The sequence below is a fragment of the Cyprinus carpio genome, chromosome B7, assembly GCF_018340385.1.
Source record: "Cyprinus carpio isolate SPL01 chromosome B7, ASM1834038v1, whole genome shotgun sequence".
NCBI lineage: Eukaryota > Metazoa > Chordata > Actinopteri > Cypriniformes > Cyprinidae > Cyprinus > Cyprinus carpio.
The window spans coordinates 2,316,267-2,460,445 of NC_056603.1; the positions used below are offsets into that span (position 1 = coordinate 2,316,267).

The 144,179-nt window shown below is 38.3% G+C and overlaps 3 protein-coding genes, 1 long non-coding RNA gene and 1 pseudogene across 6 annotated transcripts; 3 read left to right on the top strand and 2 right to left on the bottom strand.

Annotated features, from left to right (window-relative positions):
- The first annotated feature begins 17,813 nt into the window (after positions 1 to 17,813).
- LOC109091780 (mucin-5AC-like) lies at positions 17,814 to 28,564 on the top strand. The gene is made up of 3 exons (XM_042726926.1): positions 17,814 to 17,864; positions 24,155 to 24,218; positions 24,321 to 28,564. The coding sequence occupies exon 3, from the start codon at positions 25,912 to 25,914 to the stop codon at positions 28,393 to 28,395; it is 2,484 nt and encodes an 827-aa protein (XP_042582860.1). The 5' UTR covers positions 17,814 to 17,864; positions 24,155 to 24,218; positions 24,321 to 25,911; the 3' UTR covers positions 28,396 to 28,564.
- Positions 28,565 to 28,570: 6 nt separating this feature from the next.
- On the top strand, positions 28,571 to 51,745 carry LOC109091237 (mucin-2-like). 3 transcript variants are annotated; one of them, XM_042726924.1, is made up of 11 exons: positions 28,571 to 33,619; positions 34,189 to 34,250; positions 34,816 to 34,931; positions 35,101 to 35,212; positions 35,303 to 37,496; positions 37,787 to 37,851; positions 46,142 to 46,323; positions 46,411 to 46,523; positions 46,630 to 46,694; positions 46,788 to 46,966; positions 51,382 to 51,745. In XM_042726924.1, exons 1-11 carry the CDS (start codon positions 29,030 to 29,032, stop codon positions 51,471 to 51,473), a joined length of 7,770 nt encoding a protein of 2,589 aa, XP_042582858.1. In that variant the 5' UTR covers positions 28,571 to 29,029; the 3' UTR covers positions 51,474 to 51,745. The 3 variants fall into 3 exon arrangements, with proteins under 3 accessions (XP_042582858.1, XP_042582859.1, XP_042582857.1); XM_042726925.1 differs by having other exon boundaries at positions 28,571 to 32,391; positions 32,821 to 33,619; positions 35,101 to 37,496; XM_042726923.1 differs by having other exon boundaries at positions 35,101 to 37,496.
- A 4,756-nt stretch (positions 51,746 to 56,501) lies between these two features.
- Positions 56,502 to 57,491, bottom strand: LOC122137852. Its single transcript, XR_006155093.1, has 2 exons — positions 57,122 to 57,491; positions 56,502 to 57,036 (listed from the first exon to the last, which is right to left on the bottom strand). It is a non-coding gene; the product is annotated as an uncharacterized LOC122137852 (long non-coding RNA).
- Positions 57,492 to 66,586: 9,095 nt separating this feature from the next.
- Positions 66,587 to 105,033, top strand: LOC109098223 (annotated as a pseudogene).
- Positions 105,034 to 115,251: 10,218 nt separating this feature from the next.
- LOC109084663 (C-type mannose receptor 2-like) lies at positions 115,252 to 117,763 on the bottom strand. Its single transcript, XM_019099326.2, has 3 exons — positions 117,345 to 117,763; positions 115,955 to 116,406; positions 115,252 to 115,583 (listed from the first exon to the last, which is right to left on the bottom strand). The coding sequence occupies exons 1-3, from the start codon at positions 117,610 to 117,612 to the stop codon at positions 115,452 to 115,454; spliced, it is 852 nt and encodes a 283-aa protein (XP_018954871.2). The 5' UTR covers positions 117,613 to 117,763; the 3' UTR covers positions 115,252 to 115,451.
- Positions 117,764 to 144,179: the final 26,416 nt, after the last annotated feature.

Genomic DNA, 144,179 nt, shown 5'->3' on the forward strand with positions numbered 1-144,179 from the left:
CATGTCGTTTGGAAAATGATACATTTCAGTCTATTTTAACCGAAAGACAGACAAAACACTCGAGTAACACACCCAACAAGTGGAAATAATAACTACAACAATGCTATTTTAGTATACACTGCTATTGTTATTATTGATATTAAATTAGCTTATATATATATATATATATATATATATATATATATATATATATATATATATATATATATATAGTATAATAGAAGTAACATTTTAAATTTTCAGTTACTTGAAGTTTTTCATCTAATATCTTATATTTTATTTTATTTCAGCTACATTTCATTGAACAAAAATGTATACTAACATGCATTATAAAATAATATAATATAATAATAATAAGCCTGGCCTACAATTCTTCAAGTGAACTACTTACACATGTGCAAACACTTAATTATTAAACTTTATTCTAGGGATTTATACTTAATTTCTAATAATTATGAACACATATATTCTTACTAAATTACATTTTCTGTGAAAAGAAGATCATCTTGACTGGAAATTTGCCCTCTTTTCTCATGTTTTCTTTGGTCTTTTTCAGTCTCAGACCTTCACTAGTGTCTCTCCCCCGAGCAGTGATGTCAAAGACAACAGATAGGACATGTTTAAGACCATTAAACTTTTAAGAGCTTGACATAAATGCTGTTCCCCAGACGAGGCAGCTCCGTCACATGCAGCCTGCACACAGTGCATCACACTGAGACCCTGCTGAGCGGCGGAGAGACAGTGCAGGTATTGTGATTTCAGGTGTGTTTCATCACTGCACTGATGCACTCCAGCGAATACACAGGATCGTCAGCGTTCCTTCGAACATATCCAGTCCCAGGGGAAAAATGAGACTGAGTGATCTAATTATGGCGAATCAGAGTCCCAGGGAACCTACGAGGAAATTCATGTGTACTTTTCAGAATTCAATGCATTTTTGCGACACAACATACAGATCATCAGTCAAAGGCACCTGATAAGACGTCACCGGAACTTACCTAAAGTTGATCTGAAAATCTGAGGGCAAGAAAATGGCTCTATTTTGCTAATTATGTTATCAGAAGGAAAAAAAGATAACGTTATCTGAGTGAATGTGACTTTGAGAATGTGTGGCTTGTCTCTGTGTGCTTCAATGTAAAAAAACAAAAACAAAACCCTGACAATCTCATGATCAGTCACATACATTAACTTACATGTGATTAGTCACTAAAACTATTCCCTTTGTGTTTTAATCTCATACAACGTTCTTGTTTTACATCTAAAACTTATATTTAATATCCCAGACGTTCAAACGTGGTCTCAGATTGTGGATGCCACTGTAGCTACTTAAAATACACCTTGTAAAAAATTACAAATAGATAACACCACGCTTCCCCTGTTGAGTGATTATGTGATGAACTGACAATGTTTTTGTATTACAAGCTTTCTTTTTAAATACACAAACGAGGCATTATCTACTTCAGGATGCACTAATTTCCATATGTTTCCAGAACATAAATTTGAAGCCAGGTTTAAGGTTAAAGGTTTTTCCAGAGGGGACTCTGGATTTCTCTTTTCATCACTCCATAAATCAGGAAATACTGCCAACAGACAGAAAACAAACACATATTCACCATGTTTTTAGGAATAAAACGGTAAATATAAACTGGTGTGAATGATATATGAACAAACCCCTCAGTAAAATCCTTCAGAATACAGAGAGGAGTAAAACTGCTAAATCTGGTGTCTGTGAGTGCTGCTGTAGTGGAGATAAAACTCATTTTGAGGAAACCCTCTCATGTAAAATATCTATTGTAATTGAAATGTACAGATCCAAATAGAAAAATTGTAATAAGTCATAAACACTTAAAAGTTTATTTTTAATGTTTTCTTTCAACTTCTTTGAAAAAAACATGTTCTGAAAAGTGAAATAACCCAAAATCTCAAAACCAGTGGATGGGCAACAATGTGTTATATTCAGTTATCAATGAGAGAGATGTGATGAAGTCCTTCAGATGACCTGAGACATCAGTCACCTACATTTGACTCATACATGAGCGACTCTGATAACATTCATCTCTGAGAGAGGCAGAAATCATTCACTACGTGCTGATTGAGGACTAGATTAGTGCTATTTTGAGCACAGCAGAACGCCCAGATAGACTCCTACACTCAAACATGTTCCCTGTGCACACACACACACACACACACACACACACACACACACACACACACACACACACACACACGCCTCCCACGCAGCATGATCCATTCACGTGCATCATCCAGTGGCACAGCAGGAATGAGGTGAATCTGTTTATTTCCTTACTGAGATTGAATAAATAAACCATGCCCAGTGAAACCACTTTAATATCAAGAAGAGACTGAATTGTATAATTTGCTGGAGAACCACTGCATTTGCATTAATATCTGTGCTAAATCCATGAATGATTCTGTTACAGTAATAAAACATTATTGGCTTACACTTTATTTTAAGGTGTCCTTGTTACAGAGTAATTAAACATTTAAGTACTGAGTAATGTTAATTAACTACATGTACTTATATTGTTAGGTTTAGGATTAGGGTTACGTGCATGTAATTATGCATAATTAATTGTTATGTCTAACAATAACACCTTAAAATAAAGTGATACCCATTATTGTTACAATGATTTCGTTACATGGTAACAATGTTGAAATTTTAAGATTGTCACTTACACTTAAATCAGTTTGGTGTGGGATTTACTCAGCAACAGTTTTCACTCAGAAATTGCTAATAAATTTCACAAATAATTACAAAGAAATTGGAAATAATACATTGAATTAAACATTACATTTCAAAGTAAATACACTGAAACAGTATGTTTTTTTTGTTTGTTTGTTTGTATGTTTGTTTGTTTTTTTTCAAACATACTTTCATAACCTTTGTTTTAGTTACAACTTAGTTACAATGTACTGACCAAAAAAACAAAACAAAAACAAGGAAAATACATGCTTGACACAGAGTAACTTTGGGACAAAGATTCAAGTCTTAAGAAACAACTTAACAAAAAGGTAACTTTTATTTTCACATATTTTTTCCTCGTAATGCTGTGCATGCTTAAAGTTCAACAGGGAGATTTTAAAAACACACTTATTGCTCTGAAAGCATCAATGACGTCAAGCGTCAAGCCTCAGAGAATCAGAATTGGCTTTAGAATTTCACTGCATGACAAATAACTTCTGTTAGGTTTTGTTTTAAATGCGTGAGCCTGAGCCCTGCCCGCATTGACACCTACACACCAGCACTTATCTAAAGCACCAGAGCTCAACACAAGCTGCTGTATTATCCTTTCTCCTCTGCATGAAAGGGCACTACCAGAAGAATAAAGAGCCAGAAATATTTGACATATCGTCCAGACATATTCTTCCAGAGCAGAAGATGTAATGAAGCGGGTTGATGACTTTGCATCTGAAAACAATAACACAAAATGTTTCTTTCAGTACTTCTTGTGTCAAGATTCAAGCTGCTAATAAAGACTGGGACAACTAAACTCCTCGTCTTTACAGAGTCTTGCAAATATGCTATCTAGTTATGCAAATATTTGTCCCTTAAGAACCTCTTAAGAGTCTATTCACTCCCTGCCCTCTGAATGTGTAATTACAGATGCTTAAAATGTGGTTTACCCTCAGGTGAAGTGTTTGAGATGTACAGTAAAGTGGAATTACACTATCAGAAAAATGATATGCATGTGAAAGGTCTTTGTGGTTTCACACACACAGGTGTACACTCTTCAAAATAAAGATGCTTCACGATACCATAGAAGAACCTTTTTGTCTAAATGGTTCCATAAAGAACATTTAACATCTAAAGAGCCTTTCCGTTTCACAAAAGCTTCTTTGAGGCAAAAGAAGGTTCTTCAGGTTATAAAAAAGACTGAATGCTCTTTGTGGAACCAAAAATAGTTCTTCTACGGCATCGTAAAGATTACTGAAGCACGTTTTACAAGAAAACACTATTTCAGTCGTTCTACTTTCAGGTTTAATTAAATGTGTTGCATGTAATTATTTATGAAAACCTCTAGCAATTTCTTAGAAAAATTTTTCAAATTTTCACTAAATAATTTAGAAGCATAAATCTATACTCCTGTTTCTAAACCACTCGTGACACTTTCTATATCTACACCCACTGAATGCCTTAAAGAGAGAGTTCAGCCAACAGTGATTATTCTGTCATCATTTGCACACACCCTTGTTCATTCCAAACCTCTATGACTTTCTTTCTTCTGTGGAACAAAAAAGAAGATTTTTGGAATGAACGCCAAAGTTAACCAAAACGGTTGAAAACATTCCTCAAACGTATTTGTGTTCAGTAGTAAAAAGAAACGTTTTGGAATGACATGACAATTGTTTACTGTTTATTGTGATCTGAATATATATTTTGGATTCACTGTAATTCTGGACACTTCAGAGGTGTTGCTGGCTTGAATTGGTAACATGTTTAAGGGTTGGTGGTTAGATTGCAGTGATTCTTCAACACTTGTTAACATGAATGTCAGATAATCTTCACTTCAACTTTCACATTTAAAATAACCGAGCGCAAAACAACACACCTGTTTACCAGCAGATGAACATGAACATCAGACCGTTTCAGCACCCAGCGTAGCCTAAAAAAATATTTAAGCATAAATTTAAGATCGATGCATTTTAATTTCTTGCTAAATTTACCACCCTTTGGGTTACATAATTTGATCATAAACTAATAAACGTAATGTGATGCATATTTGTCATACATCGATGAAACACTTAAATTAGTTTACTTACTATTTGCATTTATTTGATTTGATTTAAATAATCATACTTTTAAAATACATTTATTCAGATTGCTTAGAATCTGCATACATCTATATCTATCAAAGCTTGTTTCTGCCACTGAATAAACTTGTTTTTTCTTTTTCAGAACTGCTAGATATAAACTCACAAATGTGGTATTGTCAGAACTGGAAGATCTAAAATCACAATTTGGACTTTTTTTCCTCAGGATTGGACTTTATGACTTGCAGTTTCAAGTTTATATCTCACAATTCTGAGAAAATAATTCAGAACTGCAAGAAAAAAGATGCAAATAAAGATGCACAATTTCAATTTGACTCACGTGATGAAAACTCACAATTGCTTCTTTTTTTTTTTTAAATCATTGACAGAAATCATTGACAACAGCAGCTGCAGCAAATGTCCTCAGATGACTTTTATTGTGTTTAGTAGGTATAAATAAAATTGATCTTATCAATAAATTTCCCTGAGCAAAGCCAGACAGCTCGATAACAGGGTTTATCAGAGTGCAAACACAGATTATTCTCATGCAGTGAAGGATCTTTATCTCGATCCGGTTTTCCCCGTCACTACGAGGAAGTGTTTGTGTTTGTGTGTGGAGTATGAGAGAATCGTGCGAATGCAGATTTCCTGAAGCTTTCATAGATATAGGTGTATGCAGATTCTAAGATTCTGTGACTTTGTGGTCGATTTGCTGATTTACTGTCTCTTCTCAGCTTTCTGAAATGTTCAAATGATGTCTTGAAGTATTTGTATACTTATTGGCTAAGTTTACATACACACGATCTGTCTTCATTTACATACACTGAAAAATTGGTGTAGGATTTACTTAAAAAAAAAAAAATCACTCAGAAATTGCTAATAAATGGTAAGTAACAATGAATTAAACACGGAATTTAGAAGCAGAACATTTTACTTAAAGCCTTTATTTATGATGTGTTATAAAGGTATTTATCATACATGTTGTTTTGCATTATATTGTTCATAAATAACTGAAACTAAAGTTAAAATGCATTATAATATTTGAAGGTTTGTTTTTCACATTTTACATTCTAACATTAATGTAACAATGAATATAATATGTAATGAAGTATTACAATGTATAATAACTCTGGTTACAATTATTCATGAGATCACACATTATAAAGTGCATTACAAGGCATAATTAATGCATTACAAATACCTATGATATATATAAAGGCTTTAAGTGCTATCATATTTTCTTGTAAAAAAATACTCCAATAATTTTGTATTTACAACTTTGAAATCTTTTTTTTTTTTTATACAGTGTATGATATTTGAAGAGATAATTATAAATATTAAGCAGCAAAGATATTATAAACATGCATTCGTATAATATACATTTTATATTGCACAATATTACTCAATAGAATATAACTCCATATTTTTTTCATTTCTGCATTTTCACGACATGCAAACATAAAGCTGAGGGAAAAAAGAACAAAAAACCCCTCTATTTTATTATTCTTCATCATCAGCATCATCAAAGATTTTTATTTTGGTCCATCCTCATACAGCATTTCATAGTAAGTATGCATTTTTTTTCATAATAAGGATAACTTAAAGTACTTCATTTAATGAATATTTAAAATTAAGATTAATTAATATGCAATTAAAACACAATTTCTTTATGCGCAACTTAAAATGACACCATTCATAAAGTAATACAATTGTTTCATGTATTTCATATGCAGTTTATTCATTCTGAATTATATATGAATTATCTTAAACATTTTCTTTTGAAATTTTGTGAATTGAAAAATTTCACTTTATATATAGGATATAGTGCATTTAAACTTTATGCACTGACTAAAACAATTAAATTATATATAATTAAGTATTTATGCATCTTAGATCATACAGTACACATCAAAGCAAACAACAGGCAAGCAGGCCACAGAAACCCCGTTTACATCTGCTGCTGCTCTCAGCATTTGTGTTGTGATAATACGAATGTGCTGTTGTGACAACTGTTGTGAAGCGTCTGAACTGTTTGCATGCCAGCTTTCCAAAACAGGAAGATTCTCACCCGGCAGGTTCATCTCAGTGTTTCTCTCACTGCTAAAAATGTTCATTTCTAGAAATCAAAAAGGTTTGAAAACTGCTGTCATTTGACACTTAATATTTCTATAATCCGATTACAGAATTACTAGCTTGTGTTTGAGTTGGAAAATATTTTGCACAACATAATAACAGTGGTGTCTTGTTTTATCAATACAAGTGTGAGGAAAACTGTGTCAGCTGGTTATTTTGTGTTTGTGGTGAATATGAAGGTTTTTTGTAACTAAAACCTGATGTCTTTATTTTATAAATGAACCTTGGTGAAGTCCTCTATGAACATCATCACAGGTGGGTTTATTTTGGTAGGGCTCTGTGAAATCAGTTTCATTTTTTGCCCAAATTGTGTTTGTTCCATTTTAATGCTTTGATTAAATAACCCAAAAGCATGTCTAATCAACTGACTTAATAAAACTTTATTCATTTATTAAAATTGTGAAATGTGTTTTGTCTATTTAAATTTTTCTGGATTCTGACTGGTAATCAAATTAATGAAAAATGTATCTTTTAATAAGTAATCGAATTAAAATTGTACAATTATTTGACAGTGGTTTACAGTTTAATTTTGAAAAGCATTTGAATTATAATAATTCAATTAGATATAAAACTGCATAATATCATGCAAAAATCTTAAAAAATAATGTTAAATATGTATTATTATTGCTACTATTACTTTGATAAGTACATACTACTGTACAATAGTTATATTTCTGTCATGGTTTTTACAGGTTAAACCTAATGGTTTAAAAAGCAGTCGTTTGTGCTTTAATATTCACAGACTCCAGTCCATATCATGATTTGATTTAATTGTACAGCCCTACATTATATTTTTGCCTTTTCTGTCCAAGTCTGTTAGCTTCGAGGTAAATTCACTAAACAGCTGGGGCTGCTTGCATAAACTAGACTAGTCTTAAACAGTTAGTCATCTAATTTTTCCTTCAAGACTGCTCACAACATCATTGGCATTCATTTTTAAACAAAGATATTTAATTATGCCAGCAACAATTTATCAAAAGTAGTTCTGGGCAACGATTAAATTATTATTATAATTATTTTAAATTTGCAATTAATCACACGTTGTCTGAGATTAATCACATTGTTATGCACACAATTCAATAATGCATTCAAAAGTAGTGTATTGTGTATCATCTTATTCATTCTTTGATGAATAAAAAGTAAAAAAAACAGCATTTATTCAAAATATAAATCTTTTTTAACAATATAAATCTTTGCTAACATTTCTTATTAATTTAACACATCCTTGCTGAATGAAAGTTTTATTTTTTTTTTTTTTTCAAAAAAAGAAAGAATAAACATTTACTGACCCCAAACTTTTGAACTCTAGTGTATATTGTTAAAAAAGATTTTTTTTTTTTATGAATTCTGTTTTTTTTTTTAGTTTTTATTCTTTGATGAATAATGGAAATTGGTGTTTTAGATTTTTATAAATATTTGGCTGTTGCCAACATTGATAATTCTAATAATAAATCATCATATTAGAATGATTTCTGCCGGTACGTACAAAAAAGTGCTGGTACACTAAACACTAAAATGTTGAAGTGCATAGCAGCCCACTTCAAGCACTGCTGTTTCACTGCTTATTGATAGTAAGGTGGTTGTTGTCATATTTGTGTACAGGTTAGGGTTAAGAGGTCGTCACTGTAAATGAGAACTGGTTCTCAACTGACTTACCTGGTTAAAAAAAGGTTAACAAGAGATCTAGAATATGGTCATGATGAACAATACATTAATACAAGTACTAATAAACAGTCAATACGCTAGCAATATGCATTCTAACTAGTCAATAGTGCTTCCTAATCTAAAGTGTTGCCATTTTTTTTTAAATAATGAAAAATGAGAAATTACACAAATGGAAGTATGGGAATGATTTAAGGAGCAAAATGTGACAAAATTGAGCTTTCTGCTACTACTTTATCTGCTCTAACTCATGCATTAAAATAAAAACAGTAACAACAATTCTACATTTACATTAATGCATTTAGTTGACACGTTTATCCGTAGCAATTTACAAGAGAGGAACAAAAGGAATCACTGTTGTAAAGACATTTCGCCACAATTCACAAACCTAATAAGAAGAAGCTTGTAGATCAAATCGAAACATAAACTCAGTCAATCATGACCAAGATTTTCACTGGTACTTTTAGGCAGTGTAAATTTCATATTGAATTTTAATAACAGATAATAACTTTTTCACTGTATCACTTACAATACTTACAGTACCTTCAAGAGAAAGAGAAAACAGAGCTGTCTATCACAAAGTATTTGTTGTTTTTATTTGCAGAAACCTTGAACTCCTACTTTCCTCCGGACTGCTGCCAAACTGACTCTACTTCTACTACCAGTTCTTCTCCAAACCTTTCCATGACTGTTTCTCAAAGCACTGCAACTCAAACGACGGAGAACTTAACCAATGGGATCAGCTCTTCAGGAAGCACTAAAACAACAATCTGAGACACCTACACTGCCTCCAAGTCATGCAAACCGTGATTCAATTGGTTTCCAATACACAGGATGATGTAGAGCAAACCTCAGACAGCAATATATATATTCCTTGGACTGCTGGAGCATTAAATGGTACCCAAAAACCTGAGCCAACAACTGAAAGAAGTGTCATAAAACAGTCAGAATTTTCTGAACCGACAACAACGATTGCACATACAACTACAGGCTCTTCATTTCCGTTCCCTGATGCATCGTCTGCAACATCACACTCCTCCGCGACGACAACACAACACCGGATGACACAACCGATACTGAAATAGCATCGACTATCAAAACAAATGCAATTTCAGCCATCAACCACATGAGCATTCTGCATCAGCCACAGAAAATAACACTGAACATTTAACTGATGTGTTTTGGTCCATCAAACATCTATCCATCTATCCATCTATGAACACGCCCTCAATGTTTCCGACCACTCGGGAAAATCAGAAAACAAACACAAACGCCTCCTTAAACCCATTTTCTCCAGCATCTCCTCTCACAGCCATAAGCCATGACTCCAACCCGGTCACCACTCCATTAGCTGAGGAACACAAAGGTTCAGCTGTGCGCATATCCATTCAAGCGCTAAACAGGTCTGATTCAGAAGACACTACAATCACAGAAACCTGGTCAAACAGCATATCTTCAATACCAGCAGGTCTCACAGACCCACGTTCTAGGAACACCAGCAGAGACGGAAACGCAGATGATTCTGCAAACTCAGTGAAAAGCACCATTGTTTTTGTCTTCAGCACTCCCAAAGTACCTGTGTTTAAAACAATCACCTTCAAACACTCACTGGTAAATCAAGTCACAGTCATGAACACCGTTTTAAGACCATGAAACAGTCACATAAAAGCAAATGGACTTTGACTTAAAAGCAAAGTGTGTGATTCAGAGAGCATATATTTGGCTCCTTGTGCACGTGACAATTGCGGACAAAAACAGAAACTTCCAGCTAAATGCATCGTAATGGAGAGAGATTGGGAATAAGGAATGTAGAAGCCGAAATGTTTTTGTGGTTACTTAACAGACAGGAAGGCAATGTCAATTATTTCGACGTCAAGCAGATCATACCGTATGACTACATGCTTTAAAAGAAGCCAACAAGCAAACAAACAACGACTGAAACTAGAACAAATGAGACGGAAGAACAGGTGTAATGTTTTATGAAGGGTAACTTTCCTCTCAACAACAATCAAATATATATGTTGGTTGTATATGTTAGTTTGTATTCTATTCGCTGTAGTGTTACAGGTTTATGTACAAAGACAATCACCCATGCATATAAACAATAACATGCAAAACATTTCTTCAGCTCTTTTGTCGCTTATGTACTCATTTTGTACTTTAATTTTAGAATTGTGTTCTATGAATATTGTTGGCTCCTACGACAAATTGCTTGTGATTTTCCTTATTTGTAAATTGCTATAAAATCATCTGCTGGATTAATAAATGTACAATATGTCAGATTAAATCTTTTTTTTTTTTTCATTAAAAAAGCACATTCGGATTGACCACATTCCTTTAGCAGAGAGATGGACGGATATGCAAACACCTCATGGATTGTGCAAGATAGTAGACTGTAGGATTTGTGATGTGTTAATATGATACCTGTACAACAATTTCCAGAAAATAAAAAACCCATAATCTGGGGAAAACTCAAAAGGCTGGCATGGCTTGATAATATGTGACTTTCAGGACAGAATGTTTTACCTGCTTTTATCAACTACACTTTTGTTTAAGAAATTGCACTCGGGTACAGAATGGATTGGGTGAGTTTGACCTGAGTATGACTATAGCCCATACTTCTGATTTATACTCATAACCATTTATATTAGTTTATTTTATTGTATTTTATTTAGCTCTTGCTGTATTTTTATTTTCTCTCTCTTTGTATTTTATTGTGTTGTGTGTAACTGTACAGCACTTTGGTACACTGTGTTTTAAGGTGCTTTATATGTAAAAAGTTTTATACCATTAAGAAGTCTTTTTGTTGCACTTTATTGCAACAGGATTAGGATTAAGGGTTGTTTTAGGGTTACATGCATGTAATTTTGCAGAATTTATTGTTATTATAATAGTAAGTACATGTAACGTGTAACAAAGACACCTTGTTACCATCTTTTATTATTATTATTTTTTAAATTGAGATTATTTGTAATAATTTATGATTTAACTAAGCATTAAAACACTAAACTAAATGAGTTGAATAATGAAAATTGTCTTCTGTAGAACTGCTTTAGGGCTGACATTTAAATCATTTCATAATTTTCCTACTTATTTCTGTCAAGCTTCTTTGAAACAATTCTATAAATAAAAAAAAAGTATTTTTTGTTACATGAGAACTACTTTTTTCTTCATTAATGTGGACTGTACAAAAAATGACAAATCATCTTTGATATTTGAAAAGAAAGAAAGAAAGAAAGAAAAGAAACCACTTTTATGAAAAGAAGTTTTATGAAGGGGGCAGCTGTGGCCTTATGGTTAGAGATTTGGACTTGTAACCAGAAGGTCACAGGTTCGAGTCTCGGTGCTGGCAGGAGTGTGTGTGCACTTGGATGGGTTCAATGCAGAGCACCACTTCTGAGTATGGGTTACCATACTTGGCAAATGTCATAACATTCACTTTTTCAAGTTATCTGGAAAGAGGGTATTTTTATTTTTGCTTTATTATTACTTTTTCCCCCAACATGCCAAAAATGATGCCATTACATACATATTTGACCACCTATGTTTTTGTTTTCCTTTAAGTTTAGGTCTTTAAGTTCCTGATCATGCAAATTCTTTATATATCTTATTATTTACACGTGGCAATTGCTGTAAAATGAATGTTACTTTGATTTTTTAACAACCCTGTTTTGTACAGCTCAGTCTACAACCCGGGTTACAACAAACTCACCTACAACTACAACTTTAACCCCACATACAGCTCAGCCTACAACAACCACAACACAGGCTCCAACAAGCCCAAACACAACTTATACAGTTTTTGTCAGTTTTTCCAGCAGTGAAGACTTTGTGCCTGACCACAACCACACCTACTACAACTACAAGCACACCCAATACAACAACGACTGCCAACCTTAATACAACAACAACAACTACAACTCTTCCATTTAGTAAGGACATGTTTTTAAAATATGCAAATAGTACAGTACATAGGTCTTCAGAGTCTAAAGTATGCTGAAATGCTTTGCTACAATTGATTCTTCAGAAAAGGGATAAACATGAAACAGTTTAATTTCAATTTCATTTCATTTTAATTAAAATTATGACCTTAAAATAAGCCATTTCCAGATTATAACTCGTTACTTCACTTGGATTAAACAATTACTATGCATATTCAAAATAAACACTATCTCGTAAGCCATGCATTGGAAAATGTTAAAGGTCTTTTTTTTATGCTGGCTGACTCTGGAACAGGCTTTAATGAGTGAAAGGATGAAGTATTTCAATGCTTATGAAACCTGTAAAACAACTCAGAAGAATGACAAATAGCTATAGTATGTTACATCAGAAACGTTCAGGAGAAAACTCGTAGACAAGATCGTCTGATAACATTACATATTAACACAAAAACCTGTACTACTACAACATCACGCTTCTTAGCCAGCTAGACACACAATTTCATGCACTTGTATCATAAGCTCAAACAACAGAATTTGTGATTTAATGTTGATTCCAGCATGTTATTTTAATCCTTTTCTTTAAAACATTTTTTTTTAACCAAAATTATACAAATTCTGTTGATTGACCTTCATTTTTAAAAAAAGTTAATGTTCTACTCTAACTATGGCGTATTTTTTTTTTAAACAGGTATTTGTAGTTATTCTGTGATGCTATGTTATTTTTATAAGAACTGTTGAAAGACTGTTTTTTTTTTTTTTTTTTTACCAGTAAAAGCCTTGCGATGTCTTCCTGCCAGTTTTAATAAATACTTATTTGCAACATTATTGACTTGGTTTTTATTCATTTGTAAATGTATTAAGGTAGTGCTCATGATAATGCATTTATATCAGTATTTTAGTTTACGGTTAAAATTATTCTTTACAGCATTTTCACTGTTAAATTATTACAACATCATCTTGGATTTAGGGGTATTTACAGGATTTTATTGGCAAGTTTTGTTGCCAGGTAAATACTGTACTTTAGTGAAATTACAAAATATTGCTGTAAAATAAACTACAAGTTTAATTCAATGATACTATAAAAATACTACAAATTACTGTATTTCACATACAGCAATTAACTGTAATTCACTTTGCAGTAATATACTGTAATCCATTTTACAGGAATTAACATCATTTTTACATGATTTTAGCAGCAACTTTTTTGCCAGTAAAATCCTGTAAATTCTACAGTACATTTTTTTTTACAGTGCAACCATTCTCATTTTCAGTCACTAAGTCATATAACTTCTTTAGCTTCTTGTCAGCTGTTTCATAACAGATTAAAATCGTTCCTCCAACACCTGTCTGTCCAGTTTCTGCTGTTTCATCTGAGATTCAGTTCAGTTTATTTGTATAGTGCTTTTCATGATCGTTTACAGAAAATTAAAATGAAAGTTTCTACACCATAATCAGTCAAGTTGTCAAGTTTAAATGAAAAAAGGTTAGAGAAAAACATACTGCACCACGGTACAACAGTAATACTCATTCTCTCAAGAAAAATACTCGTAGTCTTGAGCGCAAATGGAGAAAAAACTAACTTGGAAGTTTTTAGAATTGCGTGGAAATACAGTATGTCCAGCTATAGACAGACTCTAAAAACTGCCAGGGCCGAGCATACCCACAAACTCATAGAAAACAACCAAAACAATCCAAGGTTTTTATTTAGCCTTCAAGACTTCCAGTGGTGTGCGCTGCAAGAAGACCGCAAAGGCACTAGGCTGGGTAAACTAGGTAAAAACCTCCTATTTTATGTCATACTGAGAAAAGATAATTTCTTTTTCTGGCAATGGATCAGCTATACTTCAATAATAGCAACTAGTTAAAAGTCATTGTCTCCTCAAAAACAAGCTGCAGTGGCAAACATCTCAAAACATTTGAGGACGAAATGGCCTCCATTGTTCATCATGCAATCGAAACGCAACAGGAGGCTATGTGTGAAATGGTTTCCAGCATGCTGACAGAGGCATTAAAGTCAGCTCTTATTCCCTTTAATGGCGCCATTTTACGAATGCTGAAAGAAGAAATGTAGCCTCTGAGTAAAAGTCTGGTGACTATGACAACAAACACGGACAATCTTCAAGGCAGTCTACGTAAAAAAAAAAAAAAAAAAAAAAAAAATCCCCAAATCTTTGCCTGTATCAGACTGAACAGATGCAATAAAAATGGCTTTAGATGTTTGTGATGCTTGGCTACTAAAAAATCCTGCAGCTAAGGAATATACATATTTTTCCCCAAATTACAAATAATTCTATAATTAATGGATAATATTTTCATCATCGTTACTTTCAGATTTAATCAATATTGAATTCCTACCACAAAGTTTCCCAGACCACAATGCTGTATTCACACACCTCCAGATTACCACATGCTGTAAACTATGAGAGCCTGTTTCTGTCTCTGAATAAAAAAGGTAATTACGACTTGTTATCTCACAGTTCTGACATTTTTCTCCTAATTATGAGTACATCTTGCAATTCTGACTATTTTTCCCAGAATTGTGCAATATAAACTCATAATTGTGAGTTCTAAAGTAAGAATTGTGGAATATAAACTTGCAATTGCGAGAAATTAAGTCATAAAGTCCAGTTCTGAGGAGAAAAAAGACTGATATATGTTCTTAGAATTGTATTTTAGTTTATATCTCACAATTCTGACTTAACTCCTAATTGCTTGTTTATATCACACAAATCTGACTTCATTTCTCAGAACTGTGTGTTTATATCTCACAATTCTAACTTTATAACTTGCAATTGCGAGTTTGTATCACGCAATTCTGAGAAAAAAAAAAAAAAAGTCAGAATTGCCAGTTTAAAATCTCGCAATTCTGACTTCATTTCTCACAATTGAAAGTTTATATCTCACAATTCTGAGAAAGAAAAGTCAGAATTGTTAGATAAAAAGTTGTAATTACTTTTTATTTTTTTATTTTTTTTTAAATTTATTAATTTAAACCAAAACTCTGTCTCAAATCAAGACATGTTCTGGGCATCTAACAAAGGGTTTTTAAGGAATAATGCTATCTCCTTTACTGCTAGACTTAAAAAGAATTAGGCCTATCTTGGACAACTATCAGCATTAGAGAGCAAGTGTGGGGAATTAGAGAGAATTAGGATATACTTTTTCTAAAGAAACAGAAGAAAAACTGAATGCTGAAAAGGCTGCTCTTAATGAATTTCTTTGACAGAGAACAGAATATTTAATGCATATTACAAAACATAAATACTACATAGATGGAAGCAAACAGAGTTGAATCCTTGCACTTACTTTGAAAAAACATGAGAGATGTTTTAATATTCAGGCAACCAAAAGTTATAAAAATGGTCTCACCTCACACCCCACAGACATCAATAAAACGTTCTAGGCATTTTTAGAAAAATTATATACTTCAGAAACTCAACTCAACATAGATAAATAGTTAATTTGACCAGTTGAATTTAATCAAACTTTTCAAAGGATTTCAATTTATTTATTAAGCACAACTAAACACAACTACCACTGATCAATGTGCTGTACAAAATAAATAATTAACAGTTAATAAACCATTAACAGAATTGAGACTAAGACAAGGTCACAAATAAAGCTACAGGACATAAGGCACAACAAATACAAATCATCAATACTAAGCCAGATCAAATAAATGTATGATGTATAAGGTCGGCGTTGCACATGCGCCGCTCAGAAGTGATGCATGCGGAAGCACAGGGAAGAGATCAAAACAAAACAATGGTCACTAATTAGAAGTACAAAACAAGGATTTGTAAAGAAGAATGTCTGAGAATTTCGATATAAGCCAAGAGGAGACTGGTTTTCCTTTGCAAAAGTAAGGAAACTTTGCTTCTTTTGATCCTATAAGCAAACATTGGTTTTCACGAGACTCATGCTAGAGTTACTGCCAGACGTCTAAAATTGGTGATACATAAATTGATTGATCCAGATCAATCTGGATTTATTACGGGCCGAAACAAAAACAACAAAGGACCAGTCTCTTATTTTTACTTCTGTTTTTCAAATCATAAAGCAGATACTTTTCTAAAAACAAGAGCATGGTTATCTGAATTGACTCCTTTTAATAAAAATATTGAATGGGAAACAGTGTGGGATAATACATTTTATTTTCCCAAAGGTCCTAGCTGCCTCAACTGCCACAAAGAAACTTTTAGTTCAACGATGGAAACCTCTCCATACCTTTCCATCGAACATCGGTTACATTCCTTACTGGAAATACTATATATGGAGCTATCATCAGCATGGACCAACCATGCTAAACCAGTCACTTAGTCCATGTGGAAGAACTGTATATGTTCTGTTAGCGAGATCTTGGTCTTATATTGTACCTGTTTTCAAACTCCTGCTGTGCTGTGGGTTGGGGGGAGGTGATGGTAGTAGTTAGAGACATTTTCTTGTTTACTGTAATATACATGCTACTAAAATAATAAGAAACTTAAAAAAAAAAGAAAAAAAAAACCGAAAGAAAGAAAGAGTTGAAAGCCTTCATCTGAGGACAACTGAAACAGATGGCATGGCTTGATAATATGTGACACTTCATTGTGAAAACCTGCACAACAACTTTAAACGATTTGTGAACAGATCTCGACAACAAACGCTCATGACCTGAAGAACTCTCAGTAAATGAAACTCTAAACTAAATGAAAGTTAAAGCAGTGATTTCAATTTCTGCTTAAACTGATTATTCATAATCTTGGATTTGTTTTCCCACCCTTTCTCCTTTTTGTTTCGTCTTCTTTTCACAACCAGCTCATTGCGCCATAATGAAAGACACAGTTTACCAACCAATAAAAATTCTGTCATCATTTACTCACACTCATCTCATTCCAAACTCTCAAATAGAGCATTTAGTGTTTATTTGTCCAGACAATGAAAGTCCAATGTGTTATAAACAAGAAATAAATGCATACAGATTTGGAAAACATTTTTTTTTATTAGGTATTTCATTATTTTTGCAATTAAGATGCAATAAATGTCAAAGAATCAATATAATATACACTGTTATAGCAGTCTACAATATGAGTTTGACTGTTTTTTGGTTAAATCATTTCAATCAAGAACAAAACCCCCCATTATCACTTGCTTTCAACGGCAGTATTTCATAAGACTGCATGTTTAGGGAGGAATGCACTGTTGCTTGGTATATCCAGTTTGGTTAAAGGAGGAATGCATTAAAAATGCACCGCCACCGGTTTGTGTCATGTGACTCAAAACAGAACTAATAAAAATGTGAAATTTGAGGAAAGCAGTTATTTCCTTTTATCGAGGGACTTACAACTTCACCTGTGTGTGAACAAAATGGATTGGGTGAGTTTGACTTATTTAAGTTTTACTATAGTCATACTTTCTGATTTATACTCATAACCATTTAGAAGTATTTTTTCTTGATTTAGATTATTTGAAATAATCTAATTTCATTTATTTATTTTTTATTTTATTTTTTTTAATTTAATTTACTGCTTAAGGACTGGAATTTAAGTCATTTCATAATTTTAACTACCATTCAATTGTTTGGAATCAGTGCAATTAAAAAAAAAAAAAAAAATACAATAAAAATTAATACTTTTATTCAGTAAGGATGCATTAAATTTATTAGGGGTACTCCGATCATGGTTTTTGAGGCAGATCACCGATCATTGACCACAAAAAGCAGTATCTGCCGATACGATCACCGATACCAATATTTTTAAAGCCTTCTTTTTATCATGTAAAATTATTTATAGTACTACTGCAATCAGGATTTTTAGACATTTTAGACACAATAGACTTTAATTATTTGCATTTATGGTGTAATTACTACATTTTAGTGTCAATCCATGTTCATGCTTTCTGCAAACACTGCGCTGTCACTTTAATTCAGTGCTTGCAGCAGAACCGATCTCTGCACTGCTGCAGATGCACCGCTGGACTGCAACCGTGTGCAGTGTGAACGCTTTAATCCATTAACATGAGCATGGAAAAATATGCACCACATGCATAACCTGGCATCATGTGTGTGCGCTGCGAGTGTGCATGAGTGCACAGTCTCCAGGAGAGCACGCGAGTGCTGAATGGATTAAACACTGGCAAGAATTAAAAAGAAATGCAGTTTATAAACTAAAGTGACGATGTGCACCATCACTGTACTGTTGCACTTTACTTTAGTTTTGCTGTACAACCTCAAGTTGGCAACCTCTCAGGTCTGGCAGTACAACTTCAAATCCTAGAGCTTTGACTTTTTCTACTCATTTTGTGATATTCTTGTAGCAAAACTCACATGTGCACTTGTGAATGCAGATGTGAAAGAGCAGAGCTGGGAGCAGGGCTGGGTGTGAATAAATACATTGTATTGGTCGATGCCCACCTAGAAAGTTTTCCACCAGCTGCCAAAAATGCTTGTATGTTTGCCTGGAAGCGAAGTTGCCAGTTGTGTGATGTCGTCATTTAGAGACAGCACACACAACACATGTATCTGTGGTCTAACAAATGTCTGTGGCCTAATAAATACTCAGTTTCTTGTGTAAATTAATTGCAAAGGTAGACATGCCTGGAATTGAACTGCTGGTTTCGTCTGGTCAGAGGAGAACTGACCCCCGACTGAGCCTGGTTTCTCCCAAGGTTTTTTCTCCATTCTCTCACCGATGGAGTTTTGGTTCCTTGCCGCTGTCGCCTCTGGCTTGCTTAGTTGGGGACACTTCATTCACAGCGATATCATTGACTTGATTGCAAATGATCTTTATATAGGCCTATCTAGTTCAGTATGTAAAACACAGTGACCTTTCAAAAGGTTTTTTTCTTTCTCTCTCTTTAATATGATGTGTTGATCTGTACTGTGTGCTTGCTATATCAGCCTACATTCATATTATGCATCATGTTAAGTTACTTCCATACGTTCATCAATTATCATACCGTTTCATTTTCTCTTGTGCCTTCATAGCTATATATTGGCCTTAATGGTCATTATATAAAGTGGATTAACATATTCCTATGCTTTATTTATAAGCAGTTGGATACAGCCAAGTTACTCTCTGCAATATGCAATATAGGATATATATATAAAGGATGTTGCATTATTTGTCTACCGGATAATACTTGAATGTCTAGATGAATGTCGTTACCTAAAATCCCGTAAAAGCTAAGGACATTCAATGAAAATAGTTTGCAGTGTTTTACAAATAGCTGATACATATGCATAATAAAATGTTTCTTTCTGCACGGCAAGTCATGCTGGCTGGCATTGTTCATTGGTCAGGCATCAAGACAAATTACTTTCTTATAGTTATATAAAAAAATATCCTTGCTCTTCCAAGCGTTAGAATGGGAGTAGGTGGGTGTTTTTGTTCAACAGTCCAAAAGTACATTATAATACATTACCAAGAATCAAGGCAGACATTCTACAGTCATAATTATTGATGTTAACACACAGGGAAATTTATAACGGATGTCTCGCAGATACAAAAATAATGTTTTATGTTTTGATTAAAAGACAGTTAAGATTAAACATCAGGGAAACCTGCATTGTTGTTTGTACTGCTTGCGCTGCGCGCAAAAGAGATAATCATGTAGCATTACGCTGCACTCTACTGTACCGTAACTCAACAAAATGCATCTCATAGAACTATAGTTTTCTCCCAGTAAATTAATATACAGCCTATTAAGATAATGCTGTAAAAAAGAATCTGAAAAGAAAGAAGTTTTAAATAAATATTTTATAGTGCATGAATAAATCCAACCACCCCTACAGATTTAAGTTTCACTTTCCATAATCCGTGACCGTATATATATGATCCAGTCTTTCACTCTGTCTGTGTCAATTCCCTGCTGTCAAGATGCTCCTCTGTCGGTCACGGATTATGGAAAGTGAAACTTAAATCTGTAGGGGTGGTTTTTTTAAAAAAAAAATCCATATTCAAAATGTTATAAATACTTTTTTCTCACTTTTGCTGATTTTCATATATGCAAGCTGTTCCGGGCGGATGACATAGTACGTATGTTACCTGATCCTATTTTTCGAACTTGTCTTTTCCACTTAATTTGACACTTTAGAAAGTTAATCAATTAGTAGGTTACAGTTTAGGGTCAGTGATATCTTTATATTATCTTATCTGCAAAAAGAAAAAAAAAAGAAATAATTTTGGTTTTTGTTTGTTTTAATAGCAATATCAGGCAACACTGCATCACCGGACCTTAAACTGACAGTTATCAAAAAATCCCTTGGACAGGTTATTGCTGACAGGATAGAATAATATCAGGATAAAAAAAAAAAATCATGATATTATCTGTCAGAAACATCAACTCTGTCAAAAACAGTAGCATTTAACACTAGTGCATAGATCTGTAGAAAAAATAGGTTACAGAATGAATTGAAAGACGCAAACACTAGCCATGAAGAAGGCTATGCTATTTCATTAAGTATAGTAGTTAAATTTTCACAAATCATGCTATAAACATTCATAAGAGCGCTAGACAAAGTTAACAGCTATACAGCAATGGTTATTAATACAGACTATAACAGTAATATGCACTGTTGCATGAATACTAAACAACTGATAAAATTGTCCACTCCTAACTATAATTAAGTATTAACCAATTTTGATGTAATAAATAGAGTCTGATTTAAAAATGATCATCCCTTCAAAACAGAGAACACAAACATCAAACATCTACATGTCTGCCTCTTTTAAAGTGTGTAGTGTATATATTGAGTTGTATTTGTAGGGGTTATTATAGCACAGTTCTGGGCAAAATGCTTGTGAGAAGAGTTTATGATGTGTGTGAGTGCTGGTAAGAGTGTGGGAGAGATTGCTTGGAGGAGGTGTGAGGGGATTGGGTCTAGAGGGAATGTTGTGGGATTGCTGGAGAGAAGTTTCAATACTTCTGCCTTCAGTGAGGGGACAGAAGGAGAAGATGGGAGTTTTAGCGGTGGGTGTGGTTGGTTTGAGGTCCTGTGTGTGTTGGGCTAAGAATTGACTACTGATTGTTCTGGTTTTGTCTGTGAAGAATGTGGCGATATCATCAGCTGTTATAGAAGTGGTGAGAGGTGGTGGAGGGGGACAGAGGAGAGAGGACAAATGTAATCTAGACAAGAGGTTAAAGTAGAGCATAAAGTGCTAGTTGCTGGATTCACATTCAGAAATGAGAAATGGGTAGGTGAGGGAAGAGAGGAGGATACTACAGAGGAAAGATGGGAGGGGGAAAGGGAGAGTAGGTTTCATCTAAAAATAAATGGTATAGGGGTTGGTGGCACACAGGTAACAAAATGTAGTTTAAATATAACAAAGAAATGGTCAGAGATATGTAAGGGTTTTACCAGAATGTTGTCTGCAATACAATTGCGTGTGAAAATTAGGTCGATTTGTGCGTGCTTGTAGTAGTGGTAAGTCGTTTGAGATCGAATGAAGCAAGGAGTGAATGAAAGTCTGTAGCATAAGGCTTGTCCAGATGAATGTTGAAGTCGCCAGAGACTAAAAGTGGACTGCCATCCTCCGGTAATGGGGACAGCAGCCCATCCAGCTCCTCTAGAAAGGTGCCCAGTTGCCCAGGAGGGTGATAAATGACTACAACATGGAGTTTTACCGGAGCTGTTACAATATAGCATTAGATTCAAATGAATTATTATTGCTCTGGGGAGCGTGGGTTGAGTATTGCCAAAGCAAGGAAACATGCTCAGTAATGTCCATTAGCAATGGAACAAGACTTTGTGCTGTGAGTGTGTTTGTGTGCATCTTTTATAGTCCTCCTGATTGGAGTCAGGTGTCAGTAATCAGTTCCTAGGCAGAAGGTGTTTTGGGAAATGGAGTCTGTGAAACAATGACAAAGGTCCGGGATGGAGTGCCATCTTAAGGGCATTGTGACAAGGACTAAAGGGCTGTTTCTCAATAAGCATTCTTCAGCAATCTTGCGTCCTTTGTGTTCTAGCTCTACGTCATCATTAACCGTCGAAGTTCAGTTCCAGTTCTCAAGAATGCAAGTACAGAGAACGCATGAAAGTTCCCGGATAGGTTCTTGATATTGAGGATGCATCGAGTGCAGACTTGAGAGAATCGAGCCGTTAGAAATCCCAGAAGACACTGCAGGCAGGCGGTGTACGGAAGCCTGTAAGCTATAAACTTGCTCTAGCAAATACTTGACAGCTCTTGAATGTAAACATTTATGTTATGTAATAATTCCAGACTTTATTGTAGATGTTTTGATAAGAGTGGGCTCTCCCTCACTCTCTGAGCCTGCTTCTGTCTCATCTTCAATGGAAGTAGGGGAGAGTGGGGTAAGTTGACCCACCCCTTGTATCAGTGGATTAGCGGAATCAGCAGATCTTTAGCGGAGTGGTAACAGACAAATTTGAGCTGGGGTGTTTGGTGAGAGGGGCACCTCAGCCAATGAGGGCAAAGGGGCAGTGGCTCTGGCCACCGGGCTACTCCACTGTGCACGGCCCTGCAAATACTTACACGTTTTACAAGTTTTAAAGCAGCTTTAATTGCCTTTATGGGGAAGTCGTGGCGGTTAGAGAGGTGGACTTGCAATCCAAGGGTTGTGAGTTCGAGTCTCGGGCCGGCAGGAATTGTAGGTGGGGGGAGTGAATGTACAGTTCTCTCTCCACCTTCAATACCACGACTGAGGTGCCCTTGAGCAAGACACTGAACCCCCAACTGCTCCCCGGGGGAGTGAATGTTAAGTTGTTTCCCACTGCTCCGGGTGTGTGTTCACGGTGTGTGTGTATTCACTGCTGTTTGTGTCCACTTTGGATGGGTTAAAAGCAGAGCACAAATTCCAAGTATGGGTCACGTCACTTTCACTTTTTTCACTTTCACTTTTTTTTTTTGGTCATTTCATGACTTAACTGCTGAAATAGCTATGACATTGCATGCTTGTAGTTTCCTTGTGCTTTAATATGAAATTATAAATAGTGGGTGCCGCCAAATTTGTGCGTACAATTGAAGATTATGTGCCACAAGCACAGTATAATAGCTGACAGGAATGGAAAATTAGTTCCATTTCCATGCTCATTAGAGCCTGGTGCTGAGGAAAAGTTGGAGTGCGTGTCTGAAAAGTCTCCTATTTGATGTGGTCATAAAGACGTTCTGTGTCTTAATAAATGTAATTCTTGTCAAGAAAAAAGAGACAGAAACAGCAGTTATGAATGGGGTGGCCCACTCTAGTCCCACCCCACATTAATTGCATTAAATATTATTCATGCATTAAACTGAAAAAAAAAAAAAAAAAATTATCATATGCATTAACACATTAATTTTGACAGCAGTAGTTTTTAAATAAATGAATTCTTGATGAGCATATATATATATATATATATATATATATATATATATATATATATATATATATATATATTTAATCATACTGATCTTAAACGTTTGAATGGTAGTGTAATTCTTCCCATGTGTTTTTATTGATCATAACTACTTTCATCTTCATTAATGTGGACTGTGCAAAAATGACAAATCGTCTTTCATTCACAGGAAAATAAAACAAAACAAGACAAAAAAAACATATTAAATATCTGGAAAGAGGGTGTACTATTAATTTTTTCTCACTTCACTGACATGCCAAAACTGATGCCATTCATTACATGTTTGTTAATGTTATGTATTATATGTTTACAGGTGGTCTATTTGACAGCTACCAAGATGAGTAGAAAAACACTGACAATTGCATTGTTAAGTTTAGGTCTGTAAGTTACTGAACATCCAGATTCCTTATTTCTCTTGTTACTTATTTAAATATGAAAATTGCTCTAAAATTGCTTTGTACTTTTGATTTTAACAACAGTGTTTTGTAGCGCATCAGCTGAGTCAGCAAACTCACCTACAACTGAATCTATGACTGTCACATCATACTCACCTGCACAAACGACACAATTCTGCTTACAACTGACACAACAGCATATACAATACTGTTCAACAACAACTGAAACTCTGTTTACAACCACTGCCAAACCAACACAAACACCTGAATCAACAAACTCACCTATAACTGCAACAACTGAATCTACGACTGTTAGAACAAACACAGCTACAACTAAAACTCGGCTTACAACTACAAGCCTTCCTACAGAAAAAACAACACAACTCACAACTGAGCAATCAACTACATCTGAACAAAGCACCACAATGCAGTCAGCAAATTCATCCCTACCTACAACAAGTACAGCTCAATCTACAACTGAGGTTACAACAAACTCACCCACAACTACAACTCTGCTTACAACTACAGCTCCTCCTACAGAAACAACAACAACACAACTTACATCTACGGCTGAACCAAAAACCACAACTGCTGCAACATCTACAACTGAACCAAAAACCACAACTGCTTCAACACCTACAACTGAACAATCAACTACATCTGAACAAAGCACCCCAAAGCAGACAACAACATCATCCCTACCTACAACAAGTACAGCTCAATCTACAACCCTGGTTACAACAAACTCACCTACAACTACATCTCGGATTACAATTTCAGCCCCTCCTACAGAAACAACAACAAAACTTACATCTACAGCTGAACCAACAACCATAACTGTTTCAACATCTACAACTGAACTATCAACTACATCAGAACAAAGCACCACAACACAGACAGGAACAAAATCCCTACCTACAACAAGTACAGCTCAATCTACAACTGAGGTTACAACAATCTCACCTACAACTGCAACTCTGCTTACAACTACAGCCCCTCCTACAGAAACAACAACAACACAACTTACATCTACGGTTGAACCAACAACCACAACTGCTTCATCATCTACAGCTGAACCAACAACCACAATTGCTTCATCATCTACAGCTGAACCAACAACCACAACTGTTTTAACATCTACAACAGAACAATCAACTACATCAGAACAAAGCACCACAACACAGACAGGAACAAAATCCCTACCTACAACAAGTACAGCTCAATCTACAACTGAGGTTACAACAATCTCACCTACAACTGCAACTCTGCTTACAACTACATCCCCTCCTACAGAAACAACAACAACACAACTTACATCTACGGTTGAACCAACAACCACAACTGCTTCATCATCTACAGCTGAACCAACAACCACAATTGCTTCATCATCTACGATAGAACAATCAACTACATCTGAACACACCACCACAATGCAGATGGCAACAACATCCCTACCTACAACAAGTACAGCTCAATCTACAACTGAGTTACAACAAACTCACCTACAACTACAACTCTTCTTACAACTAAAACCCCTCCTACAGAAACAACAAGACTTACATCTACTGCTGAACCAACAACCACAACTGCTTCATCGTCTACAACTGAACTAACAACCATAACTGCTTCAACACCTTCAACTGAACAATCAACTACATCTGAACAAAGCACCCCAATGCAGACAACAACATCATCCCTACCTACAACAAGTACAGCTCAATCTACAACCCTGGTTACAACAAACTCACCTACAACTACATCTCGGGTTACAATTACAGCCCCTCCTACAGAAACAACAAAACTTACATCTACAGCTGAACCAACAACCACAACTGTTTTAACATCTATGACAGAACAATCAACTACATCTGAACACAGCACCACAATGCAGATGGCAACAATATCCCTACCTACAACAAGTACAGCTCAATCTACAACTGAGGTTACAACAAACTCACCTACAACTACAACTCTTCTTACAACTACAACCCCTACTACAGAAACAACAAGACTTACATCTACTGCTGAACCAACAACCACAACTGCTTCATCATCTACAACTGAATTAACAACCATAACTGCTTCAACACCTTCAACTGAACAATCAACTACATCTGAACAAAGCACCCCAATGCAGACAACAACATCATTCCTACCTACAACAAGTACAGCTCAATCTACAACCCTGGTTACAACAAACTCACCTACAACTACATCTCGGGTTACAATTACAGCCCCTCCTACAGAAACAACAACAAAACTTACATCTACAGCTGAACCAACAACCACAACTGTTTTAACATCTATGACAGAACAATCAACTACATCTGAACACAGCACCACAACGCAGACGGCAACAACTTCCCTACCTACAACAAGTACAGCTCAATCTACAACCCTGGTTACAACAAACTCACCTACAACTACATCTCGGGTTACAATTACAGCCTCTCCTACAGAAACAACAACAAAACTTACATCTACAGCTGAACCAACAACCAAAACTCTTTTAACATCTACAACTGAACCAACAACCACAACTGCTTCATCATCTACAACTGAATCAACAACCACAACTGTTTTAACATCTACAACAGAACAATCAACTATATCTGAACAAAGCACCACAATACAGATGGCAACAACATCACTACTTTCAAGAAGTACAGCTCAATCTACAACTGAGGTTACAACAAACTCACCTACAACTACAACTCTGCTTACAACTACAACACCTCCTACAGAAAGAACAAGAATTACATCTACTGCTGAACCAGCAACCACAGCTGCTTCATCGTTTACAACTGAACTAACAACCATAACTGCTTCAACACCTACAACTGAACAATCAACTACATCTGAACAAAGCACCCCAATGCAGACAACAACATCATCCCTACCTACAACAAGTACAGCTCAATCTACAACCCTGGTTACAACAAACTCACCTACAACTACATCTCGGATTACAATTACAGCCCCTCCTACAGAAACAACAACAAGACAACTTACATCTACGGCTGAACCAATAATTACAACTGTTTTAACATCTACAACAGAACAATCAACTACATCAGGACAAAGCACCACAACACAGACGGCAACAACGTCCCTACCTACAACAAGTACAGCTCAATCTACAACTGAGGTTACAACAAACTCACCTACAACTGCAACTCTGCTTACAACTCCAGGCCCTCCAACAGAAACAACAACAACACAACTTACATCTACAACTGAACTAACAACCACGACTGCTTCAACATCTACAACTGAACAATCAACTACATCTGAACAAAGCACCCCAATGCAGACAACAACATCATCCTTACCTACAACAAGTACAGCTCAATCTACAACCCTGGTTACAACAAACTCACCTATAACTACATCACAGGTTACAATTACAGCTCCTCCTACAGAAACAACAACAAAACTTACATCTACAGCTGAACCAACAACCACAGCTGTTTTAACATCTACAACTGAACCAACAACCACAACTGCTTCATCATCTACAGCTGAACCAACAAGCACAACTGTTTTAACATCTACGACAGAACAATCAACTACATCTGAACAAAGCACCACAACGCAGACGGCAACAACATCCCTACCTACAACAAGTACAGCTCAATCTACAACTGAGGTTACAACAAACTCACCTACAACTACAACCCCTCCTACAGAAACAACAAGACTTACATCTACTGCTGAACCAACAACCACAACTGCTTCATCATCTACAACTGAACTAACAACCATAACTGCTTCAACACCTACAACTGAACAATCAACTACATCTGAACAAAGCAGCCCAATGCAGACAACAACATCATCCTTACCTATAACAAGTACAGCTCAATCTACAACCCTGGTTACAACAAACTCACCTATAACTACATCACAGGTTACAATTACAGCCCCTCCTACAGAAACAACAACAAAACTTACATCTACAGCTGAACCAAAAACCACAACTGATTCATCATCTACAGCTGAACCAACAACCACAACTGATTCATCATCTACAGCTGAACCAACAACCACAACTATTTTAACATCTACAACAGAACAATCAACTAAATCAGGACAAAGCACCACAACACAGACGGCAACAATCCCTACCTACAACAAGTACAGCTCAATCTACAACTGAGGTTACAACAAACTCACCTACAACTGCAACTCTGCTTACAACTCCAGGCCCTCCTACAGAAACAACAACAACACAACTTACATCTACAACTGAACTAACAACCACAACTGCTTCAACATCTACAACTGAACAATCAACTACATCTGAACAAAGCACCCCAATGCAGACAACAACAACATCATCCTTACCTACAACAAGTACAGCTCAATCTACAACCCTGGTTACAACAAACTCACCTATAACTACATCACAGGTTACAATTACAGCCCCTCCTACAGAAACAACAACAAAACTTACATCTACAGCTGAACCAACAACCACAACTGATTCATCATCTACAGCTGAACCAACAACCACAACTGATTCATCATCTACAACAGAACAATCAACTACATCTGAACACAGCACCACAACGCAGACAGCAACAACATCCCTATCTACAACAAGTACAGCTCAATCTACAACTGAGGTTACAACAAACTCACCTACAACTGCAACTCTGCTTACAACTCCAGGCCCTCCTACAGAAACAACAACAACACAACTTACATCTACGGCTGAACCAATAATCACAACTGTTTTAACATCTACAACAGAACAATCAACTACATCAGAACAAAGCACCACAACACAGATGGCAACAATATCCCTACTTACAACAAGTACAGCTCAATCTACAAGTGAGGTTACAACAAACTCACCTACAACTGCAACTCTGCTTACAACTCCAGGCCCTCCTACAGAAACAACAACAACACAACTTACATCTACAACTGAACTAACAACCACAACTGCTTCATCATCTACACCTGAACCAACAACCACAACTGTTTTAACATCTACGACAGAACAATCAACTACATCTGAACACAGCACCACAACGCAGACGGCAACAACATCCCTATCTACAACAAGTACAGCCCCATCTACAACTGAGGTTACAACAAACTCACCTACAACTGCAACTTTGCTTACAACTCCAGGCCCTCCTACAGAAACAACAACAACACAACTTACATCTACGGCTGAACCAATAATCACAACTGTTTTAACATCTACAACAGAACAATCAACTACATCAGAACAAAGCACCACAACACAGATGGCAACAATATCCCTACTTACAACAAGTACAGCTGAATCTACAACTGAGGTTACAACAAACTCACCTACAACTGCAACTCTGCTTACAACTCCAGGCCCTCCTACAGAAACAACAACAACACAACTTACATCTACAACTGAACTAACAACCACAACTGCTTCAACATCTACAACTGAACAATCAGCTACATCTGAACAAAGCACCCCAATGCAGACAACAACATCATCCCTACCTACAACAAGTACAGCTCAATCTACAACCCTGGTTACAAAAAACTCGCCTACAACTACATCGCAGGTTACAACTTCAGCCCCTCCTACAGAAACAACAACACAACTTACATCTTCTGCTGAACCAACAACCACAACTGTTTTATCATCTACAAATGAACCAACAACCACAACTGATTCATCATATACAACTGTACTAACAACCACAACTGCTTCAACATCTACAACTGAACAATCAACTACATCTGAACACAGCACCACAACGCAGGCGGCAACAACATCCCTATCTACAACAAGTACAGCTCAATCTACAACTGAGATTACAACAAACTCACCTACAACTGCAACTCTTCTTTCAACTCCAGGCCCTCCAACAGAGACAACGCAACTTACATCTACTTCTGAACCAACAACCACAACTGCTTCAACATCTAAAACTGAACAGTCAACTACATCTGAACAAAGCACAACAACAGAGACAGCAACAACATCACCACCACCTACCACAAGTTCAGCACAATCGACAACTGAGGTTACAACAAACTCACCTACAACTGCAACTCTTCTTACAACTCCAGGCCCTCCAGCAGAGACAACGCAACTTACATCTACTGCTGAACCAAAAACCACAACTGCTTCAACATCTAAAACTGAACAGTCAACTACATCTGAACAAAGCACCCCAATGCAGACAACAACATCATCCCTACCTACAACAAGTACAGCTCAATCTACAACCCTGGTTACAACAAACTCACCTACAACTACACCTCGGGTTACAACTACAGCCCCTCCTACAGAAACAACAAAACTTACATCTACTGCTGAACCAACAACCACAACTGCTTCATCATCTACAAATGAACTAATAACCACAACTGCTTCATCATCTACAACTGAACAATCAACTACATCTGAAAAAAGCACCACAATGCAGACAGTAAAAACATCCCTACCTACAAGTACAGCTCAATCTACAACTGAGGTAACAACAAACTCACCTACAACTGCATCTCTGCTTACAACTACAGCCCCTCCTATAGAAACAACAACAACACAATTTACATCTGCGGTTGAACCAACAACCACAACTGTTTTAACATCTACAACTCAACCAACAACCACAACTCCGTCAACGTCTACAACTGAACAATCAACTACATCTGAACAAAGCACCACAATGCAGACAGCAACAACTACTCTACCTACAACAAATACAGCTCAATCTACAACCCTGGTTACAACAAACTCAGCTATACCTACATCTCAGGTTACAACTACAGCCCCTTCAACAGAAATAACAGAAACACAACTTACATCTACGGCTGAACCAACAACCACAACTTTTTTAACATCTACAACTGAACCAATAACCACAACTGTTTTAATATCTACAACAGAACAATCAACTACATCAGAACAAAGCACCACAACACAGATAGGAACAAAATCCCAACCTACAACAAGTATAGCTCAATCTACAACTGAGGTTTCAACAAACTCACCAAGAACTACATTTCAAGTTACAACTACAGGCCCTCCTAAAGAAACAACAACAACAAAACTTACATCTATTGCTGAACCAACAACCACAATTGCTGCAACATCTACAACTGAACAATCAACAACATCTGAACACAGCACCACAATGCAGACAGCAACAACATCCATACCTACAACAAGTACAGCTCAATCTACAACTGAGGTTTCAACAAACTCACCTAGAACTGCAACTCTGCTTACAACTACAGCCCCTCCTACAGAAACAACAATAACACAACTTATATCTACAGCTGAACCAACAACCACAACTTCTTTATCATCTACAATTAAACAATCAACTACACCTGAACAAAGCACCGCAACACAGGCATCAACACCATCCTTACCTTCAACAAATACAGCACAATCTACAAACCTGGTTACAACAAACTCACCTACAACTACATCTCGGGTTACGACTACAGCCCCTCCTACAGAAACAACAACAAGAAAACTTACATCTACGGATGGATCAACAACCACAACTGCTTCATCATCTACAACTGAAGAATCAACTACATCTGAACAAAGTGCCCCAACACAGACATCAACATCTTCCTTACCTACATCTCGGTTTACAACTACAGCCCCTCCTACAGAAACTACAACAGGAAAACTTACATCTACAGCTGAACCAAAAACCACAACTTCTTCTTCATCTACAACTGAACAATCAACTACATCTGAACAAAGCACCCTAACACAGACATCAACATCACCCTTACCTTCAACAAATACAGCTCAGACTACAACCCTGGTTACAACAAACTCACCTACAACTACATCTCGGGTTACGACTACACCCCCTCCTACAGAAACAACATCAAGAAAACTTACATCTACGGCTGAACCAACAACCACAGCTACTTCAACATCAACAACAGAACAATCAACTACATCTCAACACAGCACCACAATGAAGACAGCAACAACATCCCTACCTATCACAAGTACAGCTCAATCTACATCTGAGGTTTCAACAAACTCACCTACAACTGCAACTCTGCTTACAACTAGAGCCCCTCCTACAGAAACAACACAACTTACATCTACGGGTAAACCAACAACCACAACTGTTTTAAAATCTACAACTGAACCAACAACAACAACTGTTTTAAGATCTACAACTGAACCAACAACTACAACTGTTTTAACATCTACAACTGAACAATCAACAACACCTGAACAAAGCACCACAATGCAGACAACAACAACATCCTTACCTACAAAAAATACACCTCAATCTACAACCGTGGTTACAGCAAACTCACTTACAAGTACATCTCAGTTTACAACCACAGCCCCTCCTACAGAAACAACAACACAACTTACATCTATGGCTGAACCAACAACGACAACTGTTTTAACATCTACAACAGAACAATCAACTACATCTGAACAAAGCACCACAATGCAGTCAACAACAACATCCCTACCTACAACAAGTACAGCTCAATCCACAACTGAGGTTACAACAAACTCACCTACAACTGCAACTCTGTTTACAACTACAGCCCCTCCTATAGAAACAACAACCACACAACTTACATCTACAGCTGAACCAACAACCACAACTGCGTCAACATCTACAACTGAAAAATCAACTATACCCGAACAAAGCACCACAACACAGACAGCAACAACATCCCTACATACAACAAGTACAGCTCAATCTACAACCCTGATTTCAACAAACTCAGCTACACCTACATCTTGGGTTACAATTACAGCCCCTCCTACAGAAACAACAACAACACAACTTACATCTACAGCTGAACCAACAACCATAACTGTTTTAACATCTACGGCTGAACCAACAACCACAACTGTTTTAACATCTACAACAAAACAATCAATTACATCCCAACACAGCACCACAACACAGACAGCAACAACATACCTACCTACAACAAGTACAGCTCAATCTACAACCCTGGTTACAACAAACATGACTGTTACATCAAGCTCAGCTACACAAACGACACAATTCTGCTTAAAAGTGACACAACAGCTGATACAATACTGCTCAGCAACAACTGAAACTCTGTCTACAACCACTGCCAAACCTACACAAAAACCTGACTCAACAAACTCACCTTCATCTGCAACAACAGAATCTATGACTGTTACAATAAACTCAGTCCCTTCCACAGAAACAACAACAACAACAACACAACTTACATCTACGGCTGAACCAACAACTACAACCAGAGCTCAATCAACAACAACCCCAGGCACAACCCAGACAGTTTTTGTTAGTTTTTCCAGCAGTGAAATTTTTGTCTCTGATCTGTCAAATCCAGCTTCAGAAGCATATAAAAACAGAGAAAAGAATGTCAACGATACGGTATGTTGCATGGCAAATATTAAAGGCATGCAGTTAGCACCGCAAGTTAAATAGTAACAAACTCTTTGCATTTGAATGTATTCAGTATTTAATTTTGCACCCTAATGTAAATTTTAGTGCAAACCAGTATCGGGCTTTTTACTCATTTTTATATATATATATATATATATATATATATATTACTCATAACTACAGTAGTTACTCCTTTCAAAAGTAATATTATGACTTTACCTATTACTCCCGGCAAGAACTAATTAATTACACAATTAGTGATATTACTTTTCCATTACACCCCCCCAAAAAATGTGTGATATTTTGCAGCCTGTGAATCTATGAAAGTTTAAAATAAAAAGAGATATCAATAATGTCTGTGCGGCTTGCTCGGCCGATCATATGAGCATAGTTGGGGGAAGACAGGAAAAGAGCTTTAGAAGTAACAAAAAATGCAGACAGTCAATATGGTGGACCAATATGATAATAAAAGTATTAGTGTTAGTGTTGTAGTCTGTGGTTAATTCATAATCGATAACTAAATATTAAACTTGATAATGTCATCCTGTTTCCCACAGTTGACACCATTCTTTAGAAATGCATTGCCCTCCTTCAAAGGACTGGCAGTTATTCAGTTCCGGTGAGTATGTCTTCCCTTTAAATATGAAAACATTTCATTTTCATTTTCTTTGGTTTACTGGAAAATCTAGACAGCTATTTTCTGCTTATTTGTACATTTAAAAAAAAAAAAAAATTTGATGTCCAAACATTCCTTAGGGGTCACATGAAGTGACAGAGGCAACAACATTTGAAAAAAAGAATGTTTGTAAATCTAAAATTGTGTATAATCATTTTAAAACAATTATTATTATTATTATTATTATTATTATTTTTTTTTTAATGAAGCATTTAATACAGGTACACAGGATCTGAAAAGGTAAGTTCACCCAAAAATGAAAATTCTCTCATTACTCACCCTCATGTCGTTCCAAACCTGCTCTCTCACCCTGCATAGACAGCAATGCAACTGCAATGCAGTTTTCATTTTTGGGTGAACTAATGCTTTAATGCCACAAGAAAACTACAGCAAACCAAAAATAGCAGCATAAACACTTCTTCCAAACTTCTATAGCCTAAGTGGTTTCAGTATTGAGCCTTGCATTTAAAAAATGACAATGACTCTCTCTTCTCTTTCCCTTCTGTAGTAATGGGTCAATCATCACTGATATGAATGTGACATTTGGAACCTTACCCAGTGATGTTGAGATAGAAAACACTATTATGAAAGCTAATGCCACTCTCAGTATCACCAGTGTAACAAGTAAGTCAAACAAAGAACATCATCAGTATATAATACAAAAGATTTTACAATGTGTTCTGTGTTTTTATTTAACTAAAGCGGTTGCACTGCTGCATCTTGCTGAAGGTATTTTTCTCAACTTTTATTTTTATTTTTCATATTCTACAAAATAACCAAACCCACACAACAGTATGGAAGCCCTTCACCACAACTACCAAAGCCACTACAACCAGTTCCACTACAATTACAACTACAACCACACCTAACACAACAACAGCAGCAGCAACAACAACAACCACAACATCTACTGCCAATCCTATTACAACAGCAACAACAACAACCACAACATCTACTGTCAATCCGAATACAACAGCATCAACAGCAACCACAACATCTACTGCCAATCCTATTACAACAGCAACAACCACAACCACAACATCTACTGTCAATCCTAATACAACAGCATCAACAGCAACCACAACATCTACTGTCAATCCTAATACAACAGCATCACTAGCAACCACAACATCTACTGCCAATCCTATTACAACAGCAACAACAACAACCACCACCACAACATCTACTGTCAATCTTAATACAACAGCATTAACAGCAACCACAACATCTACTGCCAATCCTATTACAACATCAACAACCACAACATCTACTGCCAATCTTAATACAACAGCATCAACAGCAACCACAACATCTACTGCCAATCTTAATACAACAGCATCACCAGCAGCAACCACAACATCTAATGTCAATCCGAATACAACAGCATCAACAGCAACCACAACATCTACTGTCAATCCAAATACAACAGCATCAGCAGCAACCACAACATCTACTGTCAATCCTAATACAACAGCATCAACAGCAACCACAACATCTACTGTCAATCCTAATACAACAGCATCAACAGCAACCACAACATCTACTGTCAATCCTATTACAATAGCAACAACAACCACAACATCTACTGCCAATCTTAATACAACAGCATCAACAGCAACCACAACATCTACTGTCAATACTAATACAACAGCATCACCAGCAACCACAACATCTACTGTCAATCCTAATACAACAGCATCAACAGCAACCACAACATCTACTGCCAATCCTATTACAACAACAGCAACAGCAACAACAACAACCACAACATCTACTGCCAATCCTAATACAACAGCATCAACAACAACCACAACATCTACTGTCAATCAGAATACAACAATATCAACAGCAACCACAACATCTATTGTCAATCCTAATACAACAGCATCACCAGCAACCACAACATCTACTGTCAATCCTAATACAACAGCATCAACAGCAACCACAACATCTATTGTCAATCCTATTACAATAGCAACAACAACCACAACATCTACTGCCAATCTTAATACAACAGCATCAACAGCAACCACAACATCTACTGTCAATCCTAATACAACAGCATCACCAGCAACCACAACATCTACTGTCAATCCTAATACAACAGCATCAACAGCAACCACAACATCTACTGCCAATCCTATTACAACAACAGCAACAGCAACAACAACAACCACAACATCTACTGCCAATCCTAATACAACAGCATCAACAACAACCACAACATCTACTGCCAATCCTAATACAACAGCTTCACCAGCAACCACAACATCTACTGCCAATCCTATTATAACAGCAACAACAACAACCACCACCACAACATCTACTGCCAATCTTAATACAACAGCATCAACAGCAACCACAACATCTACTGTCAATCCTAATACAACAGCATCACCAGCGACCACAACATCTATTGTCAATCCTATTACAACAGCAACAACAACAACCACAGCATCTACTGCCAATCCTAATACAACAGCATCATCAACAACAACAACCACAACATCTACTGCCAATCTTAATACAACAGCATCAACAGCAACCACAACATCTACTGCCAATCCTAATACAACAGCAACCACAGCATCTACTGTCAATCCTAATAAAACAGCAACCACAACATCTACTATCAATCCTAATACAACAGCATCACCAGCAACCACAACATCTACTGCCAATCCTAACACAACAGCATCAACAGCAACCACAACATCTACTGCCAAGCCTAAAACAACAGCATCAACAGCAACCACAACATCTACTGCCAATCCTAATACAACAGCATCAACAGCAACCACAACATCTACTGCCAATCCTAATACAACAGCAACAACAACAACAACAGCAACCACAACATCTACTGTCAATCCTAATACAACAGCATCAACAGCAACCACAACAACAACCACAACATCTACTGCCAAACCTAATACAACTGTAACAACAACACCCACAACAACAACAACAACAACAACAAAAACAACAACAACAACAACATCTACTGCCAATCCTAAAACAACAGCAACAACAACCACAATAACAACAGCAGCAACCACAACAGCAGCACCAGCACGTCCTCAGCCAACTGTTGCCATACAGATTGTCATTATAGAGGTGTTTGTTCCAGCACTGAAAGACCCTCAAACTCCGGAATTTAAAAGCCTAGCCACAAAAGTAGAGACTATGGTATGTGGCAGAACCAGAAGCATTTGCACAGATACACATAATAATTATTTTATATATATATATATATATATATATATATATATATATATATATATATATATATATAGTAAAATTCTAAAGCAAAACTCTGAATTCAGTTTTTACTTGCCTGAAAGTTTTGGGAAGGAACTTTTTTCAAAATGTTAAATTTTATAATACTCTTAAAAACAGCATGATCTACTTCTGTAAAAATGGAACTGTTTCATAAAATATTAGGAAACATTCCTAAACCTTACTTACTGTTTTCACAGTTTGATGAAGTCTATAAGAAAAAGTTTGGACCTCGTTTCATCAGGACCATCGTGATTGCTTTCATGTAAGTTAAAAGTTTGATTCATTACTTTAAATGATTACTTTGTTCATTTACACTCATGTTTTCAATGTTCACTTACACATCATGCCTTCAATGTCAGACAGTTCGAGTAATTTTTCATGTGGTAAAACTTAAATGGATGCATTTGACACACTTTTATCCAAAGCAATTTACAATGGATTCAATATAATACAGGGGCATCTCAATAAATTAGAATGTCGTGGAAAAGTTAATTTCAGTAATTCAACTCAAATTGTGAAACTCGTGTAATAAATAAATTCAGTGCACACAGACTGAAGTAGTTTAAGTCTTTGGTTATTTTAATTGTGATGATTTTGGCTCACATTTAACAAAAAACCCACCATCTCAACAAATTAGAATATGGTGACATGCCAATCAGCCAATCAACTCAAAACAACTGCAAAGGTTTCTTGAGCCTTCAAAATGGTCTCTCAGTTTAGTTCACTAGGCTACACAATCATGAGGAAGACTGCTGGTCTGACAGTTGTCCAGAAGACAATCACTGACACCCTTCACTGTCACGACACGCACACAAAAAGGTAGATCCAAGTGCAGTATGTTTATTGGGGCAATCCAAAATCAGAAAACATCCAGGCAAAGGTCAATATCCAGGTAATCAGTCCAAAACAAGAAACATAACTCAGGCCAGGAAACACAAACTAGAAGGTGACATACAACAAGGACTCCGTGACACAGACAGAACCAAACCAGGTATATATAGACAGGTGATTACAATACTAACGGGGAATTGGCTGAGTGCAATGATTAATGACCAGGGACAGCTGAGTGCAATGAGCAGTGATGAAACAGACAAGACTATGGGAAATGCAGTTCTGAAGTGGGGTGACGATAATGGGAAGTGAGACCTCTAGTGGACACCCAGGGATACACAGACCAGACACTGTGACATTACCCCCCCTCTAAGGAGCAGCTTCCAGATGCTCCCCAGAACAAAACACCAAAAACAAAACAACGAGACCAGGAGGGAGGTGGACTGGTGGAGGCAGAACAGGGGGAGGGATGGCGGGCCAGGCCCGTGTAGGGGAACTGGGGACCGGCAGCGATGGCTCCCCTGGCAGCCCAGGTGGCTCGGTCAGATCAGGCGGCCATGGTGGACCCGAAAGTTCAGGGGACCACGAGGGACCAGGCAGTTCAGGTGGCCACGGTGGATCAGTCCATTCTCGTTGTGCAGACGGCCAGGGAGGAATTCGCCATTTGAGTGGCCCGAACGGAACCGGCCATTCGGGGAGCCAGTGAGGAGCAGACTGTGGCGATGGCCAGGTCACGGCATTGGACACCGCCTCGGGAACGGCCTTGGACAAGGGCACCGCCTCGGGAACGGCCTTGGACACGGGCATAGCCTCGGGAACGACCTCGGGTTCGGGCACCGCCTCGGGAACGACCTCGGGTTCGGGAACGACCTCGGGCACGGCCTCGGGAGCGGCCTCAGGAACGGCATGGGACAAGGACACCGCCTCGGGAACGGCCCTGGACACGGGCATCGCCTCGGCCTGCGCATCGGGCACCGCCTCGGCCTCCGGAACCGCCTCGACCTCCGGAACGGCATCGGGCACCGCCTCAGCCTCCGGAACCGCCTCGGCCTCCAGAACGGCATCGGGCACCGCCTCGACCTCCGGAACGGCATCGGGCACCGCCTCGACCTCCGGAACGGCCTCGGGCACCGCCTCGGCATCGGTCACCGCCTCGGCATCGGTCACCGCCTCGGGCACCGCCTTGACCTCCGGAACGGCATCGGGCACCGCCTCGGCATCGGGAACAACATCGGGCACCGCCTCGACCTCCGGAACAGCCTCGGGCACCGCCTCGGCATCGGGCACAGCCTCGGGCACCGCCTCGGCATCGGGAACAACATCGGGCACCGCCTCGGCATCGGGCACAGCCTCGGGCACCGCCTCGGCCTGCGGAACAGCATCGGTCACTGCCTCGGCATCGGGCACCGCCTCGACCTCCGGAACGGCCTCGGGCACCGCCTCGGCATCGGGCACAGCATCGGGCACCGCCTCGGCCTCCAGAACCACCTCGAGCCCCGCCTCGGGAACCTCGGGCACGTCCACCTGGACGACAGCGGCCTGCTCGGGAACGTCCTCCTGGACGGCAGCGGCCCGCTCGGGAACGTCCTCCTGGACGGCAGCGGCCCGCTCTGGAACGTCCTCCAGGCTTTGAGGAACGGCAGACGCCTGTCTCCTCCTCCTCCGCCCTCTATGATGGCGAGTCGGTGGCTCCTTGACGGAAGACTCAGGCGTTGAGTCAGCCATCTTGTGGTGTGGCGCAGGGCTGGCGGCCATCTTGTGCTGTGGCGCTGTGGCGCAGGGCTGGCGGCCATCTTGTGCTGTGGCGCAGGGCTGGCGGCCATCTTGTGCTGTGGCGCTGGCTCAGCAGAGGTGACGTTAATACCCTTGGGAACGTCTAGGATCTTGGACAGCATGGCAAAATACCCCAGAAACGTCTCCGTCGCCCTCTCCTCCGCAAACACAGTCTCGGCAGATGAGTGCTTCCTCCCCCTTCTCCGTTCCTGATGGAGAGACGGCGTCTCCGATCCATCCCTCACGAGTCCAGGGTCGAAGGGGAGCCACGGTTGAGAGCGATGTTGCACCTCCTCTCGACCATTCCCTCCTCGGCAACCTCCCCTGGTTCCCCGGAAGACCACCAGGCGAGTTCCCTCAAACCTGCTCCTCTCCCGCTCTGTGGCTGGGGGAGAATCCTCGAAAAACATATCACTGGATCTAGGTTGTGACGGAGTCCTTCTGTCACGACACGCACACAGAAAGGTAGATCCAAGTGCAGTATGTTTATTGGGGCAATCCAAAATCAGAAAACATCCAGGCAAAGGTCAATATCCAGGTAATCAGTCCAAAACAAGAAACATAACTCAGGCCAGGAAACACGAACTAGAAGGTGACATACAACAAGGACTCCGTGACACAGACAGAACCAAACCAGGTATATATAGACAGGTGATTACAATACTAACGGGGAATTGGCTGAGTGCAATGATTAATGACCAGGGACAGCTGAGTGCAAGGAGCAGTGATGAAACAGACAAGACTATGGGAAATGCAGTTCTGAAGTGGGGTGACGATAATGGGAAGTGAGACCTCTAGTGGACACCCAGGGATACACAGACCAGACACTGTGACATTCACAAGGAGGGTAAGCCACAAACATTCATTGCCAAAGAAGCTGGCTGTTCACAAAGTGCATGTTAACAGAAAGTTGAGTGGAAGGAAAAAGTGTGGAAGAAAAAGATGCACAACCAACCGATAGAACTGCAGCCTGATGAGGATTGTCAAGCAAAATCGATTCAACAATTTGAGTGAACTTCACAAGGAATGGACTGAGGCTGGGGTCAAGGCATCAAGAGCCACCACACACAGACGTGTCAAGGAATTTGGCTACAGTTGTCGTATTCTTCTTGTTAAGCCACTCCTGAACCACAATCAACATCAGAGGCGTCTTACCTGGGTCAAGAAGAAGAACTTGGACTGTTGCCCAGTGGTACAAAGTCCTCTTTTCAGATGAGAGCAAGTTTTGCAATTCATTTGGAAACCAAGTTCCTAGAGTCTGGAGGAAGGGTGGAGAAGCTCATAGCCCAAGTTTCTTGAAGTCCAGTGTTAAGTTTCCACAGTCTGTGATGATTTGGGGTGCATTGTCATCTGCTGGTATTGGTCCATTGTGTTTTTTGGAAACCAAAGTCACTGCACCCATTTACCAAGAAATTTTGGAGAACTTCATGCGTCCTTCTGCTGACCAGCTTTTTGAAGATGCTGATTTCATTTTTCAGCAGGATTTGGCACCTGCATACACTGCCAAAAGCATCAAAAGTTGGTTAAATGACCATGGTGTTGGTGTGCTTGACTGGCCAGCAAACTCACCAGACCTGAACCCCATAGAGAATCTATGGGGTACTGTCAAGAGGAAAATGAGAAATAAGAGACCAAAAAATGCAGAAGAGCTGAAGGCCACTGTCAAAGAAACCTGGGCTTCCATACCACCTCAGCATTGCCACAAACTGATCACCTCCATGCCACGCCGAATTGAGGCAGAAATTAAAGCAAAAGGAGTCTCTACCAAGTATTGAGTACATGTACATAATTGAACATACTTTCCAGAAAGCCAACAATTCATTAAAAAATGTTTTTATTTATTTTATTTTTCTTATTGGTCTTATGAAAGTATTCTAATTTGTTGAGATTGTGAATTGGTGGGTTTTTGTTAAATGTAAGCCAAAATCATCACAATTAAACAGACTTAAACTACTTCAGTCTGTGTGCATTGAATACATTTACATTTAGTAATTTAGCAGACGCTTTTAGCGTCTTACAAATGAAGACAATGGAAGCAACCAAAATCAACAAAAGAGCAATGATATACAAGTGCTATAACAAGTGTCAGTTAGCTTAACGCAGCACATGTAGCAAGGGCTTTTAAATAATATACTGTAATAAATAAAAAGAAAACCGATAGAATAGAAAAAGAATAGAGCAAGCTAGTGTTAGATGTCTTTTTTTTGCTTGTTAAATGTTTAATAAATGAAAAGAAAACAGAATACAAAAAGATTAGAAAGCTAGTTAGATTTTTTTTTAAAGAATAAAATTTAGAATAGTGAATGCTAAAGTTGGAGGGTCAAATAAAGATGGAAGAGATGTGTTTTAAGCCGATTCTTGAAGATGGCTAAGGACTCAGCTGCTCGGATTGAGTTGGTCATTCCACCAGGAGGGAACATTTAATTTAAAAGTCCGTAAAAGTTACTTTATGCTTCTTAGGGATGGCACAATCAAGCGACGTTCACTTGCAGAACACAAGCTTCTAGAGGCACATAAGTCTGAAGTAATGAATTTAGGTAAAGGGGTGCAGAGCCAGTGGTGGTTTTGTAAGCAAACATCAATGCCTTGAATTTTATGCGAGCAGCTATTGGTAGCCAGTGCAAACTGATAAACAGAGGTGTGACGTGTATTCTTTTCGGCTCATCAAAAATGTATCTTGCTGCCGCATTCTGGATTAATTGTAAAGGTTTGATAGAACTGACTGGAAGACCTGCCAAGAGACCATTGCAATAGTCCAGCCTGGACAGAACAAGAGCTTGAACAAGGAGTGCAGCATGTTCCGAAAGAAAGGGCCTGATCTTCTTGATGTTGAATAAAGCAAATCTGCAGGACCGGAGGGTTTTAGCAATGTGGTCTGAGAAGGTTAGCTGATCATCAATCATAACTCCAAGGTTTCTGGCTGTTTTTGAAGGAGTTATGGTTGATGTGCCTAACTTGATGGCGAAATTGTGAAGAAACGATGGGTTTGCTGGAACCACGAGCAGTTCTGTCTTGGCAAGGTTGAGTTGAACGTGATGGTCCTTCATCCAGCAAGAAATGTCTGTTAGACAAGCTGAGATGCGAGCAGCTACCGTCGGATCATCAAGATGGAATGAGAGGTAGAGTTGAGTGTCAGCAGCATAGCAGTGGTATGAAAACCCATGTTTATGAATGATAGAACATAATGATGCCATGTAGACAGAGAAGAGAACTGGTCCAAGAACTGAGCCCTGAGGCACCCCAGTAGTTAGATGTTGCGACTTGGACACCTCACCTCTCCAAGATACTTTGAAGGACCTATCTGATAGGTAAGACTCAAACCACTGGAGTCTGGTTCCTGAGATGCCCTTTGCCAGTAGGGTTGACAGAAGGATCTGGTGGTTAACAGTGTCAAAAGCAGCGGACAGATTGGATTTTGCTCTTGCCAGTCTTAGGGCTTCAATAACTGAGAGCAAGGCAGCCTCAGTTGAATGTCCACTTCTGAAGCCAGATTGGTTGCAGTCAAGGAGGTTGTTCTGTGTGAGAAAGGCAGAGACTTGGTTGAACTTAGCTCGTTCAAGTGTTTTTGCAATGAAAGGAAGAAGGGAAACCGGACTGTAGTTCTCTAAGAGTTGGGTTGAGGGTGGGTTTCTTAAGTAGTGGAGTTATACGAGCCTGTCAAAATGTTGAGGAAAAATCACCAGTGTGGAGGGATATGTTAATGATGTGAGTGAGTGCAGGTCCAACTTCATGAGAAATGGCTTGAAGGAGATTAGATGCAATAGGATCAAGCAGACAAGCAGTAGGATGATTAGAAAGGATTAGTTTAGAGACTTCTGCCTCAGAGAGTGAAGAGAAGGATGTGAATGAGTGTATGTTTGCTGGTGAGATGTGCTTGACAGATTGTGGTGTGGAAAATTGTGCACTGATATTTTTAATTTTATTAATGAAAAATGTGGCAAAGTCGTCAGCTATTAGAGTTGATGCAGGAGGGGGAGGAGGACAAAGGAGCGAGGAGAATGTTTTAAAAAGCATGAGAGAGTTAGACGAATTGTTAATTTTGTTATGGTAGTATATCCTTTTAGCAGTGGAGACATTAGCAGAGAAAGAGGAGAGGAGTGACTGATACACATTAAGGCCAGTAGTATTTTTGGATTGGCGCCACACCCTTTCAGCAGCTCTAAGCTTAGAACGATGTTCGCGTAGAACATCAGATAACCAAGGGGCAGAAGGGGTGGTAGGGGCTGGCCTGGAAGACAAGGGGCAAACAGTGTCTAAACAAGATGTAAGAGTGGAGCAGAAAGTAGCAGTAGCACTGTTAGCATTAAAAGATGCTAACAGTTTAGGGGAAGGAAGCGATGATGAAACTAAAGCAGATAGCCGGGAGGGTGAGAGTGAGCGTAGGTTACGTCGTAAGATGACATGTGGAGGGGTAAGTGATGTGTCAGGGACCATGTTGAGGTTAAGAGTGAGGAGGAAGTGATCCGAGGTGTGCAGTGGAGTAACCAGTACATGATCAGTGGAGCAGTGTCGTGTGTAAATAAGGTCCAGTTGGTTATACTGATTTGTGAGTAGCAGTAGTTGACACTTGGTTGAAAACAAAAGAGGCAAGCAGAGTGTGGAAGTCTGCAGCCTGAGGTTTTTTTAGGTGGATGCTGAAGTCTCCAAGCATAACTAGGGGAGTACCATCCTCAGGAAAGGTTGAGGGCAGCACATCTTATTCATCCAAAAATTACATAGTGGTCCTAGTGGTCGATAAACAACTACAAAATGGATTTTAAGAGGGTAGGTAACAGTAACTGAATGAGATTCAATATTTAATAGGCAAGGCAAGGCAAGGCAAGTTTATTTATATAGCACATTTCGTACACAGTGGTAATTCAAAGTGCTTTACATAAAAGAAGGTAAAATAATCATGAAGAAAAATAATAACCAAAATAAAACAAGCAATTTTAAAAAAAACATAAAACAAGCAATTTTAAAACATTGGAAATGATTTAAAAATTGACTTATTTAAAATGAATTTAAAAACAGTTAAAAATAGAAAATGATTTTACATAGAATACAGTGAATATGTAAAATACAGTGCAATCAATTCGGACATCGCACAGTGCTCATTCAACAAATGCACAGCCAAACAGATGAGTTTTGAGTCTAGATTTAAATGTGACTAATGTTTTAGCACATCTGATCTCTTCTGGAAGCTGATTCCAACTGCGGGCGGCATAGTAACTAAAGGCTGACTCCCCTTGTTTTGTGTGAACCCTCGGTATTTCTAACTGTCTCGATCCTAATGATCTGAGTGCTCTGTTAGGTTTATATTCAGTGAACATATCTGCAATATATTTGGTCTTAGGTCATTGAGTGATTTATAAACGAGTAAAAGTACTTTAAAATCAATCCTAAATGTAACTGGAAGCCAGTGTAAGGACCTGAGGACTGGTGTGATATGCTCAGATTTTTTGGTTCTAGTCAGAATCCTGGCAGCAGTGTTCTGGATGAGCTGCAGCTGTCTAATGAGTTATACTGAGTTATACTGAGTTATAATGAGAATACATGAGTTTCACAATTTGAGTTGAGTTACTGAAATAAATGAGCTTTTCCACAACATTCTAATTTATTGAGATGCACCTGTATGTTTGATCAGTTTACACACTCCCTGGGCTAAAAGAGCTATACTCAAAGCTTAAACTCTAAATTTGTTTTGATATGTTGTCATTTATTTATATGACTACACTCACTACTGCCAACAGCATAAAATCTGGCAAGATTTTCTCTCCTTTATAAAAGTTTATAAAATTTAGTTTTATTTCGTTTTCCTAACCATTTACGGTTATGTCAAGTTGCACTTTAAAAAAATAAATAAATAATAAATAATCTGCTTTCTTCCATCTCTGCATCACAAACCAAGACTGAGATCATATGTATGGATGTAAATATAAACTGTAAAACTTACCTTTTCTTTCCAGAGCTGTTGCCAGGACCCGGGCAGACTCAAACGTACAGGCGGAGGTTAAGTTAGTGTTTAGTGAAGTGTCCACTGAACCAATCCCCAGCAACACCGACATTGTGGAGACTCTAAAAGAAGCAGCTGCTAATTCAACTGGAGGCTTCAACCTCACCCTTGATGCCACCTCTATTACTGTCATTAGTACGGTGATTTAGACCAGATTTCTAGAAAAATTCTGTGAAACTACTTGTTCTTTAATTATCAATTTTTTTTTTTTTTTTTTTGTAGAATCAGTGCAGATAATTCCGCTGACCATCCTCACCAATGGAACCTTTGTGGCTGCTCTTTCAAATAAAAGTTCTACTGAATTTCAGAACAGGGCTTCGATGATAAAAACAGGGGTGAGTGTGACGTTTCTACTTTCTAGTTTCTACTATCCAAATGAATTATGGGAAACATGCTTTTACAAAAGAAAGCCAATTTTGACAAACAACTCTTGTTTTGCAGCTCGAACCTTTTTTCCTGACTGATTACCCTGCATCATTCAGCACCATATCCGTAACAAACTTCAGGTATGAATATGCTGGTGCTTTCTTGAATATAGCTGCTGGTTCAACATAACACACAGTTTTCATTGATGAATCTTGATTCCAAACTCTCTCCAGTGATGCCAGTGTAAAATTAAAGAGTGTGCCCAAGATCCAAAACAGCATGGATGTTGTATTTGGAGCGGACGCTGCTCTACCCAATAGCACCCAGATAGTGAACACTGTAGTTCGAGCAGCCAGAAACAACACATTACCCTTCCAGATCTTCACTTCTTCAATTATAATAAATGGAACAGGTGAGTGATACACTTCAATCTTGCACTGCAGTGAAATATTTTGAACTCAGATGAGTAATTTTTCTACTTTGTTTCAGAGGGGAACCGTCAGGGCCCTCTAGGCCCTCAAGGAGGGCTTAAACTATTATTTACAATTTTTAAAAACAATATTTACAATTTTTTATAAATCCTTTAAAACAAACTTTTAAATATTATTTTAAGAAAAAGTCATAATTGCAAACATTTTCATCAATTTACAATTTAACAATCATCATCTAAATAAAATTAATACAGTTTCTGTGGATATAAACTCTTCAGATCTGCATATTCATTGAATGTGTTAAATAAACAGTGTTCATTTTCTCCATATTTGAATGCTTCCGCCTAGCGTTTGTGGCTCTGTGATTGGTGTTCTAGCAGTAAAATTACAGAGGGCCAAGCAAGTCAATCATTGGGAGTGCAATTTCAAGTGGTAGAAAAACTGACCTTTCCTCTAGATGGGCAGGTCTTATCACTAATTTTATGACAAGTTCCGCCCGCTGTGGGATCTGTAAGGGAAAAACAATATTTTATATATATATATATATATATATATATATATATATATATATATATATATATATGTATATATATATATAACACACACAGGTGCATCTCAGTAAATTAGAATGTTGTGGAAAAGTTCATTTATTTCAGTAATTCAACTCAAATTGTGAAACTTGTGTATTAAATAAATTCAATGTGAACACACTAAAGTAGTTTACTGTACTGTAATTTTACTGTACATGTACTCAATACTTGGTAGGGGCTCCTTTTGCTTTAATTACTGCTTCAATTCGGCGTGGCATGGAGGTGATCAGTTTGTGGCACTGCTGAGGTGGTATGGAAGCCCAGGTTTCTTTGACAGTGGCCTTCAGCTCATCTGCATTTTTTGGTCTCTTGTTTCTCATTTTCCTCTTGACAATACCTCATAGATTCTCTCTGGGGTTTAGGTCTGGTGAGTTTGCTGGCCAGTCAAGCACACAAACACCATGGTCATTTAAGCAACTTTTGGTGCTTTTGGTAGTGTGGCAGGTGCCAAATCCTGCTGGAAAATGAAATCAGCATCTTCAAAAAGCTGGTCAGCAGAAGGAAGAATAAAGTGCTCCAAAATTTCTTGGTAAACTGGTGCAGTGACTTTGGTTTTCAAAAAACACAATAGACCAACACCAGCAGATGACATTGCAACCCAAATCATCACAGACTATGGAAACGTAACACTGGACTTCAAGAAACTTGGGCTATGAGCTTCTCCACCCTTCCTCCAGACTCTAGGACCTTGGTTTCCAATCGAAATACAAAACTTGCTCTCATCTGAAAAGAGGACTTTGGATCACTGGGTAACAGTCCAGTTCTTCTTCTCCTTAGCCCAAGTAAGACGCCTCAGGAGTGGCTTAACAAGAGGAATACAACAAATGTAGCCAAATTCCTTGACACGTCTGTGTGTGGTGGCTCTTGATGCCTTGACCCCAGCCTCAGTCCATTGCTTGTGAAGTTCACTCAAATTCTTGAATCGATTTTGCTTGACAATCCTCATAAGGCTGCGGTTCTCTCGGTTGGTTGTGCTTCTTTTTCTTCCACACTTTTTCCTTCCACTCAACTTTCTGTTAACATGCTTGGATACAGCACTCTGTGAACAGCCAGCTTCTTTGGCAAATGAATGTTTGTGGCTTACCCTCCTTGTGAAGGGTGTCAATGATTGTCTTCTGGACAACTGTCAGATCAGCAGTCTTCCTCATGATTGTGTAGCCTGGTGAACCAAACTGAGAGAACATTTTGAAGGCTCAGGAAACCTTTGCAGGTGTTTTGAGTTGATTAGCTGATTGGCATGTCACCATATTCCAATTTGTTGAAAAAGTGAATTGGTGGGTTTTTGTTAAATGTGAGCCAAAATCATCACAATTAAAAGAACCAAAGACTTAAACTACTTAAACCACTAGTGTGCACTGAATTTATTTAATACACAAGTTTCACAATTTGAGTTGAATTACTGAAATAAATGAACTTTTCCACGACATTCTAATTTATTGAGATGCACCTGTATATATATAAATATCGACCGAACTAGCTATCATTCACGTCACGGTGTAAGCCACACATTATGTAAGCGAGGACATTTATTGGGCCTCTGTGCCAATAATAATATTATTTATTATAAACACTGCTAGTGTCTGTCCTTAATTTGTTTTGCTGTGAGCACTGTCATGATGTGCTGGCTTATATGAAACAATACATTTGTTGGGTTTGTGCACAGACCGATTGTGTGATGATGCATTTGTAATGAGGATTTTCATTTGACTTAAATTTAGCTATATTTTATTATGGTGATATCAGTCACTCTCGCTGCGCTGTTTTTCTAGTTGCATTTCTGAAAGGCAGTCGCACACCATTAAACCTTTAATATATTCTCCAAACAGTCAAAAGTTCACTTAAAGAATGAGCAAAAGGAGTCAATAAGTTTGAAGTTCACAGATTCAAATAACAGCAAACGGAATGACGAAGTGTGATCTATTTCTGTCTACCGACTAGGAGGTCCTCCTGCTTACATGAAGCACAGTCTTTATTAGTGCCACAGAAAGACAAGCATTTCACAGAAAAAATGCACAATAATTTAGGTCAAATATGATGTACTTTAATGGAAAACTATAAAACACAATGCTCTGTGTTGCGGCAGGATTTTGAACAGTGCCAGAGTCGAAGCTGGGATGCGTGGACAGTCGCCGGTGTTTGACTCTGTTCGAACAGCACTGTGCTTCTCGTCTGGTGTGTGGCTGCCTTAAGGCTGGATTAGGAATTGTTAAAGCTGACTTAGAAAACGGGGGTAGGGGGAGAGGGCCTAGGTTCAAGAGTCGTGGTTCACAGTTGGCTGCTTCTTTGTTTACTGGAATTGTACAGGGTTTCTGTGGGTTTTATGAAGTTAAATTTGAGAGTGAAACATTGTCTTAACAAGTGTAACTTATTTGCATTTTGCTGTACTGCACAAATAGAAAGTTTTGTGCAATAAGTGATCAGTTCCATTTTTTGTGGAATCACTGCAGAAAGTTCCATTCACAATCTAGCCTAACGTAATCTTTGTGGCTACTTGCTCAAATACAAGATCTGTTGAATTTCAGAATAGGGCATCAATGATAAAACCTGAGATATTAGCACGTACACATGTCCTAAAAAAAATTTGCAGGGCCATAATTTTGTTGCAGACTGCAAATAATTTTACTCATTCCTGTTTTACTCATTCTCATTCCATTTTACTCATTCCAGTTCCTGCTTATAAAGTGGGAAATTAAAACATTCAAACTGAATTTCTTGCATTGAAACTGTGCACTTTTTTGGTTCCACTTTTGGCATTCTACTAACTAAAAGTAACAACATTCATATACTCTTATGTTAATGAGTTAGTTCAACCAAAAATGAAAATTCTGTCATTAATTACTCACCCTCATGTCGTTCCAGACCATTGATTATCTTCAGAACACAAATTAAGATATTTTTGATGAAATCCGAGAGCTATCTGACCCTCCATAGATAGCAAGGGTCCTCCCACGATCAAGGCACATAAACGTAGTAAGGACTCAAAGCAAACAAAAATAACTTTATTCAACGATTTCTTCTCTTCTGGTACTGTCCATTGCAATTATCGACGCATATGGTGTGCCTTGTTCACAAGCAGAGAAAAGCAATGTGCATACATCGCTAATGGTAGAGGACTGTCCTGGGAGAGAAGAAATCGTGGAATAAAGTTGTAATGTCCCTTTTTTGCCTTATTTTGGCTTTGATTTATTTTGCCTTGACTGTGGTTGAACCCTTGCTATCTATGCAGCGTCAGAGAGCTCTCGGATTTGATCAAAAATATCTTAATTTGTGTTCCGAAGATAAGAGTTTTCCAGGTTTGGAACGATATGAGGATGAGTAATTAATGACAGAATTTGCATTTTTGGATGAACTAACCCTTTACGGTTAGCAGAACAAGTTACTTGTAGAATGACAAAACTGGACTATCGAAATAAATGGTAACCCTAGATTTGTTTAAATAGATAAAATGCAAAACAGAATTAAATTTGAAATTGAATCAAGTCAAACTGCCTTGCATTATTGTGTAGGTTATTGCTCAACAAAAATACACAATCTTGTGTCCACATTGTTCACTTTCAGGTTTTTATTAACCTAGTATTTTCACAAGCAAATTTCAGAAGATAAGTCAGTTATCGCTAATAACATCAGACAGGAATAACAATTATCCACAATAATGAGATTTAAATTCTTAACGCAGAGAATGAATGCTAATATAAACAAGCACATGGATTTTTAGAGTTCAAACTTAAAGTGTTTTTGCTTTAGGCAACACTTTAAAAGGTCAGCGAATGATAATTTCTGTCTGTTTTCTTCTCTTTGTAATGCAGAATATTCATCAGGTGAAGTCAGCAGCAGGATCAGTGTGTTGACCACTTCGTTCCTGGTTATGGTGTCACTTCTGGTTCCATGGTTTAACTGACCTTAACCACTCATGACAAGATAACTGATTCAGCCACTCTGAATCTTGCCTTTTATGTCTGTTCAAATGAAGGACTCAACTTAAGGATGAATGTAGCTAGTGATGCTATTTAATTAGTAGGAATGAAAGTAAAAATGTAAATAATCCTATTCTCAGCACTTTAAACTAGATCAAAACAATAATGGATTCCAAATCAGTTCTGGATCTGTATGTAAACAATCAGTATTGTATAAAGCACTATATAAATAAAGGCAAATATAAATGTATATAAATGTACCTGCATGTTTTCATAGATTTACTTCAGAACCCATCATTGTGCACCATAGACAGAAAAATAACTACTGTGCATATTTAAAATAAACCCTATTGACACTCAGACTTCCAGTTTTGCCACCTCCGAAATAACCATGTTGTGAAGCAGGTATTTGATGGCAGACTCAAAATGTAAAGGCTGAACCAATAAAAATATGTTGGCTAAAATACTAGCGCAGATGAAGGCCATGAGCATATATGCTGCTGGTAAGCTAGAGAGAATAGAAGTATTGGTAAAAGACATTAAGGAAGTGGTTAAAAGCCTTGAGAGCAGAATAGAGGAATCAAAATGAAAGATAAGCACATCTGAAGATCGTGGGAACAGAACTGAATGATTTTTGGCATAAATGCTAACAAAACAACGCTAACTAGAAGAAAAATGTTGATTTATGATTGCGCAGGTCAAACATCCGCATCTATGGAGTCGCTCAGAGATATCACATCATCCGTTAGCGTACTTTACGGTCACATACTTGCCAGTCTTGGTTATTAGACTGAGGTAATTGACTAATTAGATGGCCGATCCTATGCTCACTCGTTCTAAAAGTACTTTTATTTAGTCCCCATAGATCTGTACAAACTTGAATAAAGAAACATTATCTCTAATCAGAGGTATGCTCAATATTATAAGCAGGAAACATGCAACGTCCTCAAATTCGTCATTTCAAACAATGGCTATGTCCAAAAGCCTAGGCAGCTGACTTGCTGACTTGCTGCCTAATGAGGCAATGACTTTGAAGGGAGCGTCTTTGCACAAAGGCACCTCATGAAACGGATTTCAGACAGGCTTCTGAGGCAACGTAATGGCTAAATGATCTACAACCATAGATGAAAATAGGTAAGGGGGAAAAAAGGTGAGAAACAGGAGCATACTCCAAATGTTTTTTGTTTTTTTCCCAAACCCCTCCTTTGCGTGATCGGTCTCATGTTCATTTCACCTCGACTGTAATGCCTGATTAAGCAGCATTTGTTAGCACAGTGCTGCTTTGTGTACAGCGTTACTGCTGTTTTTACCGCTCCAAAAGTGGCACCTAGTGGCAAACAATGAATTTGCATTTTCATTCAGACCAATGCAAAAAGACGAACAAGTGGGCGGGCAATAAGCTAATGTTTCATGTTGCCATTTGGGATTCGTTTTTAAAAATACTTGTTTCAATGATTCAGAGTCAACTCTTTCTTTTGAGAGATCCAGCGGGCACCTTGATATCAATTTGATATCAAATATTAGTCAAGATTTGATCAAGATGCTGTAACATCATTTTAAATTAGTTTGGATGGCAATTTCTTCTAGTAGTAATTGGCTGAAAATAAGAAGTTAAAGGGTTAGGCCCTGAGGTCAGCCCTTTAATCCCACACTGAAATTGGTTTAATGTATATGTAGGCCAATATGTTTGAGGTTCAGTTTACTTAAAATAAACGTCATGTCAAGTTTTGGATGTCAGTTTGATTTGCATAATTGACCTGTTTATTATTATTATTTTATTTTTATTTTTTTACGTACATTTTTATGTCAGTTTGATGCCTTTTCATTTCAACAATTGCCCACTAGGAACTTTATACACTGCACTTTCAGATTTAAAACTTTGCAGAATGTTTCAATTTACTTAGAGCTGTGTTACACACTGCATGAAAGGTAATAAAAAAATAATAATTAAAGAAATTCCATAATAGAGGCACTTAAAGTAACTACAAATGAGCATGTAAAACAAATATAAAATGTACAAAATTTTTGAGGCAGGAAGCATTTTTTTTTTTCAACATGCAGCAAAATAAATGCCCAATTGGCTGTGAACTTTTTTTATGTATGCAAAATGACTTTTTATCTCAAATATTGTTCACAAATCTGTCTAAATCTGTGTTAGTGAGCACTTCTCCTTTGCCGAGATAATCCATCCACCTCATAGGTGTGGCACAACAATGGGCCTCAGGATCTCGTCATGGTATCTCTGTGCATTCAAAATGCCATCTATAAAATGCACCTGTGTTCGTTGTCCATAACATACGCCTGCCATACCATAACCCCACCTCCACCATGGGCCACTCAATCCACAATGTTGACATCAGCAAACCGCTCACCCACACGACACCATACACGCCGTCTGCCATCTGCCCTTTACAGTGAAAACCGGGACTCATCCGTGAAGAGGACACCTCTCCAAAGTGCCAGACGCCATTAAATGTGAGCATTTGCGGTTACGACAACGAACTGCACTTAGGTCGAGACCCCGATGAGGATGACGAGCATGCAGATGAGCTTCCCTGAGACTGTTACTGACAGTTTGTGCAGAAATTCTTTGGTTATGCAAATCGATTGTTGCAGCAGCTGTCCGGGTGGCTGGTCTCAGACGATCTTGGAGGTGAAGATGCTGGATGTGGAGGTCCTGGGCTGGTGTGGTTACATGTGGTCTGCGGTTGTGAGGCCAGTTGGATGTACTGCCAAATACTCTTAAACACCTTTGGAGACTGCAGGAATGTCCACCAGCTCTGATGGACATTCCTGCAGTCAGCATGCCAATTGCACGCTCCCTCAAAACTTGCGACATCTGTGGCATTGTGCTGTCTGATAAAACTGCACATTTTAGAGTGGCCTATTTGATCATATTTTGTGCAGCTTGTCAGTGAACAACGGCTCTGTGTAGTTAATGCTGCTCCATGTGAAAGCGCGCAGGTGATGGAGATTTACCACTGATTACAGAACCGGCTTTACTGACAAGATGCGCATTAAATATCACATGCGATTTATCGTTTGCCCTAATCGTTGCAACATTTTACAAAAATCGAGATTGAATATATTTGGTCAAAATCCCATGGTCTAAAAGATGAAGTGCTATGCAGGCCATTTAAGACAATATTGGCTAATTAGACGGCAGTGCTGACCTAAAATGCAAAATATTTGGCCTCTCTTTCTCTTCACTGTTCCCACATCTCAGACCTCAAATACATCAAATAATACCCTTTTTAGACATAGTTTGAGTAAAGAAAATACTAAACAAAACTAACTAGCAGTTGCCAAGTGGTTATCAGTCTTTCTTTTCCAATACAAATAAGACCACCTTCAGTTTCATAACTGAATATAAAAAGTTATGACCAGTCTGCAACCGGTCCCAGTTCATTTACCCTTAATTAATCCAGTTCTTAATTTACACACAGGATTGTGGGATATCAAAGGCGTTGATGTCAACATGAAATATTAGCATATTGCCCGCCCACTTGTTCATCTTTTTGCTTTGGTCTGAATGGAAATGCTTATTCATTCTTTGCCACTAGGTGCCGCTTTTGCAGCGAAGGGTACAACTATGCTTCAACATTCGATCAGAAGAAGGTACCTCGAGAGGCAGGAAGTAAAGCAGAATTTGGGTTTGGGCGTGCCTTGATGCCTTCCTGCCTTAGAGCTTTCAGATGCAGCCAATATTGAACAAACCAGGTGAAATGTAACTAGTGGAAAATGGTAATTTGTATTTGAATAGAAATCAATTTATTTTCAAAGTCCGATATGAAAACGTTTGGTTTTGCTTTTAGTTTTACTTTCGCTTTGTGAAATTGCATTTAATTTACGGCAAATATTAATTTAATATTAATATTAAACATAAATTTTCTACCTATGAGACTGTTTTATTAATGCCTACACCTACCCCAACCCTGGTATGAAATGATTGCAGCGAGACGCTGCTGTGAACGAGTCTTCAGAGAGTTGTGAGTGAGGGTGCAGGGGCAGGCTCTGCCACGTTGCAAGATCCATCTATTATAAGCGTCTTTCAACTCATCTTTTCCATTTAATTTGACACTTTAGAAAGTTAAAGGTCCACTCAAGTGCTTTGAAACATGCAGCGTTATTCTATGTGCCGACGTCATTTCAACTGAAACAGAAAGACAGGGCAGAACATATCAAGCAGTCCAGCGCTCCTTTTTATATAGCCAATAGCGTTTCATTTATATCACAGTTTGGACCAGAGCTGCTGAGCTCAGTGAAGCCATATTTGACAGCATATGACAGCCACATTCTCATCCACATTGCTATAAAATATAGCATTCTGTGTAGAATTCAAATGGGTCTGTCACGTTTTGTGGTCTGCACCGCATGATAGCGCAAAACCAGACTTCTTTTCCCCCAATGGAAAGCATATTTACACTGTCTGAATCGTTCCCTATGCCCTATATAGTGCACTATGTGCCATTCACTGTACAGAAAACATTAATTCTGTTAACAAGTGACCGATTTCAGCCAGAACTAATTATAGTGTAGGGAGCATTTGATTGGACAGAAAGTTTGATGAGAAGCTGAAGTGCAGGGTGATGTCATTAAAATCATTGATCTATATTGGCAGAAGTGAGAGACTAAGTTTCGAATGCTTATATCTTGTAAATATGAATTTTGTCGTTTAGGAGCACACTAGCTTATAGACAATATATATTAACACAAACAACAACACACTTCTTAGCCAGTTAGACACACGATTTCATGCACTTGTATCATACCAGTATTTTCTAAATGATTTTTTCCTAGATATAATATCTCTCCAATATCGCTTGGCGTTAATTTATATAATTTTCTGTATCCCATATCTGTGAGGAATGTATTGCTAGCTGACATTGTGGATGTGGTGAACAATATAATGGTTACCAAGAGTAAAAGCTAAACAGAGACTTTGATATACAAGCACTGTTAGCTATCAGTGGCACAATACTGCTGCTGTGTAGAAGCGCGGAGACAAACACTTGAATTTGACTAATTTTAATAATCAAAAGGACCCATGAAAACACACATACCAAGGTTGACATGAACAATTCCAGACAAGGGAGAACAGAACGGACTAGAACTCAAATAGGGCAGATAACGAGGGGCAGACAGGTGATGAGGATAACTAATAACAAGGGACAGATGCTTACTAATAATGGGAAAGGGAACTGGAAGGACCAAATAAGGACAAACAGGAACTAAACAGAAACATACACGTGACAATCAGACTGTATAGATATAAATAAGATGTTTAAATTCTGTATATATAATATTTATCACTTTTCTGGAAAACAGTCAATGTTGCATCTAAGTGCTGAATCAACTCTGGTGACACAGGTAGAATCATTACGGTGATGTACAAAAGCAATCATTCTCATTTTCAAATTATATATCTTCTCTCTTGTCAGCTGTAAATATGTCCTTATCAGTCAAGTTTCAAAACAGGTTATAATCGCTCCTCCAACACCCGTCTCTCCAGTTTCTGCAGTTTCATCTGAGATTCTTTGGTTTTATCTGGAAAGCATGTGATTTGAGCATGAAAACATTGATTGATTGATTGACATTTCACCCAGAAATCTCTTGATTAGAATTTACTCACCTTCATATCGTTCCAAATCCATATGCCTTTTTTTTTTCTTCTGAAATGTCTCAGTGTTTTTAACATTCCATACAATGGAATGTTATTTATTCCAGCTTAGGGGTTAACTCTATTATATCTCTTATATATCTCTTTTTATCGTTTACTCCTAAAATGAAAAGCACTTTTGACAAATATGACCGATCTAATATGATAAATGTCACCTCAGTGGCATAATCAATGCAATCATATAATGCTCATATTATGCTCTTTATGCTTGTTATTGGACGCTTTAGCTCATGAATAAAATGAATGCTGAGAAATGGATCTATACAAATCCTAGATCAGTGCTTCCCAAACCTCTCCTGGAGGACCCCCTGCCCTGCACATTTTGTACGTCTCCCTTATCAGACACACCCAATTTAGTTCATGCAGTCTCTACTAACGAGCTGATGAGCTGAATCGGGTGTGTTAGATAAGAGACACATACAAAAGGTGCAGGGCAGGGGGGCCTCCAGGACAGGTTTGGGAAGCACTGTCCTAGATGACTGATATATGGTAACATTTCAACTACAAGAAAGAGCAACTGCAAATAAGGTTCATTCCCCACAGAAATAGTTTAAATGCTTTCAAAAGATTGCTCAAGCATTGTCTTTCAAACAGCAGTGGAAGTTCAGCGGCCCCTGTGATTTTTACACTTTTCTGTTTAATTTCCCATTGCTTTTTAACAATCCAATAAACAAGGGGCTCCCAATCCTGGGCCCTCATTTATCAACAGTGCGTAGAAAAGGTTCTATATTTTGTCCAACGAATGAAATTTAGAATGTGCCTAAGTACAAGATAATCCGCATTTATCAAACGTGCGCACGCAGTTCTTATGCACATGAGTAAGCAATCATTGTTGATAAATACCACATGTGTGTAAGTACCATGCTCGTTCACATTCATGGTCATTAGCATTCGGAAACGCCTCCAATTAACCATATATGGTGACAACACTTCCCATTAAAAATTACGTGATTGTGTTTTTTCCTCACTGCAATAATAGCAAAGAAGAGGAACTTCACAAACACAGAATTAGAGATACTTGTAAATGAAGTTGAATCCAACCAACAGATATTGTTTAGTTCATTCACTGCAGGAGGAATTACAAATAAAAGAAAAAATGCTGCATGGGAGAATGTCACCAATGCAGTTACTTCCGTTGGGTCTGAGGAGAGAACTGTCCCAGAAATTAAAAAAAAATGGTTTGATATTAAAGTATTGTCTAAAAAACGTGTCACAGCACACAGACGAGAAATGTCCGCAACTGGAGGAGGACAGACAACAACGGAACTTTCCCCATTGGACAACCGCATAGCCTGCATCATCGGAGACACGGCTCTGTCCGGTATTACTAAGGACGGTGATATTGATGCTGTTGCGACAGAACAAACCGGGCCATCTAACACCCAAAGTGAAGGTAAAATAAACCAACTGGAATAGGATATTGTGTTTGCATACATTTTACTTCAATTTGTAAACTTTTAATGAAATCATTCATAGGATAAACTCAATTAAATTAATGTGAACATGTGTTTCCTTAATAGCGACACCCGTTGTGCCTGAGGAGCTTGAGGAGCCGGGCCCATCCATTGCCCCTTCCATGCGCCGTGCGCCAAGTGAGGCGGTGCTACAAAATCAAGAGGAAACCACAAAATCCATTAATGACCTAAAGGATCAACTGAGCAACATAAGGAATGTATTGATTCAAATCAACGAGTCTCTGAAACAGATTGCCTCTTGCGCAAATACAATTGCTAATAAACCATAAACCGCTGACTAATGTGATTTCAGTTATTTGTTTCCACGAAGCTGCAAAACACAAAATGAAATTGCTGTAATTGTTTCTGCACTCGACCAATGGCCAGACTTACCTAAAATGTCTGTATGATCCTCTGTCTTGTCTGAATGCCAGCGGCATTAGGAGGTGGCAGGGGCACTGCATCGGGCATAGGGCCGTCTGGTCTGAGGGGTTCCTGCAGAGGGATGCCCTGTCTGATGGCCAAGTTGTGTAGCACACTGCAAGCCATGATGATTTTGCACGCTTTTTCTGGCCGATACTGCAGTGTCCCCCCCGTGCTTGACAGACACAGCCATCGTCCTTTCAGCAGGCCTATTGCGCGCTCAACTGTGCTCCTTGAGCGCGCATGGGCACGGTTGTACGCCTGTTCCTGCTCTGTCCTCGGTTGGTTAGGGGGGTCATTAGCCATGGCTTTAGCGGGTAACCTTGATCACCTAATGATGAAATAGTTTTAAGTAATTGTACATAGCCCTACAATAGCATTTTAAACATGTTGTAGCCTTAAATTCACCAACGAGCCAGCCATCCTCAACAGCGCCTTCTTGGAGACGCACACCCACAGAGCTATTCTGCAGAACGAACGAGTCGTGTGTTCCTCCAGGCCACCGCGCAACGACGTTTAATAACAACAAATTTGCATCACAAATTATTTGCACGTTAACAGCATGAAACCCTTTTCTATTTACATAATTAATTCGTTGGTTGATGGTGCTTTTATGGCGATGTGGGTGCACTCTATAGCTCCAATTATGTTTGGGAATCTAGCAATGGCATGAAAGTCCCGTTTTATCGCGGCTTGTTGAGGATTTCGATAAGGGAACTGGATGTAGGTTGGGTCCAAGGAAATAATTGCATCCAACACTGCCGGCATGATCCTACTCACTGATGGCTGGGATATACCACATATGTCTCCAACCTCACACTGAAATGTGCCAGTAGCTAAAAATCCAAGGGTGGACAGGAGTTGGATGTGCACGGGAATGGCTTTCGTGCGATTTGTTTCTCTCTCCAACACTGGTCCTAAATCAGGACACAAATCCAGCAGTACATTTTTGGGAAAGCGGTACCTACTTAGAAGCCACTCTGTGCTCTCGCCAAGCAGATCAGCGCGATCTTGGAAAACACGCTCTCTGCGGAGCGCATTGTTTGCCAAGTCTTCCAATAACGCAAGATAAGCCATTGCACTGAGACAAATATATTTCACATCTGTCTTTTATAGGGTTTGACACCAAAAACTAGACAAATTATAAATTGAGTGTTTTAAAGGAAACACAGGACATATGTGGATTGCTTAATGCTTACTGTGACACTCTTAAATGCTTTTTATGTGTAGTGTCGCTATTCTACCACTAGATTATCTGCGTAAGCATGCTCAGAGGTGTGCTTATATTTACACACATTTCTACGTATAAGTACAACTTGGTGAATCCCACACTTTGCGTGAAACTGTTCTTACTACGCACAAATCTGTCCGTACGCACCATTGATAAATGAGGGCTCTGGTCCTGAAGATCTAAGTTCAGTTCCAACCCTAATCAAACCCAACTGAACCAGCTAATTAAGATCTTAAGGAGCACTGGATAGTTACTGACAGGTGTGTTGGAGCAGGGTTAGAACTGAACTCTGCTGGTAGGTAAATAGATCTCCAGGAGCAGGATTGGATAAACCATTACATGGCGCCATCTGCTGGATCTCAAAAGTAATAGGGCAGTAAATAATTCACCAAGATTTCTGATATGCTGCATTCAGTCCCAAACCGTAAGCTTTTCAGTAGACCAAAACAAAGATAAACTTATGTGGATTAAATCCAGAAGACTTGGTTTTTATGCATTGATTAAGAAGAACCAGTGCATGATGCCATTAAAACTGGTTTATTTATAATACCTTCTAATGTGGGGAAGTCGTGGCCTAGTGGTTAGAGAGTTTAACTCCTAACCCTAAGGTTGTGGGTTTGAGTCTCTGTCCGGCAATACCACGACTGAGGTGCCCTTGAGCAAGACACCGAACCCCCCACTGCTCCCCGGGCGCCGCAGCATAAATGATACCCACTGCTCGGGGTGTGTGTTCACGGTGTGTGTGTGTGTGTGTGTGTGTGTGTGTGTGTGCACTTTGGATGGGTTAAATGCAGAGCACGAATTCTGAGTATGGGTCACCATACTTGGTTGTATGTCACGTCACCTTTTTTTTCTATCACCTTTAATCATTTGTTGAACCAGAGCTTTTAACAAAAGCCACTTGTACAAAAGTCTCAACATTTTATGTACATAATTATGACTATGTGGTAATTAACGCAACATCTCGGAGCATTCTGTCTTAGCTACCAGACAAACATGAAAAAAAAAAAGTACAAACTTGGCACAACAAAAATGAGTATGATGTCTTTTGCCGCTGTGTGATTTTGTTATATGCTGCTGGATTGACTGCAGATGCACAGTCACTGTAATATAGTGATCTAGGCTGAGAAAAAAATTAATAGTGATCAGCTGGACTCATTTGCAGTAGTAGTGAACATTTATTGTCACTTCAATGGGAAAGTTAGTTACAGCACCTGATGGTACACACTTAGACATACTTTCACAAAATTTGAACAGATTTTAAACACTACAACGTTAAAAAAATGACCTTTCTAAGCTGTAAATGATACAGATTATTGGAATATGATTTATGAGAAAATGCTATAAACATTTCATGTTTAATTGAATTTGTTACTTGCAGTTTGTTTTGTATGTAATTATAAAATTTACTACCAATTGAGTGAAAAGGTTTCTATACCAAATATTGAGGGCTCATAAACTTTCTAACTTTACTATGTCTTTACTGTAGCATTTTTACAGATAATATTTTACATATTTTACAACGCGTTACATCTAACATGCTTCCATTAAGATTGTTAAGAGGGGACCGCCTCACCAAATCGTTGGGGAAAACGAGAGGTGGTGGATTATGTTTTTATATCAATGAGGGCTTGTGTACAGACATGACAGTTTTAAATGAGATGTGCTGCCCAAATTAAAATAAATGAGAACAAAAGCACAGAGTTGTGTTAAGCCTGAGACACACTGCATGATTTTGGGCTGTCCAAAGTAAAAGATGGGCATCGTGAAACAATCGTGCTGATTTCTGTGATCGTGGCTCCTAATCGGTGGTCCTGTGTCGTACGGTGAGAGAGGTTCAAAGACGGCCGTTGTCACAGTCTTGCGACCAAAGATAGCCTACGATAATTTTCTGGCAGTGTCAGAAATTCAGCATGTTCATCGCACAGTGTGTTTGGAGTTACGACCCACGTTTACTGAACAACCAGTAAAAATGCGACATGAAATCAACGCGACATGGCACTAAAACATAAAACTGCTTACCTCAAGCTCTTATTCCTTCCTCTTTCAACACAAATAACAACTACAACTGTCAAAGTGTGATTCATTATGCTCTTTTTGTTTACCACTAGCGCATGCTAATGACGTTGTATTCTTCTGTAGACACGTGCGCCGTAGCCTACGAGTCAATCGGTGTCATCATCTTACAGTCTACATGCATGTCGTACCCAAGTTTATTAGATCCATGTCGCACAGTGTGACCAGCAATGAATTTATAGGATTGCTAAAATCATGCAGTGTGGAGAAGGCTTTAGGCTCTTTTGATTACCCTCATTACAGTAACTTTACAGTTCGTGCTATCATAAAAATACACTTACTTGTATGTTTAAAATTCTACATATCACATTTATTGTCCAACTACAAATATTTCAGCGAAATGTATGTTTTAGTCAGAATTATTGCACTGCTATTTCGTTGCGCTCTGTCTGTTTGTCGTGCATGCATTCACTAAAGTCTGTGAAGTTTAGTGGAGACTCCCAAAGCAGAAGGCTCATGCACTTCTGACAGAAAAACTGAAATATTTCCATGGTTTTCTAACATTTACAGATGGAGAATATGCCTGTGAAATGTAAGTTATGCATTCAGGAGGGCAGCACATCTCAAACACATTAAAGGGGTCATATGATGCTGCTAAAAAGAACATTAATTTGTGTATTTGGTGTAATGCATTGTGAGAAAAAAAAAAAAAAAATGCCCCGCCTTCTGAAACGCATCGATTTTTACAAAGCTCATCGTTCTGAAAAGTGAGGTGTGCTGTGATTGGCTAGCTAGCCAGTGCATTATGATTGGCCGAATACCTCAAGCGTGTGACGTAAATGTTACGCCTCTTAACATATTGTGATGCCGTCTCCCAGGCCAGCAGCACAAGACTCATGCTGTGTCCCAATTCGCCTACTTATACTATGCCCTAAAATTATGTACATACTTTTGAGTATGTAGAAGAATAGTAGGTTCTGAGTATGGGTCACCATACTTGGCTGAATGTCACGTCACTTCACTTCACTTTCACTTTCTAACCAGAAGTAGTAGACCATCCGGGAATCTTTGGCATACTTTTTTTAAACATACTATGATTTGGGACATACTAATTCTACTTTCGAATACTATTTAGGATGGATAGTATGCGAATTGAGACGCAGCAGTCCAGCTGCTCTGCACATCCCATCATTGGTTTTCATTTAGCAGTTCAGTCAATGTACTGTTAGGAGTAACTGAATAACTCGGGATATTGTTTTTTTTTCACGCCAGAGGGAGTGTATTTTTTATAATAATTTTACTTTTAATGTATGCAAAATTAAATGCATTAAACGACAACACCATTTGATCCAAAGGTATCAAACCAGCTGTAAAATATTCAGAATATTACTCCCTATGATGCACAAAGCTTGTTTTTTCAGATTATGCATTTATTGTTTTTATATACAGTACTGAATCTATATTTTTCATATATTTTATATACTGTACCCACTTAAATTAATTAAACTCTGACACCGTTTGAGATAAAGGTATCTAACAACTGTAAAAATTTCATAAATATTATTTTCAGATTATGCCTTTGTTTTTATATACAGTACTGAATCCATATTTTTTATATATTTTATATACTGTACCCACTTAAATTAATTAAACTCTTTTGGAAGACCAAACAAAGTAGTTTCGCTTTGACAAGGAAACACACAGCATCTCCACGACATGGCAGCGGGGGCAACAGCAAGAATAAAATTTAGGCCTTCTTTCTTTGTGTGAACATCTGGGTGGTGTTATGCAAATCTTCCCACACAGTGACGTAGACGTGGGGGCGTGTTAGAATGAGCCGGTTTAGTGGGGCGTGGTTGACTCTTAGCTTTTATAAAGAATATCTCTTGGGATTTGAGACTTTAGTCTTTGCAACTTTACAGATCTTCTTTATGCACCAAGAGCTTGTAACACTCCAAAGAGAAAGGAAAAACTGAAATCGCATCATATGACCCCTTTAAACTAACATGCGAAATGAAACTATAAACTATGTCTTAGCAGTTTTTAAATGTGATGTTACATTAATTGTTTACAAGCTGTTATATTGACATCTTTGCGCAGCTGAAACACTGATTGAGTGATTACATGAGACAGGATACGAATTGTAAAGTTGTACTCTTTCTTTTAACTTTCCTTCAGATGTTTAGTCATGATTATTTTGTGCTGAAACTGGTATTAATGTGGAGGAGATGATTAGTTCACGTGTGCTATGCACTGCCATTTCTGTTGAACTGAGGCACTCCTGCGATCTGTCACTCCAGATTAAACAGCGCCAAAACACCATTTATTGTTTGAATACTGCAATGCAATGGACATAAATTGAAATCTGAGACTTTGTTTCATATTAAAAGTACCAACGCACTAGAGCCCGACCGATATGGATTTTTGGGGGTCGATGCCGATGCCGATATTAACTCGAAAAGAGCCGATTTATAAGCCGATATTTTGATTTTGAAAATAAACTGGATATTAGACCCATTTCCTATAAACTACACTTACACAACATTCAATAGCAAAATACCTGCCTGTTCTATGTATGTGGGCTGTATAAACCATTTTCCAGAAGGGATTATGTTAAAAAAAGCCTTAGATTACAGTCTCAATGACTAAACGATTGCACATCAAAAGTATATATTTTTTAATGATCAAAAGAACACTGCATTAGAGGAATCTTTGCAGAAGTAGTCCCACACTTTGCTGCTACAGCGTTCACCTTTTTTTAGCCATCTGTAGGGCAGAAAGAGAGACAGAGAAAGAATTAGCATGTGTATTAATAATATCACCATGTATCATTACTCATGTCATCATTAGAATTATAATAAATAATAAACAGGGATCTCCTACATAGGCAAAAATGAGAAATATAGAGAAAAAAAAAAAAAAAAAAATGAGATATATATATATATATATATATATATATATATATATATATATATATATATATATATATATATATATATATATTTTATTTGTCAAGCAATAGGTATTACCTATTACCAATACCTACTTATATTTAACTATATTATTACAACATTTTCCTGTTATGTCTGTAAAGCTGCTTTGAAACAATCTGTAAAAAAGAAAAAAAAGCGCTTGTTCAGCTCACATTTATTTACATGTCCCCTCTGGTTTAATCATTTCTGACGCACCTACTGTAGTTACTGTAACTACACTATATTTGCTCTCACAGACACATTCACAACGGACCCAGATATCTTCTCCTCTTCAGTCTGAATCAAAACATCGTCATGCGCTGGCGAACGTAAAGTTAGCCTACTGTTACCTGAAGATTACGGAATCATTTTGAAGTTGAATGGTTAACGTTAGTGTCATGAACACACCGCTGTCAATTTTGAGAAGAACCACCTTCAAACAAGTTAATAGCAAGCATTTAAGGGGCCTGCTAAGAAGGAAGCTATGTTAGCGTTAGAATAACGTAACAGTTGTTGTTTTTTCGAGGCACGCTGTACATAACTTCTAGTCATTGACTACACGCGCCCCCCTGCCACAGTTACGCGGTCATTATGTGGGAAACTGTTAACTATGTGCTCTCAAATTGTAGTTTTGTTTTTGTTTTGTTTATTTGATTGAATGATGGAACAACTGTGATTGATTGTTAATGTGGGTGTGTACCTGTAATGTTTCAATAAAAATCACCTTGAGTGAGCGCAGCTGTTGCTGTGCGTTCGAAGTCAGTCAAGTCGTTGCGTCGACTCTGTTAACAGGTTATGGGCCCAGAGTAAGTCGAGATACACCGCGTTTGTTTGTTTTATAGCGTGCTGAAGTAGCACCATGAGTAACGCGAGAAGATCGTCAGAACATAGCGGTCGCTGGTCGCGGCTTTTGTTTGACGGGGATGAGAGAAATTATGAACTCTGGGAGATAAAGTTTTTGGGCCACCTCCGACTGCAAGGGCTGAAATGGATTATCACTATGAAGCCCGAGGGTGTTGAGACACTGGAGGAAGCTGCCGCAAATTCTGATGCATATGCAGAATTGATACAATTCTTGGACGATAAAAGTTTATCGCTGGTGATGCGAGACGCAGCCGATGATGGACGTGCAGCGCTAAAGATTTTGAGAGACTATTATGCAGGTAAAGGAAAACCACGAGTAATAAGCCTGTATACTGAACTGACCTCGCTTCAAAAATCCAGCAGCGAAAGTGTGACTGAATACGTTATTCGAGCGGAAAACGCTATCACGGCATTACGAAATGTTGGAGAGACTTTGAGTGACGGGTTGCTGATAGCTATGGTTTTGAAGGGGCTTCCTGAGACTTTTAAACCGTTTGCCATCCATATAACGCAAGCAGATGAGACGATATCATTTGCCGAATTCAAAACGAAGCTTCGAAGCTACGAGGACATCGAAGAGATGCGTGCCCCAGCCGCTGAGGACAATGTAATGTCAGTGCGGGCGCGACAAAGGACAGCGAGACCCGCCAGCGCAGGTTCAACTGAAAGTGGAGCTCAACAGGCTGCAGCGGACGTCGTGTGCTACAGGTGTGGTCTGAAAGGACACATATCCCGCGCTTGCCAGCGCAAACTGTGGTGTAGCCACTGCAAAAGCAATACACACCGCGACTCAACCTGCAGGAGGAGACGGCGTCAGGACGCAACATGGAGAGCCGCTGAGGAAGTGACAGACGAATACGTATTCCTGGTGACGGATGGGGCGGCAGGATCCCAGCCAAGCAGCCAGGGTATCTACACGAGAGGCCTGATGGACGACTGCGGGGCAACTTCGCATATCGTCACTGATATTGAAAAGTTCAAAAGTTTTGATGATGAGTTCCAGTCCAAGAACATTCTGATGCACAAAGACGGTACAAAATTTCCTATTCATGTACATGATAGACTATATTATTTGCATACAGTACCAAATGAATGTGATGACCATGTTAAGGGATGCTATGATTTAAAGACATGGCATGAGATATTGGGACACTGTAATTTTGATGATGTTCAGAGGTTAGAAGGTATTGTTGATGGTATGAAAATTAAGGGTCCAATAAATAAACACCCATTTTGTGAAGTGTGCACCCAAGGCAAGTTTACGCAAAGTAGAAACAGAAAGCCTGATGTGAGGGCTAAAAGACCTCTAGAGTTAGTGCACACAGATCTGGCAGGTCCAATTCAGCCAGATTCCAGAGAGGGGTATAAATATGTCCTGTCATTCACTGATGATTTTTCCAGTGCAGTGTTTATATATGCCCTTAAGAATAAAAGTGACACACTACAAGCCACAGAGAGGTTTCTAGCATATGGTAAAATTCAACGCCTTAGATCTGATAATGGCACTGAGTTTACTGCAAAGCATTACAAAACACTGTTGATTAAGAATGGTATTAGACATGAGACTTCTGCACCTTATTCTCCCCATCAAAATGGTACAGCAGAGCGAAATTGGCGCACACTTTTTGACATGGCACGATGCATGTTGATAGAGAGTGGATTACCTAAAGGTTTATGGCCTTACGCAGTGCAGACAGCAGCCATAACTAGAAACAGATGTTTTAACAAACGCACCAAACAAACACCAGTTCAGATGTTAACAGGGAGAAGGCCCAATTTATCCAGGATGCAAAAGTTTGGTTCTGAGTGTTTTGTTTATAAACAAGATAAAAGAAAGCTAGATCCAAGATGTGAGAAAGGTGTTTTTATTGGTTATGATAAAAGCAGTCCAGCATACATTATCTATTTCCCTGACAGCAGGAAAGTACAAAAGCACAGGCTAGTCAGGTTTATTTCTAAGACCTGTGTTGAACAGCAGACTCAGGCCAGCATTGTAGATGATGATGATGGTGATGATGATCTGGAGGAGAGGGCCAATAGGATTAGGCAGAATGTGAATGAAAATGCAGTAAGTGACCAGATTCCAGGCAAAGAGGAGGAACTGAGTAGCAGTCCTCAGACCCAGACAGTTGAAGCTATGCCTGAGCCCACAAGGTATCCTTCTAGAGAGAGGAGGAGGCCAGCCTACCTCCATGACTATGTTTCTCAACAGGCATCTGATGAGGAAACTGATCAGGTACAGATTAACATAGATTACTGTTATAGAGTGACATGTAACATACCTGTAACTTTCACAGAAGCTGTAACCTCAGATAGATCAAAAGAGTGGGTTGCTGCGATGGATGAGGAGATGCAGTCACTTATAGAGAATAACACATTTACCCTGAGTAGCTTGCCAGAGGGTAAGACGGTAGTGGGGGGTAGATGGGTTTATGCGATCAAGAACAACATAGATGGATCTGAAAAGTGCAAAGCACGTTATGTGGCAAAAGGATACAGTCAGAAGAGAGGTGTAGATTATGAGGAGACATTTTCCCCTACAGCTAATTTGACGAGTATCAGAGTGATAATGCAAAAAGCAGCACAAGAAAACCTGATTTTGCACCAAATGGATGTGTTAAAACTGCCTATTTGAATGCACCAATAGACCATGAAATTTACATGGAACAGCCAGAGGGCTATGAGGTGAAATCTGACACAAATGAAAAATTGTTTTGTAAATTGGAAAGATCACTGTATGGTTTAAAACAATCTGGCAGAAATTGGAACAAATTGCTGCATGAGTACCTAACCAAAAACCACTTTGAGCAGAATCAAGCTGATCACTGTGTTTACACATGGGAACCGGAAAATGAAAAAGGTGATAATTGTAATATGGGTTGATGATTTGTTGATTGCTGCAAGTGATGTAAATGTACTCAGAAATGTGAAGGACATGATTACAGAAAGATTCAAAATGAAGGACTTGGGCAAATTAAGGCATTTTTTTGGGTATTGATTTTAATCAAAGTGATAACTGTGTGAGAATGTCACAAACAAAATATGTGGGAAAAATATTGAAAAGGTTTAACATGCAGGATTGCAAACCTAGATCGACACCTTGTGAACAAAAATTAGACTATACTAATGGTGCTGAAAAGATGACTGATGTGAGAAAATATAGAGAGGCAGTTGGAAGTCTTCTTTATCTGACCATTTGTACTAGACCTGATTTAAGTTTTGTGGTGTGCAAACTGGCACAGTATTTCACAGAGCCAACTGCTGAGCAATGGGCCACAGTTAAACATGTACTGAGGTATCTTAAAGGTACAATTGACAAAGAGCTGTGTTACAGAAAATGTAATGAGACACTGGGAATAAGAGCATACTGTGATGCAGATTGGGCGGCTAGTAGTGATAGACGTAGTACAACAGGCTATTGTGTAAGTCTAACCAAATGTGGTGCTTTGATTTCATGGAGGACCAAGAAACAGCCCACTGTCGCACTGTCCACTTGTGAGGCAGAATATATATCACTAGCCACAACCATACAAGAGTGTCTCTATCTTTAAACAGCTGTTAAACAATCTTGACAAGTGTCAGTACTCCCCACCTAAGGTATATGAAGATAACCAAGGTACAATAGCTTTAGCAAAAAATCCTGTAAGCAGGCAAAGATGCAAACATGTAGACATCAAGTATCATTTTATTAGGTCTACTGTAAATAATGGTGTAATTATGTTAGAATATTGTCCAACTAATGAGATGGTAGCAGATGTATTGACAAAGCCTGCAACCAAGTGCAAGTTGATGAAGTTTGCCGCATTTATTTTTGGAAAATGATGTTACATATATTAACAATGTGAGAGCAAGTGGGGGTGTTATCTATGTGCTCTCAAATTGTAGTTTTGTTTTTGTTTTGTTTATTTGATTGAATGATGGAACAACTGTGATTGATTGTTAATGTGGGTGTGTACCTGTAATGTTTCAATAAAAATCACCTTGAGTGAGCGCAGCTGTTGCTGTGCGTTCGAAGTCAGTCAAGTCGTTGCGTCGACTCTGTTAACAGAAACACTGCAGATATATTTAGAATAAGTTAAACGCTAACGTTATAGTTTGACCTCTTATTAACGTTCGCGCTCTTCCACTGATAAACATGGTATTAGCTTTGTGGCTAATCTAATATAGCAATGCATTAGCGGCTGTAAGTGATGTTACAGAATATTTAGAAGTGATAATGATAGGACCGTTAGCTAGAACTACCACACTGTTTTTATATACAGTGTATGAACTAAATCTACCAATCATTTCACATGACGAACGACAGACTCACCGTCAAAAGAGTACATCTCCGTGGCTCGGCTGATATCGGTCGGGCTCTACAACGCACAATGCTTATTGCGATTTATTGGATCAGTAGTGCCATTCACTGTTCCGTCCATTAACTGAAAACAGGCAAGTCTATCGATTCTTGGGATTTAAGAATCAATATTGTTTCGTAAAAATGAGAATCAATTAAAATCGAGATATCAATATTTTTTATCCAGCCCTACATCTAACACATGTATGTTATATCTCACAAATGTTTGTTATAAAATCAGAATTGCAAGTTTAGTCTATATCTCAAGAAAAACGTTAAGTGTGAGATAAAAAGTAGCAATTATGTTTAAAAAAAAATATTCAGTGGAAACTTGCTTCCATAAATATCAGTTACTAACTTAGTTGAGCTAAAAGATGCCAATGAATAATAAATAGCTTAAGAATCTGCCATACCTGTATATACAGAGTCAATACACAGAAATTTGTTCAACTAATGGTACTAGCATAAAAAAGAACAGTTTATCGCAATTAATATAAGTTATCAGAGTATAAATAAAATATAATGTAATATAAAATATATTGATTATATTAATTTGTCTTGCATTGGTAAAAAAAGAAAAAAAAATGTAAATTATTCTTATTATCTGCCTAACAATGAGTGAAAAGTAAGGAAAGAGAGAAGACAGAAACAAAAACAGGAATGAAAATTACTCTTATAAGTTAGTCATCTAATTCATTTTTTTTTTTTTTTTTTTTAAGACAGGTCAAGTCGGTTATGTAAAAATGTAGATAAGTCTAAACTGAATCCCAAAAAAAAAAAAAAAAAAAAAAAAAAAAAAGATTAATTACCCATTGGATAACTGCTATTTGGTCAGACTTGTTCTTAAGACACAGTCCTAACATAAGTGCTAAGTCAGTCTACATATTAACAAGTCATATTAAGTTATTTCAAAAAACCTCTCAGGAAAAACTGCTAAGTTTAGCGTATGTAAGTGCTGCAGAAGTGGAGAAACAAACTCATTTTCAGAAAACAGCCTTTAAAAATATGATTGAAATCATCTGCATATGCAAACAGATGGTGTGAAATAAAATAAACACTAAAATGTGTACTTTGGCTGTATTTTTTATTCTGAAAGAAGACTTTATTAAAGCAAAATGGCTCAAAATCTTTTGCCAAAACAGCAATGCAACTTACACATTCAGGGCCGGATTAAGGTGGTCAGGGGCCCCTAGGCTGCTCTTTGTTTAAGGCAAGAAAGAAAATAAGAAATTTATCTAGTGCCATACATGTTTCACACACAGACAGTAAGGTGAACTGGCATACACACACACACAGGCTGGGAAGGAAATTAGTAATTTGTTTAGTGTAATATATGTTTGTCACCGTGGCATTTTGTGAGACGATGATGGGTGCACATTGGTTCCTCTAGTCTAGGGGGTTCTGCGGGTATAAGAAAATTTTGTTAATTTTAAATGCATAAATCTGGTGCATTTTGAGAGCAGAATCAAGTGACTAGATCAATTAAGAATGCTTTATTTATTGGTTCCATAAAGTGTTGGGTAAGTTAGTCAAATAATTCTTTAAAATTATAATTTGATTACATTACTGATTACTGCATTAAAAAGTAATCTGATTACTAATTACTTTCCTTTTAAGTTACTTTCAAGTTTACTTTACTTTAGTTATCAAACCTAAAAAAATACACTACAAAGAGAAACTCGTAATTCTTTCATTAATATTGACGGCGGTGCTGAGCGTGCATTCTAGAATACAAGACATTGATTTTGTCAGACGCTCTGCAACCAAATACTTCTTTGATGTATCTTATGGGCCAACGAGGGTCTTTTTTTGTTCACACTGAAGAAAATTTAAAATATTAAAAGAATTGCCTGGCCAATCCAAGGCCCCTGCACACGTGGGGCCCCTATGCTGCATCCTAGGCAAGCCTGTGCGTTAATCCGCGCCTGGACATGTTCAAGGCTCAGAAATGTAGTAAGGACAGTGGTTCAACCATAATTTTATGAAGCTACAAGAATAGGCAGTGCCATAACATGACGGTTGAACCACTGATGTCATATGAACTATATTAACAATGTCCTTACTACCTTTCTTGGCCTTGAACGTGACCGGTGCGTTGCTGTCTACAGAGGGTCAGAAAGCTCTCAGATTTTATTAAAAATATCTTAATTTGTGTTCCGAAAATTAATAAAGGTCTTGTGGGTTTGAAACAACATGAGGGTAAATAATTAATAACAGAATTTTCATTTTTGGGAGAACTAACCCTTTAAGTTGAAACCCAAATACAGCCTGTAAGTTAAACTGTCACTTGACCCAACCAAACGGGTACAAATTCTACTTTCCAAGGACACAGCCTTTGAGGTACACATTGACTGCAAAACAATGTGAAATAGTAGCCTATTTTTTCATTATTTAGAATCTCTAACCCAGTGCAAACTAAAAGTTAACCATTAAAATCTGATCTGATCCAGGATAAAACCCATCATATTGTGAGGTCTCACTGACATCTAGCAAACCTCTACTGCACAATAACTTAAATCACACTCGAGCACTGCACTTTTTTCAGGACTTTTTTATTTCTGTTCTAACGCACCTCATTCAACTCATCAGCTCATTAATCAAATGCTCCATGACCTGAAGAAGGTGAATCAGACAGTTGAGGAGTTTCCAAGAGAGAACTGAGAAAGTCTGGTGGGCAAGGCATTTATGCAACAAAAACAAATGATATGAAATCTGTATTTAGAAAATTTATCTCTCATCTTACATTATTTTCAAATGTGATTGGTTCTTACAACTATCAAGATGTGGAGAACAGTACTGATGACCACCATTTTCATGTTAACTGGTTAGTTCATATCTTTTCACATGTATATTGAGAATGCCATATTTTTGATCCCTCTGTTTTCACTCATTAATTTATATGCACTTCTTTTCATGTTTTGTCACTTTGTAATAGCACATACTGAAATCAGAGTTCAGTCAACAAAAATGAGTCTGATGTTACGACATAAGACTCAATCAATGACATTGTAACAGATTTAAATATTAATGTTACAAATGATTCTACAGCAGACACAACTGATGGATTTGCCACAGAGATATCCACAGAATCAATTACAAGTAGCACTGTGGAATCTCTAACCCGTTTAACACGTGAGTTCACTTATCATGTCACCTATCATGTTGCACAAGAAATGAATTACTGAAACCCCAAAAAATGTACATTGTTACAGATGAATCAACTGCTAGTAATATGACAGAAATGACAACATTGGAAGTGATTTAGTTTTAACTATTAACAGTTTACTGAACTGTTGTATGAAATCAGTGTCACATTTTCAGTCTTAATGGTTTTATTCAGGATATTTGGGAAAATAGCATTCTTGGTCGAATAATGTTACTTAACTGTATCATATGTTATAAATATAAAAACTCAACTGTTAATGTCAAGAGCCCTGTTTAACAGTGTTCTTTTCATCTTCTCTCCTCATCTCTTTTCATTTTCCGTGCTAGTTAGCTCCCTGTCACGTGATAACAGAGGCAGTGAAAGGGAGTGATTGACAGCTAATATTAACCAGCCTAAAATCTGCTTTAAACTTAAGAAAGTAAAGATGAAGTTTAATTGATTATGTGATAAAACGGTGGATCGGTCACTGTATGAGCTCACAGCAGGCACATACTATGCAGTAATTAGCCAACTGAAAACAGGTCACCCCTTAACAATTATTTGCACTCGCACAAATGCTCCCAAATATATTTTGTGGTCGCACACATTAAATTTTGGGAGCATATGCGACTAAAATGGTCATAATTTTCAAGCTTTGCTATATCAAATCCCCAATCAACAATGACTACATTGCAGCTTAAAACAGGTACAACCCAACCTTCTTTCTCAACAACTTCCCAGACCACAGCTGCTTCACAATCTACACAAACTGAAATCCAACCTATAACTAATGATCAACCCACAATTACTATACCACAACTTACAACAGCTATAACCCAATCTACATTCTCAACAACTGCCCAGCCTACTCATACAGCCCAGACAACTACTTCTTCATTATCTACACAAACTGAAATCCAACCTACAATTAATGCCCAATCCACAATTGCTACACCACAACTTGCAACAGTGACAACCCAACCTACATACTCAACAACTGCTCAGCCTACACACACAACCCAGACTGTTACTTCACAATCTACACAAGCTGAAATCCAACTTACAATTAATTCCCAACCAACAATTACTATACCACAACTCCTAACAGCTACAACCCAACCTACATTCTTAACAACTGCCCAGCCTGTAACTACTTCACAACTTACACAAACTGCATTCCCACCTATAACTACATCTACACCTCAGCTGAACTCAGAATTAACCCAAACTCAGATTTCAAAAACAGCTGCAATCCAGTCCGCAATTGTAACTCAGCTAACATTTACCACAACCGCTCATGTTAACTACAGAGTCCAGACCACAACTATATTCCAACCTACATCAACAGTCCAGTCAACAACAACAACATCAAACCTTACAACAGCTAAACAGCCAACAATCACAACAGCTACAACTGAGACTACATCTCAGCCCACAATAACAATGCAGCTGACAACACATTTACCCCAACTTACCAGTACAATCCAAGCAACATTTGTATCTGCAAGCAAATCTACAGCTGCAACTACTGTACATCCTAACAACTTCATACCAAACCAACTTTTACAAACCAAAAAACTACACAACTTTTAATCGTTACCACCCAGCTTACATCTTCTGCAACAAATGCAATCCAGTCTTCAACCTCACCTGTATCCCCTGCTCTGACTGTAGCCCACCCTACACTTACAACTGCAGCCCAGCCTATAGCTACATCCCCATCTAGAGCTACTACAATCCAACCTCCAATATTAGCTACTAACCTGCCTACAATGATGTCAACCCAGCCTACAACTTCAACTATACCTGCACCTAAAACCCAACCAAAAACATCTGCAACCCACCCTATATCTAAAACTTCTACCTTAACTACAAGATCAAACCATCTTGCCATCACATTGACAGCCTCACCTTTACTTGAAACAACAACACCACTCAAAACTACAGTGGAAGTTAGATTTTCCAGCTCAGAAACATTTGATCCTTTAATCTCTGACAAAAATTCAGATCTCTATAAAAAACGAGAATCAAGAGTCAAAAATTAGGTATGTGACAAACATTTGCTTTCTTCATAGTGGAGGGTGTAGTTTTGAACAGCTGAAATTGCAAAATACAGTACAACGTTTAATGTATACTAGTATTTAGATGTAATATGTAATGTAACAACGAATCAGTCACCATCCTATCTTTTCCCACTTTGAGGTTTTGCATTTTGTGTGTAATTTTGTGTAATTTTTCTACAGTTTGAGCCAATCTTTAAAAGCGCATTACACATCTTCTTCAGACTGATAGTGATTAGGTTCAGGTGGGTAACAAATATATAGTGGATTTAACCTTATCCTAAGCCATATCTTAATTTACCTTGATAAAGTCACATCTTTAACAAAGACCTTGTCTCTTCTCTTTCATTCTTGTAGTCCTGGATCAGTCATCACATTTATGAATTTGGAATACAAGAAAAACAGCATTTTGCCAAGTGACAATGAGATCATAAGCACTATTACCAATGCCACAACTTCATTTAATATCACCAGTGCAGAAGGTAAAGCTCATGCGTTGAAAATAAAACAGATCTGGTTGCAGTGGTCACTGTACTGCCCACTACAGACAAGCCAACCACCAAATGTCAAGCAACAATGACAACAAAAACACCAACAGCATAAGCCACAACTACCACCCCAACAACAAAAGCCACAATTTTGCTTGTTTTGAGTTGTTGCTTGTTTGGTTTTCATCTTTAAAACTAATTGAGTATCCCACTTGGAATCCCACTTGTGATCTTTTGACAACCATTTTTGGCCACTGATTTTTATCTACGGGAAAGTGTAACATGATCAGTGCATTTAGGCTAATTCTTGTATGTGACATTTAATGACATTCTTAAAACTCATTCTTCCATAGTGTGACAAAGAATACAAAAAGAAGTATGGAGTTCTTTTCATCAGGACTATTGTGATTGCTTTCAGGTGGGTTTCTAGTTCATTACTTAATTCAGTTCATCTACATTTACTTAACCCTCAATCTGTCCTTGGGGTATATATGACCCCAATCGACTTTTCATCTCAGAGGAATACAATTTTGTGACTTTTCCTACATTATCTATCTATCTATACATAAACAAAACAACTGGGCTTGATTCGGTTGTTCTGAAGGTGTGTAATTTTTTTTTTATTAATCTTGTCTTTTGGGGTCAATATGACCCCAACTGAAAATGAATGGGAAATGCAAAAAAATAAAATAAAATAAAAAATCAATAAATACAACATAAATCTGAAAATTTTCACACAGAAATTAAGGCCTGGTACTTGATCACAAATGCAATGTAGAAAACACATGCTATTTCTCTCTCTCTCTCTCGTGCGCATGCATGGGCGTCTGCTGAGTGAGTGCGAGGAGTGTGTGGGTGAGAGTTCTTCAGTGAGATTGAGTTTCTTTTCCTTTTTTCCAAGCTACTTTTGTTTCTGTCTGTCAAAATTTAACTTAGTTTTGCGTGAGGTGTTCAGGAAGCGCAGTCTTCCAGCGCATGCTGGTTGACAATGCCGTCTTCAGAGTGCGTGAGCTATGAGCGGCTTTTTTGCCGGCATGGTATCAAGATCGCACCAGTAATGAACTGCTCAGTTGAAGACTGCAGTTTAGCGGTCGGACAGATTGTTGGACATGACAGTATAATGTCAGCCTCTCGAATGAATAGCGCTGTGGTGATCTTTTTAGATAACATTGAGAAAATACACAGGGTGGTGGAAAATGGAGTTATTATTCAGGAGACGTTTACTCCAGTAATTCCCTTAGTCCAACTGGCAAAAAAAGTTCATTTTATCCAATGTTCCCCCGTTTATAAAAGATGAATTGTTGATAACGGAATTGTTGATAACGGAATTGTCTAGACATGGAAAAATTGTTTCACAAATGAGGAAAGTTCCGCTAGGCTGTAAATCCCCTTTACTTAAACACGTAGTTTCTTTTAGATGACAAGTCTTTATGGTCCTTAAAAGTGAAATTGAGGATCTAAGTGTGGCATTTAAATAAAAAATGTATGGCTTTGACTATGTTGTGTATGCAAGTTGTGGGACTATGAAATGTTTCAAGTGTGGAGCAGAGGGGCACATTAGAAGTTAGTGTCGGGTACAGACTGCGGATAACAGTGCTCACTTAGCGGCTGATGAAGAGGTCGTCGATGCTGTTGTCACTGGTTCGGCTGAATGTGATCAGGCTGAAGGTGCGTCTATTGCGCCAGAGGCAGGAACGAGTTATGCTGGGGGGGAACCCGAGGTGACAAAGGGGGAACCAGTAATAGATACTGTCAAAGCAGCTAAACGGGTGACTGAAGAAGAAATTAATACAGATTATGTGAGTGATGACGCACTGTTCAAAACACCTCGTATTAAGAGAAAAAGGAATAAAGTAAAGATGAGGAATGAAAAGTCAAAACAATGGTCAAGTTCTCTCTTTATAATCACCAAAGTGCAAATGATGTAAAAAAAAAAAAAAAGAGACCTTCATTAATAGACAACTTCAGTGATTTTAAAGGGAGCCTTCTTTACTTGCTTTCATATAATTTAAGTAAAAAAAAAAAATTGCAGCCGCACTTAAATGCAGGTGTGTAAAATGTCTGCGTGCAGGTGTAACCCAGAGTGATTACAAATAGACATAAGAATAAGCAAAAATAAACAAACCAAAAGAAAAAAAAAGGAAAGTAAATGAATAACTATATTTATAAATTCAAAGTTAAAACTTTTCATAAACGATCAAAAAGTTTTTTCTTGTTATTTTTCTTATGTTGAGAATGTAAGAATTGTACATAGTTGAATGTTATGTTGCCTTTAAGAGAAAGTGAGGTGGAGTTCATTGCCGACCTATCAGGAGAGGGACAACGTGAAGCAAGCGGATGACATCACCAGCGCGCGAAGAGAGAGAGAGAGAGGAGACGCAAACGCAAACAGAAATATCGGCAGAGATCATTCTGACTGAAAATATTAGAAATTGAAACTGAAACCAGATAAAGCGTCTAGAAAGACATTGATTTTCCTTTGAACTGAACTTTATTTTGTTTCTTGAGTGATTTTGAGTTATTTTTGAGTGTTTTTTCAACGTGAACACGGCGATGACGCAGACTGAGCTCATCAACGCATGGAACATGGCGAGCCTCCCAGCGAATCTCAATTACAATGAAACCATCGAACGATTTCAGCGGATTCACTGCTAGTTTTCTCCGGACGGAGGAAAAAATATGTGAGTGAACAGACGTCAATTATTTTTTTTTCTCCTTATGTGCTATTCTGTTCAATACGACAGAAGAAGGCCTGGATCATTGCATCTAACGTCTCATGTAGTTTTGTTCGATTGTTCAACACAACGGTAGGCCTGGATTATTGCATCTAAAGTCTCAATCGGGTATGGACGATTGGATTTCCTTTTGAATTCAAAGACTGGTTTTTGAAAATACAGGACTGAATTTATTGGTGTTTGAACTGTTTACACATTAATGGTTGAATTGTGTTTTTTTTATTTGTTTCAATACCTGCATTGTTTTAATTTGAAGAGAAGGTTTATTGGGTGAAATATTTGGAATGTAAGTTATTTTTTTTATTTTTTTTTCTGAGTTGTCTATTTGAATATCACATTCAAATGTAAAGCTACAGAGTACTCAAACAATTGAAGTAGAGCAGTGTAGGTTTCAGTTAAGGAACCTAAAATCTAAACTGATTCAAATAAATAAACATTTAAAAGAAAATTAGGTAAAGATAAAATTAAACTATACTAATACTAAATACACTAAACTAGAAGTAATATACTACAAGTCTTGATTTCAAAAAGATTTAAAAGAAATAAGTCCTAAAAGGAAAAGAAATTAAAGAAGGATAAATAACAGATCATTCTAATAAGAAAACAAACCCAGAGCCCAGTTTATTTATTTTCCTTGCATTTATTATCATTCAGTAATTTCATTGTTATTTTGTTGATCATCAGTCTTTTCCATTGTTTCTGCTTTTACCTGAAAGAGAAACAATTTGTTAATTCTTTTTATTTATCATTTGCCTTGATATAAATTTTTCAATATAATTTAAACTTACCATTGTTGGCTGTCTGTTTTTTCAATCTCTCACTACTGCTCCTTATGAACCTAGAGGTACTGGTCCACGTTTCCTCTTGTTTAACTCACCTGGGTGTCCATTCATCCACGGTGTCCAGGTGACCTGAAGAGGGCGCTACACAAAATTTGCGCAGCGCGAGTGATGCTGAGTGCATGCGCAGCATTTATTCTTATTTGTTTTATCTTCTTTACAAATCTTGTTTGGTTTTATTTTGGATAATTGCATGTAAAAAATAATTTACGTTGTAATGCATACGCAAAATGTGAATTATTATTCATATTTAAGTGTTTGTGCGAAAATTATTAATGCATGCAGGACAGGGAGGCGCCCTCTAGATCACTTGAATTTTTTTCCTGATAATGAAATAACTGAAAATTGTGCTGTCTCACACACATGAGAAATATATCTACAGAAAGCTTGAAATGTCTTTTAAACGAATCAATTCAAAACGAAAGTATTATGTAATCTGTGAAGGTTGTAGGGTTGAAGGTTCTCTTTAAAAGGCGCGTTCATGTGGAGAGAGCCAGCAGTGTGAATTTCATCTTGCAGCCAACAAGAAAACATTTGTTTATTAATAAATAATTAACATGTCTCCTTTTTTACAATTATTTTTAAAATTTTTACTTCTGCCTGTGCTTTGTGGCAAACTTAATGCATGTGCTTGAGTGTGGAATATATTAAGGCTCTTTATGGATTATAGATGTTAATTTCATATAAACCTCTGATTAGTTGAATAATGACAAAGGAACGACTAGTAACTAGAAAAATCTTACGTGGGAGGCAGACCTATTAAATACCCTCTAGACATCTCTGTTAAAGTTTTTAAAGAATTTTATACGCGTTTGCATAACTTCTTCTTTCAGAACGGTCCGTAATGGAGAGAAGCTTTAATACTGATTTTTCCTCTGAAACACAAAAACGAAAATTGAAATAAAATTGATATTTTATGTTTTGAGAATGGCCAGCCCTTCTCTACAGATATTGTTGCTTCTGGTTTGTGCATTGTAAATAGGCTACAATAATGATAATAATAATAATAATAATGTATCCAAAAACTCCAAATTGTATTCCCAAATCTAAAAAAGCCTATAAAACATCATAGACGGATCATACTGATGTCTGGACTCTGTTTGGGATTTAGAAAAACAAAGAGATGGTTCAATATATTGATTATGAAAAGGCTACATTCTGTATGAATTTATATTTCATAGTCTAAAAAATATTGTTTCGACGAAACAAAATAAAATTAACGCAACAGTTTGCGAATTTATTTATTTATTTATTTTTATTTATTTTTTGAGTTAAGGCAACTACCTCTGAAATTAAGTTATAATAACCAATAAACTATATTGCGCTAGTAGTATCAAAACCTTTCTTCAAAGTTGCCCTAAAACCAAAATGACGAGGCAATCATCCTATCTAAACCTGTTCTGCAAGTTTGATACCCTCATAAGCAGGATGCGATTTGCCGGGGGGGATGGGGGGGATTTCCCCCCCTCTGGTCTATGCATCCCTGCCTCTGCTGAATAACTTTTATCCCCGGTGGGGATAAAAACATCATGCAAACCCGCTCTGACGTCCCGATCTGAATCAAATGATTCTCGATACGCGATCCGATTGGAGTGCTTCGAAACAGTGAATTATTTTGCGACGCAATGGTTTAACTGATTCGGAGTTTCAAAAGCTTCGTTGTGTTCTTTGCTCGCTTTCTCTATGTAATTTTGTTATTTGAATAATCGTGGACATTAAATCATTACAATTAACAGGCCTATTGTAGGCTTACAATGTTTTTATTAAACTGAGATCACACTAAATACAATTTCCGTCGTATTAAAAACATTTTATACAAAATTTCAAAAGCATCCCCCCCTCTGTTTTTTTTTCACAAATCGCACCCTGTTCATAAGACACTGTCCATATGAAAGACCAAGAGATTCACACATTTATATCAACCCCCACAAGCTATACAGAACTACCCCAAAACCCCCAACTCCCTCCAGCTGGACTGAATTCGGTCTGTTTTTTGGCTGTGAGGAGCGGTGTGTTGTCATGTTACTGGGCTGAAACATGCCTGCACTCACAGCAGCCCTACTCTTTTTATTCATTATTTTCCCACAGCCAATATTATTGTTTTCACAAGACCATAATAATAACAAATTATCAATTGATAATTAATCATTATTTTACGAAAATCATTGTTATTTGCAGCTGCTCCCGCTTCACAGCGCGCAGGACTCGCGCTAACTGCACCCAGCTTCAAAATCCGCAAGTTTTGATTTAACTAAATCAGTTTGAGCGAAAACAACTTACTGATCATGAGCCCAACATTTAGCAAGACAGAAAAACATTCAGTCTACCTGAAGGAAGATGTATTCATTGTAAGTTAATGGTGTTAAATGGAGAGTTAAATAGAGAGAGAGAGAGAGAGAGAGAGAGAGAGAGAGAAATAAAAAAAACGTGTTGGCTATTCCTAAACTTGGAGCTCATTATTTTGAAGTACAAATCCAAACACCAGAAGCAACCTACACTCTCTCAGTGTTCTTTCATTGAAAAGTATGTTTTTTGTTTATTCACAGGCTATATGGTTGAAATAATATTTTAGTTCAAACTTTAAGTGCCATTGTTTAAAAAAATATATATATATTTATTGGCTAACTTTTCATAGACATTCAGTTGTTATGCTCTAAAATCCCATGCCATCTGTAATTTCACAGTATTTTCACCTCCTAAATCACTAACCTTTAAAGTCACAATTCTATAATGGTCAAATTTACTCAGGCCGATGGCACTTTTAATAACATTATTTTTTATTTTATTTTTTTTATTATAATTTTTTTTTTTTTTAGAATAATTGTAGCCTACATAAATAGGTGAAGCAAAACAAATATGAATAATATTTGGATCGTCCCTTATTTTTTCCCTTATTTTCTTAAAGAATAAACACTTATTTTCTACAAGAATAAACATGATAACATATTATTAATTCATAGAAATAATTTAAGCAATTAAAACCTAATAACATACTATTAATTCATAGATATAATTTAAGCAATTAAAACCCTTATTTTAAACTTAAACTTCAATACTATTAAACTGACTTTAAAATCTCAAGGAGTTTATAAGTTAAAAAGGGTAAAATGTCACAGTGCATGTTAAATAGTCTAAATGAACTTGTGTAAACAATATAATTAGAACTAACAATATAATTCAATTTTTTTTTAAATGAACAATTCCTGTATAAAAATGGGACATCAACCTTTATATCAAACATTTTGAAATCGTCCACAGCTGAGCAACGCGCGAGGCAGGTTGAGCGTGCGAAGTGAATGTGCTGCACAAAGTCATTTTCAGATGCAATGAAAATAAATAAAAAAATTAAAAAAACCTGGATAGCCTAGATTAGGCCCAGACTCTGTTCCTAAGTATATAATAATTATAATTACTGTTAACCCACAGTAACAAATTTTAACCGATTAATCGCCAATTTTCGTTTGCTGCATGTTTTTAATTTTTTTTATTATTTATTTATTTGTTTTTTAAAACAGGGTAAAAAATAAATTAAGTTTGTGAGAGGAAAAAATATATAAGTCATGTATAAGTTGCATTTTATTACATTCAGAAATAATAACGGCTGGCCTAATAATGTTATTGTGACGAAGAGGCTGAGGCGGTCGTGGTGTATTGCTCCTCTCCAGACCCCAGGGGGCGTCCATCCAGCGCTTCCACGGTCACACCAGACTCACATGCGAGGAGAGAAACATGAGTTTTGGCAAATGCAAGGTCGATAAAATTTCCAGCAGCTCCAGAATCAATCAAGGCTTTTACATTCAAAGTTTGTTCGTTAAACTTCAAAGAACTATCCACAGAGAATAATTTAGAAGAGTGATTAGAACTCACCGCAGCAGAATTCTTGAGCGCTGGATTAACCGGACAGGTAGCCCTCAGATGTCCCGCCTCTCCGCAATACATGCAGAGATGATTACGGCGTCTCCTCTCCCGCTCTGCCGTAGAGAGGCGTGTGGGCTCCGACTCCATGGGCTCCGACTCCATGCTGGGGGAAGCACACTCAAAGAAACTGGACCTGAGAGGTTTGCATCGGGAGCGAATCAAGTTGTCGAGGCGGATGGCGAGCTCCATAATCTGATTCAAGGATTTACTGTCGTCGCGGCACGCCAGCTCTCCCTGGAGTTGAGTCCCTTGCGGTACAGGAGCTTAAGAGGTTCCTCCTCCCATCCAGCTTGAGATGCGAGGGTCCGAAAAGAGAGTGTAGTCCACTGCGGTAGAATTACCCTGGCGTAACATGAGCAGTAGTTCTCCTGGATCCTTTCCTCCCGCTGAATGTTCAAACACCTCTCTGAATTGGGTTAAAAACTCATCATAAGAGGGGAAAGAGAGCTGACCTCCATACCAGAGTGCAGTAGCCCATTCCAGAGCTCGGCCGGTGAGTAGGGAGCATATGAAGGAAACGCGGCTCTCATCAGTGGAGTAGGACTGTGTCTGCTGGTCAAAATACAAGCTGCACTGCAACAAAAATCCCTTACAGGCAGAAGGTGAGCCATCAAATTTATCGGGAAGGGATAATTTAGGCTGGTTTGAATTGTTACTCACAGCAGGTGGAACGGGAGTAGGTGCAGCTGGACTCGGAGCTTGATTCTCAGCCGTGCTCGGCGAGGATAGGGCTCGGACAGATCTCATGAGCTCCTCGGTGAGAGCTGTTAATTTGACCAGCTGTTGCTGATGGGCGGCCAGTACATTAGCTTGAGAGGATACCTCAGAGGCCAGTCGATGGAAATCTGCTGGATCCTGTTTTGGTGAAGTCTTCTGTGACGAAGAGGCTGAGGCGGTCGGATCCATCTGCAGTATTTTATTAACACAGGTAAGCCAGCAGAGATAGACAGTCATAGAACTCAGGGACACTAGGCAAGGCCAGTATAAATTACTCAAAACAGAACACTGGTAAGGGCAATCCAAGAATCGTAACTCAAACAGGCATGGGTCAAAGGGCTGGCAGCAAAGGTTCAGAAACGAGATCAGAGTCCAAGTCAAAATCACAAGAACAAACACGAGAAGCAAGCTAGAGGCAGAGTTTGGGTAAATCAAGACTTCACAAATGAACGATCAGCAGAGCAGTCCAGTTAAAGGGGAGCTTAGGGTACACAGGTGATAATCATGCAATGATAAGGAGATTAATCAGGAGATAATGAGCAGAGGTGGGTAATAGGAAAAGCAGTCCTAATACGCAGGAGAGAGGGATCTGTTGAAACCAGGAGCAGGCGTTGTCGAGCGTTCCGTGACAGTGATAAGGAGATTAATCAGGAGATAACGTTCCGTGAACAGAATTAAAAATATATAATTCTAATGGATAAATAAAATTGCATATGTTATAATATCGAATAATGTTAGGTTGTTGTTTCATTCGTGATGTTGCCTATTTCAAGCTTCCTATTATTCATTAGTTAATGGCTCACGCGTGTTTTTCGACAAAAAAAAAAAAAATCATAATTAGCAAAAATTCAGCTGCTCGCAATGAACGGCTACTGTTTCCGTGCGAGGCACCCTGATTGCGCACACAGTAAGGCGGTAGTTTCAGTTTGAAAAAATCCGAATTTGATAATTATTTAACTGGACCGTTCTCATTTTCGATCTGCAAATGGAACCTGATTTTTTTTTTAAACCAAGAATTAACCGAAATGAAAACAACGCCTTTTTATCGTATACGGCGACTGTTTATTAGCATGCAGCTCCTTCGTGTAAAGGTCTGTTTAATTTTTGATTATACTGTAGCCTAAGACTATCCTACATTTTGAAATTAACTCACTAATTTAATGGTTTTTAGATGTTACAAATGTATTTGTTGTTTCACTTTCCTCCTTTAATTTCATTTTACAATTCATTCAGTTCGCAATCCGTCTTAAGTTTGAATTTTGCAGCACGCCACGGCGGTATTACTCATTTTGGTTTTCTGTTTACTGTATGGTGGTATTAATCGTATTGATTGTTTTTAAAGGGAGGTATTTATTATTTTGTTTGTTTAGGTTCTACTTTTTGTTTTTATTAGTGTTGTGCATTAGATCGGAGTCACGCTGAGCCCCATGTAGCTTCCAGCCATGCCATACGCACCTTGATTGAAACCCAAAAACTGTGTGATTATATGGAGACGTTTAAACAGAAATGATAAACAATATACATGGTTGCATACTCAAGAGAATTTTATTTCTTTGGCCAGATAAGATAGACTCTACTGTTTTAAACATCATTTCAATATTGTGAAAAGCTGTGTAATTAGTCCTTCTGGGTTTTCTGATCATGCAATTGCTATTTGTAAAGTTTTTATTAAATACAAGGTCAAAGAGTGTCTATTGGCATTTTAATGTCTCTTTGTTGAGTGATGCAAAGTTTAAAGAGGTTTTTCGCTTTTTTTTTTTTGGAAGGAATTTAAATGAAAGAAAAAGTGTTTTATAAATTTAAGACAATGGTGGGATGTTGGAAAAGCTGAAACTAAGTTATTATGTCAACAGTATACTTTCAATGTCTCAAAATATCACACAAAAAATGAAAGAACTTAAAGAGGAAATTGTAGAGGTGCAAACAATATTGGAGTCTACTGGAGAACAAAATAGTGTTGATGTTCTTAAGTCCAAAAGGATATTTCTTGCAGACCTGCTAGGCATGAAGGCAAAAGGTGCATTGGTCAGGTCACGCTACCAAAATTTAACACAAATGGATGCCCCATCCAAATTCTTTTTTAATTTGGAAAGAAAGAATGACCAGAGTAGATACATTCACTCCTTGCAATCAGAGAACGGGCAAGAGCTAACAGTGCCGTCTGAAATAAGACAAAGGGCTGTAAGGTTCTATAATGACCTGTATGGGAGTGAATATAAAGATGAGGAAATGTCTGCCAGTTTTTATCAAGGTTTACAGAAGCTTCCAAAAAAATCAAAGGAGGCACTAGAGAAGCCCTTGTGTGCACAAGAGCTATGGAAAGCATTGCAGATTATGGAGAGTGCAAAAGCTCCAGGAATTGATGGGCTCCCAAATGAGTTTTACAAAGCCTTTTGGGAGGTGTTGGGTGAGGATCTTTTGGATGTTTTCAATGAGAGCATAGTTGAAGGTTTTTTTTTTTTTTTTTAACCAGTGAGCTGTAGGAGAGCTGTGATAACTCTCCTACCCAAGAAAGGTGACCTTCAGGAAATTAAGAACTGGAGACCAGTGAGCCTGTTGTGTTCCGATCTGATATTTTTTTTTTAAACTCTGGCAAATAGATTAAGAGAAGTGATGGGGGATATTATACATCCCGACCAGACGTATTGTGTGCCTGGTAGGTCTATTTCTGATAACATCTTTCTTGTTGGAGATGTAATGGAGGTTGCTGGCCTTTTGGGCATCAATTTAGGGCTCATCTCCATTGATCGGGAAAAAGCTTTCGATAGGGTTGAGCTCCAATATCTTTGGAACACCCTTGATGTTTTTGGTTTTGGCCCAGGTTTTATTGGTGCAATTAAAGTGTTATATAAAGACATTGAAAGTATGCTAAAAATCAATGGTTGTTTGTCTGCCCCTTTTAGTCCTAACAGGGGCATTAGACAAGGTTGTGCACTCTCTGGAATGCTTTACTCCTTATCAATTGAACCATTATTAAACAAATTACGGTCTAATATAGAAGGTTTACTGTTACCTCATGTTAATCTGCAACATCAGATATCAGCTTATGCTGATGATGTAATGATAATGGTCAACGGGCAGAATGATATAAATAATCTGGTAAAAATCATTCAAGAGTTTGGAAATGTATCTGCTGCTAAAATAAATTGGAGTAAGAGTGATGCCTTAATTGTTGGAAAATGGGAGAAGGGGCCACCATTTTTACCTGGTGGGATAACTTGGAAAAAAGGAGGTCTTAAATATCTAGGAGTGTTTATTGGAGATGCTGTCACACAAGAAAAGAACTGGTTTGGGGTGGTCGAAAAAAATAGAGGGTAGGTTAAAAAAATGGAAGTGGATTCATCCACAACTTTCCTTTAATTCAATTCAATTGAATTCAAGTTTATTTGTATAGCGCTTTTTACGATATAAATCATTGCAAAGCAACTTTACAGAAAATTAAGTTTCTACAATATTTAGTAGTAGCTTATCAGTGATGACTGTCAGTTTATGTGCATACGGCAGAAATGTTAAGAAAAATCAAAAAAAGACGTAAACAGACAGACGATTGACACTATTAACAGCAATTATGCAATCAAACATAGCAAAATGTGGTAGTTCTGTATGTTGTCTCTGGGTTAGCATCATCTGAGGTCCTCTGAGGGGCTGGCATCATCTCTTCTCAGGTGTTCTGGATCCAGACTGGAGCTTGTAAATCCCGTGGCAAAACAGAGAAACAAATAGAGACATAATTAGCATAGCTGCTATTCCAGCCAAGTAAAATTAATTAGTTTAACCCAAGCTAAAGAATAATAATGCGCATTTGATCAGATATAACTGCAGTCCAAAATTATGAGATGCATTATTTGAATGCTTTGCCAAAGAGGTGTGTTTTTAATCTAGATTTAAACAGAGGAAGTGTGTCTGAACCCCGAACATTATCAGGAAGGCTATTCCAGAGTTTGGGAGCCAAATGCGAAAAAGCTCTACCTCCTTTAGTGGACTTTGCTATCCTAGGTACTATCAAAAGTCCAGCGTTTTGTGACCTTAGGTAGCATGATGGATTGTAGCGTTGTAGATAGGGTTGCCACCTTCAGAGAGGCAAAATAAGGGACACCCATAGGGTTGCCACCTTCAGAGAGGAAAAATAAGGGAAAAAAATAAAAAATGCTCAAGCATTCTTATTTTTCAAACTTCCAGCAGAACATATTGATATTGTTATTTTAAATGTAATTTTTTTTTTATAATTATTAATTATTATTAGTCTTTTTTTTGACAGTTCTGCAGCTCCTACCTGGATGGGATAAATGTTTTATTATTATTATTCATTTGCTCAAATTAAGGCTACATTTATTCGTCCCATTTTTATCTAAATACAAAATAGTAATTTGTAAAAAAATGTATATGACTTTTTGTATATATTTATGATTAATATAAATGATAAATTAATAAATAGGTTCTAACATTAATTAGAATCTATTAATTTATCTGTCTAATAATGTCTAAAATTATAATAATTATGTCTACCATGCTCTGATAATGAATGGAATATTATATTAACAGACTATCCCAATTTTAATAAAACAATAGGCCTATACCTTGAAGCACAGATGTGTCTGTCACTTTAAATGTATGGTTCACCCAAAAATAAAAATTACATAAATCATAATATACCCAGGCTGTTTTAAACCTGCTTAAAGTTCTTTCTTCTGTTGAACACAAAAGAAGATACTTTGAAGAATGTGGGTAACTGGTGTGTGGAGATTCTAAGAAATCCACATGGTGATAGAGATTCTGAGAAGAAGTCCACGTATTTAAATTAAACCCAAGTGTTGTTGAGAGATTCTGAGAAGTCACGCATTCAAAATGACTGAAGCCACATATTCAAAATGTGTTATATTCATAATGATAAGTTTCATTTCAAAAGTTAAAAATTAATATTTCATGGTAGTGATCGGTAAATTTATATATAGATATATATATTATCATATATATATATATATATATATATATATATATATATATATATATATATATATATATTAACAGGTTTCATTTTTATATTAAAAAATGTTTTTGGTAAACTTTATGGTATATTTCATATGTAATTTCACAGTATTTCTAACTGCGTAGTCAGCTGAGTCTGTTTTGCATGTGAAGTTGAACTGCACGTATTGTTCTTTTGTATCAATATTTCTTAGAATTATCAGTATGATACTTTGAATCTAAAAGAGGAAGAAGTCCAAAATCGAGACAATGACTAGACTATTTTTAAAGGTCAGGTGTTATTAGTGATAGCCCAGATGACGACTTATGTATGGAACAACAGTATTTAAGATAGACTCTGCAAAATAGAATAGGGTTTGACTTTCTGAGACTCTGGTCTCTCTATCTTTTCAGCTCACTTCCTCTTCTTTGGCTTCACTCGACAACTCTTAGACTCAGACTTAGAACTCTTACAGGTTTTTATTCAAATTCAGATACCTTGAAATTCAGATACTTTGATACTCTGATACTTTGATATTTTAATATTTTAATACTTAATATTTTGGTACTTTTGATTCAAACTGAATTTTAATTACAATTTTATTAATGTTTTGACTAATACGGGCTCAATCCATCATAAATGGATTGTTATTAAAAATGTACTAACATTGGATTTACATTTTCTATATTTGAAGGTTGTTATTATTATCCAGAACTTTATTTCCAAGTTATGATTTGTGGTTTCTGTTCTCTATATTCTTTTTAATAAATTAACATATTATTACACCTTGACCGTCTGAATTGGATTAAATTTTGCATCAGTAACCAAACAGCTTCTGGTCCTCAGTAACTTCAAGAAAAAATCAAAAATAAATACAAATAAAATAAATTCTATCAGAGTCCTTGGGGACCAGAAACTCTTTGGTTACCCACATTCTTCAAAGTATCTTCTTTTATGTTCAACAGAAGAAAGAAATTATTAAGGTTTGGAACAACTTGTGGGTGTGTAAACGATGAGAAAATTTTCATTTTTGGGTGAACTATCCCTTTAAATCAGACAGTCCAACATGAGCAACTGAAATGCTTTTCTGCAAACTGCACGTTCATCGTTAGTTACAGGATAGACACACTGATAACTTTCCTATTCATCCCTACGTCTGGAGAGTCTTGTGTTCAAAGGGCGGATGTGAGTGAGCTCTAGATGTTTTAAACCGCGCTGGTTTAGCACATGAAAGGGCTTTAACGGTACGCGTTCTGGAGACTCCGTCTCTATGAAATCAAAGGTGCCAAAATGGAATCACGCGCAAATACCTCGTATGAAATTGATTTCATTATAATTGCTATTAGTATTATAAACAGTGAAATATACTTTTTTGTTTATTCAACTATATGTTGGCATTTGTAAAATACGGGACAAATCGCGTCCCGTATTGATTTGATACGGGACGCATCATTTTACCTTTAAATATGGGACGATTCCGTATTTTAAGGGACGGATGGCAACCCTAGTGGTAGCAGACTAGTTAGGTACGCAGGAGCTAAGCCATTTAGGGCCTTATAAGTAAGTAATAATATTTTGTAACTGATATGGAACTTAATAGGTAGCCAGTGCAGAGACTGTAAAATTGGATTAATATGATCATATTTTCTTCACCTGGTAAGGACTCTAGCCGCTGCATTTTGGACTACCTGTAGCTTGTTTATTGAGGATGCAGGACAACCAGCTAGCAGTGCATTACAATAGTCCAGTCTAGAGGTCATGAATGCATGAACTAGCTTTTCTGCATCAGAAACAGGTAACATGTTTCGTAGTTTGGCAATGTTTCTAAGATGGAAGAATGCTATTTTTGTAACATGGGAAATATGATTTTCAAAAGACAAGTTACTGTCTAATATAACACCCAGATTTTTGACAGTAGAGGAAGTAACAGTACATCCATCTAATTGCAAATTGTAATCTACGAGATTCTGTGTAATGTTTTCTGGTCCAATAAGTAATATCTCTGTTTTATCTGAATTTAATAGGAGAAAATTATTGGTCATCCAATCTTTTACATTTTTAACACACTCTGTTAGCTTAGATAATTTTGAAGTTTCACCTGGTCTTGTTGAAATATGTAGTTGAGTATCATCAGCATAACAGTGGAAACTAATCCCGTATTTTCTAATGATATTACCAAGGGGCAACATGTATATTGAAAATAGCAGAGGACCTAGGACAGATCCTCGTGGCACTCCATATTTTACTGGTGATAAATGAGATGGCTCCCCATTTAAATAAACAAAGTGGTAGCGATCGGACAGGTAGGATCTAAACCATCTTAAAGCCTGCCCTTGGATACCTGTATAGTTTTGTAATCTATCTATGAGTATGTCGTGATCTATGGTGTCGAACGCAGCACTAAGATCAAGTAAAACTAGCAATGAGATGCAGACTTGGCCTGATGCAAGAAGCAAGTCATTTGTAATTTTAACAAGTGCAGTTTCTGTGCTATGATGGGGCCTGAAACCCGACTGAAATTAGTTAGATTAGATTAGATTCAACTTTATTGTCACTGCACATGTAAGGTACAAGGCAAAGAAATGCAGTTAGCATCTAACCAGAAGTGCAATAAGCAGTAAGTACAGAATATACAAGGTCTACAATATGTACAATAACTATACAGATAAGTATTATGGACATAATTTACAGATTTTTAAATACTATCAGCATGATATACAGATAGGTGTACTATGAACATACTATACAGATGAAATATGTGAAAGTGTATGTACACTATAGGCAGAACTATGAACATATTGACAATTTACACTATTGCAATGGAAAGTAAAGTGCATAGAAAATATTTCAGTGTGCAAATGGGTTATTCAGTGTTTCTGGATGAACAGACAGTAGTGCAAGTAATATCAAGTTTACTGTTTTTGCTTGTTGTAAATAAATAAATAAATAAATCAGTCAGATGTAGTGATGAAGTGGGGGAGGAGTCTGTGTGTATGGTGTGGGGGGTGTCAGAGGGCAGAGTTCAGCAAGGAGACAGCTGTAGGGAAAAAGCTGTTCCTGGATCTGCTGGTCCTTGTCCGGAGGCTCCTGAAGCGCCTCCCGGAGGGCAGGGGGTTAAAAAGTCCAGGGTCAGGGTGAGAGGAGTCCTTAAGAATGTTGTGAGCTCGACGTAGACAGCGTTTCCTCTGGATGTCCTCAATAGCAGGAAGTGGTGTCCCTGTGATGCGTTGGGCAGTTTTTACCACCCTCTGCAGTGCTTTGCGGTCAGCCACAGAGCAGTTCCCATACCAGACTGTAATACAACTGGTCAGGATGCTCTCGATCGCACACCGGTAAAAGTTTACCACTATGGCTGAAGACAGTTGGTTCTTCTTCAGTGTTCTGAGGAAGAAGAGGCGTTGGTGAGCCCTCTTGACCAGGCTGGAGGTGTTTGTGGTCCAGGACAGGTCTTCCGAGATGGTGGTTCCCAGGAACTTGAAGCTGGAGACACGTTCAACAACCATCCCGTTAATGTGGATAGGGTCATGCGTGCTTCCTTTCTTCTTCCTGAAGTCCACAATGAGCTCCTTTGTCTTACTGGTGTTGAGGAGCAGGTTATTGTCAGCGCACCATGTGGCCAGGTGCTGTACCTCTTCCCTGTAGGCAGTCTGATCGTTGTCACTGATGAGGCCAATCACCGTGGTGTCGTCTGCAAACTTAATGATGGAGTTGAATCCATGCACAGGCTTGCAGTCGTGGGTGTACAGGGAGTAGAGGAATGGACTCAGCACACAGCCCTGTGGTACGCCGGTGTTAAGTGTGATGGTGGTGGAGCAGGTGTGGCCTGACTTAACATGCTGAGGCCTGTTGGTCAGAAAGTCCATGATCCAGTTGCAGAGGGAGGTGTTAATGTCCAGGTCTCCAAGTTTTGTGGTCAGCTTGGAGGGAATGACGGCGTTAAATGCTGAACTGAAGTCAACAAACAACATCCATACATATGTGTTGTTATTGTCCAAGTGTGTGAGTGCAGAGTGCAGCACTGTGCATACTGCATCCTCTGTGCTCCTATTTCTGTGGTAGGCAAATTGATGTGGGTCCAGTGTGGGTGGGAGGCAGTCTTTGAGGTGTGCTAGGACCAATCGCTCAAAGCACTTCATAATGATGGGTGTGAGTGCTACGGAGCGATAGTCATTTAAGCACATCAGGGAGGAGTGTTTCGGTACTGGCACAATGGATGTGGACTTAAAACATGTTGGCACAGTTGCTTGGGTGAGGGACAGGTTGAAAATGTCTGTGAAGACCCCTGCAAACTGCTCTGCACATGCTCTAAGCACACGTCCAGGAATGCCATCCGGGCTAGCAGCCTTGTGTGCGTTGATCCGGCTCAGTGCAGTGTGGACATCTGTGGAGGTGAGTTTGAGAGGTTGGTGGTCTGCTGAGTGTGTGGTTTTGGTGGCCGTCTCCTTGCTGTCGCTGTTGAAGCGAGCATAAAAGTCATTTAGCTCGTTAAGGAAGGAGACGTCTGTGACCGTTGGAGTGGAGTTACTTGACTTGTAGTCACTGATGACCTGGATGCCCTGCCACATGCGTCGGGGGTCAGAGTTGGAAAAGTGTTCCTCTACCTTCAGCTTGTAGCAGTACTTGGACTTTTTGATGCCCCTTTTCAGGTTAGCCCTGGATTTGCTGTAGGCCTGAGCGTCATCTGACCTGAAGGCAGTGTTGCGGGCTTTCAGCAGAATCCGCACCTCCTTGTTCATCCATGGCTTCTGATTAGGGTATGTTGTGATCTGTTTTTCTGATGTAACACTGTCAATGGTGGTGTTGATGTAAGTGGGTTCTGATTAGGTTTTGTTGTGATTTTTTTTTTTGGTGTAACAGTGTGAATGGTGAGCAAACATACTCCAGTCAGTGTGTTGAAACCTGTCCTGAAGTAAAGAGTCAGCTCCAGCTGGCCACACTTTGATGGTCCTCACTGATGGCTTCACATGGTTAATGAGGGGTGAATACTTAGGGGTGAGAAACAAAGAAAGGTGATCAGACTGTCCGAGGTGGGGGAGGGGGGTCGTGGTGTAAGCTCCATCAATGTTTGAGTAAACATGATCCAAAGTGTTGTCTCCTCTGGTGTGGCAGGAAACATGCTGATGGAATTTGGGGAGCACTGTCTTTAATTTGCAGTGATTAAAATCACCAGCAACAATAAAAGCAGCCTCCGGTTGAGCAGTCTGTTGTTTACTAATGGCTGCATGAAGTTCGTTCTAAGCAAGCTTGGCATTAGCATCCGGTGGAATATAGACTGCAGTTATTATGGTGGAAGTGAACTCCCGCGGCAGATAAAAAGGTCTACATTTAACCATGAGAAACTCTAGGTTAGCTGAGCAGTGTCTCCCAACAATGACAGTGTTCGTACACCAAGCTTTGTTGACATAAATGCACAATCCACCACCTCTTGTCTTGCCGGAGTCATCTGCCGTTCTATCTGCCCGGAGCGTGTAGCGTCCGGCTAGCTCAATAGCATTATCGGGTACGTCGCTGTGTAGCCATGTTTCTGTGAAAACCATGACATTGCAGTCCAAAAGTCTCTTACTGTGGGTGATGCGAAGTCGTAACTCATCCATTTTGTTCACCAGTGTGATGAGTGGGGAGGGGCCGAGAGCCGTGGGAATGGAGCGAGGCCGGTGGAGTGATTGGGAAATGAGCGACACCTGCTCCACTCACCGGTCTCGAGTCCCACGGAGGAGATCGGAAGTGAGGGGCTGTCGCGCTGTTTTGTGTTTATTTTATTATTAAAGTTTTATTTGAGTGTCCGCCGGTTCCCGCCTCCTTTCTTCCCGTGATTATGGAGTTTTTATCGTTACACTGGTGCAGAAACCCGGGAGGAAGGAGGGACGCGCTGCCGAAGATCCCTTGCTGCTGGGGTGAATCCGCGGTGCCGTCGAGCAGGGCGTAGCAGTCTGGCGCCGTGGACGCTCGAGGTGGTGGGTTGGAGTGAGTTGCCGGGGACGGACGAACTCGCTGCCGGCTGCCCGTGATGTGGAGGGGCGGCTGCCATCCGTGAGGGAGCGGAGGATTCGCCGCTGTTCGCCAGGTGGCCGGAGCCTGCTGCCATCCGCCAAGAATGGGGAGGAGCAGGGAAAGGCGGAATCCTGCCGGCTGCCCGAAAGCAGAGGAGCCGTTGCCGTCCACCGGGCGGCGGAGGAGTGTCGTGCCGTCCACCGAGGGCCGTCCAGTGCTGCCACCAGGCACTGCGGAAGACTTCACACAGCTGGTGGAGGGCCGAGCGGCAGTGTGTCTGGGAACGGGATTTTTTTTTTTCCTCTCTCTCCCCTCTCTCGTCTCTGTCGCTCCTCATCCTTCCATCTCCTTTTCTCTCGCCTCGTCTGTCTGTCCTTACCCCCAGGTTCCCGCAGGTCACCGTGAGCGGCCCCCCCCAGAGGGAGGGGGGGAGTAGAGCGCAGTCTCGTGGGTACCCCCCGGCCTGCGAGGAGCGATGGGGGTATGTGACGAGTGGGGCGGGGCCGAGAGCCGTGGGAACGGAGCGAGGCCGGTGGAGTGATTGGGAAATGAGCGACACCTGCTCCACTCACCGGTCTCGAGTCCCACGGAGGAGATCGGAAGGATACAAAAGAGGAGCGACGACAGTGAAGGACGAGAGAGGACCAGGCCTGGGTTTTATTTTTTGCACGGCAGTCGCCCGTGAGGGGCTGTCGCGCTATTTTATGTTTATTTGGTCATTAAAGTTTTATTTGAGTGTTCGCCGGTTCCCGCCTCCTTCTTCCCTTGATTATGGAGTTTTTATTTATTATTGTTACAACCAGTGACCGCACATTAGCGAGGAAAATGCTCGGTAAAGAGAGCCGGAGCGGTGTTAGCTTTAGCTTAGCTCTTAGACCTCCGTGCTTCCCCCGCCTTTGTTTACGAACTCGACGCCGCCTGCAAGCACTTCCGCCCGGCCGGGTAGAGTGCGTAGCCTCGGGTGTTCTGGCAATCTCAGGGATGAGTCGAAGATTGGTGATAAAACTGTTGGAAAAGTCCTCACCGATATCCAAAAGCTCCCGTCGGGTGTATGATGTTAAAGCAAAGCTGTTCAGTACGAACAGACCCGAGATGAGCAGGAAAAATACTGCAAAATTGCAAAAACTGGAGAGACGCTGAGCCTCGCGATGTGTATGCGCCGCCATCTTGGTCTAAACCCAAAATTCTAAGAAAATTCTTCATAGAGATCATTTTTTTGCAGGTAGGAGCACAATTGAGCAGACACAACTTTTTCTAAAATTTTAGACATAAATGGAAGATTTGAAATGGGTCTGTAATTTGCCAGTTCACTAGGATCTAGTTGTGGTTTCTTAATAAGAGGCTTAATAACCGCCAGCTTGAATGGTTTTGGGATGTGACCTAAAGATAACAATGAGTTAATAATATTGAGAAGCAGTTTTCCTGCTACAGGTAACAACTCTTTCAGTAATTTAGTGGGTACAGGATCTAATAAACATGTTGTTGGTTTAGATGCAGTGATAAGTTTATTTAGCTCTTCCTGTCCTATAGTTGTAAAGCACTGCAGTTTATCTTTGGGTGCGTTGGATAAAACTAAAGTATTAGACGCTGTAGAAACTACATTTGTTATTGTATTTTTGATGTTATCTATTTTATCAGTGAAATAGTCTAAGTCATTACTATTTAACTGTGAGGGAATATTTAGATCGGGTGGCGTCTGGTTATTTGTTAATCTAGCCACTGTGCTAAATAAAAACCTTGGATTTGTTTTGGTTGTTTTCTATGAGTTTGTGGATATGCCCGGCCCTGGAAGTTTTTAGAGCCTGTCTATAGCTGGACATACTGTTTTTCCACGCAATTCTAAAAACTTCCAAGTTAGTTTTTCTCCATTTGCGCTCAAGACTACAGGTTTCTTTCTTGAGAGAGTGGGTATTACTGTTGTACCATGGCACAGTACGTTTTTCTCTAACCTTTTTCAATTTGATGGGGGGCAACAGCTTCTAATGTATTAGAGAAGATAGTGCCCATGTTGCCAGTCATTTCGTCTAGTTCATGTGTATTTATGGGTACACAGAGCCGTTGAGATAAATCAGGCAGGTTATTTGTGAATCTGTCTTTGGTGGCTGGAACAATAGTTCTGCCCGGACGATAACGCAAAGCTATATAGTTATTTTCATCAATACGCAGAATGCACGACACAAGGAAATGGTCAGTAACATCATCACTTTGAGGTACGATATCTATATCAGTAAGATCGATTCCGATTCCATGCGATATAATTAAATCTAGCGTATGATTAAAACGATGAGTGGGCCCGGTGACATTTTGCTTTACTCCAAAACAGTTTAATAAGTTAGTAAACGCAAGTCCTAATGCATCATTTGTATTATCAACATGAATGTTAAAATCTCAGAAAATTAGCGCTTTATCAGCAGTAACCAACAGGTCTGAGAGGAAATCTCCAAATTCTTTTAGGAATTCTGTATATGGCCCTGGTGGTCTATACACAGTAGCCAGAGAAAGAGATACAATAGATTTCTTTTGCATATCTGACAGTATAACATTAAGCATAAGTATTTCAAATGATTTAAACCTGTATTCTGTTTTCTGGGAAACATTGAGAATATCATTATATATTGTTGCAACACCTCCCCCACGACCAGTCTGACGGGGCTCATGTTTATAACAGTAGTTTGGTGGAGTAGACTCATTTAGACCAATATAATCATTTGGTTTTAGCCAAGTTTCAGTCAAGCAGAGTACATCAACACTATTATCTGTTATCATTTCATTTACAATAACTGCTTTGGGTGTGAGTGATCTAATGTTTATGAGCCCAAACTTTAAAAATTGTTTTTGTTCATTTATTTTACATTTTTCTGGTTAAAATCACGATAAGATTTTTTCTAGATCCTACATTTAAATTTATATTTTGCCCTCATTATTCGGGGAACAGACACAGTCTTAATAGATTGGACAGCGCAAGTACTTCTAACATTTAAGCGGGTAGAACAAAAGCCAACCTAGCAGTTACTGTATTTGAGAATTGGCTTACTAGTCAAATGGAGCGTAGAGTCCTGGAGATGTTGTCCGACAGGAGTTCTGCTCCGACTCTGCTGGGGTGCAGGCCATCAGCGCGAAAAAGCCTAGGACGATCCCAGAAAAGATTCCAATTATTAACAAAGAGGAGCTTCTGTTCTTTACACCATGACAATAACCATTAATTTAGAGCAAAAAGTCTACTGAACCTTTCGTGTCCTCGTTGATACGTGGGCAGTGGTCCTGACACGATGATCGTGTGGAGATCTCGAAGACCGGAGGGGGAGAAGTCGTCGCCCGGGGCCTGGCTTTAGAGGACATGTTTTAATAATCAACAACTTGGCTGCTTCAACATTGTGGCACAAATTGGTATGTATAGACCCTCCTTCCGGTCTGCTTTCCAGATTACAAGCAATGCTGATAGACTTTTTTTGGGATCGGCTTCACTGGGTCCCTCAAAGAGTACTTTTCTTGCCTGTGGAAGAAGGAGGTCAAGGTCTGGTGCATCTGTTCAGTAGACTTTTCGCCTGCAGTTTATCCAGAGACTGCTAACTGGGCCTGAAGATCTAGTTTGGAGGAAAGTGGCTCAGAATATATTACAGAGGATCGATGGACTTGGACTTGACAGTACTCTGGTATTTACGGATCACAAACAATTGAATTTCAAAGGACTTCCTTCTTTTTATCATGGACTATTTCAAATGGGACTTTTCAGTCTTATCAGGGTTCGTAAAACAGAGTCATTGTTTTGGTTGCTTGAGGAGCCTTTGGTTAAAGGATCTCGCTTTGACTTATCAAATGAGTGTTTGCCAGGTCTTTCATTAAGACTTTGTGGCTCTGGTATGGTAAAGTTAAGGAACTTAACTGATGTGGCTGGGCCTCATTTAAGCGATGCTCTTGCACTGGCCGCCATTTTAGGTCAGAGGTCCTCACACCAAACTGAATTTATTTTAAAACTCTGGGAAAAAAGATTAACAGAGGAAGAATTAATAATGTTACAAAACTTTGCTGATGGAAGTTTGATTTCAGGTGTAAAAGATCCCTTTCCCAAAATTGCCATTTCTCCTGATTTGAGAGGTATGTCTAGCATACTGCTGGATATAGAAGGTCTTAAAGATATGGATCTGAGTTTAGCTGAAGGAAAAGAGCTGTATAAGTGTTTTGTTAAAATTTTAACTAAAGGGGTATTAAACCAGAAGAAAGATACTGTTTGGTGAGAAAAATTTGGTTTACGAGAGGAAGATAAGCCAGTTTGGAGGGTGCTATACAAACCACCATTGAATAAGCAGGCTGGTGACTTTCAGTGGCGGATTTTACCTGGGGCTATAGCTGTGAATGCCTTTGTCTCTGTTATTAATTTGGATGTTGTTGATGAATTTGTGTTTTGTGGGACAGAATGTTTCAGATTGGGACCAATCTTTGCCTTGTTGAAGGGCTTATTTTTAAGATTTCAGGAAAACTTCCCTCCTAATGCTTTTATTTTAGGATTGAGATATTGTCAAGAGCAGAGAATAAAGTGGCAGTTGATTAACTTTATTGTTGGACCAACAAAATTTGCAATATATGTCACAAGGAGAAACAGAATTGAAAACAGACCAAATCAAGATGCTGTAACTCTTTTTAAAAGCTTTTTTAAAAGCTAGAGTGAGTGTTGAATTTAAGTATTATCAACTAATGAATGATTTGGAGTCTTTTGCATTACAGTGGTGTTTTAATAACATTATTTGTGTTGTAATTGATGGAGAATTAATTTTTGATATGTTGTTAATTTGAGTTCCCTTTCGAAAGGGAACTCCACGCTGCGTCCTCTAGAGAGCGCTATGGGAACGCTGTCAGCGTAACCGGTGTCTGAAGCATGAATGAAAATACGACAATGAACTTGACATTGGCAGGCAGAAGCCTATGACGTAAGCTAATGAGCAACTGCGGATATAAAAGGGCACTTGTAGAACACATCATCCTCTTTTTTTGTCTTCAAGCCTTGTGTACTAAGCATGTGCGTTTGACTCTCGAGGGAGTAGGATGCGCTCACTGTTGCATTCGCGGAACTACTAGAGCAGAGGTACTGTACTCGAGTTTTTGCCAGCGTTTGCACGAGCGCGTTCGCCTCTCGGGGGAGTTGAACAAGCGGTTTCTGTTCTCGCCTGATTCTTGAGGGAATTAAGTGTTTGATCGGAATGTACGGCTCTCAGATGAGAGATAGCCATGCTGCGAGAGGTGATTGCATTGAGAATGCCTGACTCTTTTGAAAATTTAGCGCCTCTCACCTGTGTTTTGGGTCTTGCGGCTGTCGAGGCAGTTAATCAGTCCGATCACGGGTATTGTAGGCGGGGCATGGAAGGAATCTGATGTAGAATGCTTTATTCTTCCAGAATTCCTTTTGTAAAGATTTATAGAATAGGAACAGTGTATAATGTGGGTTATCTACATTATTTGTGAAGGAGGTTCCTGACTTGGTGAAAAAAAAGGGGCAAGTTTTTTGAGTTGTTAGGCTCTTGTTTGAGCCTCCTCTGAGCCTCCTCATCCTCTCAGCCCAGGTTGTGAGGCTCTCTTGAGCCTCCCTGATCAGCGGTCCCTGAGGGGGCTAGGCTGAGATCTCAGTTCCTGGTTCTCTCAACGGAGTGCTGTGGAGCCGCTTAGACAGAACTATTAGTATGTAGGCCCTATGTGAGCCTCACTAACTGTGACTAGCAGAGTGTAGCCAGGTCTCCTCTCGGTTTAGAGAGTCGTTATGCTGAGACCTCAACTCTTAAGAGCTCCCCTACCAGGGTTGAGCGTTGTTAGGTTTCCTCTCATTTTAGAGAGTCATTCTGCTGAAGCCTCCACTCTCCACAGCTCCGCTTGGACAGTACTTTTTGTAGGTAGGCTCCTCTTCTTTTGGGAGCCTCGCTAACTGTCTTTAGCGCTGAGTGTTGTCAGGCCTCCTCTCACTTATGAGAGTCATTCTGCTGAGGCCTCCGCTCACCTGAGCTCCAGCTAGACTTGGAATCAAGTGTTGGGCTCTTTTTGATTACTGTTCGGCCCTCTTTGAGGCCGCCTTGATAAACAGTTTTATGTTGGGTTGGTTTGTCATTCTGTTGATTAGTGAGTTTTTCAGAACTCCAGCTAGACTTGGAATCAGGTGTTCGGCCCTCTGTGGAGCCGCCTTGATAAACAGTCTTATGTTGAGTAGGTTTGGCCTCCTCTTGAGAGAGTAATTCTGCTGAGGCCTCTGCTCATCAGAGCTCCAGTTAGGTTGAGTAGGTTTGGCTTCCTCTGGGTTAGAGAGTCATTCTGCTGAGGCCTCCGCTCACCTGAGCTCCAGCTAGACTTGGAATCAAGTGTTCGGCCGTCTGTGAGGCCGCCTTGATAAACAGTCTTATGTTGAGTAGGTTTGGCCTCCTCTCACTTAAGAGATTCATTCCGCTGAGGCCTCCGCTCACCTGAGCTCCAGCTAGACTTGGAATCAAGTGTTCGGCCCTCTTTGAGGCCGCTGCTGATAAACTCCGCTTATGTTGAGTAGGTTTGGCCTCCTTTCGCTTGAGAGAGTCATTCTGCTGAGGCCTCCGCTCATCAGAGCTCCAGTTAGGTTGAGTAGGTTTGGCTTCCTCTTGCTTAGTGTCATTCTGCTGAGGCCTCTGCTCATCAGAGCTCCAGTTAGGTTGAGTAGGTAGGTAGGCTTCCTCTCTTTTGCTTAGCCTCGACTGTCTTTCTGCTGAGGTGTTTGCCGCTCACCTGAGCTCCAGCTAGACTTGGAATCAAGTGTTCTGCCCTCTGTGAGGTCGCCTTGATAAACAGTCTTATGTTGAGTAGGTTTGGTCTCCTCTCGTTTAAGAGAGTCATTCTGCTGAGTGATCGGCTCATCTGATCTGAGCTTGGATTGTACAGTAGTAGGTAAGGCTCCTCTTTTGTGAGCCTCGCCAACTGTCTTTAGCGTTGAGTGTTGTCAGGCCTCCTCTCACTCCAGAGAGTTGTCATGTTCAGGCCTCCACTCTTAAGAGCTCCCCTGCAGGGTTGAGCGTCATAGTTTTCCTCTCATTTTAGAGAGTCATTTTGCTGAAGCCTTCGCTCCCCAGAGCTCCGCCTAGGCAGTAGTCACTACCTGCCGTTGGCGTGGAGTGTAGCTGGGTCTCCTCTCACTTTAGAGAGTTGTTAAATACTGAGACCTCCACTCTTAGAGCACCAGAATTGGCAGCATTGGTATATACGTTCCCATAGTGCCCTCTAGAGGACGCAGCGTGGAGTTCCCTTTCCACCTGCCAATGTCAAGTTCATTGTCGTTTTTCATTCATGCTTCAGACACCGGTTACGCTGCCAGCGTTCCCATAGCGCCCTCTAGAGGACGCAGCGTCTTGTTCCCTATTCTCAGGGAACCACGGTTACATGCGTAACCTGAGACGTTTTGGGTATATGTTTTGACTTTGTTTGATTTGTTTTGACTTAAGTTGGTTTGTACTGTTTTTTATGTTTATGTATAATAAAGGTGTATGAAATCTCAAATCTCTCACTCACACTCACTCACTCACTCTCTCTCTCTCTCTCTCACACACACACACACACACACACACACACACACACCACAGACACAAAAAGACACTTACACACAGACACACAGACACAGACACACACAGACACACACACACACACACACAGCCACAGAGTATGACTGCCACAGAGAGCATTTGTATAGAATTTGTATAGAGAGAGAGGGGTGGGGGCTATGATTGCCACAGAGAGCATTTTCAAATTAACACACATTCAGAGAGAGCACGAGAGAGATCAAACAGAGATGAAAGACAACTGACCTTTTCCACTTTGAGAAAGTTTATGTTGAGATGTAAGAGCTGCATCTGTGTTTTGAAAACAAAGAAATAGTTTCCACGCAAAAGGTATAAAAGAGTGCCTTTGGTGTCCAGCACGTGGATCATTCTTTGCTGGCAGCATGGCAAAGAGTTACACACTTGTTGAGACCCTGGACTTTCTGCTGTATTCCAGCGAAAATGAAGAAAACCCGGAAGGCCCTTAGCCTGAGGACTCTGAGCCAGAGGAATGCAATCCCCCTGAGGAGGAGGAGGATAACTATGAATCGGAGGATGACTGTGAGGAGGCAGATGCAGACCAAACCTCCATTTCTAAAAATAGGCAAATAACCTGGTCTACCATTCCACCTCCACAGAGGCCAGGGAGATCATCAGCTGCACAAGTTATAAAGTTGACACCTGCGTGTTCTCGTGTATAGGACATAAAGTCCACATTTTTATTATTTTTTTCCTCCAAGCATCCAAAGCATCTTGGTGGAGATGACAAATTTGGAAGGCAAGCGAGTATATGATGGTGACTGGAGGGATGTGGACTGGACCGATATGGAGGCCTATATTGGTCTGCTCCTTCTTGCAGGAGTTTATCGCTCCAACAACGACAACCTGGCAAGTTTGTGGGAGGCTCAAATTGGGCGTGCAATTTTTGGTGCTGTCATGCCACTGAAAATATTTAACATTTTGTCTAGAGTCATCCGATTCGATGACAGGGCCACAAGACCTGCCCGACGAGAAAATGACAAGCTGGCACCAATTCGGGACCTGTGGAACTCATGGGTTGAGCGTCTCCCCATGATGTTCAACCCTGGTCCAGACATAACAGTGGACAAGTGTCTGGTGGCATTCCGAGGTCAGTGCGTGTTCAAACAGTACAGGCCTAGTAAGCCAGCAAAATACAGAATTAAATTCTTGGCAGTATGTGACACCAAGATAAGCATCGACATCGGCAAGCCTCGTGATGGACCACCTGAGAGAAATCAGGGCATGCGTGTGGTCCTTGATTGACCACTGGACTCCAGGGACACACAATTACGTGTGACAATTTCTTCACTTCCTATGCCCTTGGCCAGGAGCTCCTGAAAAGGAAAATGACCATGGTCGGCACAGTTCGCCGAAACAAACCAGAACTCCCATCAGCACTTCTGACAACGTGAGACAGAGCTGTGTTTATCTTTTTTTGCATTCACAAAGACACACAGTCTTGTCTCATATTGCCTTAAAAGGCATAAAAATGTGCTGCTCATGAGCACCTGTCACAAGGATGCCAAAATCAGTGACCGGGAAGACAGGAAGCAAGTGGTCATCTTGGACTACAATCACTGTAAAGGCTGAAAACCTTGACAAGGTATTTACAAATTTTATGATTTGATGCATTATTTTGATCATTTTCAAAGTTGGTGATAGAGTGAGTGGTATTTCTTTTGCCAGCAGATATATTAATTTCTCTGTGTGTATGTTTTCAATATTGCAGATGGTTGCAAGCTACAGCTGCAAGTGTAAGACTAATCGCTGGCCTATGGTTGTCTTCTCTACCGTCCTTGATGTCGCGGCATTAAATGCCTTTGTTGTGTGGAGAGAAGTCAATCCATCATGGGAGAGAGGGAAGACCACGAAAAGGAGGATCTTTCTAGAGCAGCTGGGGAAAGCTCTGGTGTCCCCTCTCATGGAGCGACGGCAACACCTGCCTCGTGCACCAGCATCTGCAACAATCCTAAAGAGACAACGGGATTCTTCCAACGCTCCAGGGCCCTCCACTGAACCTCAACCATCAAAGCGAACAAGGTGTCAGGTTTGTCAACGGGCTAAAGATTCAAAAACTGACAAGCAGTGTGCAAACTGCAAAAGAGCCATTTGTGCTGCTCACACAGTGTTCTTGTGCCAGATGTGCGTGAAATGATTATTTTATGTGTTTTACTCCATGTATTTTACATATTTTTGGTAGTTTGTTATTGCTTTTATGTTCAGTGTTCAGAATGTGATTGTAAAAAAAAAATATTTGTTGTATACTTTTACTCCTGTTCATTTCTGGATATTGCTGTTGGTTATTTACACTTTGTTTAAATTTTGTTTACATTCTAAAGTATTTTGTTGTTGTTGTTTTTTTTTTTTTTTACATTTGAATCATTAAAATGTTCAATAATATGCAACTACAGTCTGACTCTGAGTTGTGTCCTTTAGGTGTGACTTGGGTGGCTTTTTATGAGCAGTTGCCCACATCCAGTAAAATGAATGGCTTTCAATGGCCCTCTGCTGGTCAAAACAAGTTATTGCTTAAACACTAATCCCCTTAGTTTTTTCACTAACCTCCAGATGGCAGAATTCTACACCTAACATCTAGATCAATATCCAGAAACAATTTAAATTAAATTTAGATAATCATTTAAGTGATTTTTTCATAAAAAAAACAAATAATAATAATAATAATATTTCACATGCAAGCTAATGGTGTAGTTGCAGATTTTTGTGGTAAATGGGTACAAAAGTACTTCAAATCTCCCAAAACACAGCATTAATGCATTGATGAGGAGTAAACAAAAAAAAAAAAAAACAAAAAACAAACAAACAAAAAAAAAGATATATTATTTGTATTATTGAAAATTTATATATTTTCTACAAAAATGCTTTCAGTTTTGGGGTCACACCGACCCCAAAGCCCAGATTAATAAACAGGAAACGAGGAACATTTGAGGGTTAAGAGAATCTTTAGCAACATCTCCTGTAGACTTTATACATTTGTAAGAATCCTGAATCCCTGTGACTCGAAGGGTCCATCCATCTCAAGTGGTCCAGTGGGGGTTGCTTGACCAATTTTAATTGGTGTGATTACCTCAATTTCAACAAATCAACTTTTGGGATGATTATATGTATGTGATGTAGGATATAAGTCCTCTATGATTCTGCTGTTAAAATGTTAGGCTATTTGAGATCTTCCAACTTCCAAGCAATCAATTTCTCAATTTTTGGACCTCTTGAGATGGATTAACCCCAGTTTTATTGAGTAATACTCATGTCTTCCACACTGACAGATGTAATCTGTGAACATGCGATTTCTTTCAGAGCTGCTGCCAGAACCCGAGCTGAAGAAAATATACAGGCATAGCTTGAATTAGTGTTAAGCCAAACATCCACTGAACCATTTCCCAGCAACACTGACATTGTGGAGACTCTAAAAGTAGCAGCTGCAACTCCAAGGTCAGGTTTCAACCTCACCATTGATGTCACCACTAGTAATGTCAGTTGTAGTAAGTTGAAATCACAATTTATTTATATTTTTCTGATATGGGCAATCTCTAAGATTTCACTTTGCCTAGAAATGTCTCAGCAATCTGTGATAACCCCACACCTCCACTTTTGTGTAGAATCAGTGCAGATAATTCCGATGACCATCGTCAAACTAGCAAAAGTGGATTTGGACACGCCCTGAGTCCACCTGTGCCATGCGCTTTAGACCATGCGCTTAAAACGTTACAATAAGGCCCTACGTTTTTATGAATCAATCTTGATTCCAAACTCTCTCCACTGAAGCCAGCATTAAAATCAAGGAGTGTGCCCACGCTCCAAAACAGCATGGATCTTGCAATCGGTGCAGACACCGTTCTACCCAATAGCACCCAGATAGTGAACACTATAGTTCGAGCAGCCAGAAACAACACGTTACCCTTCCAGATCTTCACTTTTTCAATTGTGGTAAATGGTACAGGTGAGTGATGCACTTCAATCTCTCAGTACACTCTCAAAAATAAGGCTTCCAAAAGGGGGTTTCACAGCAATGCCACAGAAGAACAATTTGGTGTTTTAAAAATAACCTTTCTCTTAACAGTTCTTTAAAGAAAAGGGTTATTATCAACTTAGTGTGAATAAACACTAACCTTTTGTGTGATAGAAAGTGGATGTTAATGGAGTGTAGAGCAACAATTATTTACTCAGATTAGTGTTCATACTAAAATTAATATACTCATGTAAATATAGATGTGGATACAGTTTTGGATAAAGTCCCACACTAACAGTAAATGATAAATACAAAGTTCTGTCTTTTCAGTTCAAACTTCCAGAGTTGCAGCTGTACTCTGTCACGCTACTTGAGCTTTATGTCTGTTTTCTTCTATTTGTAATGCAGCATATTCGTCAGGTGAAATCAGCAGCAGGATCAGTGTGTTGACCGCTTCATTCCTGGTTGTGGTGTCACTTCTGATTCAGATGGGCCTGAATCTTGCCTTCCATGTCTGCTCAAATGAAGGCCTCATACATGTAAACGAGACCCTGACATGCATCTGATTTTAAGCTCTGGCTCTGGCTCTGTGCCTTCAGAACAGGCTAAATCATCTCTAGTCATACAAGCATATTCTAAAACCCAGACTCTATTAAATCATGTTGTCATTGGTTTCTTTTCTGGTCAATGTAATCTGCAAATTAAGGGGCATGAGGTCAAGTTCATTTTCAACTCTCTATGAATCATGTGACCATGCAGGATGACCCCACTGAGATCAAAGCTTGTTGCAGCCCTGTTTTTCAATAGCTCTGGCTTTAACTGAAGTGCTACGTTTTACAAATAATGGCACATTAAGTGCAGCAAAATGGTATTTATTTTTAGAATTTAGTATTTAAACATACAAAATTTGAAAGCTGAGACTGTTTCATATCACAATCAGGGTTGCCAATTTGGCATGCGATTTCCATGGGCAGAGTGAGAGCCTGGAAGCGTGTATCTCACGCCAAATGCGTGAGAATTGGCAACCCTGACTGAATGCTATAGTAATATATGTAATATATAACCATCTCTGTAAGAGATGGGGCAGCTGTGGGCAGCTGGGGCCTAATGGTTAGAGAATTATACTTGTAACCAGAAGTTCGCAGGTTCGAGTCTCGGTGCTGGCAGGAGTTGTAGGTGGGCGGGGAGTGAATGAACAGAGCTCTCTTCCACTCTCAATACCCATGACTGAAGTGCCCTTGAGCAAAGCACTGAACCCCCAGTTGCTCCCCGGGCGCTGGATATAGCCCACTGCTCCGGGTGTGTTCACGGTGTGTGTGTGTGTGTTCATTTCTCACTGCTGTGTGTGTGCACTTGGATGGGTTAAATGCAGAGCACCAATTCCGAGTATGGGTTTGGCAAATGTCACGACTTTCACACTTTGACTTTGACTTTTTTTTTAATATATATTTAAAGATAAACTTGTAATGCGCCAACATACTGTATAGTGCCATTGCACTTCAGGCACCCCGAGTTCGAGTTCCAGCTTGTGGACCTTTACCAATATATTTATTGATCTATAAGAAAATGGTCATTAGAATTAGTTAACTTCTCAGTCACCAAATGCCAATGTTCTCTCTCTCTCTCTCTTTTTTTGTTTTTTGGCTTCTTAGTTTCTGTTTTGTTTTTGTTTGCTTTTTGTTACTTGAATGTGCTAGACTTCTTTGTCATTCACTTCCAGTCTTTTTTTCCCCTGCATGAAACCGTCCATTATGCTGCTTAATGTGGAAAGAAATACCAGTTTGCAATATTATTTTAATTAGATTGTTTTATTGTTTACTGCACTTTGTCTTCTTATTTAGCGGCTAATGAATTGGAAGTCTTGCACATTTACAGAAAATAGCTTACTTCTATTTTCTGTTAATGTGCAAAGCTTGCAATTCATTAGCCACTAAATATGTGCCTACAGAATATCAACGTAACAAAAAAGTGCCAATCACTGGACATTTCACTTTGAAACTGAGCTGAAACATGCAGTAAGGCACGTAAAAATGGTGTTACAAAAATGTATCTAGAGGCACGTATTTCCATGAGCCTGGGTTGGACGGCAGTGTTTACACATACTCCCAACAGCCTAATGAAAATATTCATTTACATGCACAAGTATTGTGTACAAAGGTTTTGAAGAGTGTTACCATAGAAACGGAAATTTGTCAGCATTCCTGTCAGACAAATCTTTCTCAAAGACATTCCATCATCTCTTCCATCTATCTCTTTATCTGTCGCAAATGATAATATCACAAACCAGTTCTTCATGCTTATACATATGCAAAAAAGCATTTTCAAGTATTTTTAATTAAAAAATTTTAAAGTATTTTTAATCTCCCTGATTGATTAGGGAATCATAATATGTATTAATTAAACGAATGTAGTGGGTTTTGTTCTGCGTTGTGTTTTGATAATAAAAGAGACCTCACACCATGATGTGGTTGTCACATGGTTTACTTTCGGCTTCTGAAGTTTCTGTATCAAAGTATAACAGACACCATCAGGTAGTAACAGGAGAATATCAGGTCTAGCAGTGCCTGTCAATCATTGCATACTGTTACAATGTACATTTATATAACAGCAAATACATTCAAACCTCTCATGGATCATTAAAGATAAACAGGTACAACTTAACGCAATCATAAAATGTAGGTAACTCATAACACAAATTAAAATTTTAACTCTGTTTTACCAAAGTATGCATCGTTATGTAATGAAATTCAGCAGCATACTGCACGTTTAATGGCAACCATTACATGAATTCACGCTTCGATTAAACATACTCTTACAACGTTCATAACTTGGATTACTAATCCCTTAATAAAGATAAGTTAACAAACACACACATTTTGTGTAGAAAATCCATTACCAGCAAGTAATTGAATATATTTGAACACTTTTTCGAGGAGCTGATAAAACATACCTCTCATCGCAATGACATCCCGCGAAAGAGAGAGAGCACCGGAGATTACATCAGCTCTTCCCTCGCGCTTACTCACGACGTAACTCACGTAAACAGTTCTTCCTAAACATTTTATATAGATTAACAATTTCATAAGAAATTGAGAAAACAAAACTAATAACAAAGAAATACAAATTATATATGTAAAAAGAAATAAAAATAATACAATATTATACATTAGTTAATAATAACACACAGTTGCTACACAAATACATTAATGAATAAACCAAATGTAACCTAATAATATGAATTGGGCGGGGGGGGGATCTGTATGGAATGCACAACATTACTTGAGTGATGGTTACAAAGATAGATACAGTTGAGCAACAAAACACAATAATATACATTTTTTTAAGAATCTTCTTGAACCACAGTAAGCTATAACACTCTTTCTATAATAATATTACTGTTTGTGTGTGTGTGTGTGTGAGAGAGAGAGAGAGAGAGAGAGAGAGAGAGAGAGAGAGAGAGAGAGAGAGAGAGAGAGAGAGAGAGAGAGAGAGAGAGAGAGAGTGCACTTGGATGGGTAAATGCAGAGCACAAATTCTGAGTATGGGACACACATCACATCGCTTCACTTTATCTGAACGACAAACTGCTTATTTCACGTTTTTGTAGCAATTTATATAAAGGTTTTAACTGCATTAAATCCACATTTGTAAAAGTGAAGTTTACTTTTGTGTTGACGTAAAAAAAATGTTTTCAGTGTGTTTCGAGGTTATTTTGAGGTCAAAAGAGTCATTGCTAATAAAACTACTTGACAAAAAGTATTTAAAAAATCATTCAAATGAATTACATAATGAGCTAATACAGTCCCAGATCTCAGAGGTGAACAAAGTATATTGTGAGCTTTATTTCTTATCATTGACCATCGTTTGTCTGTCTGTCTGGACTTTTTAAATGTCTCATGCCTAAGAGCTACATTTTTAAGCTGGCATGTCACCAAAGTTAACTAAAATCTGAAAACAAACCTTTTTGGATACACTGGCAAAAGAATCGCTAGTACAATTTTTATTTTACTCACCAGAGTTTTGAAAGTTTGTCAAAATTAAATACTTTTATAATTGGGCCAATATAAATGACACAGCTACACGTCACACATATTATATATTTTAAGGAGATACATACCTATTAACATTACAAACCAGTTTATCACGAATATGGACTGTCTGGGGGTGTTTTCCCTCGTGCGTGACATGTCCATATTTGGTTTTTCCTGTTCCTGTACCCACTGTGTGTTCACTGTTTCCAGGTGTGTCTCATTATTAGTTCATCCTCCTCACCTGTCTGCCCCTCGTTATCTGCCCTTTTTGAGTTCTAGCATGTGCTATTCTCCCTTGTCCAGTATTGAATGTCAATGTCTTCCTGGATGTGATCATCTACATGTGTTCCCTGTCAGCACGATGTACCCTGTATTTGCTGGATTAAAGAGTGTGTTTATGGTGAATCTTCCTCGTTCCCTGCTTCGTGCTCCTCACAGTAGCAGATCGTGACACAGTTAAACTTCAACTTTAAATTCATATCTTTAATGCAGATTTTAGATTGATTATTAGCCATCTATCACTTTCACTTCACTCCAAAGAAAATACTGTAGCAGGCAGATCAGTCTTTAATGTTCGGAATGCGCAAAATACTGAAAGAATATACTAAATATTGAATCGGGAGTGCAGATTTATACGGTATAAATGTATTGCCGAGGGGAACTGACTGCCTTGAGAACAGTTCAGAATGTATTTAGTTTTCATATTACCTCCATTTAACACAGTATCACTCCATTCGCCTATAAAACATCAGCAATCAGAATCAGCCATTAAAAATTAAGATCGCTGCATCACTAAAAATAAATGCCCGGACAAGCAGGCCTAATGCATCTATGTGGTACTTTAAGGCTCAAATGACACGATAATGTTAAAGAACTTTATGCATAGGTCAGGGGCCATGAATATTTTTTTGTGTAATTAATTGCAATAAAAAGTAGTTTTATTGACAGTACTGAAATTGTACAATTCATTAAAAGTTCTGTCCTTATTTTTCAATGTATTGATACTGGAACTGGATTGGACTGATGGTAAAGATAACTATAAAGCGACTTACAAATGAGGAATATCTCAAACATTTTGCTGTAAGGATAAACAATTTTTGCAGCACACTATACCAAAATAAAGCTAGATTAGCATACAAGATAAAAAAGAAAACGTCCAGTGAGATTACTGCATGGCTTTGATTCCTAGACAACACACCTGGAGAACATGAATACTTTTACATTTTTTTCTTGTTAAACACTCCAATAATGTGTTTTATTTACAGCTTTGATAAATAATTTTTACAGTGTAGTTGCTCACTAGTATACTAGTGTGTGAGTGTAAAGTATAAGCTAGATCAGTACACTGCCTTACTTAGATGCTCTGGTTAACCTGTGTGTTGTTCAGGTCATTTTGAGCCGAACAGGATTTCTTTCCCTGAAAATGCTAGTTTAGTGATGTCGCTTTGGACTAAAACTTACCGACTTTGCTCACACAGGGTATAGCAAGCTCCCAAAAATTATTGGGATTTTTTTCCCCTCCTTGTTACACTTGTGGTGTTCCTGTTCAAAAATGGGGAAGTCGTGGCCTAGTGATTAGAGAGTATGACTCCTAACCCTAAGGTTGTGTGTTTGAGTCTCGGGCCGGCAATACCTCGACTGAGGTGCCCTTGAGCAAGGCACCGAACCCCCAACTGCTCCCCGGGTGCTGCAACATAAATGATACCCACTGCTCCGGGTGTGTGTTCACGGTGTGTGTGTGTATGTGTGTGTGTTCACGGTGTGTGTGCACTTTGGATGGGCTAAATGCATAGCACGAATTCTGAGTATGGGTCACCATACTTGGCTGTATGTCACGTCACTTTTTTTTTCACTTTTAAATGACCGGCCTATATGACCTGTTTTTTTTTTTTTTTTTTTTTTTTTTAAATGTATATATGTGTATATATATAAAAAATTTTAAAATATAATTATAAATAAATATTATTAGAAATAATTGTTCTTGGTTTTAAAGTTTATGTTTTTATTTTTTATTATTTATTTTTTAAATTATTTATTTATTTTTTTTCACTCAAAAACTGAAGTGCATGAACCCAAATCAATGAAACCTACAATCAGCCTGTGCTAACTGAAAGAAAATGAGTTGATAAAAAAAGATTGAATCTAAGATTTGGTGATAATATAGCATAATGAGAGATTCACAAACAATTTTACAAACAAAAGGCTTTTAATTTTTGACCAGAAACACTAGATTACAGGAACACCAGCACAGAACAAGGGTTAAAAGAATGATTAGCCTTCCACTAATAACTTGTGAAAATAAATCTGCGTCATTTATCCTTTTGATCTTTCATTCAAAAATTCACAAAATTGTAACCTTTTTTGAAAGAGTGTGTGTGTGTGTGTGTGTGTGTGTGTGTGTGTGTGTGTGTGTGTGTGTGTGTGTGGTGGTGGGGGGGGGGTTCCCTTCCACTGAAGCTCACATCATGTGCACAGAGTTAAAGACTCCATGTGTGTCAGAGAAGACAGCTGTCTATACCCTCACCAGTCAGTACTTAGCACACACTACAAAGTGTTCAACACCTGTTATAGATGATTTATAAACACATGAATAAATAATTTACAAAGCTTTCTGCATCCCCTAATCTAAAGTGAAAACTATTCATCACTTGTAAATGTGTTACATGTCACTTGTAGACCTTTCTTACCTGTTACAAATTATTTGTATATGTACACAAGTCATTTATAACACTTTCTGCATCCCCTAATATAAAGTGAAAACTATTCATCACTTGTAAATGTGTTAGATATCATTTGCAGATCTTTATAAATTATGTACAAATTGCTATTTGTAAATTTAGTTTACACTTTAGATTAGGGGATGCAGAAAGCTTTGTAAATGATTTATTCATGCGTTTACAAATCATCTATAACAGGTGTTGAACACTTTGTAGTGTGTACTGCAGTGTAAGTGCTGACTGGTGAGGGTATAGACAGCTGTCTTCTCTGACACACATGGAGTCTTTAACTCTTCGCACCTGATGTGAGATTCAGTGGAAGGTAAAACCGGTTCTGAGGTTCACTTTATCATCAGATCCACACACTCCACAAGAACAAAGAACACAACCCACTGGAATCACATGAGTGAAAGTGAAAGTCGTGACTTTTGTCAAGTACGTTAACCCATACTTGGAAATTGGTGCTTTGCATTTAACCCATCCAAGTGCTCACACACAGCAGTAAGAATTGAACACACATCCGGAGCAGTGGGCAGCTATATATCCAGCGCCCGGGGAGCAACTGGGGGTTCAGTGCTTTACTCAAGGGCACTTCAGCCATGGGTATTGAGAGTGGAAGAGAGCGCTGTTTATTCACTCCCCCCCACCAACAACTCCTGCCAGCACCGAGACTCGAACCTTGTAACCTTCTGGTTACAAGTCCAACTCTCTAACCATTAGGCCACATACAGCATACAGATTTTTTTAGGGGCATACTAGCATACAGATTTACCTCAGATGACTAAGGCATTCATAAATGTTTATCCACTTCAAAACAAATGAATGACTCTTCTTAAAAATAGTGCTTTAGCATACCTTCATGTTTGTGCTTTTGAACACAGACCATCTTACAACTTCATCAATAAATCATATACTGATCATATATTAATGGTTTATTCATCATTTGTTCATGATTAACAATTGTGTATTGAGATAATGATACAAAACAATTTTGACAAATACTTCAATGATTTTTAAGTGATAAATAGTGTATCAACTAATAACTTATAAACCATCTACTAATGATCAGTTTGATTTATTTCATGATTTGAACTTTTTTTTAAGGTAACTTACAACACATTTGTAAATTGTTAGCATACCACTCATTTATCATTTATGAACATATAGTCATGTTTTGTAAATGATTAGTTTATCATTAACCAATAACTTATAAGTCACTTATAACTGAATTAATAAAACATTACTAAAATGTTAACTTATCACTTATTAATCATTTATGAATGTAGAGTCATGTTTTGTAAATGATTAGTTCATTATTAACAAAAAAATGTATAAATTACTTATAACTGAACGTTATTATAAAGTGTTACCGATTTATTTGTAAACAAACAGCAAACTGAAATAAAGTGAAAGTGAAATACAGCCAAGTATGGTGACACATACTCAGAATTCGTGTTCTGCATTTAACCCATCCAAAGTGCACACACACAGCAGTGAACACACACACACTGTGAACACACACCGGAGCAGTGGGTATAATTTATGCTGCGGCGCCCGGGGAGCAGTTGGGGATTCTGTGCCTTGCTCAAGGGCACCTCGGTCGTGGTATTGCCGGCCCGAGACTCGAACCAACAACCTTAGGGTTAGGAGTCAAACTCTCTAACCATTAGGCCACGTGTATTATATGCATATTCCATCATTATTTTATAATTTACCATGCATTGACTGTATTAATTACATGTGATGGTGTTGAACATCTTTAATTTATTATGGATTATTATTATTTTCCTTAAAGATTTATTAATATTTGGACAAGTTATCGCTTGTATCAGAGTCTAGCGTTTCATTGGATCTTACTCCTCACATGGCGTCTCTTGTGTGTTTTCTTGTGTTTTCTGCTGCTGGAAGATCTCCCCGTCAGGTTGGACGCTCCATTTTATGCTGGATGTGATTTCCATGTCCTGATCCGAGAGGATCTCCTTCATCTAAAGACCAGATTACATCAGTCATGAGTGAACCAGATCAATCTACCGCCGTTTAGCTGTCAGTAAACTAAAACTATATGAAAAAATATATTTCATATAAAAAAATATATTTCATATATAATATTTTTTTTTAGTTTTGTGCAAAAAATATATTTTCATATTTTAAGTCATTTTGCTTCTAAAAGGTAAATGTATCTCGATTTAAGGATGTTTAGAAACATGCAAACATGCAAGTGACACAAACGCACAACATAATTAACTAAAATTAAAATAGAAACTGAAAATATGAAAATAGTCTAAAATTACTATTCTGCATATTAAACTATAAAAGCATATTAATGAAATTAAAATAGCATGCAGAATCATCTCACCTTCTTCTCTATGGCCTCCATCACTGCAGATTCGTCCAGATCTCCGTCTGATTTGACTGTGAATCTCACACGCTGTATTTTCCTGTGTTCACGGCAGTAGAAAGGCAGTGGAGTCGAGCAGGAGTCATCAGCCATCAGTCCTTCAGTACTGGCTTTCACACAATCCTCATTTCCATTCACATTATCAGGCTGCCCATACTCCCATTTCACAGAGGACAACAATACACTGCTCTCATCCGACCACTGCCATGGGTTCAATGGGTTCTTGTGCAGGCCAAACCAAGCATAGTAGCGGCCCATGTTAGAAAGTATGTTTGCGAGGAATGTGTTCTCTGTGTCGTCTGTAATGGTGGCCAGGTCTACGTAGTGTGTTCTGCAGTGAATTTGAGCATCATGCCAGTTCATGACTATGTCAATGTACTTAAACTTGTTCTGAAGTGTGTCCTGTGTGTCTGTAAGGAGTAGATCGGACAGAGAAACATTCTTGAAAATGTGAAGTGCCATACAAAATTAACTATAAGTTTATACATTTGTTCATAGAAAATATGGACAAATTCATCCTCAAAAAATAGCTTGGAAAAGTGATTTTATAAAGGCAGTGCTCTTTGCTCAATTTTTGAATGCAACATACATTTGTCATGCTGCTATCTGCACATTTCATAGTTTCAGGATCTACAGCGTTATTTAAATGATGGATTGAATCCAAAACTGTGATGATTGACACTGATGAACATAGAATAATAAATAAATAAATAAATAAATAGTTCTGTGATTTAAGTCTGGAGTGTAAATACAAAGCAGTAGATCTGTGTGTGTGTTACTGTGTATGATAATTGCACTGTTTTTATAATAATAGTAATTCAATAATACAGTTTTAATCGTATCAGATCAGTATGGAGTACTGGGAAGTGATGTTTATGTTGTTTATATGTTTATGCTGAAAACACACAACACATTTGTTACTGCAGAGTTTCATGCAGTGTCTTTAATAAAACTGTTTTTAATCCAGTTATCTTTTGAGGCTGCATATTTGTCACCTATGATATTGATCGCATCTTGCTATAAGGATTTTTTTCTGGAAAACATGATTTAAGAATGTGTTCATTTGTAGCACAAATGTCTAATCATCCTTGCATCAAGATACATTATTGGAGATCCAAAATGATTTAAGATAAGAACTTTATCAATATCTTCATCAAATTTAAGTGGGAAACAAGACAAAATACTAAATACCTTTTTTTTTTTTTTTTTTTTTTTTTTTTTTTTTTTTTTTTTTTTTTTTTTGTAGTGTATAAGCTCTGTGAGTATGAATTTTATAAATTGTAAGTTTGTTTGTATGTTTTTAACTCAAATAGACAAAGATATTTATGAGTACTCTATAATTTCTTACCAGTCTGGCAAAAGAAGTAGTCTTGTTCAGTGCAGCCTCTGTCACCCCATCGTCCGTTGCTTTGTACAGCCCCACAGGCCTCATTTGTTTTAGGCAAGTCTGGCTCCCAGGATTCCCACATCGCATAGCTGATCGGTGTGTTTTGATACGACCAACCCCCAACGTCTCTGTAGAAGCCGATCCAGGCCACAGACTGAAAGTTCACAGCGTTTGCTGCCTCCTTTAGTTTGGCTCTGTCTTCATCGCTCTGAACCATCGCCAGATCCATGTATTTCTCTCTGCAGTAGGATTGCGCTTCTGTCCATGTCTTTGGATCTTCGATCAGGATGATTCGATACAGGTCACATGAAGCCTTGGACAGGATTCCTGCTGCAGGAAAATCAACAGTGTTAAGCTGATCTAAACCTCTGATCTGACTTCAGTTTCTTTCACTAAATCTCACCGAGAAAAATAACGAGTTGAATCTTGTTCTGTATCATCTTGTCTTCACAGGTTTGTTCACTGAAAGAAAGAAATGACAAGAATATGACATGCTGGTTAGGTTTCTGATATTGCAAAAGGAAATAGTTTTCTTTATAATCAAGGGGATTTAATGGAGATGAGCAAGCAGACATGGCTGCAAAACATGTTCTTGCAGAAAGAATCAATGAATGCAAAAACCACCCTTTGACATAAACCCCTTAATCAGCCTGTAAATAATGATGGCAATGTGTTTTTTCATTAGTTTAACTCATCAAATTAACCAATTTCAACTTCATTTTTGTAAGTTATATGAGATTTGACTTTTTCTTTCATATAAATGAAACTTTTTTAAATTTTATATAAGTTGAACTTACTTGTACATCCAATTTGATTATACTTATAGAAATCCAACAAACCCCAATTTACCTGCTCTGGAGCGACTGAAGCTTGATCTTCTCATCAGTAAATCAAGTTTCTTCTCTTAACAGACTTGTCTTTTACTTTCTACTCAACTCTTTATACTTTATGTTATGCAAAATCTTTTGTCAGTACTGCACGTAAGACGCTGAGACTGATTTACATTCTGATTTTGCTGCAGTATGAGGCTCTTCATTCAAACAGCATCAGAGCATAATGATAGAGCACAGAAGTGCTTTTTCACAACTATAAAACTTATGTCACAAATTTATTGAACCGTTTTCCTTAATCTTCTTTAAGCATAAAGGAGCAGCCATGTCTAAAGTGTAAGAAAAGAGAGAGCCCTTAGTTTCTGTTACATCATCAAGTTGTTTTGAGCTATTGGATATGTTGAGGAATTGAGATAAATCAGGGAGATTACTTACAAAGGAGTCTTTTGTGGTAGAAGTGATGGTTCTTCCATACTTGTAACAAGGAGTAGAATATCATCACTTGGCTGCATATTTTCAACATCATCAACATCAATTCCATGTGACAGTATTAAATCTAGAGTTTGATTTCGACAGTGAGTAGGTCCTGACGTGTTGTCTAACCCTAATAGAGTTCAGAATGTCTATGAATGCTGATCCAAATGCATCAGTTTCATTATCAGTATGGATATTAATAATCAAATCGATGTGCAGAAAAACTTGTGTCTTTGAATGGTTCCAAAGAAATGAATGGAAATGTGTGTAGATTTTCTGTCTGTCCAAATGAATGCTGATGATGTGACTGCTTGTGAGTGTTTTGTTTATTTTGCGTGATTTTCAAGTACATTTTGTAATGTTTGGCAGCTTATTTATTACAAAAGTTTGCAAGAAAGTAGTAAAAATGAATGTTCTGGTAGCTAGCTGACAATTAAGAACAATTAAGTGTGACTGCTTCAATGGAAGGATTTTCTCGGAATGTCTTTAATCCTCAATGCATTTTAATATTTACATTTACATTTAGTAATTTTGCAGATGCTTTTATACAAAGCAACTTATAATTGGGGAATACATAAAGTGATTCTTCTTAAAGAGGCAAACAGACACAGGAAGTGCTCGTAATTCCAAGTTTTAGGTATTTGTTCAAAGAAGTACAAGCTAGAAAGAGAAGGAATAAATAAAGAGAAAGACAAAGGTTTTTTATTTATTTATTTATTTTTTACGCTCAAGTAGTGTCGAAAGAGATGAGTTTTCAATTGTCGCTTGAAAATGGTCAGGGATTCCGCATTCCGGATAGGGGTGGGAGGACCATTCCACCAGCCAGGAACAGTGAACGAGAAGGTTCTGGAAAGTGATTTTGAGCCTCTTTGTGATGGTACCACGAGGCCTCGCTCACTAGCGGATCTCAGACTTCTGGAGGGGATGTAGATTCGTATTAGTGAGTGGAAGTAGGCGGCTGCTGAGCCTGAGGCTGTTCTATATGCAAGCATCAATGTCTTGAACTTGATGCGAGCCACAACCATCAGCCAGTTCAAGGAGATAAAGAGAGGTGTAATGTGAGCTATTTTGGGCTCGTTGAAGACCAGTCGTGCCGCTGCATTATGAAATATTTGTAGAGGTTTGATTGTGCTTGATGGAAGTCCAGCCAGAAGAGCATTGCAGTAGTCCAGCCTAGAAATGACCAGGACCTGGACAAGAAGTTGTGCAGCATGCTCTGTTAGAAAGGGCCTGATCTTTCTGATTTTCTGCAATGCAAACCTGCAAGATCGAGCAGTCTTTGCAATGTGGTCATCAAAGATTACACCAAGATTTATGACCTTGATCTCTGACCTATTCTGATTTTAATATTTGTTGTCTGTGACAAATAATAGTTTAAAAGTCTACTTCTGTATAATGTAAAAACAAAAAACAAAAAAAAAACTACCCCACTATGACTGATGTTTTTGTACATGAAACAGTGCTCATTAATTTCCATCCATCTGTTCTCCAGATGGTTTGTCCTCTGTAGGGTCAGACTGACATGAAAATTTACTTTCTTATATCTGAATATATTTTTTTTGTTCTGTGACACTAATTAATTTTTAGTTTTCAGTCTCTTCATTATGTAATAATAAAACTATTCAATGGTGTTAAAATCGAATGAATTTTATATGTAAAATCACATAAATGTTCAGACGTTGATCAGGTACAAATTAACTAACTAAAGATTAAAAAAAAATTCTTCCTTGGGTACAATCTCCTTGTAATATCTAGTATATAGGGAATAGCATAATATTTGTACTATGTAAATTATTTTACATATCTGTGTTTATTTGTCAAATGAATATACTACCCCAAAAAAGAAAAAAAAAGAGAGATGTTTTGTAAGATCCAATGAAATCAAGAATCTGTGTTTTGTTAATTCGCTTTAACTTTTATTGAATTGACAAAAGTACAAAGACAAGATTTACAATGTTTTCACTGTTTTGTAAATATAAACAAATTTTGATAAAGATTGCTGCAACACACTCCAAAAAAGCCAGGACAGAGGCACAATAAAAGTAAAAAGATTACAGAATATCCAAATTAAACTACAAACCCAATTCCAAAAAAACAGAATGCAATGATGTGGAAGTGTCAAATTTCAATATTTTATTCTGAATACAACATAGATGACATATCAAATGTTTAAACTGAGAAAATGTATCGTTTTAAGGGAAAAATAAGTTTATGTTAAATTTCATGGCATCAACACATCTCAAAAAAGTTGGGACAAGGCCATGTTTACCACTGTGTGGCATCCCCTCTTCTATTTATAACTGTCAGCAAACGTCTGGGGACTGAGGAGACAAGTTGCTCAAATTTAAGAATAGGAATGTTGTTCCATTCTTGTCTAATAAAGGCTTCTAGTTGCTCAACTGTCTAAGGTCTTCTTTGTCGTATCTTCCTCTTATGATGCGCCAAATGTTTTCTATGGGTGAAAGATCTGGACTGCAGGCTGGCCATTTCAGTACCCGGATCCTTCTTCTACGCAGCCATGATGTTGTAATTGATGAAGTATGTGGTCTGGCATTGTCATGTTGGAAAATGTAAGGTCTTCCCTGAAAGAGACGACGTCTGGATGGGAGCATATGTTGTTCTAGAACTTGGATATACCTTTCAGCATTGATGGTGCCTTTCCAGATGTGTAAGTTGCCCATGCCACTGTCCTCTTTAGTCCGGATGACATAGCGTCCCAGTTTTCCAAAAAGAACTTCAAATTTTTATTCGTCTGACCACAGAACAGTCTTCCACTTTGCCACAGTCCATTTTAAATGAGCCTTGGCCCAGAGAAAACACCTGAGCTTCTGGATCATGTTTAGATATGGCTTCTTTTTTGACCTATAGAGTTTTTGCCGGCAACGGCAAATGGCACGGTGGATTGTGTTCACTGACAATGTTTTCTGGAAGTATTTCTGAGCCCATGTTGTGATTTCCATTACAGTAGCATTTCTGTATGTGATGCAGTGCCGTCTAAGGGCCCGAAGATCACGGGCATCCAGTATGGTTTTCCGGCCTTGACCCTTACGCACAGAGATTGTTCCAGATTCTCTGAATCTTTGGATGATATTATGCACTGTAGATGATGCTAACTTCAAACTCTTTGCAATTTTTCTCTGAGAATCTCCTTCTGATATTGCTCCACTATTTTTCGCCGCAGCATTGGGGGAATTGGTGATCCTCTGCCAATCTTGACTTCTGAGAGACACTGCCACTCTGAGAGGCTCTTTTTATACCCAATCATGTTGCCAATTGACCTAATAAGTTGCACATTGGTCCTCCAGTTGTTCCTTATATGTACATTTAACTTTTCCGGCCTCTTATTGCTACCTGTCCCAACTTTTTTGGAATGTGTAGCTCTCATGAAATCCAAAATGAGCCAATATTTGGCATGACATTTCAAAATGTCTCACTTTCAACATTTGATATGTTATCTATATTCTATTGTGAATAAAATATAAGTTTATGAGATTTGTAAATTATTTCATTCCTTTTTTACTCACAATTTGTACAGTATCCCAACTATTTTGGAATCGGGTTTGTATTTTTAAACAGTCGACAATAAACAGGTGAATTGGTAATAGGTATAGGTAATATCATGATTGTTTATAAAAGGAGCATCTCAACCTTTGCCAAATTTAATAGGAAAGTGTCAAACAAATCAAAAATCACATTTCTCAATGCAAAATATAGCAAAGAATTTAGTTCTTTCACCAACTATCCTACATAATATTGTGAAAAGATTAAGGGAATCAAAATAAATCTCTGCCTGTGTAGGGCAAGACAGGATACCTCAGGTGAATATGCTTGACCTTTGACCCCTCAGATGGCAATGCATAAGAAATTGTCATGCTGCATTGTTAAATATAGCCACATGTGCTCAGGAGTACTTACTGCCATTTACCACAGTCTGCCGCTGCATCAAGAAATAGAACTTGAATCTCTGTTATTCTGGGAGAAAGCTATACATCAGTTCTATGCTGTGATGCCACCAGCATATATTGAGATTGTACAGAGACATATAATTCTGTCCAGATGGATCAGTGAAAACATCGGAAATCTTTTCTTTGTACTTTTGTCAAATAAAGGTTAATGAGAATTAAACACAGAGAATCTTGATTTTAAAAAATCATCCATATTGGGGTGGTAAAAAAATAAATGTTTCACTAATAATAATAATAATAATAATAATAATAATAATAATAATAATAATAATAATAAATAAATAATTGTCAAAATATTAACCTAATTTATTATTAACCATCAACATGATTCATAATTGTTATAATTATACAATTATAAAATTATATACATTTTATTACTGTTTTTTTTATTTTTATTTTTTTTATGCAAGTCTCTCAGTTCCAGTGTTGGTCTGTCTGGAGACACTAAGCCCTGCTGGACATCTGGAGGAAAAGCATGTGAAAATACATATGAGACATAAAAATACTCCTAGACCAGCAGTTATTAATCCTGCTCATGGGGACCCTGCTCTGCACATTTTGTATGTCTCTCTTCTCTGACACACTCAGTTCACTTCATGGAGTCTCTCTATTTGAGCTTATGATCTGAATCAGGTGTGTTAAATAAGATAATCTAGAAGCATTTGAATACAAGTCAACATGAAAGGAATTTAAGAGCTTTAAAAGCAAAATTATATCGTGCATAAGTCACATTGATTACTACTGTTTTCTTTAATGTTATGATTCTGTAAAGATAATTCATCAATAGCTTCATGATGCTTCTTTGTCAAGTTTGCATGAGGATGATTGAATGCTGACAGGATTTTTCCTGCTGAACTCTCCTCTTCATTTGTTTAGTTTAAAACAGACAGTGGCAAATGAGCTCTGGGTTGATGTAATGCTGTTTAGGAGATCAAATTATGTTTTATTAGCCCATGTAGTTTTTACTGCTGTAACTAATGCAAACACACTCATGTTTGCATATGTATGAATTTGTTAAGCTAATGATGCAGACTGTGTCTGTTCCCCAAACTGGAAAATACAATAAAAACATCCAAACAAATTTAAGAGTAACAATTTAAATGATGTTCAAAAAAATAAAATAAAAACCCAGATATAATATGGATAAACAAATGATACAGCTTGGCTTATTGAATATTAGGTCCCTTTCTACAAAAGCACTTTTTGTAAATGATATGATCACTGATTATAACCTAGATGTGCTCTGTTTGACAGAAACCTGGCTAAAACCAGATGATTACATTATTTTAAATGAGTCTACCCCCAAGATTACTGTTATAAACATGAGCTGCATCCAAAAGGTAAAGGGGGAGGTGTTGCTACAATTTATAATTAACGTAGCTGCTGATCCAACCAAGCAAAATTGATTTGTTAAACCCAAGCTAAAGAATATTAATGCACATTTGGTCAGATATAACTGCAGTACGAGATTATGAGATGCATTATTTGAATGCTTGGCCAAAGACGTGTCTTTAATCTTGATTTAAACAGAGAGAGTGTGTCTGAACCCCGAATGTTATCAGGAAGGCTATTCCAGAGTTTGGGAGCAAAATGTGAAAAAGCTCTACCTCCTTTAGTGGACTTTGCTATCCTACTGTAGGTGCTACCAAAAGTCCAGAGTTTTGTGACCTTAGTCACCTTTATTTATATATAAATAAACAATATATAAATAAAAATAAACAATATATAAAAATAAACAATAAACAATATATATTGTGTCAAAGCAACTATACAGTATTAATTAGAAAAAATAGTGTGTCAAAAATGCAAAATGACAAAAGTAAACACTCAACCTTAGGGAGCGTGATGGATTGTAGCGTGGTAGAAGACTAGTTAGGTACACAGGAGCTAAACCATTAAGGGCCTTGTAGATAAGTAATAATATTTTGTAACTGATGCGAATCTTAATAGGTAGCCAGTGCAGAGACTGTAAAATTGGGGTAATATGATCATATTTTCTTGACCTGGTAAGGACTCTAGCCGCTGCATTTTGGACTACCTGTAGCTTGTTTATTGAGGATGCAGGACAACCACCTAGAAGTGCATTACAATAGTCCAGTCTAGAGGTCATGAACGCATGAACTAGTTTTTCTGCATCAGAAACAGGTAACATGTTTCGTAGCTTGTTAATGTTTCTAAGATGGAAGAATGCTGTTTTTGTAACATGGGAAATATGATTTTCAAAACACAAGTTGTTATCTAATATAACACCCAGATTGCAGATTTCAAATTGCAAATTGTAATCTAATAGATTCTGTGTATTGTTTTTTGGTCCAATAAGTAATATCTCTGTCCTATCCTAATTTAATAGAAGAAAATTATTGGTCATTCAGTCTTTTACATTTTAACACACTCTGTTAGCTTAGATAATTTTAATGTCTGTTTTGGGTTTTGTTTTATGTTCATGTTTTCATGTCTTTTATTTTGTAATTGTTTGATTTTGCTGTTTGTGTCATGCTTCCCTTACCCTCTTGTCATCTTGCTATTGGTTCCTCTTGTTCATTGTGTCATGTTCTGATTGGTTTGTCTTGTCATGTGATTTATCAGTTGTGTTTACTCATTGGTTGTCTTTGTCGTGTGTCTGTTTCCCATTGGTTTGTTCTGGTCATGTGACCTGTATTGTTAGAAGTAGTCATGTTTTTGTCATAATCGCTTGTCGTGTATTAACGTAACGTAATGTTGTAACCTGCTGTCAGTCTAGTCTGTTCATGCCACGTCAAGTCTGTTCATACCACGTCAAGTTTGTTCAAGTCAAGTCTTTGTTTATTGTTTGGATTTTGGATTTCACTGTAAATAAACTGCACTTGGGTTTATCGCTACACTCGCCTTCAGTGGACTGATTGTTACAATAATTTAGTTTCATCTGGTCTTGTTGAGATGTATAGTTGAGTATCATCAGCATAACAGTGGAAACTAATCCTGTATTTTCTAATGATATTACCAAGGGGCAACATGTATATTGAAAATAGCAGAGGACCTAGGACGGATCCTTGTGGCACTCCATACTTTACTGGTGATAATTGAGATGACTCCCCATTTAAATAAACAAAGCGATCAGACAGGTAGGATCTAGACCATCTTAAACCTTGCCCTTGAAAACCTGTATAGTTTTGTAATCGATCTATCAGTATGTCATGATCTATAGTGTGGAACGCAGCACTAAGATGAAGTAAAACTAGTAATGAGTTGCAGCCTTGGTCTAAACCAAGAAGCAAGTCATTTGTAATTTTAACAAGTGCAGTTTCTGTGCTATGGTGGGGCCTGAAACCTGACTGATATTCTTCATAGAAATCTTTTTTTTCTTCTTTTGCAGGAAGGAGCACAATTAAGCAGACACGTCTTTTTTCTAAAATTTTTAACAAACTGAAGATTTGAAATGGGTCTGTAATCTGCCAGTTCACTTGGATCTAGTTGTGGTTTCTTGATAAGAGGCTCAATAACCACTAGCAACAAGTTAATAATATTGAGAAGCAGTTCTTCTATTACAGGTAACAACTCTTCCAGTAATTTAGTGGGTACAGGATCTAACAGGCATGTTGTTGGTTTAGATGCAGTGATAAGTTTATTTAGCTCTTCTTGTCCTATAATCGTGTTGAGCTGATGTATTAGATGCTGTAGAATCTACATTTGTTATTGTATTTCTGATGTTATATATTTTAGCAGTGAAGAAATTCATTATTTCTAAACTGTGAGGGAATATTTAAAACTGGTGACGTCTAGTTATTTGTTAATCTAGCCACTGTGCTAAATAAAAACCTTGGATTGTTTTGGTTATTTTCTAGTTTGTGGATATGCTCAGCCCTGGCAGCTTTTAGAGCCTGTCTATAGCCGGACATACTTTTTTCCCCCACACATTTCTAAAAACTTCCAAGTTAGTTTTTTTTCTCTATTTGCACTCAAGACTACGAGTTTCTTTGGTGAGAGAATGGGTATTACTGTTGTGCAATGGCTCAGAATGTTTTTTTTTTTGTTTTTTTTTTCTAAGCTTTTTTTTATTTGATAGGGGTAACAGCTTCTAATGTATTAGAGAGAGATGGGATAAATCAGGCGGGTTATTTGTGAATCTGTCTTTGGTGGCTGGAACAATAGTTCTGGCCGGACGATAACGCATAGCCATATAGTTAATATCAGTAATACGCAGCATGCACCATACAAGAAAATGGTCAGTAATATCATCACTTTGAGGTAAGGTATCTATATCAGTAAGATCAATTCCATGCTATATAATTAAATCTAGTGTGTGATTAAAACGATGAGTGGGCCCAGGGACATTTTGCTTGACTCCAAAACAGTTTATTAGGTCAGTAAATGCAAGTCCTGATGCATCATTTGTATCATCAACGTGAATGTTAAAATATCTGATAATTAGTGCTTTATCAACAGTAACCGATAGGTTGGAGAGGAAATCTGCAAATTCTTTTAGGAATTCTGTGTACGGCCCTTGTGGTCTATACACAGTTGCCGGAGCAAGAGATACCATAGATTTCTTTTGCATATCTGACAGTGTAACATTAAGTAGAAGTATTCTGAATGAGTTAAACCTTTATTCTGTTTTCTGAGTAACATTGAGAATATCACTATATACTTTTGCAACACCGCCGCCACGACCAGTCTGAAGGGGCTCCATGCTTATAACAGTAGCTTGGTGGAGTAGACTCCAACATAATTAGACCAACATAATAATTTGGTTGAGCCAGGTTTCAGTCAAGCAGAATACATCAAAACTATTATCTGTGATCCTTTCATTTACAATATGTCAATGAATATGTCAATGTCAATTCATTTACAGTATGTCCCAAAATCCTTCAAACTGGCTGTTATTAAGCCTCTCATCAAAAAAACCACAACTTGACCCCAAAGAACTAGTTAATTATAGACCAATCTCGAATCTCCCTTTTCTTTCCAAGATACTAGAAAAGGTAGTATCCTAACAATTATATTCCTTCTTAGAGAAAAATGGCATCTGTGAGGATTTCCAGTCAGGATTTAGACTGTATCATAGTACTGAGACTGCTCTCCTTAGAGTTACAAATGACCTGCTCTTATCATCTGATCGTGGCTGTATCTCTCTATTAGTGCCATTGGATCTTAGTGCTGCGTTCAACATTATTGACCACACTATTCTTTTGCATAGACTAGAACACTTTGTTGGCATTAATGGAAGTGCATTAGCATGGTTTAAATCGTACTTATATGACCGCCATCAATTCGTAGCAGTGAATGAAGAGGTATCATATCGTTCACAAGTGCAGTATGGAGTACCGCAAGGCTCAGTACTAGGGCCGTTACTCTTCACGCTTTACATGTTACCCTTGGGAGATATCATCAGGAAACACGGTGTTAGCTTTCACTGTTATGCTGATGATACTCAGCTCTATATTTCTTCATGGCCCGGCGAAACATACCAATTTGAAAAACTAATGGAATGCATAGTCGATATAAAAAACTGGATGACAAGTAACTTCTTACTGCTAAATTCTGAAAAAACAGAGGTGTTAATTATAGGGCCTAAAAGCCCTGCATGTAATGACCTAGAACGCTATCTAAGCCTTGATGGCTGCTCTGTCAATTCTTCGTCATCAGTTAGGAACCTAGGTGTGCTATTTGATAGCAACCTTTCCTTAGAAAGCCACGTTTCTAGCATTTGTAAAAGTGCATTTTTCCATCTCAAAAATATATCTAAAATACGGCCTATGCTCTCAATGTCAAATGCAGAAATGTTAATCCATGCGTTTATGACCTCAAGGTTAGACTATTGTAATGCTCTATTGGGTGGTTGTTCTGCACGCTTAGTAAACAAACTCCAGTTAGTCCAAAATGCAGCAGCTAGAGTTCTTACTAGAACCAGGAAGTATGATCATATTAGCCCGGTCCTGTCAACACTGCACTGGCTCCCTATCAAACATCGTATAGATTTTAAAATCTTGCTTATTACTTATAAAGCCCTGAATGGTTTAGCACCTCAGTATTTGAACGAGCTCTTGTTACATTATAGTCCTCCACGTCCGCTCCGTTCTCAAAACTCTGGCAATTTGATAATACCTAGAATATCAAAGTCAACTGCGGGTGGCAGATCCTTCTCCTATTTAGCGCCCAAACTCTGGAATAACCTACCTAACATTGTTCGGGAGGCAGACACACTCTTGCAGTTTAAATCTAGATTAAAGACCCATCTCTTTAACCTGGCTTACACATAACATACTAATACACTTCTGATATACAAATCCGTTAAAGGATTTTTTAGGCTGCATTAATTAGGTAAACCGGAACCGGGAACACTTCCCATAACACCCGATGTACTTGCTACATCGTTAGAAGAATGGCATCTACGCTCATATTAGTCTGTTTCTCTCTTATTCCGAGGTCACCGTAGCCACCAGATCCAGTCTGTATCCAAGTCAGAGGGTCACTGCAGTCACCCGGATCCAGTATGTATCCAGCCCAGATGGTGGATCAGCACCTAGAAAGGACCTCTACAGCCCTGAAAGACAGCGGAGACCACGACTAGAGCCCCAGAGACAGATCCCCTGTAAAGACCTTGTCTCAGACGACCACCGGGACAAGACCACAGAAAAAAGATGACTCTTCTGCACAACCTGACTTTGCTGCAGCCTGGAATTGAACTGCTGGTTTCGTCTGGTCAGAGGAGAACTCGCCCCCCAACTGAGCCTGGTTTTTCCCCAAGGTTTTTTTTTCTCCATTCTGTCACTGATGGAGTTTTAGGTTCCTTGCCGCTGTCGCCTCTGGCTTGCTTAGTTGGGGACATTACATTTACAGCGATATCGTTGACTTGATTGCAAATTATTGCACAGATACCATTTAAACTGAACTGAGCTGCATGATGACATCACTGAATTCAATGATGAACTGCCTTTATCTATCATTTTGTATTATTGACACACTGTTTTCCTAATTAATGTTGTTCAGTTGCTTTGACGCAATCTTTTTTGTTTAAAGCGCTATATAAATAAAGATGACTTGACTTGACTTGACAATAACTGCTTTGTGTGATCTGGTTTAATCACGATCAGATTTTTTTTCTAGATCCTGCATTAAATTTATATTTTGACCTCACTTTTCAGGGAACAGTCACAGTCTTAATAGATTGGAAAGTGCAAGTACTTCTATCAAATTAAGCAGGTAGAACAAAAGCCATCATAGTAGTTATTTGAGAATTGGCTTACTAGTCATATGGAGTGTAGCGTTTTGGAGATGTTGTCCGACAGGAGTTCTGCTCCGACTCTGCTGGGGTGCAGGCCATCAGCGCTAAAAAGTCTATGACGCTCCCAGAAAAGATTCCAATTATTAACAAAGAGCAGTTCCTGTTCTTCACACCATGACAATAACCAATCATTTAGAGAAAAATATCTACTGAACCTTTCGTGTCTCGATCAGGCTCCTGAAGTCTCTCTTCAGTGTCTCCGCCTGCCGCTGCTTGGTGTCGTTAACCCACTACAGGTGGAAATTAGCATTTTTTGCTATAACCTGGCACACGACATCTCTTCTTTCTTAGACTAATGTTTTTTTGTGCATTGTCCCTGATTAAAGATAAATAAATAAACTCATTCATTCATTCCGTGTGAAGCACAACCGGTCCTGGGCTCTCGTTGCCCTTCAGGATCGGGGGTATCTGCGCAGAAACATTGAGAACACGAGCACCAGGGAAACAGTGAGTGTGCACTTTCCATTCAGCTAACATTTCATGGACATGTCGGATGATGGAGTCTCCGACGATCACAGCGTCAACGCTCTGTCTCAAGGAGGGGAGCGAAGCGGTTCCGGATGGAGATCTCGAAAAGGCGGTGGAGGGAGAGAGGTTGTCGCCCAAGGCCTGGGTTGTGTCCTCTGCTGCGGGTGTACCCAGGGTCCATGGTGTCCCGGCGCTAGAGTGAAGGACATCTGGGAAGATCGCATCCTGGGTGCACCGGGCCTGTGCAGAGAAACACATGGAGTAGAGGTGGTGGGACTGTTAGCAGCATACTGTATACATTCCTCGGACTTGTGAGCGTCAGCCAGGGATGTTTCCAGCGTGGCTCTCCACTTTCTCAGCTGGGCCTGCTTCTCCACCAGGTCGTGGATCTGCTTCTCCATGGCCTCCTGCTCAAGCTGCATCAAATGCAGCTCGAATGTGTCCTCACCTGCACTCAAAGGTAGGGTTGCCACCCATCCCTTAAAATACGGAATCATTGCGTATTTAAATGTAAAATGATGCGTGCCGTATCAAATCAATACGGGATGAGATTTGTCCCGTATTTTACAAAGGCAAACAAGCTGAACCAACAAATAAGTATTTTGCACCATTTATAATGCTTATAGCAATTACAATTAAATTAATTTCGTAAGAAGTTAGAGAAGCTCATCTTGGCGTCTTTGTTTCCATAGTGATGGAGTCTCCAGAACATGCACCGTTAAAGCCCTTTCACACGAGCACAGCATGCGTTAAACCTGCACTGTTTAAAACATCTGGAGCTCATGTCCACCCTTTGAACACAAGACTCTCTCGATGTAGGGCTGAATGGGAAAGGAATCAATGGGTCTGTCCAGTAACAAATGATGAATGTGCAGTTTGCAGAGAAGTATTTGCTCACGGTGGACTGTGACTTAAAGCAATAGTTCACCCAAAAATGATTTTTTTTGTTGTTGTTGTTTACACTCCCACAAGTTGTTCCGAATCTGTAATTATTTCTTTCTTCTGTTGAACATAAATGAAAATACTTTGAAAAATGTGGCTAACCAAACCAGTTTCTGGTCCCCAATGACTCTGATAGCATTTTTTCTCTACTATGGAAGTTTTAGATATATTATGCTCTCTGCCAGATGTTTTTGTGTCTCTCTGCAATCCCTCCTCCCTTTCTGTGCTCTCCTCTCTCTCTCTCACTACTCTGTCTTACAGTAGGTGGCCATCCAAAATGTTCATTCTACCGCCGCTCGTACCGCCGCCGCGGCGTCAGCAAAGTGCATTTGGAGCTTTTGACCGCTGAGTGGCGCTTTAATCACAAGTTTTCAAACAAGCGCATCAAAGCACATTTTCGCAAATAGACGTCAGCTTTGCCTCACCGAAGTGTTATATTTGACTGCAGTTGGGGAAAATGAAAGAAAAAATATTTAATATTCACAGATGAAAGTTTAGTCCTTATGAAGATATGTGCGTTTCTTAGAACAAATTCAAGCAGGATAAATATCAACCCTATGAGCCTGTGCTTATATTTTCTCTACACCATATTTTAGATTTGACACATTTAAATAGTGTGCAGTATTATTTATATAATATGAATTATGTGTTATATTATTCAAAATAAATTGTGGTTTACTTTGCATTGGAGCATTAAAAGTGGTAGCATAGTGAGCTAGGCTTGCTGTTTTATAAATTATTTTCTTTATTTTAGTAAAACGTGAGGCACTGAATAATTTCGCTCCCATTATTTAGGCCTAATTAAAATAAGAAACAAATAAATTAAACCTGCACAATTTAACTAAATCATTGAAATTCTAAAGAATGGACTGATTAATAAAACGTCCTCATGATTAAACTCAAGTTCTCAAAATACACACGATGTAAAAAAGAGCTTCACTAATGGACAACTTCAGTCTTCTTTACTTGCTTTCATGTAATTTAAGTAAAAATAATAATACTACTAATAATAAATAAATAAATAAATAAATACATTGTAGCCGCATTCAAATGCAGGTTTGTATAATATTCCGTAAAATATCAGTGCAAGATTTGCTCGGCGCGCATGTTGCTGAGTGCACATGCAGCATTTATTCTTATTTGTCTACATATTTTATCTTCATTACAAATCTTGTTTGGTTTTATTTTGGATAATTGCATGTAAAAAATATTTGCTTTGTAATGCATATGCAAAATGTGAATTATTATTCATATTCAAGTGTTTGTGCGAAAATTATTATGCGTGAATGACAGGGAGGCGCCCTCTCGGTTCACTTGATTTTTTTTCCTGATAATGAAATAACTGAAAATTGTGGCGTCTCGCATACATGAGAAATATATCTACAGAAAGCTTGAAATGTCTTTTGAACGAATCAGTTCAAAACGAAAGCATTATGTAATCTGTGAAGGTGCATTTCTCTCTAAAGCCGCGTCCATGTGGAGAGAGTCAGCACTGTGAATTTCATCTTGCAGCTGACAAGAAATCATTTGTTTATTAATAAATAATTAAAATGTCTCCTTTTTCACAATTATTGGGCTACTTCTGCCTGTGCTTTGTGGCAAACTTAATGCATGTGCTTGAGCGCGGAATATATTAAGGCTCATTATGGATTTTAGATGTAAATTTAATATAAACCTGAGATTAGTTGAATAATGACAAATGAACGACTAGTAACTAGAAAAATCTTACGTGGGAGGCAGATCTATTAAATACCCTCTAGACATCGCTGTTAAAATTTTTAAAGCATTTAATACGCGTTTGCATAAATTCTTCTTTCAGAACCAGGGTTCCCACTCTTTCATGAACACCAGATCCAAGGACTTTCAAGGACTTTTTAAAGTACCATTTTATTAAATCAAGCACCTTTGAAATTCACACCCCCAGCACATAACATCATGAAAGTCCTTACTGTACTTACCATTTCACTTACACTTAATATTTACATAAAGAAATGTCAGAGTAATAATGATGTTTTGAATGTGTAGGGTTTTATAAATTTAAACCGTTTTAGACAGTCGTGTTTAAAGGACTTGAAATCCATTAAATTCAATACTGCTAATATTCAAATGCAGTTTCTGAAATATTGATAAAAAAATGCATTACACTGGTTTTTGCTGTAGTTCTTGTACAAAATTTAAGAGTTTTTAAATTAAGAATGTCTCAATTTTTTAATTAATAAAACGCTGCTAAATGTTGTGATAACATTTATTAAAATTATTTTGTAAATCTCTCTTTATTGTAAATCCCATTGAATTTGCACTTTCCCGGCATTGAGACTGATAGCCTAATTAGCACTGCTTCTCCATAGGTTAATGCGCTAGACTTTGGGCTTGGGTTCCCGCGGGACGCAAATCTCCGGTTAGGGTAAAACCCCCGCTACCGCGAGATTTGCCTATTTAAATACCCCGCATATTGATAGCGGCTCACTGATGTGCGAAAATTATATGCCATATACTGGAGCAGGACACACATTGCAGGAACGCGGGAGGTAGGGTACAACGGGGCTAAAGGCACACCTTAAGAAAAACTGTGCTATTCACTGCGCCTAAAATATGTTATATTTCAAAATAATACATACAAAATAATAAATACAAAAATATGTTTGTATTGACTATTAACAGAGAAACTGATTTTGTGTGAAAATAAACAATTCAAGTTATTTGTTTGTTTAAAAATCCTATAGCCTAAATGTATGAGGTGCAAGAGGGGCCTTTTACCCAACACGGGGGAAGAGGCGCCCCAGCACGGGGTAAAAGGCCCATAGATACAATACCTTAAGCTAAAATAATGTTGTTGTTGTTTTTTGTTTTTAATAATGTTTAAGTTAATACTTGTTCAAAACATTCACTTTAGCAGAGTTTGTACTATTTTCTGCACATTTTGAAAAATATAAATTATTTTTTGTTCAGTCTGCATATAGGCGTTTTGTGGCATATCGCCGAAAATAACTTAAATTACACTTTCAGTTTTGATCGTACAGGTAAGAGCAATACATAAATAGAATCTGTAAATGGTCTACTTTTATTTGTATACACACATAATAAGAAAACTTTGGGCATTTATAAAATAAAGAAAACAAACAGAGTGCGCTGTCTGCAGCCTTCGTCTGCGTGATCTTCATTTAGAAATAGCCTATGTTATTAAAATGAACTGAAACTTAACAAATACTCTACAAAGAGATATGAGAGATATTTCTATAGAAATCTTGACATGTCTACTTTTAAACTAAGCAAGTTTTATCGACAACAAATATTAAGTAATAAAGTAATCCATATGAAACCAACGCGATGTCCAGTCTTTTACATCTCCCTTCACTAACTCTATGCGACCACGCCCAATACTGATGCACGGGTCGGGGTTTTTTCCAACCCGCGGGTCCCGCTTTTATGAAATTATTTGGCCCCGCCCCAACCTATACCTGCAAATAAAGTAAAATTTCCTTACCCGCCCCAACCCGACCCGCAGGTTATGAGGCAGCCTATTATGATTCAGCTATCAAACTGCCCAGCTATTTCACTTCAGCACCGCATTTCTCACACACATGCGCGAGGATTAGCGCATGTAGCCGGTGAAGTCTCTATCCACAAACAGACGTCGTACATCGTCTGCAGATATAAGGTTTTTCATTGCACTTTAACAAGTAATCTGAACGGCCTATATATGTGTAATATTTTAAACGAGCCCTCACTAACTGAGTTTAATGCCACAGTTATGTTAGAATGCATCTCATTCTTGTTTCTGTGGCGGTGCGTCGAGCTCGTCATGAGGCGCGCGGTCCGGAGTGTTGTATGACTGATGCATCAGTTCAATTCAACACTACCTTCAAATATATGAACTTACCTGTTTTGAATAGCCTACTTTATATTTAACGTGTTTGTTTATGTCCAATATAAGTGTTAAACTGTTGGACTGCAAATGAAATCTACTATTGATTTTCACCGTTGACTGACTTTCAGGGCCGTCGCCAGAACAAACCAAATGGGGGGGGCATTTAATTTTCATAGGGGGGCACACTTTTTTTAATGATCTGAGACAGACCATAACAACAATCCATATTAGGCTATAACTAAAATAGACCACAATAGTCTTGTTTTGTTCAATTGTTCAAATAAAATACTTTTCTCTGTCTCTGTTTATTGTCTCTTAACATTTCCAAATTTAGCTAGTAGCCTATATTTTTTGTTAATCTGCATTGTTCGTCACATACACAACACAGTGACATCTAGTGGCTTTCTTAAGTAACATGAACAGTCAACGTAACGTATATCATTACAAGTCCAACCTAAAACTACACCAAAACCAATTTGATTTATGACTCTACACTTCATAAACATGAGTCACAAAAGCTCCTGGTTTCCACCAACAACACAACAATAATAAAAGCAATGCATAGGCTACCATACTGCAATAAAAATTTAGCAATGTAGCAGGCAAGCAGTGTATTCACAATTGATTAAAATAGTTGAAGGCGGCGGGTCTCCGAGTGAAATCTCCGAAGAACTTTATCTTTCCATTCATGTTGACACTTGCGTGTGAGATCCTTCTCAAATGCCAACTGAATGAGCTGGGCCTTGCGTGTGTGGCGCATAGAACGTCTGTGGTCGGTGAATACATTCCTCAAAACTGAAAATGAATTTTCACACATCGCGGTTGAAGCACCAAGCGTCAATCCGGTCTTCAAAGCTGTCAGTACACTTGGCATTGCTTCTAATGTTTTGTGGTACTTTTGAAAGAAGATTTTGTGTTGTAAATTTCGCGTTTCCTTCTTTGTTTATTTGTGTAGAAATAAACTGTTTAGCAACAATACATTCTGTCTCAACGATGGTTGATTTTGTTAATGACATGATGTGCTGAAGTAACTTCGGATTCAAAAATTGATCGCTCTCTGGGTTCAAAGCAATCAGCGATTGCGCAAGCTGTGTGTGTTGCGCTCACCGAAGCGATGGTTGATTTCTCCAAGAAGTGTGTCAAGTGCACTGTAATAAAGCCTTCGTAGCTCTGGTTTGTCATTGTCCTTTTGTCCTGTTGTTTCTTCAACGAAATACTGGTGTAAATTCTTATTTACTGTGCGCTGCCGTTTTGAAGGTGCGGCAGTAACATCCAAATCGGTGACCGCATCCCACAGCTCTGTGAACTTGGCCTCACAGCGGAGTTCACTCACACACTTAGTGGCACTAGCGACCAGTTCCAACCCAGTCAACAGGTCCATGTCCTCACTTTGCAAAAGCTTGTTAGGGCCATCCAGCAACATCAACACTGTCTTTACAAAGTGTGCGATGAACATAAACGCAGGCTGAGAAATTTCCCTCAAAAGCCCAATGGCCTCCATCCTCACCTCAGCACCATATCTGCGCTCTGCGTCGATCTCCGAAAGCAAAGAAATGATCTCCTCGTAAGACTTAATGATCGCAGAGACTGTTGATAAATGTCCTGTCCATCTCTGCTCAAGAAGTCGCTTTAATCGCTCACCTTTGTACTGCACCGAAACAGTTGGCTTCCGAAAGAATCTGTACAGGGTGCAACATACATCAAAAAAATCAGTGACTGCTTTCTCTGCTGTCAAAGTGTTCACAACCACCAGGTGCAGCTGATGGTTCATGCAATGGACATATGGGATTTCTCGGCCCAGCTTTTCTTGGAGTAGTTTCTGCACACCGCCATTCTTTCCAGCCATAACAGAAGCTCCATCATACACCTGACTTAAAATTTGTGAAGTGTTTAGTCTGGCTTTTGCCAGTTCTTCCATAATTTTGTTTGTCAGTGTGTTGGCATCTCCAGCATCTGCTGTAGCTATTGTGAGAAGACGTTCTGTTGTTTCATGTAATGCAGACACGAAGCGAATAACTATAGATATGTTCTCACATCCAGTGGCGTCCCGTGTCCCATCCACTTTAATAGTATACCACGAATCGCCCACCTCTTGGACAATGGCATCAGTCACGACGTTACTCATAATGGCGATCAGTTCATTTTGCATATCCGGACTTGTGTAGCTTGCATTACGAGGGATGTGTTTTAATTATTTCAGACAATGTAGGGTCTTTCTTAACAGTATAAATTCAACAGGGAGAGAAAAAGACCACTACCATCCTCTGCCATGTCATCAAATGCACCACAGCTCCCTCTGAAAGGTAACTGATTTTTCAGCGAGAAATCCCACAACATCAATGAGAGCAGACACGTAATAACGATTTCTGCTTAGCTGATCAGAATTAAGAAGTGTGGAAATTTCCCTTCCACTATCCATGCGCATCTGGTGTTCTTTCCATCTTGCCAGACATGTCAAATGTTCTTTTGAACTTGCGTGTTTATGGAATCCCTTGTCTTTTTCAGCGGCATGTTTCCAGTCCCGGTACCCTTTGACTGTGAAAGTCGAGTCTACTACGGCGTGCGCACTATTGAACACTCGACATGGGAAGCAGAATGCTGCATCAGCTTTGACACTATATTCAAGCCAGTCACGAGTCTGATACCATGAAGACACAAAGGAGCGATTTTTATTATTATACAAGCGAGCAGGGTATCGCTGTAAAATGATCTGATTCGGTCCTTCATTTCCAAGATCATCAATGGCCTGCAGCTTTGGCCCAGTCACAGCCAGAGCGACGGCAATCACGTCATCACTAGTAGTAGGCCCATTCTGTCTACGCTGTGAACTTGTGTCTCATTAGACAAATTCTCCAATCCTACCATCTCATTAGCTCCAGAGTCGTCTCCACACACGCTGGTGTTGGTCAAAGTCGTCTTTTTCACCGACGAATCTTTAAACCACTTTCTTATATCCATACTGTAGCTTTTCTGTACAAAACCGCCAAAAATTTATTCTGAGATCGCATGCAATGCGCAGCTCAGCTGCGCAAAAGAATTGCGTATAAACAATACTGTATGCTTAATGAATTGCATGATTTATATATACATATACATATACTTACACACAAACTGCATATTGTAATTTGAATTAATAAAACTACTAACACAAAAATAACATATTGAAAGGTCTGCTGGTGGAGACTTGCCATTGGCTGTTGTATTTGAATAATTAATGAGGTAGGTCTTTGCAAGGTTTGGGTGCTGTTTTGGGATGTTTTTAACAGTCATTTATGAATATAATTATATTTAAAATTATGTTCTGTGTAATAATGCGTTGAATAATGAATTGTCTGAATCATTTCTGAAGGTAATGTGTTATGCATTTCTAGTGTTACCGTTGTAGTGATTACTGTTCCTGTGAGCCAAGTTCTGCTGAAACATTGTCATTATCGCAATGATCTAAATCGATAACATGCAATATTAAACGTCTAATGCAAAATTGGGTAGTTGTTCTGTGCGTTATGTTTAGGGGGGCACAAGAAGTCATTTGGGGGGGCACTGCCCCCCGATGCCCCCCCTTGACGACGGGCCTGCTGACTTTGCAGAACATTTAGACTGATAACTTCCGTGCGCAGATGCGGCAAATTTGTCACAGGACGCGCGATATGACAGTTGCGTCCGACTACATATGAACTAGCCGTTTTAAATACAGTATTTTTATATTTAACGTTAGTTTATCAGTATGTTTGAAAGTATTTTATTTTATTTATTTATTTTTTATTTTTTTTATTATTGGTGATTCCGGCTCTCTCTCTCTCTCGGGCACCTGCGCGGTTTAAAACACCAAATAGTTATGCTATGAGTCTCTCTCTTGCTCCACCCATGCACGATCGTGTATCGTCGATCTGATCTGATTTGAACAATTACCATATCGCCCAACACTTTTTTTTGTTGTTGTTGTTTTGTTTTTAATGACCCGTCCCAACACGCCCAGCAAATAAAGTTGCAATTTCTTTACCCGCCCCAACCCGACCCGCGGGTAACCCGCGCATCACTACGCCCACGCGCTATAGATATATAAACAGCCATGTGAAGCGCGCGGCGCTTAAACATTATTAATATCATGTTTTTAAATATGATGGTTTCATTCTAAACATGGTGATTATCTCCAAGAAGGACACCCAACATAATATGGTATTTAGCATCTGAATATCATGTCAACAAATGGAAAAGTCAGCAATCTATTAATTATCATGTTAATCACGCTACAGCGGGGGCGCTTTTTTACCCCAAATACCATACATTTACATATTCTTTCATTTAAAAAGCGTTGCTTTAATTATCATAATCAAAAATCATAAAGAAGACCTTTGTCTCAAAATATATGCATTAATTTTAGCTATTCTCATTTGCTACTTAAATCAACAACATTTAAATATATATAAATATATATATATTTTTTATATAATATAATATCAAGCACAGAATCAACTTTGCGCTGCTGCGCGCGATCGTGTCAGATATCAAACAGATAACCCCCCCGTGTTTTGTTCTTTTTTTGACAGAAGCACATATCGGACAATTTGAAAAATATCAGCATAAACAAAACTGATTTCAAATTTAATTTAAGCACTTTCAAGGACCTATGTTAGTTTTCAAGTACTTTCCAGGCCTTGAATCCATATGTCTGAAATTCAAGTACTTTCAAGTACTTTCAAGAAGCGTGGGAACCCTGCAGAACGGTCTGTAATGGAGAGATGTCTTAACATTGATTTTTCCTCTGAAACACAAAAACGAAAATTGAAATAAAATTGATATTTTATGTTTTGAGAATGGCCAGCCCTTCTCTGCAGATATTGTGCTTTCTGGTTTGTGCATTTTAAATCACATAAGGTCTACAAAATATATAAAAACTCTGTGTGAAACTCGTCACGTCTGTAAAAAAAGCCTATAAAACATGTTCATAAACGGATACTTTACTGATGTCTGTGTCACGGGGTGACGAAGGCCGGAACTATATGCCGAGGTTGTTGTTGTGGCGGGGAACACTTCCGGTGTAACACAAGGCCGGTTCCGGGGATACACGGAAGCAGCAAAAATACGCTGGAATAGAAGATAATGAGGGTAATCGCTGGCAGCTGTGCGGGGGAAAATATGTAAGCAGGCGATTGGACCAAGAGGGAAATAAAAGAAGTTGATGTTGGAGAAAAAGAGGAGAATGGAGGAAGGATTTGTGGGGTGGCAGCAGTGACACAGGGAGCAAGGAATCGGAGGCAGAGAGAGAATGGATTAATTTGAGATAAGTGTCTGGTTATCCTGGTTCATAGTTATTCTATGAAGAAGCACTGCGTTGACATACTGTTGAATCTCATGACTCTCTGTCTAGTTGCTGAGGATGGATGTTTGGGAATGACACAACAGCGAGAGCCCTGTTTTGTATCAACGCATGGAGAGAACATCAGTTGAGGTTGTTTGTGTGGGCCCGTACTCTGCTTTAAGGATTTGAGGTTTGGGCATGCTGTGCTGAGTTCCAATTATCACGTGTGAATTGAGTGTGTTGTAGTGTATTCACGAGTGTGGGATGCTGCAGAGTGTACGGGCGACTAGCCTATAATCCCTCGACAAAGCTGTGTTGTTCATTTGGGCAAGCCTTGCCCTGGGTGATGAAGAAAGGAGAATAAGTGATTAGAACTGTGAATTATACGTACCCTCCATTCTGTCTGAATCCAGTGAAGAGCCTGTTAAAGCTGGGAAGTGTACTTGCCTCTCTCTATCCTCTGTCTGAATCCAGTGACGAGCCTGTTAAAGCCGTGAAGTGTATATACCTCTCTGTCGGAATCCAGCGAAGAACCTGCTGAAGCAGTGAAGTATAATTACCTATCTTTCTGTCTAAATCCAGTGAAGAGCCTGTTAAAGCTGGGAAGTATACGTACCTTCCATTCTGTCTGAACCCAGTGAAGAGCCTGTTAACGGTGTGACCTATATGCACCTCCTTTCTCTCTCTGTCTGAGTTTAGTGAAAAGCCTGCAGAGTTATTGACGTGAGTTATCTGCTGTTGTCGATCTGCTACCATTGTCGGACCCCGTGACATATGGAATTGAGTATCCACTGACTCGACCATTCATATTGAATCTGTGCTGAAGTACTGTAGAGTCACTGAATTGGTGGTGAAACCCCACTGAGCCACGGAACGGAGACAGCCACTGATGATATCCAGCCTGTGAACTCTAGGAACGGAGTTACCATCAAGCCGTCGCCATCTGGTGCCGTAGCCATTCGGGCTGTATTCACCTTACTGTGTGTTGGTAGTGGAGGAGGGGAACTAGAGCCACACATACCATCACTCAATCTCTAGGGAGGAAGCTCGTACTGCTTTTAGAGACATTTCTTTTAAATAAATTAATAAACGTGTTAACTTTGAATTCTTGTGGTCTGCCTTTTCTCTGGTACGGGGTAGCTCCTCAAGAAGGGTGGTAGTGGGGGTGTCGGCTGACAGGGATTGCCTTCACACCCCCAGTCTGGGCGTGACATCTGGACTCTATTTGGGATTTAGAGAAACTTCAATATATTGTTCATCAATAGGCTACATTCTGTGAAAATTTATATTTCACACTCTAAAAAATATTGTATGGACGCAACAAAATAAAACAGCCGACGCTCCAATCAGGGCTCGTAGTTCTGACTGGGCTCAACCCTCCCCCGTGCGTTTGGGACACGCTACCGAGCAGAGTATGAGCAGTGCGTGTTATTCTGACTGGAAAGAGGAGCGGATTTTTTAAAAGTCGGAGCGCCGTGGTTTTCACTCGCTCCAGCACCGCTGCATCACGAGTACAATTCATGCCAACAGCCCATAATATAACTGCATATTTAGCAAGAATTCACATGATAAACATATTTAGCTATAGCTTGATACACATAATCTCTCCGACCAGAAGATTATAATGACGGCAATAGTCGAGTGTTACAGGCTAGTTCTCAAGGAGTTTGTCTGTTCCTTTTACTGATTATTTTCAGGTTAAAGCATGATTTAAACAGATACAGCACATTCACACGTAATCATTGTCGCAATAATGCATTCAAACAAATGTAATTTTACAGTGCTGCTTCGTCTGTAACTGATTTTGAAATCTGTAAGAAATGCATCGATCTTAAATAACTGACGAAAATGTACTGTTATTTTCATCACAAACAAAATTTGCACAGCAAAATGCAGCAATTATACCTTTTAATGCTGACAATGTTATTAGTTTGGCGTTTGGTAGGAAAAAAAGTTTGCACACAATAGCCTCCCCTTTGAAACTCTCCTGTTATTTTATTTATTATTTTCTTTTTATAGGCTACGTTATGAACATAACATTTCAGCTTTATCCACGGAGCGAGTGCGGAGCAGTGAATAGTGAGCGCGGAGTGGAGTGATTATTAAATGCTCGGAGCGCAGAGGGGAAATTGTTGCCGCTCCACTCTCACATACTCTGCTGCCGAGTGAGAGATGTTTCGCCCTAGAAATGAACAAGACCATCCGGTGTAGACACGGTTAGACAGTGTCTGCTATATTTACAAATAATTGATATAAGAAATAAAAATAAATACATAACCTAAACCAGCGGCATAACGAGATGAAAATATAGACTAGAAAGTATATTTACACTTGCTCTGTCCTGCATCATGACACTGACTCACTGCGGAGCTGGCAGTTTTAACCTGAACAGCTCTTAACGCCGAGTGGATGGTTAGATGCATGATGGGCTAGTATTAAAAAAAATAAATAAATAAAATAAAGGTCTTTCCAGCATTAAGGTAATAACATTACTGCTTTTTTTAATAATCTTGACTCAGTTATAAATTTTACTGGTAAATGATAAAGAATTATATTAAAACTTGTTTTGGACAATTTATTTGTCATTTGAATATTGATTTTAAGTAGGGAGGCAAAAAAAAATCGATTTAAATCATAAAAATCTGATTTTTTGTGAAAAAAAAAAATCGGGGATTTTTTTTAGGCCATCGCCCAGCCCTAATGCAACAATTTAATTTTTTTTAGTTAAGGCAACTTCCTCTGAAATTAAGTTATAATAACTAATAAACTTTATTGCGCTTTACAGTAGTCAACATTTGAAGTGGATCAAACCTTTCTTTAAAGTTGTTTTAAAACCAATATTTCCTAAAAAACCGGTTCTGCAAGTATGAAACCCTCATAAGACACTGTGCATATGAAAGACCAAGAGATTCACACCTTAATCTCGAACCCCCACAAGCTATACAGAACTACCCCAAAACCCCCAACCCCCTCTAGATGAACTGAATTCGGTCTGTTTTTTGGCCGTGAGGAACGGTGTGTTGTCATGTTACTGGGGTGAAACATGCCTGTACTCACATTAGCCCTTCTCTTTTTATTCATTATTTTCTAGCAGCCCATATTATTATTATCACTAGACCATAATAATAACAAATTATCAATTGAAATTTAATCATTATTTTTGAGAAAATCGTAGACGTTTGTGAACGTAGACGTTTGAGGAAGTCCTCAGCTGCTCCCGCTTCACAGCGCGCGACTCGCGCTCACTGACCCAGCTTCACCGTCCACGTTTGGATTTTATAAAATCAGTTTGAGGCGAATACAACTTACTGATCATGAGCCCAACATTTAGCAAGGTGGGAAAACAATCAGTCTACCTGAAGGAAGGTGTATTTCATTGAGCTAATGCTGTTAAATAGAGTAAAAATAATAATAAAATAAAAAAAACACTGTAAAAACACTGGCTATTCTTAAACTTGGAGCTCATTATATTGAAGTACAAATCCAAACATCAGAAGCAACCTACACTCTGTGTTCTTTCATTGAAAAGTATGCATTTTATTTATTCACAGGCTATGTGGTTGAAATAATATTTTAGTTGAAAACTTTAAGTGCCATTGTTTAAAAAAATGCATCATAGAAATGTTTCATAGAGCTTCAGTTGTTATGCTTTAAAATCCAATGGACAGACATAGGCCTATATTATTGTA

Excerpts from the sequence above, each read along its gene's own strand:
- LOC109091780 (XM_042726926.1), top strand. The coding sequence starts at position 25,912 with ATGCAGACAACAACATCATCCCTACCTACAACAAGTACAGCTCAATCT.
- LOC109091237 (XM_042726923.1), top strand. The coding sequence starts at position 29,030 with ATGGCAACAATATCCCTACTTACAACAAGTACAGCTCAATCTACAAGT. Across the intron at positions 34,251-34,815 it reads CTGGCAGTTATTCAGTTCCG|TAATGGGTCAATCATCACTG; the intron begins GTGAGTATGTCT and ends TCCCTTCTGTAG. Across the intron at positions 34,932-35,100 it reads CAGTATCACCAGTGTAACAA|TATGGAAGCCCTTCACCACA; the intron begins GTAAGTCAAACA and ends CCCACACAACAG.
- LOC109084663 (XM_019099326.2), bottom strand. The coding sequence starts at position 117,612 with ATGGATCTGGCGATGGTTCAGAGCGATGAAGACAGAGCCAAACTAAAG. Across the intron at positions 116,407-117,344 it reads CTACTTCTTTTGCCAGACTG|ACACACAGGACACACTTCAG; the intron begins GTAAGAAATTAT and ends TACTCCTTACAG. Across the intron at positions 115,584-115,954 it reads TGGAGGCCATAGAGAAGAAG|ATGAAGGAGATCCTCTCGGA; the intron begins GTGAGATGATTC and ends TCTGGTCTTTAG.